The sequence below is a fragment of the Lagenorhynchus albirostris genome, chromosome 12, assembly GCF_949774975.1.
Source record: "Lagenorhynchus albirostris chromosome 12, mLagAlb1.1, whole genome shotgun sequence".
In the NCBI taxonomy this organism is placed as follows: Eukaryota; Metazoa; Chordata; class Mammalia; order Artiodactyla; family Delphinidae; genus Lagenorhynchus; species Lagenorhynchus albirostris.
Genome location: NC_083106.1, coordinates 22679530 through 22823708, shown reverse-complemented (window position 1 = coordinate 22823708; position 144179 = coordinate 22679530).

The following is a 144179-nucleotide window of genomic DNA, read 5'->3' as shown; positions in this document are numbered from 1 at the left end:
GGCTCTGCCAAGAATTCCTATATAACTAGAACATATTTTCTAAAGGAGAGAAATAAATACAGTTGAAAACTGGTTATCTTCCAAAATCATCAACATTCTGGGGGAATTGGTTAAGTAAATTATGGATCATTCTTTTGACGGAACATTGCTTTTACAATGATATTTTTAAAAAATTTAATATAATGAAATATGTTCATGTTAAATGGTGTTTATACATATATTTATGTTTTGTCAGGGGATAATTACTCCCATACATTGTTTCTTTCCAAGTGGACAATTTTCATTGGTGAAGCACTCCTGACCTATGTCTATCATTTTAATCATTCTCTCCTCAAGGTACATGTAGAATTTTAATATTATTGGTTTATTTGAAAGGAATTGATTGTTTATAATCACCTCAGTTGTGAAATTTTATGTTTTGGAACCAAGGTTTTTGCCTGAAGCAGGAGTTCATTCTTATATCAGATGATCAATATAAGCAGGGAACATCCTTCAGGTTGGGGAGCTCTGTTTCAAAGTTGCCAGTGAACAGGTGAGTAATTCTGTTTAATTGTGGGATTCAGTTAGCAGATGAATTTGGCTGTCATACCAGGTAACTTAATCCTTATTGATAGTATTATTTTTCTTTATTTTTTTCTCTTTTTTTCCACAAGGTATACCAAAAAGGAGGGTACTGTTTAATAGGTCACCACAAAATAATTTCCCTGGTTCATCTAATGATTCACAAAGACTCAAACGTACATGTCCATCAACAGATGAATAGATAAAAATGTATATACAATGGAATATTACTCAGCCATAAAAAAGAATGGAATAATGCCATTTGTAGCAACATGGATGGACTTGGAGACTGTCACACTGAGTGAAGTATGTCAGACAGAGAAAGACAAATATCATATGTTATCACTTATATGTGGAATCTTAAAAAATGGTACAAATGAACTTGCTTACAAAACAGAAATAGAGTCACTGTTGTAAAAAACAAACTTATGGTTACCAGGGGGAAAAAGGGGGTAGAGATAAATTGGGAGATTGGGATTGACACATACACACTACTATATATAAAACAGATAACTAACAAGAACCTACTATATGGCACAGGGAACTCTACTCAGTACTCTCTAATGACCTATATGGGAAAAGATTCTTAAAAAGAGTGGATATATGTACATGTATAACTTATTCACTTTGCTGTACAGCAGAAACTAACACAACATTGTAAATAAACTATACTGTACTAAAATTTTTTTTAAAAAGACTCAAAGGCAACTGTTTGAAGACACACACACAGACTGAAATTGAGATAATTCACATTTCAAATTCCCCTGTAATTTCAGTTTAAGACACTCATGTGATTTTCACTCTGCAAGAAAATATGAGTTATTGCTCAATTGTTTTGAATATTAATCCATCATGTCATGGAAGTATAGTGCAGATGCCAATTGTGTATCTAGAGTTAAAATATTTAATTCCCAGTGGATGCTTAAGGTAATAATGCATAATTTAGGTTTTTTATTCACCTGAACACAAATTTTCATGACCTAATTTTAGAAAGAAGATTCCAAAAATCTTAGCAGGTTAAACGGTGGTATAATATTAAAAAGAGTTAGACTTATAGCTGAAGTGATTAAGAGCCCACACTTGGAGAATTAGCAAAAATCAATCCTAATTTAAGAACTGTATAAACAAATGAATACTATCCAAATATGTTTTTACCACTTTTATAAAGGAAACTGCTATAAGAAGGAAATTATCACCCACTCACTGAAGGTGTGGACTACGTAGATATCTCCTTGACCTTAATTATATACCACTAACACTATAAAAAAATATTAAAGAGTATTGTGTGTATATTGTTTTGTAGGAAGTATATCATGATATCAGGCTATTTAACTTTTAGACTTAAATATACAGATTAGGTAGACAAAGCTTTTTTTTTTTAATATGTGTAAAATCACACATGTAAAGTTTCAAAGGATGTATGTCAATACATTACTAATTGACTCTCAGTAGTAGGATGATAGATTATTTTTGTATTTATGTTTCCTCTATATTTAAAAATTTCTAAATTAGGATCAGCAAATAATTGATTAGAAGATAAAGCTGGCACTGTGTAAATCAAACATCTGGGTAGTTAGTTAGATTTTTAAATTTTCAATATGTTGCTTTGACATTAGATATTTTGATATATAAACTCAGTAAAAGCCATTCATGAAATCTATCTTCACTATGAAAAATGACAAAGATTTTGATACAAGTGCTGAAAAATATAGAGAAAACTGACTTGCATACTGGAGCAATGCAGCCAACAACCAGATGTGCTGGCTTATTTCCTACCAAAATGATTTCTTATCTATATCTTACTTTATGATCCATGAGGAAAATATCATATTCTACTAATTATGGTACATCTTATTCAAAATTACAATATTATGAGCATATCTGTGGATGCAGAGTTTGTTCACATTTTTGGTCAGTGAAAATTACAAGTCTGTAAAATTTCCATTAATTTTTTTTTCTGTATAAGAAAAATCAGAGATCTTTACTATAATTATATATTCTTTTCTGGTAATTTATAAAGAGTAGGCAAATAAGGATAAGAATTAGCACTGGTTTTCATTCACATCCTCTTGAAGCTGTAGGAGAAATTTTTGAGGTTTTCCAGTCTATGATTTTCTAATAGAGGTTCATCTTAAATAAAGTGCAAAAGAAAAGGCTCACAGCAACATCTCAAGTCTATTTTTGGCATAATACAATATAACATAATATAATTTTAAAAGTATATCACGATTTAGAAAAGACAAAATTTTTATAGATCAGATTACTTTAAAATTCTGACTTGCCAATCAGGCACAATTTGGTTTTACTTGACATTATCCTTTCTTTGAAAAGTCACTTTCCTTCTCCTTTGAGAGTATATGGTTATATTGAAGATAGTAACATTGCATTGGGAAACATAAGTTAGGAATGATCTTTATTTTACTGTCACAAGTGACTTTTTTTTTTTTCTATTCATACCCTGTCCTTGGCGTTTAGAAGAAATTCATAGGACCTTTTGGTAAATTTTAAAGGAGTTACTCCCTTCATCTTCATTTCCACTTCACTGCCTTTACTGAGTATCATCTTTCGTCATCTGAAAAATACAACAGTGGCCTAATATCCTAACTTTTATATTATTCTCATAGCATTAGCTTTAATGGCATTTTCCTATTATCCTAAATCAATGGACATGAATGGATTATTTATTACATGGGACTGGGTTAATTGAATAATAATTTAGAAACCAATATACTTGGTCCATTTGTTAAAGTGGTCAGCCTTACTCTTTCTATTTCTCTCGGCAAACATGTTAGGTAAACCAGTCAGCTTCTTTATTGTGCAGAGTTTAAAAAAATGTATATCTACAAACATAAAATGTATATCTACAAACAGTAAATGCTGGAGAGGGTGTGGAGAAAAGGGAACCCTCATACACTGTTGGTGGGAATGTAAATTGATACAGTCACTATGGAGAACAGTATGGAGGTTCCTTAAAAACCTAAAAATAGAACTACCATACGACTCAGCAATCCCACTACTGGGCACATACCCTGAGAAAACCATAATTCAAAAAAAAAAAGAGTCATGTACTACAATGTTCATTGTAGCTCTATTTACAATAGTTAGGACATGGAAGCAACCTAAGTGTCCATCGACAGATGAATGGATAAAGAAAATGTGGTACATATGTACAATGGAATATTACTCAGCCACAAAAAGAAATGACATTGAGTTATTTGTAGTGAGGTGGATGGACCTAGAGTCTGTCATACAGAGTGAAGTAAGTCAGAAAGAGAAAAACAAATACTGTATGCTAACACATATATATGGAGTCTAAAAAAAAAAAAAAAAAAGGTCATGAAGAACCTAGGGGCAAGACGGGAATAAAGACGCAGACCTATGAGAAAATGGGCTTGAGGACATGGGGAGGGGGAAGGGTAAGGTGGGACAAAGTGAGAGAGTGGTAGTGTATATATGGACATATATACACTACCAAATGTGAAATAGCTAGCTAGTGGGAAGCAGTCGCACAGCACAGGGAGGTCAGCTCGGTGCTTTGTGACCAGGTAGAAGGGTGGGATAGGGCGGGTGGGAGGGAGGGAGATGCAAGAGAGAAGAGATATGGGGATATATGTATATGTATAACTGATTCACTTCGTTATAAAACAGAAACTAACACACCACTGTAAAGCAATTATATTGCAATAAAAACGTTAACAAATGTATAAGTAAAACACAAATAAATTAGAAAAGGATATAAACATAATGCCTAAAAGTGGAAGTATAATCAGTCAACAGACTTTTGAAAATATTTTTAACGTCTCTGGAAATAAGCTTGCAAATCAATCTGCAGTGCAGTACCATATCAAATAAATAAATATTCTTCAGATAGTTAAACAATTCTATTTAATAAGGTTTAAAATGACACACTCATATTTCCAGTGTCATGACAAATTGGTAAAAGTTTTTTAAATCAGCAATATGTAACAGGCTCTAATGATACGTAGATACTTGGAAATAATAATTATACACATGAAAACTTATCCAAAGGAGACAATCTTTAAAAGAAATATGATTTGCCCAAAGATATTCTTAGGAAAATGTATTATTTATAATGTTAGGTGAAGTAAGTATGTATAATATATCCAAAATATATTATCTCATATGAAAACAACATTTAAAATTGTTTTCAGAAAAAAAAGTTGAAAAATGCATATTTTAACGGTGATATCTGGTAATATGCTGGGTGATATATATTCTTTACAATTTCAAAAAATTGATCTTAAATTTCCATGAGAAAAATACTATATACGTATGTAGTAAACAAAACAATATTATCTTTCCTGCAAATCCTCAACCTTACTTAATACTACTCAGTCAAAATAGCTAGTTGGATTTTGGTATTAAAATTCCTTTTTCAGGTAAAAAAATCAGCTCTTAAATGTCAGCGCTCTCTACATTGCATAAGGCCAATATCTGAGGTATAAAAATACCAACTGAATAAATGCTTATTAACTATATTAGCCAATGAAGTGATAATGCATACTTTTGTTATTTCAAATTATCTGTTATATTATGACTGCTATATAGTCCATTTAGCTGTTAGTTAAAAAATCTTACGTGGTTGTAATTATGCACGTTGATGTTAAGTTTTTTCTCCACTTGATTTATCTTAGCACTAATTTAGATTTATATATAATTATATATGATTTTTATAATGCTACTATCATAGAGGCATGTAATTTCATTTTTAGTACACTGACGTTGTTAAATTTAACCTAGCTCAGCATATACTCCAATATTCTTCTAGCTCTACTATATTACAAGTTTTTAATATAAATGAATTCTTAAATCTCCCAAATATTTTCATTTTCTCAAGAATGTTTACATTGTTTCTTTTTAAAGTGTCTCAGATCATTCTGTTTCTTGAATTTCTGTTTTTCTGTTTTGAATTTGATTTAGTTTTTAGACTCGATTGTTCTTATTTTAATGTTTCAACAATATATTTTTATACCAACTATATTGATCAAATAGTCAAGCATGTAGGTGATCAGACATGACAATTATTAAGTGCTTTCCATGTGCTTTGACTACTCACTAAGAATAGAGAAGCATGCAAAGCAAAGTCCTCCTGAGTCTTATATAGCACTTTATTTCATTCCTGTTTGCATATCAAAACACCATGCATGCCCCACAAGCAGAGGTAATAATTTAAAATTATTTTGTGTACTTTCTATGAGTTATGACTAAAATTTTTATTAAATTTTCAAAATATTCCTGCAAACTTTTGCATTCCTATAACATGTGTGAACACATAAGCAAGATTTAAGAACAAATAGAGTTCAACAATGTATATCCAGACCTGCGTGTTACCAACAACCAACACACATCCCCCTTCTCTGTCTTTACAGAAAGTCACTACTCAGAATTTATTGTTAATCATTTCTTTGACTTTTTGTAATGGCATTGCTAAATAATATATTGATTAGTTTTGCCTGTCTTTTTAAATATATTTAATGGAATCTTTCTGTTTGTATTGTTTGTGACCATTTTGTTATCAGCCCATATTAATATTATTGAGGTTCACCCATGCTAACTTGGGAAGTAGTTCATTCTTTTTCACTGCTGCACAGTATTCCATGATATGACTATTTTACCATTCATTTATAATCCTACTGTTGATAGGCATTTGAGTTGTTTCCAATTTTTTGTAATTAAAAATGATAGTATTTGAAGGATATAATTCATATAATATTTGAAGATCTCATAATGAGACATGGAAAAACATGTACTGAAGATACAAAGAATTTGTAAATCTCATTTGGAATCTCTTGCTCTCTTCCTGGTATCTAACCAACCAGTGGAAATTCTTGATTTCACCTTGCCTGCCCACCATTTCTTGATTTTTTTAACTCCTAATGCCACCTCTTTCTGTCTTGACTCAGCATTAATGGCTTGAACAATTGAGCTCTTCTCTATGACTTTGTCCTGATATTATAACTGTCCATAATAGAATCTTTTTTTTTCCAGTGGTGTGCTGGAGGTGGTTGTTACTACATCCAAGACTTAAATTTTCTTTTAAACTCCATCTTCATTGAAATAGTGCTGATAGCTTGAAATCAGTCAATACAAGAGTATTTGTGCCATGAAAATCAGTATATGCAATAAATCAGACCCTACCACCCACAGCTAGCTGTGAAATATTTACCACCACTCTAGCAAATCTTTGGAATTAGAAAGACTGTGGGATATAGAATCAGACATAATTAGGCTCTAGTTCCAAATCTTACCAGCTATTTAATCTTAGAAATACATCTAAGCCTCTTATTTATAAAATAGGAACAAATTATTTTTTAATGTGATAATAATTAAATGTATAAAAATAGAGTTAAAAGATTTGAATCAAATCAGAATTCAGTATATGTTTGTTGAGTCTATTCTGAAACATAACTGTTAAATATAAACTGAAAAGTTATATGTAACATATATACACATATATACTTTACATAAAATTAAGGTGTATACTGAGTTTTAAAAAAGGCCTATATAATCCTGTTTTTCTTCTAAACATCCTACAGGAAATTCGTGGATTCCCAGTCTCTTGGAACATACGAAGTTTACTTGTCATTTTTTTTATTAAAGGGAAAAAAGCAGAACACCACCAAAGCATATGGCATGCTTTCGATCAATGTAAAATTTCAATTTATATATATTTAATGTTTCTTAAATAAAGTTCATTATGACTTATTTACATACTTAGCTTTTATTGGATGTGTGCATACTGCTTAATTACTAGGAACTACGCCAGTTTATTCTCAATTTAATTTTTTTTTTAAACCCAAAACATTTATTAAATGACTACCATATGTTAGTATGCAGGTAGTGGTTACAGAGATAAATGAAGCATTGTCCTACCTTGAAGGTCTTAACAGTTTAGAAAGGGTGACAGTCATATAAATGAATGACTATAATAAAATATGATAAATGATAATTATGAAATTTTATAGAAAGTAATATGAAAGCATAAACAAATGAATGAATAAGTCTGCTTCATTATAACTAGGCTGTGTGTTGATCATATTTAAATATGAGGTTTCTTCTGTAAAAATATTAATTAAAACTACAATAACATTTCTTTCTCATGTAAATATTAGAAACATCCTGTAATTTGGGAGGAAAAAATATCTAACAACACAAACTCATCAATAGCAAATAATGATCACAAGTAAGGATGTAATTTTTTTCCAAAACAACCTTATGATATGACAGTTCCTCCTAATTTATGATCTGCACTACAGTTCTAAAAGTCAGTGTTCATTCCTTTCAACCTTAATGCTATTACCAGAAAAGCAGTACAGAGTCTAAAAAGGATATAACATCCCATTGATTCAGAGCTTCTATGGCTCCCCTTAAGAATTAAACATCATTTATGAGCATTTTTATATTCATAAATTATATTTATTAGAAAGGCTTATTGTTTAATAATCTTTGGGCATATTTACTAAAGTAGTAAGACAATCTCTGAGACTGCAGCTCCAACTTAATAGGCAGCAGAAAAGCAAAACATACTTAGCCACATGAAATACAAAAGAAAAACAGGTCCAGATAAAATTTGTTCCAAATCTTGAGAATATAAAGAAAGATACTAGCATTTCAAAATTTTACCCTGGCTGTGGAGAAATAATTATATTTTGTATATTTTGTGTGTGTACATTACTCAATGACGTAAATTCTAAGTTTTGGGACATGTAAGGTTATGGGCATGCATAAGTCTACCAAAGAGAATTTGAAATAAAACCAAAAACCAAAATAGAGTATGCTTCCAGCTCTTCAAATGAGGCTACATGATTACATGGGAACCAAAACTGTTCACTCACTGAAGTCACCATGACTTTGGGTACACTCTACTACATCTTTAGCATTCCTGTTTCAAATGTAAATTTATTATACTACCACTGAAAGGACTTAATCACATTCCTTTTGCTGAGGGATCTAGTTTTTGTATAAGGTGGTATGAAAGCCTACTACTGATTGATGTCACGCAAAATGTGAGTTCGGATGATTGCTGTTTTCCATGTTAGGAAAACATTTTAAATATTTTTTGATACCTGTTACGAATTGAATTGTGTCCTCCCAAAAAGATGTGTTGAAGTTCATCCATGGGAATCTCTGAATATGACCGTATTTGGAAATAAGGTCTTTGCAGACATAATCAAGTTAAGGTGAGATCATACTGGATAATAGTAGACCCTAAACAATGACTGGTATATTTTTAACAAGAGAGAAGTTTGGGCAGCAACATACAGAGAAGAAAACCATTTGGAGATGGAGGCAGGAAAATTCATCTATAAACCAAGGAATGCCATGGATTACTAAAACCAGCAAAAGCTAAAAGAAATATTTCTGCCCTAGAAACTTCAGATAGTGTATGGACTTGTTGATTTTGGACTTCAACCCTCTAAAACTGTGAGAGAATAAGTTTATACAGTTTTCAGCAATTTGTTAAGCAGCCCCAGGGATTTAATACAATGTCCATTCCAGATAAGAAAACATTATATAAAGAAATGTTATAGTTTTCCACTCAGATAATTCTCTAGCAAAGAATCAGACATTTTTTTCTATAAAGGGTTAAAAAGGAAATATTTTTGATTCTGTAGGCCATATGATTTCTGTCACAATTATCCAACTCTGTCATTATGGCACAAAAGCAACCATAGGCAACATATAAATGAATGAACATTGCTATTTTCCAATAAAACATTATTTACAAAAACAGGTAGCTGGCCCATGGTCTAGACATTGTCTTGTACTGCTTTTCTTCTACTTTCTCATTTTCATATAGACTTTCCAATTTATTTCCCTTTGGCTCTGGGAAATGTGCTCTCTTCTTGGATTTTAGATTGATATTACCTGGGATATGTTAACCAGATTTGGTAAGGAGGATAATGGGCCCTGAAAGATGTTCATGTCCTAGTCCCTGGCAACCTGTAAATACATCACCTTATATGGCAAAAGCGACCTTGTGTATGTGATTAAACTAAAGATCTTCTGACGGTGAGATTACCTGGACTGTGTGGTCCCAATATAATCCTAAAGTTCCTTATAATAAGGAGATGGGAGGATTAGAGTCAAAAAAAAGTAATATGAAGCAAAAAGCCAAGAAAGAGAGAGACTGAAAGATGCTACACTACTGACTTTAAGATAGAGAATGGGGCCACGAGCCAAAGAATGCAGGGGATCCTTAGAAACTAGAAAAGGCATAGAAACATTCTTCCCAGAACCCCCAAAAAGAATGCAGCCCTGTTTACCAATTTTAGACTCTGACCTCTAGAACTGTAAGAGAATACATTTGTGTAGTTTTAAAGTACTAAATATTTGATAATTTTTTATAATAGCAATAGGAAACTAATAGGCCAGGTTTTTGTATCTTAACATTCCAAGATTTTTGTTTAGATTCTCTTTACTAATTTCCATGTACTACAGCCTCCAAAACTCAACAACTTATTCAGTATTTATTGCTGGACATACCCCATAATCCAAGGCCTATACACTGGGGCCATGGTTTTCTGAAGGTTTGAGAGAAAAATAATGAAAAGACAACAACAAAAAAATCAAACTTTTCAAACGTGAGCTAGCCTCCTTGAATCTGTGTGATGGCTGAATGTGGCTTACCATATATTGTAGAATACACAAACCTAATCTTGAAAAAGAACTGCATTGGATGTACAATATTCGTGGTCTACACCTAAGGGCCTCTGACAATGTTGGGCTAGCACTGATTTCTCTATTGGAAGCACATTCCCTGTTGGGGAAGACTATTATTCAGTATAGGTAGGAGATGAAATAAACCAGCACTGGAACTCAATTCTTGTGAGATTACTGTTAGAAAGAGGCAGTCTTCAGAGTATTACCTGGAAGAAGGGCTCTCTCATATATCCCTGGAAATTGATTTTAATACTAGTTTATAATTTTTCTTCCAAAATCAGTAGGAAACATCTTATATGATATGCAAAATAACACTCTAGATCTAGGGAATACAGCCATTGTAGAGTGCTACTAGTTTGTTCATATGTTTCCCCATCAACTTCAGTGCTGAACCTGGGTAATGATAATGTCTCTTGAGGAAGTGACTGAACCTCCAATTCTTCCCAAACCAATCACTGCAAGAATTTTACCTTTCAGTGTAACAGCCCTTTACTGGAAACTAAACACATACCCATGAGCCTGGGAGAAGAGTATCTCATTTCATTTCCTTTTCAATCCCTTCTCCATCTCACAATAGCATCCCTTGGCTCTGAATGTCCCCAGCAAGAATCACGTCTCACCCAGGCTCCACTGGGGACTTGAAAATTCCCTGCATCTATGTCTCCAGAAGAAACAAAGTGCAATAGAAGATAGTTTATCTGAAGGATACACAAAACACACCCACAAAACATACTTGCTCTATAATTTTAACAGATGTTTATCCACATGATAAAGGAGCAAGTTACTGTAATAATTTTAAAACTCTCTGCTTTAGTTAGTGGTGTTGGTGATGACTGGATCAATTGGAGTGTGGTGATGTCTTTGAGGCCCATTTAAAACCCTAAGACAGGGTGGTATAGATCATAAAATAATGTTGATTATGGTTCTAAAGGAGTCAGGAAAAAAAAAAAACTCTAAGAAGGAAACTCAGAGCAAAAGCAAACAGATGACAGGGAGGGGAAGTCACAGGTGTATTTAAATTTCAAAACCTACCGAACTTTACATTTTAAATATATGCCATGTAATACTTGCCAATTACATCTAAATGAAGGTTTTGGGTTTTGGGGGTTTTTGTTTGTTTTTTAAATCAGAAGAGAGTACTGAGGAGAAAGCAGCATGCTAACATTTAGAGATCTGACAGAGAAGAACACTGGAAGGCAAAGAACATGGATACAAATAGACTGGCTGTATTTAAGGACTATTATTAACATGCTAGTTCCTTAAGCAGTCCTTGATGGCAGAGTGAATGGTTTGAATAACTTTTCAGACCCCAATAAATCTTCCTTTAGCAGGGTCCACAATACATTATCTCAGTCTACCTGAACTCACATTAAATATAGCCGTATCCTTACAATATGAGAGAAAGGTAAAGAGATTATTTGATTGTTTTTCATTTGTGGCTATTCAACACCTATTAATACTGAGTTGGTATATTTCTTCAAGTATTTTAGGGTCAGTAAATTTATTTTTCCTCACAGATCTCAAATGTTCTTCTAGGCTCTTGAAAAGTCTATAGGGCAGAAGGCTACTTACAGAGCCTACTAGAAAAAAAAGGCACAGTAGGAAACTTAACCCATTAGGGAAAAGGAAGAAAATAATTTTTGTTTTCTGGAAAAGGGGAAGAATAGCAGCTGAACTCCTAAGGAGTACTTAAGTGCAAGTGTTTAAATCGTACCCCTCTCCAGCACTTTTTAGGCACTCAGTAAATGTTATTTTCAAATATTATGGGCTCTTGATTATATTCAGTAGATTATAATGGTTGAGTTTTCTCACTCAGTCTGATCCTACCTCAGCTCACATATTACTACCTGAATGACCATAACACAACTGTATTATTTAACTTCACTGATCCTTTTTAAATTGTGAAAGTAACATGAAATAATCAAGTTAAACTTTTTAAATTGATAACCATCACATGGTAAAGAACCTGACATTTTCATTCTTGGCAGCTAAAACTCAATATATACCAAGTGTTCACTTTAGAGACATTATCACATTTAATTTTTAAAGTAACCTGATGAATGTCACGCTTTTGTTATATCTATTTTAATGAAGAATATAATGCTCGTCTATAGGAATTTTTTTCAAATCCATATAGCCAGCAAATGTGGGACTGATACTCAAACCTCTGAGTATGACTACAGCACCTCTTCATCTTTGTGGATGTCATTTTAAATCAAACAGATAGATTACACAGTTATAAAATATTTAATTTTTGTATTAAAAACTTATTTGTTAGATATTATGGGTAATCACATTGCTGTGGAACCCTTCTTATCTAATGCATAAGTTGCAAAAAATTTTTATTTGGGGTTCCACAGGGTTCCACAGATAAGCTGGAACCTTTGAAAATGGATACAGCACTTCAGCCCAAAACGATTTCTACCAAAATATCAATTTAAGGAAAAAAGGCAGAAATCATCTACTGGAATTTGTGCCTGTTTGGATATTTGTAACAAGAAATAATATGATGGTCAATACTCAGGAGAAATACATTTTGTGCAAAAAATAATATAATATCAAAGATAAGATAACAAATAAGATGACTGGCAAGCGAGAAAATATTCTACTCTCTCAAAACACACCAGAAACATACTTCACAATCAGCATCTTAGAAACAGATTTCTTCCTGATGATTTGTGTATCTCAAAAATAAATTAAGAAGGTACATGATATTCTATTATAGCACTCCAATCTACTAATCTTAGCTTCATCAGAAACCCTAAAAGTCTAAAACTATTTGTCAAGTGGCAATACACTGAGAATTGCATTATGTTCTCTTGGCAGTATACTGAAATATTTGTAATTTTCATGTTTTATAGCTCCCTGGAACCATTAGCACACTTCCATTTTAGAGGCTGTGCTAAATTCAGCACAAATTTGAGTGAATAGTTGGAGGGAATAAAAGAGAGGGGTAAGATTCATTTTAATAGTTGGGGAACTTGACTGGGAAAATGATCTGTCAGTATTTTTCTGGAACACAACACTTTATGTAATTAGATTGGTGGAATGAAGGGAAATAGAAAGGACAAGATTAGATATTTTGGGGGGGAATAATTATCCTTGAGGATGCAGTTAAAACTATGTGAGCAAGATGCAGCCTGGAAGATGGCAGAATAAAAGGACACACGCTCACTCCCTCTTGTGAGAGCACTGGAATCACAACTAACTGCTGAACAATCATTGACAGGAGGACACTGGAACTCGCCAAAAAAGATGCTGCACATCCAAGGACAGGGGAGAAGCCGCAATGAGACGGGGGCTCAATCACAATAAAATCAAATCCCATGGCTGCTGGGTTGGTGACTTACAAACTGGAGAACACTTATACAACAGAGGTCCACCCACTGTAGTGAAGGTTCTGAGCCCCATGTCAGGCTTCCCACCTGGGGGTCTGGCAGCGGCAGGAGGACTTCCTAGAGAATCAAACTTTGAAGGATGGTGGGATTTGATTGTAGGTTTTTGACAGGACTTGGGGAAGTGGAGACTCCACTCTTGGAGGGCACACACAAAGTAGTGTGAGCATCAGGACACAGGGGAGGGAGCGGTGACCACATGGGAGACTGAACCGGACCTACCTGCTAGTGTTGGAGGGACTCCTGCAGAGGCAGGAGGTGGGTGTAGCTTACGGTGGTGACAAGGACACTGACAGCAGAAGTTCGGAGAAGTGCTCATTGGCATGAGCCCTCCCAGAGTCCACCATTAGCCCTGCCCAAGAGCACTGGTAGGCTTTAGTGCTGGTTGTCTCAGGCCAAACAACCAACAGGGAGGGAATTCAGTCCCACTGATCAGCAGACAAGTGGATTAAAGTATGACTGAGCTCTGTCCACCAGAGCAACACCCAGCTCTACTCACCACCAGTCCCTCCCATCAGGAAACTTTCACAAACCCTTAGATAGCCTCATCCATCAGAAGGCAAACAGCAGAAGCAAGAAGAACTACAAGTTTGCAGCCTGAGGAATGAAAACCACATTCACAGAAAGAAAGAGAAAATGAAAATGCAGATGACTACATACCAGATGAAGAAACAAGATAAAACCCCAGAAAAAAACTAAATGAAGGGGAGATAGGCAATCTTCCAGAAAAAGAATTCAGAATAATGATAGTGAAGATGATCCAGGACCTCGGAAAAAGAATTGAGGCAAAGATCGAGAAGATGCAAGAAATGTTTAACAAAGACCTAGAAGAATTAAAGAACAAACACGTAGAAGAATTAAAGAACAAACAAACAGAGAGGAACAATACAATAACTAAAATGAAAAATACACTAGAAGGAATCAGTAGCAGAATAACTGAGGCAGAAGGACGGATAAGTGACCTGGAAGATGGAATGGTGGAAATCACTGCCATGGAACACAATAAAGAAAAAAGAATGAAAAGAAATGAAGACAGACTAAGAGACTTCTGGGACAACATTAAAAGCACCAACATTCCCATTATAGAGGTCCGAGAAGGAGAAGAGAGAGAAGAGAAAGGACCCGAGAAAATATTTGAAGAGATCATAGTAGAAAACTTCCCTAACATGGGAAAGGAAATAGCTACCCAAGTCCAGGAAGTGCAGAGAGTCTCAGGCAGGATAGACCCAAGGAGAAACACACTGAGACACATAATAATCAAACTGACAAAAAGTAAAGATAAAGAAAACTTATTAAAAGTAACAAGGGAAAAGCAACAAATAACATACAAGGGAACTCCCAGAAGGTTAACAGCTGATTTCTCAGCAGAAACTCTACAAGGCAGAAGTAGTGGCATGATATATTTAAAATGATGAAAGGGAAGAACCTACAACAAAGATTACTCTACCCAGCAAGGATCTCATTTAGATTTGACAGAGAAATCAAAAGCTTTACAGACAAGCAAAAACATAGAGAATTCAGACCACCACACCAGCTTTACCACAAATGCTAAAGGAACTTCTCTAGCCTGGAAACAAATATTAAGGAAAAGACCTACAATAACAACCCAAAACAATTAAGAAAATGGTAATAGGAACAATATATATCAATAATTATCTTAAATTATCTTAAATATAAATATAAATGGATTAAATGCTCCAATCAAAAGACACAGGCTTGCTGAATGTATACCAAAAAAAGACCCATATATATGCCTTACCAGAGACTCACTTCAGACCTAGGGACACATACAGACTGAAAGTGAGGGGATGGAAAAAGATATTCCATGCAAATGGAAATCAAAAGAAAGCTGGAGTAGCAATACTCATATCAGATAAAATAGACTTTAAAATTCAGAATGTTACAAGAGACAAGGAAAGACACTACATAATGAACAAGGGATCAATCCAAGAAGAAGATATAACAGTTATAAATATATATGCACCCAACATAGGAGCACCTCAATATATAAGGCAAATGCTAACAGCTATAAAAGAGGAAATCGACAGTAACACAATAATAGTGGGAGACTTTAAAACCTCACTTACTCCAATGCACAGATCATCCAGACAGAAAATTAATAAGGAAACACAAGCTTTAAATGACACAATAGACCAGATAGATTTAACTGATATTTATAGGACATTCCATGCAAAAAAAGCAGATTACACTTTCTTTTCAAGTGCACACGGAACATTCTCCAGGATAGATCACATCTTGGGTCACAAATCAAGCCTTGGTAAATTTAAGAAAATTGAAATCATATCAAGCTTCTTTTCTGACAACAACTCTATGAGATTAGAAATCAATCACAGGGAAAAAAATGTAAAACATACAAACACATGGAGGCTAAACAATACATAACTAAATAACTAAGAGATCACTGAAGAAGTCAAAGAGGAAATCAAAAAAAGCCTAAGACAAACAACAATGAAAACATGACAAACCAAAACCTATGGGATTCAGCAAAAGCAGTTCTAAGAGGGAAGTTTACAGCAACAAAATCTTACCTCAAGAAACAAGAAAAATCTCTAATAAACAGTCTAACATTACACCAAAAGAAACTGGACAAAGTAGAACAAAAAAATAACCCAAAGTGAGTAGAAGAAAATAAATGATAAACATCAGAGCAGAAATAAATGAAATAGAAACAAAGAAAACAATAGCAAAGATCAATAAAACTTAAAGCTGGTTCTTTGAGAAAATAAACAAAATTGATAAACCTTTAGCCAGACTCATCAAGAAAAAGGGAGAGAGGACTCAAATCAATAAAATTAGAATTGAAAAAGGAGAATAAGTTACAATGAACACTGTAGAAATACAAAGCATCATAAGAGACTACTATAAGCAACTCTATGCCAATAAACTGGACAATATGGAATAAACAGACATATTCTTAGAAAGGTATAACTTTCCAAGACTGGACAAGGAAGAAATAGACAATATGAATAGACCAATCACAAGTGATAAAATTGAAACTGCAATTAAATATCTTCCAAAAAACAAAAGTCCAGGACCAGATGGCTTCACAGGTGAATTCTATCAAGCATTTAGAGAAGAGCTAACACCCATCCTTCTCAAACTCTTCCAAAAAATTGCAGAGGAAGGAACACTCCCAAACTCATTCTACAAGGACACCAACATCCTGATACCAAAATCAGACAGAGATACTACAAAAAAAGAAAATTACAGACCAATATCACTGATGAATATAGATGCAAAAGGCCTCAACAAAATACTAGCAAACAGAATCCAACAACACATTAAAAGGATCATACACCATGATCAAGTGGGGTTTATCCCAGGGATGCAAGCGTTCTTCAATATACACAAATCAATCAATGTGATAAACAAACTGAAGAAGAAAAACCATATGATCATCTCAATAGATGCAGAAAAAGCTTTTGACAAAATTCAACACCTATTTATGATAAAAAGTATCCAGAAAGTGGGCATAGAGGGAACCTACTTGAACATAATAAAGGCCATTTACAACAAACTCACAGCAAAGATCATTCTCAATGGTGAAAAACTGAAAGCATTTCCTCCAAGATCAGGAACAAGAAAAGGATGTCCACTGTTGCCACTGTTACTCAACATAGATTCGGAAGTCCTAGCCATGGCAAACGGAGAAGAAAAAGAAATAAAAGGAATACAAATTGGGAAAGAAGAAGTAAAACTGTCACTGTTTGCAGATGACATGATACTATACCTAGAGAATCCTAAAGATGCCACCAGAAAACTACTAGAACTAATCAATGAATTTGGTAAAGTTGCAGGATACCAAATAAATGTACAGAAATCGCTTGCATTCCTATACACTAACAATGAAAGATCTGAAAGAGAAATTAAGTAAACACTCCCATTCACTACTGCAACAAAGAGAATAAAATACCTAGGAATTAACTACCTAAGGAGTAAAAAGACCTGTATGCAGAAGACTATAAGACACAGGTGAAAGAAATAAAAAATGATACAAACAGATGGAGAGATATACCATGTTCTTGGATTGGAAGAATCAATATTGTGAAAATGACTATACTACCCAAAGCAATCTATAGTTTCAATGCAATCTTTATGAAATTACCAATGGAATTTTTTTTACAAAACTAGAACAAAAAAATCTTAAAATTTGTATGGAGACACAAAAGACCCCGAATAGCCAAAGAAATCTTGAGGGAAAGAAATGGAGCTGGAGGAATCAGACTCCCTGACTTCAGATTATACTACAAAGCTACAGTAATTAAGACAATGTGGTACTGGCACAAAAACAGAAATATAGATCAATGGAACAGAATAGAAAGCCCAGAGGTAAACCCATGCACCTATGCTGAAGTAATTTATGACAATGGAGGCGAGAATATACAATGGAGAAAAGACAGGCTCTTCAATAAGTCATGCTGGGAAAACTGGACAGCTACATGTAGAAGAATGAAATTAGAACACTCCCTAAAACCATAAACAAAAGTAAATTCAAAATGGATTAAAGACCTAAATGTAAGACTGGACACTATAAAACTCTTAGAGGAAACCATAGGAAGAATACTCTATGACATAAATCACAGCAATATCTTTTCTGACCCACTCCTAGAGTAATGGAAATAAAAACAGAAATAAACAAATGGGACCTAATGAAACTTAAATGCTTTTGCACAGCAATGGAAACCATAAATAAGATGAAAAGACAACCCTCAGGATGGGAGAAAATATTTGCAAATGAAGCAACTGACAGAGGATTAATCTCCAAAATATACATACAGCTCATGCAGCTCAATATTAAAAATACAAACAACCCAATCAAAAAGTGGGCAGAAGACCTAAATAGACATCTCTCCAAAGAAGACATACAGATGACCAAGAGGCACATGAAAAGCTGCTCAGAATCTCTAATTATTAGAGAAATGTAAATCAAAACTACAATGAAGTATCACTTCACACCTGTCAGAATGTCCATCATCAAAAATCTACAAAGAATAAGCACTGGAGAGGGTGTGGAGAAAAGGGAACCCTCTTGCACTGTTTGGGGAAATGTAAATTGATACAGCCACTATGGAGAACAGTATGGAGGTTCCTTAAAAAACTAACAATAGAATTATCATATGACCACCAATCCCATTACAAGGCATATACCCAGAGAAAACCATAAATCAAAAAGACACAGGCACCCCAATGTTCATTGCAGCAGTATTTACAATACCCAGGTCATAGAAGCAGCCTAAATGTCTATCGACAGACGACTGACAAAAAAGATATGGTATATATATACAGTGGAGTATTAGCCATAAAAAGGAAATAAACTGGCTCATTTGTTGAGACATGGATGGACCTAGAGACTATCATACAGAGTGAAGTAAGTCAGAAAGAGAAAAACAAATATCGTATATTAACGCACATATGTGGAACCTAGAAAACTGGTACAGATGAACCGGTTTGTGGGGCAGAAATAGTGACACAGATATAGACAACAAATGTATGGACACCAAGGGGTGAAGGTGGGGGGGGTGGCAGTGGTGGTGGGATGAATTGGGAGATTGTAATTGACATATATATACTAATATGTATAAAATAGATAGCTAATACAAACCTGCTGTATAAAAAATAAATTAATTAAATTAAATTTTAAATAAACTATGTGAGCATGAAAAGCTGCAGAGTCAAATCTTAAATGGAAAGAAGAAAAAATATAGAAAGATTATGAGCAATTAAGAAGGACATCTCAATAGAAGTAGAAGGCAAAGTTCAGGCCTTAGAACTAATAGAATTTATTGTTTTTACACAAACTGAATCATTAAAGGATCGTCTTTGTTGTTGTTAATTGTGTGTATTTGTATTACACTGATATATTTTCCAATTTAAATCAAATTGAAAAAAGTATATACTGCTTTGTTCATGCTCTCAATTAAATCATAGAACCCTTGAAGAAGAAACTGCATCCTTTATTTTAATTATGCATTATGCTATGCATATTTTTCATATATAATATTGAGCCAGAAAATCTTAGGGATTTTTACATAGATATCATCATAGGTCACAGGTAATTTTATTTTTCATATGTTGTTTGCCTAACTCAGTACCAAGATTCATTCTTTGCCAACAAACATAAAGGCCACTTGCCAAAGGCCCAAACAGAATCTCTTACAGATTCCTCCCAAGAAAAGGCAAGCTTGTGTTAAGAGTTCGGAGGTATTGTCCCAGGTAGCTCACTAGTGAAGAGTTCTTCAAACTATCAGGGCTTATGTTTAAAATCCATCTGAATCATATATGTTATTACCATAATGTCTTTGCTTTAACATAAACATTTTCCCCTATGTATACTGTGGATTAAATCAGGAAGTAGGCAGATGCTCCAAGTTTACCCTATGGCCCTGCCAAACTCTCTGGAATAAAATTGAATACCCACAGGTTATGGTTACCACAGCTTGAGAAGAATAGACTTAAAAATAGACATGGGGGGCTTCCCTGGTGGCGCAGCGGTTGAGAGTCCACCTGCCGATACAGGGGACGTGAGTTCATGCCCCGGTCTGGGAAGATCCCACATGCCGCGGAGCGGCTGGGCCCGTGAGCCATGGCCGCTGAGCCTGCGCGTCCGGAGCCTGTGCTCCGCAAAGGCAGAGGCCACAACAGTAAGAGGCCCACGTACCACAAAAAAAAAAAAATAGAAATGGGGCGGTGGAGTCAAGACGGCATACTAGGAGGACATGGAATTTGCGTCTCCTCACAACTAGGGCACCTACCAGGCACTGGTGAGGGACCACAGACATCTGATGGGATGGTAGGAACCCCTAGAAACCAGCTTGCAGGATCTTTCTTCCCAGGTTGGAGGTCAGGCCCAAGCTCCTACGGTGGGAGCTCCGAGTCCAAACCACTGGACTAACAGAGAACCTCAGACCCCAGGGAATATCAATCGGAGTGAGGTCTCCTGGAGGTCCTCATCTCAGCACGAAGACCCAGCTCTATACAACTGCCTGCAAACTCCAGTGCTGGATGTCTCAGGCCAAACAACTAGTAAGAGAGGAATACAACACCACCCATCAAAAAAAAAAAAAAAAAAAAAAAAAGAAATGACAAAAAAATTGTTACAGATGAAGGAGCAAAGTAAAAAGTTACAACACCAAATAAATGAAGAGGAAATAGAGAACCTACCTGACAAAGAATTCAGAGTAATGATGTTAAGACGATCCAAAATCTCGGAAACACAATGGAGAAAATACAACAAACATTTAACAAGGATCTAGAAGAACTTGTTGGACAGCTTGGATAGCTACATGTAAAAGACAACTTGGACAGCTACACGTAAAAGAATGAAATTAGAACACTCCCTACCACCATACACAAAAGTAAACTCAAAATGGTTTCAAGACCTAAATTTAAGGCCAGGCACTATAAAACTCATAGAGGAAAACATAGAACACTCTATGACATATATCACAGCAAATCCTTTTTGACCCACATCCTAGAGGAATGGAAATAAAAATGAAAATAAACAAATGGGACCTAATGAAACTTAAAAGCTTTTGCACAGCAAAGGAGAACTTAAACAAGACAAAAACACAACCCTCAGAATGGGAGTAAGTATTTGCAAATGAAGCACCTGACAAAGGAATAATCTCCAAAATTTACAATCAACTCATTCAGCTCAATATCAAAAAAACAAACAACCTGGGCTTCCCTAGTGGCGCAGTGGTTGAGAGTCCGCCTGCTGATGCAGGGGACACGGGTTCGTGCCCTGGTCCAGGAAGATCCCACATTCCGTGGAGCGGCTGGGCCCGTGAGCTATGGCCGCTGGGCCTGCGCGTCCAGAGCCTGTGCTCCACAACGGGAAAGGCCACAGAGGTGAGAGGCCCGCGTACCGAAAAAAAAAAAAAAAACAAAACAACCCAATCCAAAAATGGGCAGAAGTCCTAAATAGACATTTCTCCAAAGAAGATATACAGATTGCCAACAAACACATGAAAGAATGCTCAACATCACTAATCATTAGAGAAATGCAAATCAAAACCACAATGAGGTATCACCTCACACAGTTCAGAATGGCCATCATCAAAAAAATCTACAAACAATAAATGCTGGAGAAGGTATGGAGAAAAGGGAACCCTCTTGCACTGTTGGTGGGTATGTAAATCGATACAGCCACTATGTAGACCAGTATGTGGAGATTCCTTAGAAACTAAAAATAGAACTACCATATGACCCAGCAATCCCACTACTGGGTGTATACACTGAGAAAACCACAATTCAAAAAGAGTCATGTACCACAATGTTCCTTGCAGCTCTATTTACAATAGTCAGGACATGGAAGCAACCTAAGTGTCCATCAACAGATGAATGGATAAAGAACATGTGGCACACATATACAATGGAATATTACTCAGCCATAAAAAGAAATGAAATTGAGTTATTTGTAGTGAGATGGATGGACCTAGAGTCTTTCATACAGAGTGAAGTAAGTCAGAAAGAGAAAAACAAATACCATATGCTAACACACATATATGGATTCTAAAAAAAAAAAAAAAAAGTGTTCCTGATGAACCTAGGGGCAGGACTGGAATAAAGACGCAGATATAGAGAATGGACTTGAGGACACAGGAAGGGGGAAGCGTAAGCTGGGACAAAGTAAGAGAGTAGCATTGACATATATACACTACCCGATGTAAAATAGATAGCTAGTGGGAAGCAGCTGCATGGCACAGGGAGATCAGCTTGGTGTTTTGTGACCACCTAGAGGGGTGGGATAGGGAGGGTGGGAGGGAGATGCAATAGGGAGGGCATATGGGAATATACATATGCATATAGCTGATTCACTTTGTTATACAGCAGAAAGTAACACAACACAGTAAAGCAATCATACTCCAATAAAGATGATAAAAAAATAAAATAAAATAAAGGGGAAAATTACTTAATGGAGAAGTAAAATGAAGAGCTTGTTATTTTTAAAAAATAAAACCAGACCTCTTTAAGTCAGGCCAAGAAGAAAAGAGATCTAACACAAATAGCATTAGAGATAAGAAAGGATAACACTCATACCTGAGTTTGACTCTTATTGCTCCAATGGAAGGAATTTTGCAATAATAACCTAAAAAATACATATTATATTTTATTACATTATATTAAAATTTATATTATAAAATTATTTTTTGGCTTGAAGCAGAAAAGATCATTTTTCACTTCTAATTGAGCAATCATCAATAAAATATCAATAACTGACAAATTCGGAAAATGATTAATATATTTACAACAAATGCAAAGGTTTTATGAGAGATTTAGTTACATTTCTTAGGTTGCATAAAATAAATGTACAGTAGTATGGAAACCTACAAAGTACAGTAGTATGGAACCTGGCATCTCTAAAGATACTTTTTTCATTCGAGAAATTATTAAAGATGCATGATGATGGGTATATGATACTTATTATATTTATATAAACTATTTGCCTAAATATAATGTTCAGAGTAAATACAGAGTCTTTGTAATGCTATATGATCAGTTTATTTTTCAAATAACACCTTGCTTTTTTCTGAGTACAAAGGAAACATGGGCTCACTACACAAAATTTGAATGTCCTATGAATGTATAAGTTTTTGTTTAATTCAACCCCTCAGAGAAAGATGTACATGTATGTCACACTTGCTTATATCTGTTTTACAAAATTCATGTATTCTTTCATTCTAAATTTTTCATATAAGATTATATTCGATACATATTGAATCATTATGCAGTATACCTGAGACTAAAATAATGTCGTATGTCAATACCTCAATAAAAAATGCAAGGAAATGGGAAAAAAATAGACATGGTGAAGCCACTTCTGACACAACAGCATGATGAGCCCCACAGACCCATTCCTCAGTGAAACAGGTGAAAACTGTAAAAATGACAACAACTTAAAGTCTCTGAAAATGGCCCTAAAACTATACAGTAAATATAGATATATTTAAGTAAACCTACAAAATTTGGTAAGAACTGTGACGTTCTGTGATATTTGAACCAAACCCCTCCCTTCCTTCCCCACAGATAAAGAGATGGAAATTCTACTCCACACTGTTTCAACTAAGAGCACACACCATCACCACACAACTCCCAGTCAGAGGTCTGTCTTCCTGGGAAGGGAGAATATTAGCATTTCTCATCCTGCTCCCAGCTATCTGTTAATAAAGTGAAGTTCCAGGTGGGTGTGGCAAGGAGTGGGTGATACCTTCTTCCACTTAGGTCCAGTTTATGGTATGGAGGCTCTTGGGTGCAGCATGCCTGCCCTGGCTTATGGGGTGGGGTTTCCACAACAAGAGAGTAAGTCAAGGAGACATGGAACTGCTGCCCACCCCTTCCACCAAGCCCTCAGCTCCTAAAGTCACACAGAGAAAAGCACTCCATTGTCCCTAATCTCAGCTCCACGGTCATGACTCAAAGATTCTTCCAAGGGGTGGTGGTGGTGAGGGGGAGAAGCCAAAAAACAGGGAGCTCCAAATCCTCCCCCAAAGGAACTGTTCTTCATTTGTAACAGCATAAGGGCACTCTTCAAAAGAATAGAGGTGTAGGGAAAAGTAATTAGGACTTGATTGAAAGATTTACTGGAGATATTGGATAAACTATAGACTCATCAGGTTCCCAGAAGTAAAAGGGGAAAGAAATAGCTGAGGAGAACCCTCCTGGAGTCACAGCCAATTATCAAACTGTGGCTTCAGGGACTTTCCCTTCAAAGGAACCAGAATTTGATTGGATTAGTCTGTGAATTCAATACATGTCTCAGGGCACTGTTGAAAATAATAGAGCAACCCTCCTGTAATCAATAGAGGTTAATATCTGGGTGTAGTCAGGGAAAGAGACACTCAGAGATGGCCTTGCCAAAACCACAGACATCACAAGGTAACAGTGGACTTTTCCAAAGCTGCATCCCCTGGGGAGCAACATCAGAGACTTACCACCATGGAAGGAAAGATATCAACTCCCCTAAAATAATCCAACCAGTCACTAAACAAGTAAAGGAGAAAATAATAATAACAAGCTTGGGGTGCTATTATATATTATCAAAAATGTATAGTTTCCAACACAAAATTATGAGACAAGCAAAGAACTAGGAAAGGATGCCCCATACATTAGGGAAAACAAAAAACAACAACAACAAAAACAAGCAGGCAACACAAAGAGTGCCCACAAGAGTGCCTACATGTCAGAATTAACAGGCAAAAGTTTAAGTAACCATTATAAATACGTTCAAAGCACTAAAGGTAACCATGATAAAAGAAGTAAAGGTTGATATGATAACAATGTCTCATCAAATAAAGACTACCAATAAAGAGATTGGCAATGTATAAAAGAACCAAATGGAAATTCAGGAATTGAAAAGTTGTCATCTCCAGTATTTTCACAGGTGGAGGGAGCCATGCCAGAGGCTTCCAACATAATGGCTCTTCCAGGGAGCCACCAGGGGGAACTGAGGGGCCAACGGGTCTAATAGGGCTGTGTAGATTTATGATGCCCTGATTAAGGTTTGCTTGCACAGTTGAGAATGTCTACTGCTACCACAGATTCTCAATAAATTTTGAGGGTCCTGGAAGTGCACCATGAAAATGATTGGGTAGTTTTCTCAATCCACAGTAGTAAAGGTCGGAGGCACATGTGTAGTCTTGGTGAAGGAAAATTTAGTCACATGCTTTCAACAGTCAAATGTTTGGCCTTATATTACCAGAGATGGGTCTGAACTACATAAGGCTATCAGCTAGTTAGGGTTGCAATTGGGGCAGTTTAATGACCAATGCCTGGGATTATTTCCACTTCCTATGGGGAGGTTTATGGTTAGGAGAAATAAGCTATTCACTAAAGCCACTATACATTGGAATTTCAGCTGGAACTTGCATATCAAGTGGGTAGGTGTGGTCCAGCAGGGTCAGGGAAGTCTATGACCTGGGGACCATAGCTAACCACCTGATGGGGTCATCAATGAATATTGAGAAACAAGATGATCAACATTATTTTTCCTTTATTCTTTTGACTAGTTTAGTGATTATGAAGATAACCAGTAAAATATATGACCGGGGTGGTGTTATGAAATTGAGTTAATTAAGGAAAAATAGCATAATACATGAATCAAGAATGGCAAAAAATGAGGAATCAAAAAATCAAATATTTTTAATGTGCTGGTTATATGTCAATCATCTATGCTTTGTCTAGAATCAAGATAGCAATGTAATACTCTTGCTTAAGGAGCAAATACCATTACTGAGATCCAGAAATAACCCTAAGACATTTAGGTATGGCCATCTTCATCTCTTGGTAATTTTTTATTAGCACCAGAAAAATACAAGCCATCATTTTCAAGTGTATTTGTAGCCAATTACATAGATTTATCATGGAAACAGCATAATTTAATTAAATATTTTCAAAAATAAAGAAAACAAACATTCTGAGACTATTTCTACATAAAATATTCATAGTTCCTCTTTATTTCAGTAGCTACTACTGTTCTTCAAACAGCCTCATTACCATTACTGTATGCTCAAGAAATCCTTTCCTATATTCTTAATTCATATTCTAGAGTTAACATGTATTGCTGCTATGTGTCGCATCACACCATATATTTAAAGTAAGGGACCAATTATGTCCCTGGTTATGAATAGTTCTAGCCTTTTCTCTGCAGGAGAGTTGCTAGAATCAAGATAAGACACATATTCTGTTAGGTATTTAATAACAAATATTTTGTTTCTTAGGCCAAAAAGTCTTATTTCTCTTCCAACTATGTTCAACATGTAATTTTAAATAATATTAAAAATGTAAATCAAGTTTGAGAATTAATTTTTTTTTCTAATTGGATGGCAAAACTGATTCAGCTTTGCCCTTAGGTTTGTCCCAACATATTTTTATTATGAAACATTCCATGTATTCAAATTCTAAAAATGTAAGGGGGCTCAAATTATTGCGAAACATGTAAATAATATTATCCCATAAGATTAAGGCATCAATTCCCCTCGATAACAATCATAGGCAGCATGGCCAGGTGAGCCCAGTTGGTGTGAGAAGAGCGGTGGCCATATGGTTGAGAGTTTAAAGTGGTAAATGCCCCTGGCAGCAAGAAAAGCCATTTGGGAGTCCATTTACTGCCCTGTAACTTAAAGAACAAGGATTTTAAAAGACCATTGTTCTGTTCAATAATGCCAGAGGACCACAGGGAAAATGGGAGTCCCATTGGATACCCTGTTGGAGAGCCCAGTGCTGTCTTATGTGGGCAGTAAAATGGGATCCTTGATCTGAGTCAATGATGTCAGGAGGGCCAAATGGGGGCAAGATACACTTAGAAAAGAAAGAGGGTTACCTGCTTTGAAGAGGTGTTCCTGGTGGATGTAACTGGCAGTAGGCCCATAACAGTATCCATACATGTAATGGCTGGCAAAGCAGGTACTATCCACAGATAGAGGAAGCTGCCCTCTGAAATCAACCTGCAAGCAGCTAAAAGGGCAGTCCCCTCCAGGAACCGAAGCATAACAGCACAGTTTCCAGTGCACAGTGAATATATATATATATGTATGTATGTATATATACATATATATATACATATATATATGTGTATATATATATACACATATATATATGTATATATATATGTATAAAGATTGAATTATATACTTTAAATAGATGAATTGTGTGCTATGTGTCAGTAAATCTGGTACTAAAAACAGACATGGACCTGAGAAGAAATGGTAATATGGTCAAAAAAGGGCAATTTATTTTTTTCTCTACCTCACTCTCTCATTTCAGCTTCCCACTTGTGTGAATCCATATATGTAGTATAAACATTCTAATTAGTATTTGCAAGGTATGTGCCCAGAAAGAATCTTCAATGAAGACCATAATAAATTCCTTGTAGTCTTTACTAGGATGAAGTACTTCTCTTTCCACTGGAGAAAGATTCCCATACTTAAGGCAGGCATATACACTTCTTTTTCTTATTTAGAAATTCAGTAGAATGTTAGAAGTTATGTACATTGTAAAGGAACCTTCAGATTTTGAACCTGTTTCTTTATTTCATAGTAGTCAGCAGAGTAATAAAGGTTAGGAATGTAGAGCAAAGCGGCACCTGCCACTCTGTCCACCATCTTAACCCAACCCATAGAGAAAAAGCTTCTGAGGGAGAAAGAAGGACCTAGAGTAGAGAAGCAGTGTCAGCCCCTCCCAGATCCAGCCTCTCTTCGTGAGGCACCGCCCTCATCCTTTTCCTGGCAGTCCACATGGACATATGCTTTTATTTCACATCAGGATTCAAAAAGTTTCCCATAAGAATCAGAGATTTTCCAATTAGTGACTCAGGTTGAAAGGTGACTATTTATAATGTTTGTACCCTGTGTTAACTGGAGAAACCTGATTTATGTGGGTTTTATGTCCCAATGAGAAATGATCTGATTGTTTCTGTTAGAGTGAGAAAAATTTTGCCTACTGTAACTGACATGTGAAAGGCAGGGCACTAAGTACAGTGACTGGAGACTTGAAAGGAAACAATGCATTGAATCTGTTAATAGGATGGTTGAAAATATACATGCTATATATACTAGGTTACATACAAGGAGGATGGTCATTCCCGGGTAGTTATTTTTCATGTTTTTTCACAACTCTAAAATATACACATGCACAACAACTCAGGCTCTCAGAGCATATTTATTTTTCCAAGGAAACTATTTATCACATTGTTTTGGTGTATAATTTATTCTAAAATTATTTGCTTTGAATATATTGCTATTCTATTTTATGTTTCAGGGTGGTAGCATAGACTCAGAATATTTGTAGATTTCTAATATAAACCATTTACAATAAAAGTCTCTTTTTCTGTGGTATCCATATAATTGACTTTACTCTGTCTTCTGTCAGATCAATGTGTTCTCTTTTAATCAGGATATTCTTTTTAAAAGAATAATAAGGGACCAAAAGTAGGACATGACATTACATAATTATAATGTGTAGAAAGCTATGTCTTAGATGCCACAAGCCAATCAAAAAAAGAAGATTTCATCTCCTTTCAATATTGAAAATTAGTTTCCTATTTAATTCTTTTCCTGACAATTAGATACTAAGGAATCAACCCAAGAGGGGCAAAAATACTCAAAAGACATTATTTTTCTGAAACAGAGTAAGAAGGGAGAAGTTTCCTAGGTAGAAATATTCATATTTTCAAAATCAGATTAAAATTTTTTATAGGTGTTACACTATTCCTGTTATGAAGTCAGAATTTCATCCTATAGCTTTTGACAATATGTTATTTTATTATGTTTGCCATTAATATTTCTATAGCATCAATATATTTTTAAAAATCATGGCATGTTTGGAACCCACATAATTTGAACTGTTGTTTCTCCTAGAAGAATAAGTATTCCAAAGAATATGTAGCAACCTAATTTAAAAAAAAAAAAAAAGAAAAGGAACATATGACAACTGGATTAAGAAACTTAGGAGAAAACTAGGAGCAGAATTATTTCATCTGTAAAATTTGATTAGTGTATTTAATATTGATTTAAGGTAAACGTTGATTAAAAATAGGGAATAGTCACCTTTGTTAGTAGAAGCATAAGAGAAATATAAGATAAGCAATCAAATACTTGAGGGACTTAAACATTATGCTAAGCTGTGTTGATAGGATATGCAGGTATTAGGGAGCTGGGGATGCTGTGGGGATGGAAATTGCAATATTTAGTGAGAATAACAATATTTCACAGTGTTAAAATATTAAACATATTACAAATATGAAACAAATCAATATTTTAAACACAATAAATTTTAATATTCTTTTTATTAGACCTGAATCTGACGTTTGGCAAATGGTCCTTTTATTACGTTGTTAAATAGTTAGCATTAAATCAATTCAGTTAAAGTAATGTATAAAAGGAATGAGCAAATCATGGTACAGCCAGAAAGGAGGTTGGTGTCAGAGCACAGAGAGATAGATGGTAAGCAATGCATTTAATTTATTTTTATCAAGCTTTCATTACTTTGTTGTTTGAGTTATTATTTCAAAATACTTCATTAAAAATCTCAAATAAATTTGACTCCAAATGAAATTAGAGCTCCTTAAAACCAAAGGAAAAAAAAAATCTCACCTCTTTGATATGAATTAGCTTCAGTTAATAATGTCTTTTGGCATTTTTCTTCAAGATAATTAATTTTATTTGCTTTTGTTTTCATCTTGTTGAGTCTTTTATCTATCAGTTGAATATGCAGACCCATCAACTGACAAAGTTTTATCAACATTTATATTTGATGAGACTGAGACAAAGGAATATAAAAAAATACTTGTCTAAATTCAAGCAGACATAAACCTTACTAGGATACAACATTTGATCTTTCCGACAACTTTGCATTTTTCTGTAGACTCCTACACACCTTTATGATCTCACAGTGGCTAACACAGAGCTATGCACCTGGTAGGTAAATATATTTACCTCAGTAAATATAGGATTTAATGGAAATTTATAACAAATTAGTAAAATGTTAAAGGATTGATTAAAGCAATGTAGAAGAGCCATCTAAAATGTCTAAATACCTCAAGTATGATTCTGCTAAAGTCATTACCTGATAAAGTGGGGGGAGGGATTAAAAATCCTTGGCATAAATTTTGAGGATTTTTAACCAGAAAATATTATTTGCAACCTTGGGACTTTTGTAAATGTCCAAACATCTATTGGCTAACATATACTTATGGTTCATTGAAAAGATGCAAAAGTCACATAGGGGACAAGTTAATGATGCAAAGAAAAGAAAGTCTGACTCGTTAGCAATCATTTAAGACTTGGGCAACTGTCAAGAATTTATCAAAATATAGTGTTTAATATATTTTGGCACACTTTGTAATCACTCAAAATAGACATCAAAACAAGCAACATTATTTACTCTACTATATTTTTATTATTCAAAGCTGAGTGGGAGGGCTTCCCTGGTGGCGCAGTGGTTGAGAGTCCGCCTGCCGATGCAGGGGACGCGGGTTTGTGCCCCGGTCCAGGAGGATCCCGCATGCCACGGAGCGGCTGGGCCCGTGGGCCATGGCCGCTGGGCCTGTGTGCCCGGGGCCTGTGCTTCGCGGTCGGGGTGGGGGGGCACAACGGTGAGGGGCCCATGTACCACAAAAAAAAAAAAAAAAAAAGCTGAGTGGCATAGTTATAAACATCCAATAAATTTTGTTTGCCATATGAGTAGGATCTTAGATCTAACTAATTCACTAAACTTTCACTGTAAAATGTCAATCATTCAACAGAGGAAACATAGATAAACTCAAAATTTTTCTTTTAGTATTTTACTGCATAACTTCATTGAGGATATACATGATTGATTTAAGTTCTCCCCACTATCTTTTCTTTTTCACTTTTTGAATTAAGAAATACACGTGAAAAGGTAAAGAAAACATAAATGCGTTGTTTAATAAAAATATAAAGAACATGCCTATGTGATACCTTCACTGGTCAATAGGATAAATAGAATATTTCAATCAGTCCAGGGGTCTCCTATGTGTGCCTTGGACATCACAGCCTATATGTTTCCCAGAATTGCTTAGAAAACAATTTGGCAGTTGCATATAGCTAAACACATACATAATATTTAAGAAAGCAATTTCATTCTCATGTATATGTCCAAGGATAAGGAAAATATGTGACCATAAAAAGACCTGTATGTGAATGTTTATAGTTGCTGTATTCATAACAGCCTCAAACTGGAAACACCATAAATGGCCACCAACAGATGAATGGGATAAGCAAACTGCAGTCTATCCATGTAATAGAATTCTACTCAGCAATAAAAAGGGTGAACTACTGATATATACAATAACATGGATGAATCTCAGAAGCATTATGTTAAGCAAAAAAAGCCAAACATTAAAACTGTTATTCTATGTATATGTATAACTGATCCACTTCGTTTATAAAGCAGAAACTAACACACCATTGTAAAGCAATTATACCCCAATAAAGATGTTAAAAAAAAACCAAACTGTTATTCTATTTATATAACATTCAGTCAAAGACAAATCTACAGAGGCAGAAATCAGTGGTTGTCAAGAACTGAGAATGTGGGAAGGACACTGACTAAATTAGGAATAGGAGGAATCTGTGTGGTGATGGAAAATATCTCACATCTTGATTTTGGTGACGGTTATAAGATGTTTCACATTAGTCAAAAATTATAGAACTGTATACCTGAAAAGGGTGAATTTATTGTAGTGAAATTATACCTCAATAAACAACCTTAAGTGGGAAAAAAGCCTGAAGAACACCAGAAAGGTGAGGAACACAAGAAACAATCGGCAAATTTGCCTTTGGTCCTAGGAGAACCACGGCCCACCCACCCCCATGGCAGGAAACCTTCCAAGCGTGTTCACTCCAACACAGGGTATCAATGGCAGTCACACCATTCATTAAAGAAGACTTAAGTCTCCTTCCTCTTGGGACAGAAGAAGCTTACAGTCTCTGTCAAAAGATACATTTTTTTCTTGATAGGAACTATAATTACAACTCATTCATTCCACAAATAGTTATTGAGCACTTAAAAAGTGTCAGCCACTGTTTCATGTACTGGCATTTCAGTGGTAAGCAATATAGGAAAGCACATTATTCTCCAGGAGCATAAATACCGGTCTGACTCAGTTTATGAACGTGTTACCAGACAATGGGCTGAGTGCTTTAGAGAATCATCTCCTTCTCATTTTTTTCCAAAATAGAAAAAACTTTAATATTTTTATGATGATGTAAATATGGTCATTTCAAAAATTTAATAAGATCCTAAAGAATCATAAAGAAAAAAATTATAATCACCTGTATTTCTACCACTCAAAGGTAGCCTCTGTTACTATTCTGGTACATCATTTTACAAACACACACATACACACACACTCATATATTCACTTAGCAAAAATATTACCTTGTGTATTGGTGACTGATAGGTAAATATGATAAAAAATATGGAAAATATTAGCAATCATGGGATCTACGTTAAAGGATATTTATCATGTAGCTTTTTTAACTTGAAAAATTTCGTACCAGGTTTGGTAAGTTATTTTTTTCCAAGAATTTTTCCATTTCATCTAAGTTGTCAAATTTATTTACAAAAGGCCATTCATAATACCCCTATTATTTTTTTTTCAGTCTCTAGACTCAAAGTGTTATCTCTTTTTTAGTCTTTAGGCTGGAAATTTGTCTTGTCCTCTTAAGATAAAGATCGGCTTCCCCCTAGAAAGAGAGAATTCTATCAGCAGCCTGCCTTCAAATTCAAGCTACAGCAGTAACTCCTTCCTGGATATCTTCAACCTCCCAGTCTACTTTTCAGATTTTGGATATATATATATATATATATATATATATATATATATATATATATATATATAAAGACTATATAAACTCTATAGTCTTTTGTGTATGAATTAATGCACTTAATATTTTTGATATTCACCCATGTTGTTGCATGCTTCAATAGGTTTTTTGTTTTTTGTTTTTTGTCTTGCGGTACGCGGGCCTCTCACTGTTGTGGCCTCTCCCGCTGCGGAGCACAGGCTCTGGACGCGCAGGCTCAGTGGCCATGGCTATGGGCCCAGCTGCTCCGCGGCATGTGGGATCTTCCCGGACTGGGGCACGAACCCGTGTCCCCTGCATCGGCAGGCGGACTCTCAACCACTGCGCCACCAGGGAAGCCCTACCACAGAGGGCTTTTTTTTTTTTTTTAATCCATTCACCTGTTGATAAGTATTTGGGTTGTTTCCAGTTTTTGTTTTTCTATTTTGAAAAAAAAGAATTCTAGGAATTTTAAAATCCAAGGCTTTGTGTAAATGCATGTTTTCATTTATATTTTTGTGTTATATTTAGGTCTATGATATATTTTGAGTTGACTTTTGAGTATATATGAGGTAAGGTTTGTTCTTCACATTTTTGTATATGATAATCCCATTGCTCCAGCAAAATTTGTTGAAAATACTGTCTTTTCCCTATTGAACTATCTTGGCATGCTCGCCCCAAATCAACTGACCACATCTATTTGGGTCTATTTCTGGATTCTCAGTTCTCTTCAATTGATCTGTGTTTCTATCCTTATGCCAGTAGTATGCTATCTTGATTAATGGAGCTCTCTAGTAAATCCTGAAATCAAATAGTCTAAGTTCTCCAACTTTATTGTTAATTTTCAAAATTTTTGTCTATTATAAGCTTATTGAATTACCACATACATTTATGAGCAGTTTGACAGCATACACGAAAAGGTATATTGGGCTTTTAACTGGACCTATAGATGAATTTGTGGAGAATTCAACAATGCTGAATATTCCAACCTATGAACACAGTATATTTATCCATTATTTAGATCATCTTTATCTTCTCTCAGGAATATTTTGTATTTTCAGGGTACAGAACTTGTGCATTTTTAGTTAAGTTTATCCCTAAATTCTTTATGCTTGATGATACTGTAAACAGTTCTTTTTCTTTTTTCAATTTTGAATTATTCTTTGATAGAATGTAAAAAATAACTTCTTATGTAAGATCTGTTCTTTACAATGCATTGACTCAGACTTCCTACTCCTCTAAAACAATACTTTCACTTCTCTAAAGTTATAACTTACTAATAATTCATTCATTTAATTTACCAAAATTTGCTGCAGCAGCCAGAGGAAACTAATACACTGACGTTCTCATCCTTCCTATGCCCATATAACATGATAAATTCAACACATTTTTCAGAAATCAGTATGATTATCACAGCAGAACATCAATTAATTATTCAAATATGTGTTAAAGAGTGATAAATCATGCAAATTAAAATTCACATTACTGACGAGGATGTTAATGACAGAGAAATAAATTTATTAAAGTAAAAATATATAATTTAAGTGGTTTTCATTGATTTTTCTATGTAACAATTTAGAAAAAATATTGAAATGCATCAATACTTCTTTTCCATTCATGGAATTCTAATTTCAAATGATTTTTTAAAATGTGAAACCCAATAATTATGTTATTTCTTGATATAATCTAATTAATTTTGTATTAATGAATATTTTTTTACATCTTTATTGGAGTATAATTGCTTTACAATGTTGTATTAGTTTCTGCTGTATAACAAAGTGAATCAGTTATATGTATACATATATCCCCATATCCCCTTCCTCTTAAGCCTCCCTCCCACCCTCCCTATCCCACCCCTCTAGGTGGTCACAAAGCACTGAGCTGATCTCCCTGTGCTATGAGGCTGCTTCCCACTAGCTATCTATTTTATATTTGATAGTGTATATATGTCAATGCTACTCTCTCATTTTGTCCCAGCTTACCCTCCCCTGCCCTCCGTGTCCTCAGGTCCAATCTGTATGTCTGCGTCTTTATTCCTGCCCTGCCCCTAGGTTCATCAGAATCATTTTTTAGATTCCATATATATGTGTTAGCATATGTTATTTGTTTTTCTCTTTCTGACTTACTTCACTCTGTATGACAGATTCTAGGGCCATCTACCTCACTACAAATAACTCAATTTTCTTTCTTTTTATGGATGAATAATATTCCATTATATACATGTACCACATCTTCTTTATCCATTCATCTGTCGATGGACACTTAGGTTGCTTCCATGTCCTGGCTATTGTACATAGAGCTGCAATGAACATTATGGCACATGACTCTTTTTGAATTGTGGTTTTCTCAGGGTATATGCCGAGTAGTGGGATTGCTGGGTCATATGGTAGTTCTATTTTTAGTTTTTAAGGAACCTCCATACTGGTCTCCATAGTGGTTGTATCAATTTACATTCTCACCAACAGTGCATAGGGTTCGCTTTTCTCCACACCCTCTCCAGCATTTATTGTTTGTAGATTTTTTTGTTGATGGCTATTCTGACTGGTGTGAGGTGATACCTCACTGTGGTTTTGATTTGCATTTCTCTAATGATTAGTGATGTTCAGCATTCTTTCATGTGTTTGTTGGTAATCTGTATATCTTCTTTGGAGAAATGTCTATTCAGGTCTTCTGCCCATTTTGGGATTGGGTTGTTTGTTTTTTGATACTGAGCTGCCTGAGTTGCTTGCATAATTTGGAGATTAATCCTTTGTTAGTTGCTTCATTTGCAAATATTTTCTTCCATTCTGAGGGCTCTCCTTATGTCTTTTTTATGGTTTCCTTTGCTGTGAAAAAGCTTTTAAGTTTCATTAGGTCCCATTTGTTTATTTTCGTTTTTATTTCCATTTCTCTAGGAGGTAGGTCAAAAAGGATCTTGCTGTGATTTATGTCATAGAGTGTTCTGCCTGTTTTCCTCTAAGAGTTTTACAGTGTCTGGCCTTACATTTAATCCATTTTGAGTTTACTTTTGTGTATGGTGGTAGGGAGTGTTCTAATTTCATTCTTTTACATGTAGCTGTCCAGTTTTCCCAGCATGACTTATTGAAGAGATGGTCTTTTCTCCATTGTATTTTCGTGCCTCCTTTGTCATAGATAAGGTGACCATATGTGTGTGGGTTTATCTCTGGGCTTTCCATCCTGTTCCATTAATCTATGTTTCTGTTGTTGTCCCAGTACCATATTGTCTTGATTACTGTCACTTTGTAGTATAGTCTGAAGTCAGGGAGGCTGATTCCTCCAGCTCCATTTTTCTTTCTCAAGATTGCTTTGGCTATTGGGGGTATTTTGTGTCTCCATACAAATTGTAAATTATTTTTTCTAGTTCTATGAAAAATGCCCTTGGTAGTTTGATAGGGATTGCATTGAATCTGTATATTGCTTTTGGTAGTATAGTCATTTTCACAATGTTGATTCTTCCAGTCCAGAAACATGGTATATCTCTCCATCTGTTTATATCATCTTTGATTTCTATCAATAGTGTCTTATAGTTTTCTGCATACAGGTCTTTTGTCTTCTTAGGTAGGTTTATTCCTAGGTATTTTACTCTTTTTGTTGCAGTGGTAAATGGGAGTGTTTCCTTAATTACTCTTTCAGATTTTTCATTGTTAGTGTATAGGAATGCAAGAGAGTTCTGTGCATAAATTTTGTATCCTGCTAATTTTCCAAATTCATTGATTAGCTCTAGTAGTTTACTGGTAGCATCTTTAGGATTCTCTATGTATAGTATCATGTCATCTGCAAACAGTGAGAGTTCTACCTCTTCTTTTATGATTTGGATTCCTTTTATTTATTTTTCTTCTCTGACTGCCATGGCTAAAACTTCCAAAAGTTTGTTGAATAATAGTGGTGAGAGTGGGAACCCTTGTCTTGTTCCTGATCTTAGAGTAAATGCTTTCAGTTTTTCACCATTAAGAATGATGTTGTTTGTGGGTTTGCCATATATGGCCTTTATTATGTTGAGGTAGGTTCCCTCTATGCCCACTTTCTGGAGAGTTTTTATTATAAATGGGTGTTGAATTTTGTCAAAAGCTTTTTCTGCCTCTATTGAGATTATCATATGGTTTTCATTTTTTATTTATTTATTTTTTTTGCAGTACATGGGCCTCTCAATGTTGTGGCCTCTCCCGTTGCAGAGCACAGGCTCCAGACTTGCAGGCTCAGCGGCCAAGGCTCACAGGCCTAGCCGCTCCATGGCATGTAGGATCTTCCTGGGGCATGAACCCATGTTCCCCTGCATTGGCAGGCGGACTCTCAACCACTGCACCACCAGGGAAGCCCTATCATATGGTTTTTATTCTTCAGTGTGTTAATATGGTGTATCGCAGTGATTGATTTGCCTATATGGAAGAATCCTTGCATTCCTGGGATAAACCCCACTTGATCATGGTGTATGATCCTTTCAATGTGTTGCTAGAGTCTGTTTGCTAGTAATTGTTGAGAATTTTTGCATCTATATTCATCAGTGATATTGGCCTGTGGTTTTCTTTTCTTGTGACATTTTTGTCTGCTTCTGGTATCAGGATGATCTTGGTCTCACAGAATGAGTTTGTGAGTGTTCCTCCCTCTGCTATATTTTGGAAGACTTTGAGAAGGATAGATGTTAGCTCTTCTCTAAATGTCTGATAGAATTCACCTGTGAAACCATCTTGTCCTAGGGTTTTGTTTGTTGGAAGAGTTTTAATCACAGCTTGAATTTCAGTGCTTGCGATTGGTCTGTTCATATTTTCTACTTCTTCCTGGTTCAGTGTTGGAAGGTTTTACTTTTCTAAGAATTTGCCCATTTCTTCCAGGTTGTCCATTTTATTGGCATATAGTTGTTTGAAGTAGTCACGCATGATCCTTTGTATTTCTGCAGTGTCAATTATTTCTTTTTCATTTCTAATTATGTTGATTTGAGTCTTCTCCCTTTTTTTCTTGATGAGTCTGGCTAATGTTTTATTAATCTTGTTTATCTTCTCAAAGAACCAGCTTTCAGTTTTATTGATCTTTGCTATCATTTCCTTCATTTCTTTTTCATTTACTTCTGATCTGATCTTTATGATTTCTTTCCTTCTGCTAACTTTGGGGTTTTTTTTTTCCCCCTTCTCTAACTGCTTTAGATGTAAGGTTAGGTTGTTTATTTGAGATGTTTCCTGTTTCTTGAGGTAGGATTGTATTGCTATAAACTTCCCTCTTAGAATTGCTTTTGCTGCAACCGATAGGTTTTGTGTCGTCGTGTTTTCATTGTCATTTGTTTCGAGGTATTTTTTTAATTTTCTCTTTGATTTCTTCAGCAATCTCTAGGTTATTTAGTAGCGTATTGTTTAGCCTTCATGTGTTTGTATTTTTTACAGTTTTTTCCCTATAATTGTTATGTAGTCTCATAGCATTGTGGTCAGAAAAGATACTTGATACAATTTCAATTTTCTTAAATTTACCGAGGCTTGATTTATGACCCAAGATATGGTCTACCCTGGAAAATGTTCCATGAGCACTTGAGAAGAAAGTTTATTCTGTTGTTTTTGGATGGAATGTCCTATAAATATCAATTAAGTTCATCTGGTCTAATGTGTCATTTAAAGCTTGTGTTTCCTTAGTTATTCTCACTTTGGGTGATTTGTCCATTGGTTAAAGTGGGGTGTTAAAGTCCCCTACTATTATTGTGTTACTGTTGATTTCCCTTTTATGGGTGTTAGCATTTGCCTTATGTGTTGAGGTGCTCCTATGTTGGATGCATAAACATTTACAATTGTTATATCTTCTTGGATTGATCCTTTGATCATTATGTAGTGTCCTTCTTTGTCTCTTGCAGTTGTCTTTATTTTAAACTCTATCTTGTCTGATATAAGAATTGTTACTCCAGCTTTCTTTTGATTTCCATTTGCATGGTATATCTTTTTTCATCACCTCCACCTCACTTCTAGTTTGTATGTGTCCCTAGCTCTGAAGTGGGTGTCTTGTAGACAGCATATATATTGGTCTTGTCCCTCTAGTGGGCAGGGCTGCATCCAGTGATTTGTGTTTTTTTTGTTTGTTTCTTTTGTTTTGTTTTGTTTTGGTATGCAGGTCTCTCACTGTTGTTGCCTCTCCCGTTGTGGAGCACAGGCTCTGGACACGCAGGCTCAGCGGCCATGGCTCATGGGCCTAGCCGCTCTCCAGCATGTGGGATCTTCCCAGACCGGGGCATGAACCCGTGTCCCCAGCATCGGCAGGCGGACTCTCAACCACTGCGCCACCAGGGAAGCTCCAGTGATTTGTTTTGAGGTGTCTGTGAACTTATGATTTTAGGCAGCCTCTCTGCTAATGGGTGGGGTTTTGTCCCTGTGTTGCTAGTTGTTTGGTATGGGGCGTCCAGCACTGGAGCTTGGTGGCCATTGGATGGAGCTGGGTCTTAGCATTGAGACGGAGGTCTCTGGGAGAGCTCTCGCTGATTAATATTACATGGGGCCAGGAAGTCTCTGGTGGTCCAATGTCCTGGACTCAGCTCTCTCACCTTGGAGGCTCAGGCCTGACAGCTGGCCGGAGCACCAAGACCCTGGCAGCTGCATGGCTTGGAAGAAAAGGAAGAAGAAGAAGAAAAAAAGCGAACAGACAGAACCCCAAAATAATTGGTAAAAGCAAAACTAAACAGACAAAATCACACTAAGAAACACACTCACAAAAAGAGAAAAAAGAAAAAGGAAGAGAGTAACCAAACCAATAAACAAAACCACAAATAAAAACAATCGATAAAATCTAAACTAAGATAAACATAAAATCAAAAAAAAACCAAACACAGAAAGAAAACCCGAAGTCCACAGTTGTCCCCAAAGTCCAGCACATCAATTTTGGCAACACTCCTTGTCTGTTCAGGTATTCCACACACGCAGGGTTTATCAAGCTGATTGCGGGGATTTTGTCCTCTGCTACTGAGGCTGCACAGAGGAATTTCCCTTTCTTTTCTTTGTCTGCACAGCTCCTGGGGTTCAGTTTTGGTTCTGGCTCTGCCTCTGCAAGTAGGCTGCCCTCAGGCGTCTGTTCCCTTCCCAGACAGGAGGGGGTTAAAGCAGCGGCTGATTAGGGCTTTCTTGCTCACTCAGGCCAGGGAGAGGGAAGTGTATGGTAGTCACAGTTGGAATGTGGGGCATGCCTGTAGCAGCAGAGGCTGCCATGATGTTGCAACAGCCTGAGGCATGCTGTGTGTTCTCCTGTGGGAGTTGGCCCTGTATCACAGGACCCTGGCAGTGGCGTGCTGCACAGGCTCCAGGGAAGGTGTGGGTAGTGACCTGCGCTTGCACACAAGATCCCTGGTGGCAGCAGCGGCAGTGGTTAGCAGTCTGTGTCCGCCTATGAGGTCTGAGATGATAGCCGTGGCTCGCGCCTGTCTCTGGAGCTCACTTAGGCAGTGCTCTGTCATCTGTGGCACACAGCAGGAATCCCCTCTCCTCACGTACCCCAAGACAATGGTCTCTTGCCTCTCCAGCAGGTCCAGACGTTTTCCCGGCCTCCCTCCCGGCTAGCTGTGGTGCACTAACCCTTTTCAGGCTGTGCTCACACATCAACCCCAGTCCTCTCCCTGGGATCTAACCTCCGAAGCCCGAGCCTCAGCTCCCAGCCCCCACCCATCCCGGCGGGTGAGCAGACAAACCTCTCGGGCTGGTGAGTGCTGGTCCTCACCCATCCTCTGTGCGGGAATCTGTGCTTTGCCCTCTGCACCCCTGTTGCTGCCCTTTCCTCTTGCTCCAAAGCTTCCCCCCCACCACACCCCGTCTCCACCCGCAAAGGGGCTTCCTAGTGTGTGGAAAGTTTTCCTCCTTCATAGCTCCTTCCCAGAGGTGCAGGTCCCATCCCTATTCTTTTGTCTCTGTTTTTTCTTTTTTCTTTTGCCCTACTCAGATACGTGGGGATGTTCCTGCCTTTTTGGAAGTCTGTGATCTTCTGCCAGTGTTCAATAGGTGTTCTGTAGGAGTTGTTCCACATATAGATGTATTTTTGATGTATTTGTGGGGAGGAAGGTGATCTTTACGTCTTACTCCTCTGACATCTTGGAGGTCTCCCCTTTATTAAAAAATTTTAAGACTAAGAAGCAAAAACACCAGCCCTTTTCATTTACAGTTAACTACGAAGTATGCATAGATTAAAAGTGATGAGTTAACAAAAAGTTAATACATATTAAAACCATGGTTATCACTCAAACTTACATAGCCTAGTTTGTTTTAAAAGCAATTTACATAAGCACTCATGGACTAAAATAGGTGGTAATAGTTCATGAATTGATATTTCACAAATTAGCAGAAAGTTAAATTACGCTTTAAAGTATATACATCAATAAGTAATTTTATTTGTGTTGTAAAATCTAAAGGAAAAGCTAAGAGGGATTTCTTTTACTTAGAATATAGAGAGAAAATTTTATTTTTAAAGTATTTTAAAGTGTCATAAATACATAAAATTAAAATTTGTAAATATGACTTATTTGTTTCTTTAACAAGTATTTACAAAACTGCTTCTATGTGACAAGCTTTGTTGGGTGTTGATGTAGACACATTAGTATACCAAACAGAGCACGTGCTTGTCCTCATTGTGTTTATACTGCAGTGAATTACAAAACCAAAATGAATCTTAGAAGCATAAAAATTAGATTTACTTCACTGAGAAATAATTTAAAATCTAATCTCAAAGGACATTGCTCTTTCTGTTAATATCATTATAATGTTTCTTTTAAGATAATTGGAATTTTTAAATGATTCCTTTATATTGTATGAATGACAACTAGACCACTCATTGGTCACACATCTCCCTTTTCTACACTAAGCCCTACTTCAACATATATGGAATAATTACTTTCAGAGACATGGCTGACATTAGTGCAAATCAGTGTCACTGAGCTAAAATCAAGGGAATGGCAAAAATGCTCTTCTACCAGAGGCTCTAGGGGAGAATCAGTTCCTTGCTTCATACAGCTCTCGTGGCTACCATCATTCCTTTGTGGTCATTCCAAATTCTCCCTGTCTTTATAAAAACAAATTTTCAGTAAGAAAGGGATCCTAAGACTTCATAGACAAAAATAGTGGCTAGGTGGTAATGAGCTAGTCAATGACAATGAATGGGACACAATCATCCTGACAGCAAGATGTAAGTGGAAAAGGGGTTAGTTAATTGGAAAAGGCAATTAAAACAGCAACACTAAACATAAGTCACCTACTTCATTCTTCACTTGAGAAGTACTCACTCCCCAGCCTGGTTACCAAACAGTTTTAAAAGAACAAAAGAACAAAAATGAAGATTATCACTGTTTCAGTCTGGTTCATTTGCTACACTGCCATTTCTGTTAACCAGGGGTTTGAAGAAAAGTCACTATTTTGCATTTTGTGTATGCATAAAGTTCTGCCATTATCATTTCATCTAAAGATGTAGATTAAACATTTTAATAATGTTATATTCTCTAGATTCAGAACTGTATTAAATATTCTTCTTAATAATTTAGTCATGTGTTCCACATCTCTTTATGTAGACAAGTAACACTATGCTGTATTTAAAATTCTAATCATTCATAAAATAGTAAGAGTGCAATAAAAACTTGTTGGTTACATATAAATAAATCTTAGTTGTGGCTCTTTATTTCCTAGGAACTGTATTTTTTGTTTAGTTTTGTATTCCTTTGTTTGACTTTGTTTTTATTATATTTTCCAAAAGCCTGAAAAATTATTGTTAAATCATATAATCATTTATGTATCTTAAAGGATTTATAAAAGGTTGTTTTTGCAGGGTCTCAGACAAGCGGCTTGTAATTGTCATTGCCTTAGAAAAGGGGGGAGGAAGGCTTCCGATAGGCATGAAGTCAGTTTCATTTGCTGCTGGCAGTTCTAAGCACAACAACACTGAAATATAGGACTTAATCAAATAGACTGTAATATTTATAAATTTTGTTGAACAAAAGAAAAACTATTGGATGTGCTATGTACTATTATTTAAATATTCTATAAAGCAAAGCAAAGAGGATTTCATGTAGAATTAATTAATAACACTATTGCAACAAAAAGTCAATTTATTCCTTCAACCGTAGCATATTTCTCTCAAGCCTCTTACTCAGTCCCATAGAAGATTATGGGGAAGATGAGACACAATGATAAGCTTATTCATTACCTCTGAAAAGCTGATCTAAGTAAAAGAGATATCGAGATCAAATAATACAATGGATTCACTATATTATACTCCTGTGATTTGTGAGGAAAATTCTACTAAATGTTTTTGTATTAACATTTAAAATAGTTATCCTTAATATTGAAAATGGAACTTCTATTTTTATTAGGCTTCAGATTTAAAAAGCAATATTCAGAGCTCAGTTTAAATTGATAACTAGCAGACAGTCTGATAAAACTTCTCTTAAGTTCTAACCATAATGCTTATAAAAACAAAAAGAGAGTTGGGTTCCCACATATTTACCTCAAACAAAGACTGCCACAGCCCATCATCAGAATGGAGTAGGATTGTCCTGGGGGGTTTAAATTCCATGAGATTAAATTTTGCGATACAAACTGTGACCTACTCATGGATTTTCATGTGAAACAAAATAGACCTGTCATACAGAAAGAAGACAAAAGGCATTCAATCCATTCTACCTTGCTTTTCCTTTGGCTGAAAGACTTTCAGTCTTTAATAACCAAACCCTGGCCATTCATTCCTGCTTTTCACCTACACATATGTGGTGAAAGGTAAGTATCCATTCATTCTTTCTCCCTCCATTCAGAGAGGGAAAGTTTCAAAAATAACTAGCCATATGGAAATAGACTGGGAGAATGGTGAACTATATGATATTGATTCCAGTTTCCACATACCCTTAAATTAGTAAGTTAAGTAGAAATGAAGCTATAGGAAAACCAAAACACAGAACAATACAGATGAAGAGACTTAATGCTGCTATTAGATCTAAAATGGGCTGTAGCCTCCTCACTATAATATTCTGGGTTTTGCTGTTGTTGTTATTGTTGTTGATAGGAAAGAGATATATCAGCAACAATGAAGACAAATGATAAGGATCAATGTAAGTTAATATTTGTTTGGAAAATCTGAAGTTCACATAAAGCTTTTTCCTTTTCAACAATGAGTAAATAGGGGAAAAACAAAGCAAACACAACAAACAATCTTAGAATTAATACCGTCCCATTATGAAGTAAAAAAAAAATAGAAAGAAGAGTTTACCATGAAAAGTGAAATAGTGGAAAAATAAGCAGCAAAAACACTAAAATATGAGACATAATTAAAATCATCCTCATAGACAATAATGTTGGAAAAGGCAGAGTGGTATACTAGAAAATCAAACCAAATTTCACTCAAAATGCAGAGAAAAAGGATATTAGGATGAAAACAATGAAAGTAAAAATAACAGATATCAAGGGGAGAGAACTGATACTTAAAGAAAGTATTTTTCTATTACTGAGAAGGAAAATAAAACTGTCTAGACCATAAAAGAAAACAAAGAAACATTAAACAAAATATTCTAGGCTTTAGAAGAGACATCTCTAATTGTTTTTTAGATTTTCAGATAATGTCACAATATTATAGAACTTGTTACCAGACTTGTTACCTTTTGTTCCAAAAGGAAGGCAAGTCTTCCTTCAGTTAGGATGGGTCAATTTTTTTTGAAGTAACACATTTTAGGCAAAACTAACGAAGGACACCCATTTTATTTACTAAAGGTAAAATTTTGAGTTCTAATATTAAGAAACAAGTTATAATCACAAGAGATAGGAGGAAAGTTACCAGTAGAGGATAAAAAGCAGTCAGGCCTTAAACCTGCTATCTTAAAGCTTAAAATGAAGAATTATTTAAGAAGTATTGAAAGGGAAATTGTGATTCTAGAATTGTATATTTCACCAAGTTGTCATTCCTCTATGACAACAACAGGCATGTAAAGGCTTAGACTTACCCATTTTTGAAAACAGTAATAACAAAAATGAATTCTACTTGAAAATGTACATTTTAACAAGCTGAAATTCTGTATTTCAGAATAATATAAAGTGGCTTGTGGTTAACACTGACACTATTTACTTTCAAGATTAAGTTAAATGTGAAACAGTGTCTAAAAAACTAAATAAATATACCAAAATAGTTTCTGAAATGGAAATTTTATAGATCAGGAAACATTAAAATAATAATATATGTGGAATGTACACTTACATGCATAAACTAAAGGAAAATATCATTTAATGTCAAAGAAGGCGTAATTTGCAAAAAGAAATACCATGTATGTCACCTAAAATTTCTGACCACAAATCAATTACAAGTAAGATTTAATGATAGGGCTTCCCTGGTGGCGCAGTGGTTGAGAATCTGCCTGCCAATGCAAGGGACACAGGTTCAAGCCCTGGTCTGGAAAGATCCCACATGCTGTGGAGCAACTAGGCTCGTGAGCCACAACTACTGAGCCTGTGCATCTGGAGCCTGTGCTCTGCAACAAGAGAGGCCGCGATAGTGAGAGGCCTGCGCACCAGGATGAAGAGTGGCCCCCGCTTGCTGCAACTAGAGAAAGCCCTCGCACAGAAACGAAGACCCAACACCGCCAAAAATAAATTAATTAATTAATTTTAAAAAAGATTTAATGATAAAATATTAAATCTAATCCTTCTGTATCTTTCATATTTAAAAATATTTTATAAATCTATTCAATCACAAGATATTGTGCAGTAATGGGCTATGTATAAATCAACTTATCAAACATTATGGAAAACTATAGAAACTGTATTTTAGTCCACATATTCATTCCATAGATTTATTGGTTTACCAAATACTTTTAAGTACATACTGTATTCCAGGCATTATTCTAGATTTTCCTATACTGTGTTATGGAATAGAATAATACTATCTTACCTGATACAGTGGAAACACATAAAATAGAAATTATAATTCTGGGCCTAACTTAAGTTTGGAACTTGGAAAAGTAATGTGTATGTGGTGAAAGGTCAATATTAACAATGCAGCTTTTTGCTGGTATTACTTTTTCTTTCTGAAAGTTCACAGAAATGATGGGAAATAATTTCAGATACTGTCACAACATTATGGATATTTGTTGCCTTTTCATTCCATAAGGAGGGCAAACCTTCCTTTAGCTAGGAAGAGTCAATATAATTGCACTTGAGCTGGAGTTTTATAATAATAAACCATACATAATTATGATGTTAAGTAACTGGTGGACTTTGTAAAATAACAACTTATATGAGCTCAAACTTCCTTCATAGGGTCAATTCAAGCTGTTTCCTTTTTGGTTCAAGTTTCTTAGGGCTTTTGTTTTGACGTGAAATAGTAATAAACTACAAAACAGTGTAAAAGTATTATTTTTATTACCAATTTAATTGTTGTTAATAATAGCACAAAACAACACAATACTGTGTTGCATTACATGTGTTGCAATATAAACTCTTACATCAGATGTGAATGCAAGCCTTCTAGGACCTTGAAACTGGACTATAAGGATAAGTTGAATTTGAATAAGACAGAGAATGTAGGTTATTTATATCCAACAGAAACAAAAACTATAATAAAAACCATAAAAAGGGTCAACCAAATTTGAATTAATGAAATTGACCTTAGATTTAAGGAAAGAAACTATTAATATGTTAACTATGTGGTGACCATGATAATGCCCCTTGCAGAATTCTTACTACAGTATGCAATAATCCACTCTTAGTGCCTGTATCAGAGGACAAGAAGTGAAAGAGATAAGTAGAATATAACTTTTTTTTTTTTTTTTTGCGTTATGTGGGCCTCTCACTGTCGTGGCCTCTCTCGTTGCGGAGCACAGGCTCCGGACGTGCTGGCTCAGCGGCCATGGCTTATGGGCCTAGCCGCTCTGCGGCATGTGGGATCTTCCTGGACCGGGGCACGAACCCGCGTCCCCTGCATCAGCAGGTGGACTCTCAAGCACTGCGCCACCAGGGAAGCCCGAATATAACTTTTTAAGGGAAAAAATGTTTAAAATAGTAGGGAATAGAAAATTATTCAAGATGATTCAATTATTCAAGATGAGCATTATAGTGATGAGATAGATTCATTTTAACTAATTGAATTTTCATGATAATAACTGTAATACATATTTAATATAGAGAACTTAGAAAACAAAAGAATGAGAAAAGGCCAAAAATATCAACAAGAAAGAAGAGTCATCATTAACATTTTGGTGTATTTAATTAGTCTTCTTTTAAATGCACAGTTTTTGAAATCAATTTCATAGTACAAAAAATACATTTTACTGAAAATATGTTTCAGGAGTAGGCTGCAATAAAAAGCATGTAAGAAGAATTGGGAAAAACAAATAATGTGCAAGAAGTGAGAGTTTTTTAAGGCATTGTTAATTTTTCAGATTTCATTTAGAAGGTTTAAGAATCATTTTATTCTTTATGGAAGATTTGATCATCATAATCATAGTAGAAATGTAGAAAATTGAAAGATAAAAAAGAAAAGATTGGTAGAAAAATCTTATGTCCTTTGTCTTATGAGTTCTGAGGAATAACTTTGTAATATATAATAAAATTATTTCCACTCAGCTCCCAAGGAGAGTAGATTCAAGTTCATAGAGCCATGCATCATAGAAGTGTTGGTGCTCTGTGGGTAAAATGATGACATTTGTTTCAAAATGTTGTACTGTCAGTAACAAAAAAAAAAGTTTTGGGGCTTCCCTGGTGGTGCAGTGGTTGAGAGTCCGCCTGCCGATGCAGGGGACACGGGTTCGTGCCCCGGTCCGGGAAGATCCCACATGCCGTGGAGCGGCTGGGCCCGTGAGCCATGGCCGCTGAGCCTGCATGTCCAGAGCCTGTGCTCCGCAACAGGAGAGGCCACAACAGTGAGAGGCCCGTGTACCGCAAAAAAAAAAAAAAAAAAAAAAAAAAAATTCTAAAAGGTATGCTTGAGAAATAGTTAGTTAGGGATATAGATTCATTTGAAGTAAGCCTATGACTATTAATTATGCTATAGATAATGCTGATATTGACTTCCTCAAATGAAAGCAGTCACTCTAATTCTAATATTATGACTGTCTTAAGAATGAATGACCTTTTAAGTTTAATTAGGTCTCATTTGTTAATTTTTGTTTTGATTTCCGTTACTCTAGGAGGTGGTTCAAAAAAGATCCTTCTGCAATTTATGTCAAAGTGTGTCCTGCCTATGTTTTTCTCTAAGAGTTTTATACTGTCTGGCCTTATATTAAGGTCTTTAATCCATTTTGAGTTTATTTTTGTGTATGGTGTTAGGGAATGTTCTAACTTCATTCTTTTACATGTAGCTGTCCAGTTTCCCTCACATCCCTTATTGAAGAGGCTGTCTTTTCTCCATTGTATATTCTTGCCTCCTTTGTCATAGATTGGATGACCATATGTGTGTGGGTTTATATCTAGGCTTTCTATCATATTCCACTGGTCTATATTTCTGTTTTTGTGCCAGTACCATACTGACTTGATTACTGTAGCTTTGTAGTATAGTCTGAAGTCAGGGAGCCTGATTCCTCCAGCTCCGTTTTTCTTTCTCAAGATTGCTCTGGCTATTCAGGGTCTTTTGTGTTTCCATACAAATTGTAAAATTTTCTGTTCTAGTTCTGTGAAAAATGCCATTGGTAATTTGATAGAGATTGCACTGAATCTGTAGATTGCTATGGGTAGTATAGTCATTTTCAAAATCCCACACCTCCTTTCCCCCTTGGTGCCCATATGTTTGTTCTCTACTTCTGTGTCTCTATTTCTGTTTTGCAAATAAGATCATCTATACCATTTTTCTAGATTTCACATATATGTGTTAATATATGATATTTGTTTTTCTCTTTCTAACTTACTTCACTCTGTATGACAGTCTCTAGGTCCATCCATGTCTCTACAAGTAACCCATTTTCATTCCTTTTTTATGGCTGAGTAATATTCCATTGTATATATGTACCACATCTTCTTTATCCATTTGCCTGTTGATGGACTTTATTGTAAATAGTGCTGTAATGAACATTGGGGTACATGTGTCTTTTTGAATTTTGGTTCTCTCTGGGTATATGTGCAGGAGTGGGATTGCTGGGTCATATGGTAGTTCTATTTTTAGTTTTTAAGGAACCTCCATACTGGTCTCCATAGTGCCTGTATCAACTTACATTCCCACCAAGAGTGCAGACGGTTCCCTTTTCTCCACACATTCTCCAGCATTTATTTTTGGTAGATTTTTTGATGATGGCCATTCTGAAAGGTATGATTTGATACCTCATTGTAGTTTTGACTTGCATTTCTCTAATGATTAGTGCTATTGAGCATCCTTTCATGTGTTCGTTGGCCATCTTTATGTCTTCTTTGGAAAAATGTCTATTTAGGTCTTCTGCCCATTTTTGGACTGGGTTGTTTGTTTTTTTGATATTGAGCTGCATGAGCTGTTTGTATATTTTGGAGGTTAATCCCTTGTCAGTTGCTTCATTTGCAAATATTTTCTCCCATTCTGAGGATTGTATTTTCATCTTGTTTACGGTTTCCTTGGGATGAATTGAGAGATTGGGATTGACACATATACACTATTGATACTATGTATAAAATAGGTAACTAATGAGAACCTAATGTATAGCTCAGGGAACTCTACTCAGTGCTCTGTGGTGACCTAAATGGGATAGAAATCCAAAAAAGAGGGGATATATGTATACGTATAGCTGATTCACTTTGCTGTACAGTAGAAACTAACACAACATTGTAAAGCAACTATACTCCAATAAAAATTAATTAAACAAAAGAATGAATGAACTTGATTACATTCCCTAATCATTGTACTCTTTAAATGATTCAGAGAAATTGTATTAAAAAACAAAAAAAAAGATGGATGTATGGTAACAGCTTTGTATTCTTTAGATACAATTAATACATAGTTGAACATTTTAGTTATCGGAAAATTTACTTTAAAAAAGCTAATAATGATATTTATTAGACTTAATGAAGCATAGTATGAAAATACAGGTGCCATTAGAACTAGAAAAATTATGTGCAGTGTTCAAATAGAACAGTGAATGCAAATTGGAAAAATCCTAGTGATATATAAATATACTGTATTCTGTGGAGGTAAGTGTTATGAAGAATGTAAGCTTTCTTTTCAATCTGATTTGATTTTTTCCTAAACAAGTTTTTTTTTTTTTTTTCCTGTCACTTTGGCTTTAGAAGTCATCTTTCATCCTTGAAGTGAGAGTCATAAATTTTGGGATGAATTTTAAATCCCCTCAACAATGACATCTATTGAGTCTTCTTATTTGAGAAATGATCTTGCAGCTTGGAAGTGTAATAACTAAAATAAATGAATCTTGAAAGCCTTTAACAGGCTTTTGGAAATTTGGCTTTCCTCAGTTTAGAAATGCCATTCCACTGCTTAAGCACAAACAAGGAATATGAAAAAAATACATAGCTTTTTCTAATACTCTACATCTAAAATCTTTATTGTTTGAAAATATGGCACTTTACTGACCTTTTCATAGGTATTTTCTACTTTTCTTATATCAGATTCTTGACTCTGAAGTTTTCAAAAAAAATTTAATGTTATTTACCAATTTTTCCCACAAGCAAGCAGAAATGCCTCCACTAGTTAATTTAACAGAAGGAGAAATGTCTGGTTAAAGAACTGGTTAAACAAGTGTAAGAAGACCAAAAAATCAAGAAGAGGGTCCTGAGGTAACACAGATTATAGCTGCAGGAAGCAGTTGAACCTCTAAGAGTGGAATATAAAGGAAAATGTTGCTCTTTCAAGAACCTAGAACATGAACACAGGTTCCTTCAGGGTTGAGGTCCAGATCACTGAGAATAGAGGCTGCCTCTCTGCCACTGGAACTTCAGAGGATCTATGGTGAGAAAGGTTCTGAAAGTTTTCTAGCACTAAATGTTAGATCTGAATGCTGCTGACAGAAGGAAGTGCTTGTGTTAGGGCAATGCCTACAGGAGCTCAAAACAGGAAAAGAGTAAAGTTGTCCCCCTCATCTTGCCTTCTGGTCTCTTATTGGCAGGTAGGCAAGAGGTAAAGGAGAAATCTAGTTTGCAGAGTCCCTTCTCCAACATCTCACAGTAGAATCCAGACGATAGATTTGGGCTGAAAGACAATAGCTTATGACTTTATCCAATTCCTTTGAATTACTATTATTATTCACTGTTTAAAGTAATAGGGCATGCAGTTTTTCTGCTCAGGCTTCAGTGAAAGAGATCTTCCTAAGTCACCCTTGTTATTTCAAGATTTCCATCAATTTACTCTGGAGCTGCTTGTTAAATTATACCTATTTAAAAAAAAATCTTATCTGTTAATCTTCTTTCTAACTTAAAACAGATGAAAAATGTGGCTCCTTGCCAGGAAATTTGGAAGCATATGCTGTGTTTTCTGGATACTCTTTTATTTTTTCCGGCAAGTAAACGCATACTTTCAAGCTTTACCTATTTGCAAATATCACCAAGTATAAAATTAAGGGCAAAAATAGACTCTGCCCTGGTAAAAAAAAACTGTCACTGGTGTCTTCTCTTCATTAGTGTCACTCAAATTAACTCAGTCCTTCAAAGTTCTGGATTCACCTGCTTACACCCTGGCATTCACGCTCAGCTGGTTTCCCTGTGTTTGAATACTGTCTTCCTACCCTTATAGTACTTGGAGGATTCTTCTCTTCCATGCCACTTCCCGTGACTTCAGAATTTCCCTTTTTATGTCTTCCAGTCTTCTGCATAATCACTTTTATTCCAAGTCTCTCTTGCATCTCCTCACTCCTCTGTAATGCTAGTGGGAGAGACGCATTCGCTTCCCACTCAATCAGGCAGGTGTTTAATTGCTTTCTTAGCACTTTCTAGTAGCTATTTTCCTATAAGAATTTCCCTCCCATTTACTCCTACTTGCTAATATATCTCTTATCTTGTGGAAAAGCAGAAAGACAAGGACATTTAAATCACCATAATGCTGCTGATGTACATAAAACAATTGATAATTCTTTCCCTAGCCAAAAATAAATCTCTTCCTGTTTTCATGGAGAGGAAACCACATACCTTCTATTAGATACTGAGTGCAGGTTCCCTAAATGGTTGAATTAAAACTAAAACCACAGCAATAAACATTTTAATTTATGTATGTTATATAGTAGTTTATTGGTAATGACCTCGACATCGTTTCACTTTACTTACCTAGCTATTGCTGGTCTACTTTTTTTCCCACTTACAAGAGTTCTTGACCAGCAAATAAGATTTTAAAACAAAATGGAGAATAATTTCTTAGTGTGCATGTGTTTATGTATGTGCTATTTGTCTGAACTGTGCTAAATAGTACATATTATACATCTAAACTATATATTTGCTTTGTATTCATTTTCATTTTTCTCTGTGCTATGTAGAAGGGCTATAGGTTATGATTAACCTACAAATGCTTACTAAATGCATTAACTTATTGAATCTTACAAATATACAGTGTTGAGCTGCTCTTGATATTTTAAAGCACCGTGCAAAGTAGCAGCCATGATTCACGGATCACGGTCCTAATAGGCAGAGGGCCAAACACTCAATAAATGTGAAATCTCTGCTCTAGATAGTAAGTCAGAATTCATTTCTTTCCTCTATTCACACATTAAAACCTTTAGCTACTAGTAAACCATTTCTCACTTTTCTGAACTAGATTTGCATTCTTTTGTTCTCTAGTCTCTCCTTCCATCCTTTTGTGAACCTGTGAAGACAAGGACCATGTCTGATATTTTTAATCCCCCGCAATTTCTAATCAGTTTTCCTACACATACTCAGTATTTACTGGCTTTAGCTGCAATAAGACAAGAAGACATGATGGGACTGTTCAGCATTCTTGGATATTTTTCTATTTTCATACATGAATTTTAGAATACTTATATATTAGGCAGTATCTCTAACCACAAAGTTGCTACTTTATTTGGAATAGCTTGATAAGTTAAAATAATATGAAAATCTTTCTATTGAGAGGAATATTGTTGATCTAAGTAGCTAATTTTACAGTCCTTTATCTTAGCCTGACTAAAATGTTCATATTAGAAAAAAAATTTGTGGTTGAACTTATAATCAGAGAGTTTATCCAATCAATTCAAGTAATAATAAATAGCAAACTATTAAATAGAGCTTATAATGGCCAGGTACTCTTTTAAGCACTTTTCATAAATGAATTCATTTAATCTTCAGGACAACTTCATGAGGTAGATATTATTATTATCCCCATTTCGTAGATGAAAAAGCCAGCTCTCTGTTGACAAGTTTGAATCCATGTGTCCAGGTTAATAGGCTATGATCTTCTGCATAACATGTGTTCTCTTAAAATGATAAAATTATTTTGCTTATTGCTATAGAACATCCAAATTGGAATAAATAGTAGCATCCTATTTATATTCTAGCATTTTAAGTAAGCTTCAATTTAGCTCCATTTTCAAAGATTCCAAATATGGAAATGGAGCGGGCAGAGGTTAGGAGAGAAAGGGCAACAGAAAACTAGAGGTTCTTGAACTCCTTTTGCCCTGGGTTCTTCTACTGGGTCCTATGCCCTCAGCAATATTCAGTGAGTGAAAGATTTATGACTGAAATTATGAAAAGAACAGTTTCTTTGGTCCCAGCAGTCACTAAATTGGGAATTCAGCTTTCCAAATATTTTGCCTTAACTCTCACCTTGCAAAAATACCAATCCTGAATATTAAAAAGCCTCTCTGAAGAGCATAGACTACAGCCCGAGAAACAAAAAGGAGAGACAAGTAAGCATATTTATATCCTACAATGAATTCCTGCAGATTTTAAATGTTTCTATAATTTTCTTTTGTGTAGTAATAAAAACAAATTAGGCTCATGTTGTTTTTATTGACTTAGGGCTTAATGGAACTGCCACTTTTCAATAGGGTTTCACATAGGTGTCCAATTAACTATTCACTTAGACAGAAGGTTACTGCACAAATGTATGTAACCTTACCCAGACCATTTGTTTAATGTTTCCTGCCATGTGACAGCACTTATCTGATTACCAGCAGAAAGCAAGCAAGTCATGATGACCAAAATAACCCTTCATGTGTTCTTAATAAATGCTACTCTTATGACTCTTGGTTTTAGATAAAACATTGTGAAAATTACTATATTGCACAATGACTATATGTACACATACACCCACTCGTGTATACAGATACAGGACAAATTACCATTTATTTTATTTTTCCATAATAATAATATATGAGAGGAAAGAGTGGAAGAGGTTTATACGGAATCTCCCTTATTAATTCAGATAAAAACTGTATTGCTTCTAATTTCTGGATACGTAATTCAGTAATTAGAATTTGATATATCATTAACACACAATTGTATGGCTTTAGGGAACCTGAAACTTACTTTTTTTCTTTTCCTTCCTCCCTGTCTCACTCTGTGTTTGCCTCTTTCTCTCTTTATTCTTTTATTTTCTTTATTTTAAATGATTGTATATCAACATAAACTAATTAAATATATACATTTGCATCCAATAAATCATATAGAAGCTATGAAATTTTACATGTATTTCTTAGATTGTTACATTCATTACAGAGATTAGAAGCTAGTCACAGAAAGTGTCCATATTTACATGAACTACTGAAATCATAGGAAATTATCACCATACATTAAAATTAGTACTTATATATCTCTCACATATGTGTCATTAGAATCAAGATAATAAGAAGCATATACAGATTTATAGAGATTTATCATTAGAATAAACTTTAAATAATTTCTTGAAAGGAAAGGTGCTTCTCTACAGATATGTGTGTAGATAAATTCATATGTCCATATGTATACATGTTTTGACTTTTGATAATCACAGAATTAAGTCTGCGTTTATGAGAAACTCTAATATTTTCTGAAAATAGAGTGAAGCTTAAGAGTAAAGAGAGCTATTTCATGTTCACTATATCCAGAATTGTTCAGTAGCACCAGGAAAAAAAAAAAGAAAAACAAAACATTAGAGGAGTCTAGGTGAGCTCCTGAGACTGAAGCCTGTCCAACAGCAATTAAAAAGTCTCCAATTTGTAATCATTCAAGTGCAAATATGAAGTTTTATTTTTTTATTTCATTGGATATTTTAGGTTTTATAAATTATACAAAGAATGCCTTCTATAGGAATATCTCTGTATTCTTACATATTAAAGAAAGTGATTTTTTTGATTAGACAAATAAATAGGTTCAGGGTTATATTCAGAAATAGAATCAGCTGAAGTCTAGAAATACTATTATTTAACAAGTAAAGGTTGTTAATTCTCAACTCTATCAATACCAATATCAGATATAACTATCATTTTGGCACAGGTATAAATCAGCAATTATAATATCTATATTTCCTTAAACAAAAGCTCTGTTTAGATGGTCTGCTTGGGGTATTTAAGGGCTTGTTTAAACTTTAATTACTTCTTTTTAACTTTTTAGTTAGAAATTAATTTCTTTTCAGAAGAAAGATATAATTTGAGTTTTCTCAGAAATAAACAGAATTAAATAGCCTAAATATACACTTTCTTTGGAACTCTCAATTCAAAATTAAGCTTGTTGAAATGTATTGTCAGTTCCTTATCTATATATTCCACAAAAGCATGCTGATGGGCTATAGATATCATTCAGAGCACAAAGGTAACTTTAAAAATGCTCTTTGTGAATTCTCCTGTGAAACCCAAGAGCACAAATAGTTATTTAAGATAGAATAATTTCAAAACACACATTCTACACTTCTTCTGTTTTGATAACACATTTTCATCATGGAACTTTTAAAAAGATTATTTGAAACATATTTTTAAGTAAACAGCTTTTCAATTATTTTTAAAATTTTTAATAAAAACATGGAATCCCTCTCTTCTATTCTTCTAATTCAAGCTGCTACATAGATTTTTAAACAAAAAATAGAATCCTTGCATTGGAGTTGGGAGACAGGAGTCAAAGTTGAGGATATTAGTGATAAAATGCCCAAACAGTCTAAAGAGTGAGTCTAGAAAAGTACATGCAGGTCTAACTTATGCAATGATTGTAAACCTCATCGACAAACTTTAGCCAACAACATTTATGCTGGTGAGACTAGAATTATGCTAAAATTAACACAATTCAAAGCAATTGTAAGGGAAGAAAGTACTAACAGGATGAGAATTGTGTGCTTTTTTTTTCTCTCCAAAAATCCAAGAGAGGGGAGCTTACAACAAAAACAATATTATAGTATGGAGAGTTGAGATACGTAACTGACAGTAAGCATCTCACTATGGATGGATATTAACTGATATATAAATTTTTTACTGGCATCCTCCCAAAGCAGCTCATGAGAGAGGAGAGGGAGAGGAGCATAGGGACCTTCTTCATGTTGGCAGGGTTATTTTCCAAAAATTCAGCAAAATGCCTCAAGAGATAAAGAGCCAGGGATGATGGATATATCACAACAATGAATTTGGGAGCTAAAAACAAACAAACAACGAAAATCAACAAACCCAAAAAGCAAAATCTGGTAAGTAAAAAGATATTTCTTCTTGCCCTTGAATGCTTTCCCCCGTCTAGAAGCAAAAAGGAGAGAAGATATATCAAGAAGAGTAAGAAACTTACATGCCATAAACTAGAATCATGGTGGTAGAAACAGGGATGAGAATGGGAGATTAGGGAAAAGAAAAGGAACAATTTTGTATGTAACGGGAGATTGATTTTGGGTTTGCTTGTGTTTGGCTTTTAAATACCTGAAATATTATTCCAAAAGACAAAGTGACTGGAAGAACTTTAAAAACTGCCTCACATATCTTCCAGACTTGGGGAAAGGAAATCCAACAGAATGTGTTTAAGGGCATTAAAAAGAAAATAAAGTCTCTTCATTATAGTCACTGAGTTCTATCCATTTAAAAGCCCTTTATATTTTCTGAAGTCAAATTAGGTTCAAAGGATTTGTTGTTGGGCTTGTTTTCTAAGAACCAGTTCTCTCTTCTCTCTCTGTCTCTCTCTAGTCATTTTTACCTGGTTTCTCTCCCTTTATACGTAACACAAAAGCTTTCAGGGGAAGATGGCACCATCCCTGGCCCTAAACATTGTACACAATCCCATTTCTCAGTCACAGTCATTGGTTCAAGCAAAGTTATGTGATCAAACTTGTCCCTGAGATGCAAAGGGAACAAAATGGGGGTGTCTGGGAAAGAGGCTTTCTCATTCTCTGGCCAGAGCTTCCAGAAGATGTCTTTCTCTCCAGATGAGGATGAGAATGAATGTAGGTTCAAAAATATTGACAGTCATCCTGCAACCAGCTTAGGGCAAAACTGACACAGCAGAAGGAAGAAATGGTATGAGGTGGGTCTTTAAATAATGCCGTTGAGCTAGTGAATCAGATTAACAGTGAATCCCATCCTAAATCAAGACTGCTCTCCAGTGTGAGCCAATTATTTCCCTTGACTAAATAGTAAGTTACTAGGGTTACCTTTTTAGTATCTCACTACTTATTATACAAACAGAAAACCCTGCACTCTAGCCACAGAGTCAGAATCCTCTACATTTTTGTTGTGTCTCTTTCACCGCTGAGATTAGTTAAACCAAGAGAGATCAAGCACTGAACACTCCAGTTCTCTGATTACATTGATTAGAAGCAACTTGGCCAAACAGTTTTTCTGGGTTTTGTTTGTTTTGTTTTGTTTGCTTTTTTCCCAAAAGTTTGAGCTGGATTTGGTAGAAGAATAATATTATCCTCTTTAATTTCCAAGTATAAAGCATACAACCCTGGAGTTCTTGGTGGACATGGCGAAACCTTTGAGACAATGACCCCAATACTTGGAGAGAAGCAGGGACCAGATAAAAATAAGATTCATGATGGCCCCACAGTAACTGTTACCAGGAGTCTTTGACTTTTGTGAGACTTGAATTTGCAATTCTTTTTTCATTTCTTTGGTCTGGAATAATACTTTGAATATGTCTCTGCTTGGAATAACTCATCAAAGTTATTTTTGGTCTCTTGCAATTACAGACTCCTAGTATTCTTGCTAAGCAATGCCCTTCAGACTTCTCTGCAACATTTTTTTCACCTCTGTGTATGGCAGCAAGGTGTAACATTTCAACTATAATCTCCTAATAGACAATACAGTTTTACCCCAATTTAAAAAATTGCTTCAGCTTATTTTATATATTGCCACACTTATTATGCTAAACATTTAGTTATTTCTAAATATTTGATATTAGACACAGGATATGTTGAATAGAGTTGACTATAAATATGTATATTTTTACATGATAAGTACCCAGTATAATATTTGGAGGTCAAAAATCATTTTAAAACATTTATAGAAACTTCCAGGTTGCCTCAAATATTTTTTTAACTAAATAACAATGAACAATTTGTAAAATGTCCAGTTTCTGGAAACATTTAGCAACACTGGAGATATATGTATATATATATATATTTTTTCCCCCTCTTATATCAATCTGATGTGTTAACAATAGTATCTCCTTTAAATTTGAGATCTTCTGATATGCGTATTGACCATTTATATTTCTTATCATGGGAATCATCTCTACTTTATCAATATTTACTGGAGTTTTTAGGCTTTTATATGTGACAGAATGTTTAATATTTTCTCCTATTTTTATTCTTTTTCCTTTGATTTTATGTCTCCTATCCTATATATATTTTAAATATTTACATAAGTATTTTGATATTTTCACTTACGGGTTCTGGTTTTCACTTATTCTTGAACTGATGAAGCACAGTACCAAATCATTCATGCATTCTCCTTTATTTTGTTTCAGTTTTTTACTTTATTCAGTAAAAAAAGGCTAAGCTCACATACATTTCATTGGCCAATCCTTTTGGTTCATTTATTTCATTTTATTTCCTAAAATCTTGTTTTTAATTTTTTTAATCTTTAATTTACATATATAAAATACTCATGTGCTTTCAAAATCAAATACCAAGAACAAGGTATATTCAAAATCTAACCATTCTATGTAATTTCTCTACCTGATTGCCACCCTCTACTTAGAGGTAACCATGTTTTTCCAGTATAAAATGCATAATGTGGTGGGTAATGTACACAGATCTCAAACACAAGCCCCACATAGATGTACAACTTTGTGTTACTATCTCCAGATTGAGATATTCCTTCTAGTATTTTAGATGTTTTAAAATAAAATTAAGATAACTATTATTAAAGTTATCGATAGTTAAATAGATTTAAAATATGATCTGAGGATTTTCTATGAATATTTTCTTGGCAATATATAATAAAACACATATACATTTACTGCATAAGATATATAATGCATATTAAATATGATACAAAATAGCTCTATTACTTTTTCTTTCCATTAGCTAGTTAAGTGTTTAAAAAAATATAAAGAATAATCAATAATCTATTCTTTCACCCATTGTTATGAAATGCCCTCTTGATCACTTCTTAACTACCACATACTGCTATGTTTCTTTCTGATTTCCCCCCCTTCCTTTAAATTATTTGTATGTTCCTTGGTCAAGATCATTTATATCATTTCCATTACAGTAGGTTTATGTTAAATATTAACATCTTCTAGGCAACTGTCAAATCATTATTTTAATTTTCAAAATTGTTTTCTGCATTATTACCCATTTATTATTTGCTGTAAATGTTAAATAAACACTTAAGGGTATTCTTCAATGGGATTTATTTTAATATTTCTTATTTCAAATAATCAGAAAGTTATTAAAAATAAGCATCCACATCCACATTCTTTGTTCTCATCAATAACATTTTGCTATGTTTCTTTTTGAATTGTACTTAAATTTTTAAAGTATATTTCTTGTTTAATTGTCTTATACATCCCTCCTCATAAGCAACCACTTTTATGAATAGGATTTGGATCATTTGGATGTATTTGTATAATTTTATGGACTGCTATAAATGTATGTATTCACAAACAAAATATGGTAATTTTGCAAGTTTTTAAACTTTAAAAATGCCTGCACATATCATTCAGCAACTTGGTTTTTAAAATATTTTTGAAATGTATCCTTTTTTTATATGTGTAGCTCCAGATTCTGTAACTTCTGCATAGTATTTTCTATCACGATTTCTACAGCATAATTTACTTGTACATTTCTTGTAGATGAGAATTTAGTCTGCTTTAGCTTTTCTGTTTCTATTTTGAACCATCTTTACTTAACAGGAATTCATCAGCTTTATTCTTTTTGGAAATTATTTGCTCAAAATGTTTTTGTCCATTTATACTCCTAAGGACACAACAGTTCTTGTGACTCTCTGTTAACCCTTGATGTTATAAAGATTTAAAATTTTACCAATTTGATATATGTGAAATAAAATCTCAAATTTCTAATTTGCATATTCTTGAGTATTAGTGATATCAAACATTTTCTTTATAATTTTTTCACTTCCCAATTTTATGAAAACTCATTTTCATATATTTCCCCTTTCTTCAATCAGGTTGTTTCTCCTTTTGATTTTTTGGCAATATTATTGAGTTGTAGCAGCTCTTCTCTTATAGATCTGTAGGAATTCTTCATAAATGTTTCATAATAAACATAATTTGACAGTTAGTTACACTATCTTCCACCAATTGTAATTTGTCTATAAAATTTATTTATAGTGTTATGTTGACCAGTAGTATTTATTTTTTGTAGTTGAGTACAGTGCTGCTTTTACATTTTTTAAGGACAAAAATTGACAAAAGAATACCACACTATGAAGTATGCAGAAATAAAACTAACATGGACTTTAAGAGGCTTTCTATCAAAGACTTCATATATGATTTAAAATGATAGGGATGAATTACATTCTTCTCCTTGAGAAGTAATAGTATATATAGCATCAAGATAAATGTGGCAAAGGGGATAGCTTCAACACTTTATTAATATATTGCATGTAGTACTTTTTATAGTCAAATTATGAGTCATTTTTATGACAATTGTATATAGAAATGTTACCGTATAGTAAGCAGGTATAAATCTGACATAAACACTCTTCTTGATATTAAATCAAGTATCTTCCAAAGATTTCCAGTTTTAAATCATATCAAATAATCTATAAATGACAATACTTTGCATTGTCATGTCTCACCTTCACACATCAAAGTTTTTATCCTCCTGAATTTTTTTCATTAAAAACTGCTAATTAGTAGCTTTTATTAATATTTATCTACAGCAGTTGAAACTGTCATAAATATGAAATATTTTCATACTTCAGGTTCATGTATAAATTCTCCTATTTTATTCCAAAGACAGTTATGTCTTTAATTTCACTGTAGAAAGTACAGAAGAAATATGTATGGTAAGCATCTAAATTTATTTGTTTTTCCTATGATTAGCCAATTGTCCATGTACTGAATAGTCACATACTGTCTTTGCTGATTTATAAAGGCACATTAGTATATGCTAGGTGCTCTATGCAACACTGTTAGTCACTTTGTCCACACCTGTACCAGCACTGTAATTATTATAGTTTTCCGTAAGTCAGGCAATTGCCCCACTTCATCCTTGTTCTTCAAAACTGTCTTGATCACAACTGGCACTTAGTTTGTTGCAATGAGTTTTGAAATGGGATTGGATTTCTAGTTTACCTTAGAGAGAATGTGTCACACTAACAATTCTTCCAATCTGAATTTAGTACAACTCTCTATTTAGATCTTTATTTATCCTTCAGTACCCTTTTTTAATTTTCTTCAAAAATTCTTGCACATCACTAACCTATTTCAGTAGGTCTAATAGTATATATTTACATTCTTTTGCATTTTCTAAGTGGACCATTATGACGTGAAAAAAAACTGACTTTATTCTTCTTTTCATTTTTAGTGTTTCTTTATATATTTTCTTCACTTGTGCAGGAATGATGAATAGTTGTATGCATAATATACATAATTCTCTCATCCCAGATTTTAGTGAGAATGTTTCTACTCTCATAATTAGTATTTCATTTGCTGTAGAATTTAAAAGATGCCCTTTATTAGATTAAGGAAATTTTTTTATTGTTTGTAAAATTTAAAAAATAGCTTCGATCAAAAGTGAAATTATATCTTTTAAGATGATCATTAAAATGTTCTTTATTTTATCAATATGATATATTATTTTAACAGATTTTTTAAATGTTGAACATCCAAACATTCCTGGATGAACTGTAATTGGTCCTGATGTGCTATTCAACCTACTTCTGCTTAATCTCAGATTTTTCATCTGAGAGTTGTAAGTTAGCTTGATTTGTGATTTTATTTTTCTGTACTGTCTTTGGTTTTAGTTATAAGGTTAGCCTTGTAAAATGGATCAGATAGCTTTGTTTATTTCCCAGAATCAGATAGGAAAAAATTCTAGAATATCTGTTGGAATTTTTAAGAAAAATAGGCCTGAATATTTGTACTTGTGTATGTATTTGAGGCAAGAAATTTTGAAATTTTTGAGTACACATTCAATTATCTTAAAGTAATTGCTTAATGAAAGCTTAAAACTTTTCATGTTGATTTCATCTCTATCCACTGAGTTATTTAAGTGTATATTTTTAAATTTCCAGACACATGTGATTGGGGGGGGGGCTATGTCTGTATGGCATTCCCTATTTAATTGTGTTGTTGTCATAAAACATATTTTGTATGACATTGATTTTTTGAAATTTGTTGAAATTTTTGTGACCTAGTACTTAGTTTAATATACACTCAAAAGAACGTATATTGTCTACTGGGAGCAAAATATGCTTGTCTCCTTGACTAACCTATTTCTATGAGAAACAAATACCTTACTCCATGTGATATCTATTATTTGGTACCTATTATTTTTTTGGTACCAATTATTTTTAATACTCATTTTCACTTTTACTTTATATATGACTCTAAGAAGTAGCATAGAACAGATTTTCTAAAACCAATATGATTAAAGTTTTAACAGATGCATTTAAAATATTTTTATTGATTTCTTTACATATTTCTACCTTATTATTTTGTATTTAATATTTATTATCCTGTTTTTGTGCTTCTCTTTTTCTTTCCCCATGTTCCATAGGATTGATTAAATACAGTATAACCCTTTATTTTCCTTGACTGCTTTGTGAACAAGATTTTATTTCTATTTATTTGTATATTTCCTTAATTATATATTTAAGTCTAATATAATTATTTAGAGGGAATTTTGCATGCTTAACAACTTTCTCCATCATACTATTGTTTATATTTTAACTTTAGCTTTCATAGAATATACATATGTGTAATTATTAAATATATTTACAGTCTATCATTAATTTCTGAAAACATTTTATCAAGTATTATTGCCAGTATTTTGCCTATAATCCATAGCTCTTATCATTGTATCTTGCTTCTGGTGCACAGGCTTTTCCGGTGATTTTAATGATGGTCTTTGGGTGATAAACTTTCTTAGCTTTTGTCTGAAAACATCCTCATTCACCTTGTCCTCACTCTTGAATGAAAGTTTTACTGGGAATAAATATTTGGTTGCTGATTGCCAACAGAGTTATTTTCCTTCAGCATTTTGAAAATATTACTAGTGATATGGGTAATTTTCCTTCTTTGAAGGGGAGGTGAGATTTTTTTCAGTGCTATCTTTTAAGAAAATTTTTTTATTGTTGATGTTATATAGCTTCATTATAATCATTCTAAATGTGGATTTACTTTTATTTGTCACAATAATCATTCAAAGTGCTGTATTTACGCATTGATCTATCTCTTGCCTTTGCAGAATTTTCAACAACTATTTAATCAAATGTTGCTTCTAGCCCATTCTCTCTAATGTCTTCTTCTGGAACACCTCTTAAACGAATGTGTTTTTTTGTTAATCTACATTCTTTGTACTTTGAATTCTTTTTCTAATTCATGTCTCAACCACTCTTAGTTCAATCTTCTGAGATCACTAATTTACCTTTGTGTACAATATCATCTATCCTATGTTTCATTTCAATGACTACATTTTTCATTTTGAGATTTCTAAACTTTTTTTTAAATTCCATTTTGCTTCATTTCTGATGTTTTTGTTTCATATTTATTTATTTTTAAAATAAATCTAAGGCCTTATTATATTTTTACTAACTCTTTGTCAATTTTTTTCTGTAAAAGAAATTTAACTTAGATGTGACAATATGTATTATTTTTATTTTGTTGACTCTCTTTCTCAGCCTTATATTTCTTTGTGCATTTTGGAATTTTGATTTGGACGTGAAAAGATGGAAAGATTTTATGATACGTCTCCCTTTTCCTGTACCTTGCTTTTTTCTCTTGTTCTTGCTCTGCTACATGTTTCCTCAGGTATATCTCTTCCCTCTCTACTTGTTTTGGGTTTCTAAGTGGAAACAGGAATTTAAGATTGATTAGGAATTATTGTCACCTGGGTTACTAGGGCTATGGTAGAAATAAGTTAGGCCCAGAGTTTCTGAAAATGGCACAGTACCTGGCAGTAGGTTGCACATGTTTTGTTTGGTCCCCTTTCACCAGCAGAGTAGCCCCACTCAAACCCTCAGCCTCAGTGTTTTAACCTGGCTCCCCCTCCAATCTCCCTTCATCATGCATGAGCCGATCCTCTTGCTCCCAGTGCTCAGGAAGTCTGTAGCTTTGGTCCTCGTTAGTGTTCGGTGTTTCTGTCTCATTTCTCATCCACAGACACATTCTGCTGACTATGCCTTTACTTATTAGTTAGCTTACTTTTGTTTTGGTTTGATGTTTGGTTTTCTCCTTATGTTTGTTAAGCTGTTGTTATACTATTGGATTAAAGGGAATTTTCAAAATGCATATTATTTGTACCATTTTTTAAAGAGTTTAATTTTTTAGAATATTTTTAGGTTCACAGCAAAATTGAGAGGAAGGCTCTGTGCTATTTTTAAAAACAATTTTCCAGGTTTTTAAAAAAAGCATTCTTTTTCATGTTATTAATTCTATTTATTTCAAAAATATGATATATTTTACTTATTTATAGTCAGTTTAACCCCATTAAAGGACAATTTTCAAAAAAGATAAAATCAAGACTCTCAAACAAATATAAAACTCATAAAAGAACTGTCTTACTCATTAATTAATGAAGGAACAAGTAAGACATTACAATTTGTTCAAAGAACAGTTAACAAAGAAATATTAGGATTATAATTATTGCTGGGTAAGATGCAAAAATGGTTGCATCCCAAATGAAGTATAACTATGATGGCTAGCAGGGCTATAAACAGCAAGCACTGGTCTATCTCTTCTACCAAATGGAAATTACTTGCTTCTCCACCAGATAAAAACCTACAAATTCACCTCTGTTCCTGTAGATTAGTCAATTAGCCAAGACAATACCATATCGATTCCAATACTCTGCTAAAACAATACTCAGAAGTCCGTTTTGTCTATTCAAGATTCTCATGATTTTTTGACACCTGTATATATTTGCTTTGCCATAAAGATTTAGTTACTGATGAGTAATCTTTATGCTATCTGGGAGTTTTCCCTCTATGTCTATCCTTCTTAGTACTGTAACAGGAATGGCTGGCATAGTTTGTCAGTGTTTTTAGGGCATCAATGATAATGCAATTCTGTTTTTCTTTTCTTCCTTTATGTATCAAACTTTATTACAATGAGAGATTTGTCTATTGATGAAAGATCTTGCATTTGAAAGAGAACAAAAAATAAACCTACTGGATCACATTGCATTATTCATTAAAACAGAATGAAAGAGGGGAGGGTTGAATAGGTCAAGCACAGGGGAAATTTTTAGGGTGGTGATACTATTTTGTATGATAATATAATGGTGAATACAAGTCACAAGTATTTTTTAAACAACAGAACTTAATAGCATACAAAACAAACCTTAATGTATGCAATTAAAAAAAATAATTGATGAAGTCTGAGGATCCCAGGATAGAATGCAGAATGTGATAAAAGACTCCACATACATTACAACTGTATGAAATAGTCTTACCAAGGGTGGTTGGTGATTGAGGTGCTGTCCTAAATAACTGTGGGTATGAGTGGAATCTGTAAGGCTAAATGCAAAAGAAAATGTTCTTAAGCCCTATACTCTAGTTGGTAAAGTTTCTTCCAATGGGGATGGAGATTTATGTTTCTGAAACCAATATACATGTGTACCAAATTGAACAATTAAATAAATAGATGGTGAATAGAGGGAGTCAGGTTTCTCACTTCTGCAGAGGGAATTTACAGAGAAGTAAGGAGTATAGGCAGGAAGGATCCTTGTGGTAATGGATGAGAGTATCAGTATGAACTCATGTTTAGCTTACTGGTTCTATATGATGGTTACATATAGAAGCACTTATAAATAGGTATATACACACAGATTAGTGTACACATATCAACCGTGCTCTGTCAGCTTAGAGGGCCTAGAAGCAATGACACTTCAGTTGTAAGAAGGATACCTAACATACACATCTTGTTTCTAATACCGCTCTCCAGTAAAAGGAACTAGAGCTATTTGGAGAAACGCCTGATAGGACAGGGGAAGGAAATATACAAGATGAATCTGGAACATCTTGTAGTATCAGAGAGTTAGAAAGTGCTCAACACACACACACACAAACATACATACAATAACGCAAGTGTGCCAAAGTATGTCAAAATAGCCAAAGTGTGTCCAGAAAGTAGTATTGATTTATAAACCAAAGTACGAAATAAATGACCATGAGTCTACACTCATATAAGTCAATTATTGAATAAGTAAACAAATGAGGAAGAATAGTCAAATATCCCATGCAGAAGAATACCAAATAATTTATATAGATATTCTACTACAAAGAGCTGAAGCATAATCTCATACTCCTTAAATATGGGCACTGCATAATTATTTCTTCCACTAAGTTCAGTAAGAAAAGAGAGAAAAAGACTAACTTTACAGTAGAGAAACCTGAAAAACTATTTCAAGCCAGGTGATCAAGGTTAACATTAATAATAATGTCCTGCTGATAGTAGGCATCCTTGATATGATACTTTTACCTTTGTGATCTTCCTCCCCAAAACACATTTGACTAATTTCATCATAGGAAGAACATAAGACAAATCCCAATATAAAGACATTCTACAAAAGACCTGGACACTAATCCTCAAAAGTGTCAAGATGATCAAAAGCAAGGAAACTTTGAGAAAAAGTCACAACTAAAGGGAGTCTAAAACTAAGGGAAGAAACAGTTATAACCAAGGGGGTAGGGGGGAGATCTGGCTCTTAAATGTGTTTCCTAAATGGGATCCTAGAACAGAAAAGGGACATTGAGTAAAAACTAAAGAAATCTAAATAAAGTAGGGAGTTTAGATATTAAGTATCTATTAATACTGGTTCGTTAATATATTACTTTAAATGACAAGTGTACCATATTAATGTTAATAATAGAAAAAACTGGGTATGAGGTATACAGGAACTCTCTGTACTATCTTTACAATAATTCTGTAAACCTAAAACTGAGCATTAATTCCAAGGGGCTGTTCTGGCTGTTTAAGTACAACTTCAAAACAAGTCCCTTAAAATTAATTTCCAGCTAAATTACTACTATTAATTCTTTTATGTACAAGTTCTGGTTTTTCCAGTGGATGTTAAAATATAGATAATTTTTCACATTATTTTCCAGTACTAACCTGAATTACACGGTCTTTTCTCCTCTTTGTTTATAATATCTGGTAAAGTTCAGCAATTTTTTCTGTAAAGGGCCAGATAGTAAATATTTCAGATAGTAAATATTTCAAATTTTGCCGGCTATACAGTGTCTGTTGCAAATATTTAACTCTGATATTACAGCTTAAAAGTAACCATAGACAATATGTGAACACATAAATGTTATTTTGTTCCAATAAAGTTTTATTTCAAGAAACACATGGCAGGCTTGATTTGGCCTGCAGGCTGCGGTTTGCTGACTCCTGATATATGGAATAAATATTTGATTCTCTTACCTCAAATATTAGATATTTTTAGTTCTCTTAAAAAAGTTTATTTCTTTAAAGTCTCATACTAATAAATATATGGACTCTAAACATACGATTTTGAAAATGTATAGTCTTTAATTTTTGAATATTTATTGCACAAAATGTGTTTACAGAGAAAAGTCTGAATCTGGGATGTAGAGACTTCAAAACTTTTATCAGACTCTGCTGAAAAACCAGTAACACTTTCTAACGTTTATAATAAAAATAAATAAGAAACCAAAGCAGTTTTCACAACTGGTGGCAATTTTATAGACTTTACAATTTTTAATAGAATAATAATGTTTGATCAGGTGGATGGATTAATACTCAGAGACGATTTAATCTAGTCCTTTCATTTTATACAAAAAGTGAACTCAGCCCAGGGAAGGTATTGTTAAGATACTTATTCAAGGCCTTTGAAAAGATTATTCTATATTTTTCTAGATTTTACGTTTAATAATACATTTCATTAGGATATCATTTATGCAAGATTTCAGGATCCAGTGACTGTTATTTTTGTTTCCTTATAAACTAAAAAAAAAAGAAAGAAATAGAGATTTTCATGTACAATCATAAAGTTCTTACAACTCTGGCCAATTACAATATATTACTTCTAAGTTTTATTAATATATACATGAACAGCCCTGAGTTAGTGTGGATCTACAGTAAAAAAAAAAAAAAAGTCTGCTTTCCTTTTTCTACTCTTTGTCCTGGAGATCTGGTGTCATGAACATTAGGATAAAACACAGTGTTTGTTCCCAAGTTTATTAAATGTATGCACTAATGAAGTTTCAAAATCTAACTGTGGGATATTTTATTAAGGTAGTCAATTTTTGATAGATGTTTCTGAGGAAGTGAAATGGTTATAGTTTCAAAATGAAAGACATGATACAAAAAATAGTCTCATGAATTTACAATGCCATCGTCAAGCCTGTGCTGAATAGTTTTGATTTGAAGTGGTCATGTAGGCTGTGCCCTGGAGACTCTGAAGCTTTGACTTTTGCCATCTCTGCTGATTCATGGTTTTGTGCAAATTGAAGTGATTTTCCCCCATGGTTCAAGAATATGGTGGTAGATTACCTAACTTGGAGGTAGAAATGTGTAACCTCTTCATAAAATCTTGGAATATATAAGAATTTCTACTCTGAATTAGCACCATGCCTCTCCAGCTCAAGAGAAAGGATAAGTATGAGGGAAAATACTGAGCTAAAAATCAGAAGTATTGGATTCTAGATCCCTCAATTGTGACTTTGAACAAGTTGTCAAAATTTATCTGTAACATAAGTTAGCAGTACTTGGTGACAATCACAGGTTCTTTCTAACCCTGACACTTACTAAATACGATATGTTAAATTTTACCTTTTTTAAAAAGAAATCAATACCTTTATATATGCCAAAGCCAACTGTAGCTTTAAAGTTTTACTGTTATATCTTACAATATGGTTCCACCAGCTCTGAGAAAAACCCAACAGTATGTTCTGAGTAGTTTCAAAAAGTCTTTGAATACAAATCAGATTTATTTTCAAAATGTGGGCAGGTAAACTAGTATAGAAAAAGTATAATCGACATATTAAGAACAAATAAAATCATGAGTTAAAATCTTAACTCACAATTCCAAAATTTGCATTTTGAATGATTTAAGATAAAACTTACATTTATTAAATTTTAGCTATTTCATGCCTTTTAAACCAGAATTTTGCCATCATAGTTATACTTCATTTGTGAATATAATAAATTCTGACTAGTAGAGTGGAGAAATCTCTCATTTTTCCTAAACATATGTTTTGAAGGGTTGAATACAGAATGGTCTCTATATAATAATCCATGATGCTTTGAAAAGGCTATGGCAGAGCCTTTGAGTTTTTTCAATGAGACAGTCAAGCTGACTCTTAGGATCATAGGAGAAACAAAGACTCTAATTGTTCTTGCAAGAGAGGTACACATAGCCACAAGACTTCACTGAAAATAATATCCTGCTTTGTTGTTTGAGACCTCCCTCAAATTCTCTAAGCTCTGTCATATGATCACCAGAACGCTGAATGAGTTAGACATACCATTTGGCTCTTGATTTAGGCCAATTACTTGCACTCTAAAGAGGGCACAGATAGACAGCTGAACGTAAGGGGGGCCCCAGCCACACAATAAACAGAATGTGGCCTTAGTTTGGGGAACAGAGGGGCTTATTAAAAGATGAAAACTTGTAGTGAATAGGAAGCTTAGAAAAATATGTAGCCATGAATCCTCTCTCTAGTGCTTTCTGCAGTTTCCATTGTATTTTGTTTTCTGCATAACCAAGTGACCTCTAAACCCTGTAAATAGCACACAGAACTTTTCTCTTTCTTCTCTGAGTGAATGACTATTATTATCCTTTCATCTTGAAAGGTCATGGGGTATCAATTGAAGAAGTACACCACTTTGCTTTTGAGTGTCTTCTCTGTTTGAAGTGATTTGTCTGTTTGCTTTATAAATGGTGGCCTGTCCCCAAACAAATGGAAAATTAATTAATCATCTTTCCATCTCTAAATCATAGATATTTTGACCTGAAACAAAACTAAACATACAATAGAATAGAAATATTTCAAAATGTACATTTCAGTGATGCAGTAATTAGTAAAGTTATTAAAACATTTTACTAGAAACTGATAAAGAATATTTTTATACTGTACAATGAGAGAGTAGGCAAGAAAGTCTATCAATTAAATAGTAGGATAAAAATTAATATTTAGATAAAAATAACATGTGCCTGATTTTGTACATTTCACATTCTGTGAAAGGATATTCCTAAAGCAAAATCTAGTCATTGATGAAGACTCTGAAATCCAATAGCATGTTTATGAAAAGAGTGGAAAACAATAAGTCTTTTATAATTGTTTTCAGTATGGAGGTTATCCTCTGATTTCACATTTTAAATCTTAAACTTTTTAAAATCAAAATTGAAAAAGTGTATACTAGAACCTCAGTATAGAAGATGAAGGCTGAGGAAAGATATGACAAATGAATTCAGGAATGATGGATAATTGAATATGGAGGGGCCTGATTAATAAATTTTAGAATCATAACCCTAGGGCATAATCATTGAGGGAGGCAACGTTAGGAAAAACAAAATTAGTAAAACCTAATTTGTTCTTATTAAGTTCATAAGCAATACTTTTAGAGAATACTTTTTCTAAAGGAATATTAGAAAATCAAAATATAGATACTTGTGAGAAATTCAGATATTAATGATTGATTGGATTTTGGCTGATTGGTAAGGGAACCTGACAATTCTTTATCGATATCATTGTCTTTGTAGCAGTGGGAACAGATTCATATTAAAAAACATTGCTTACAAACTAAAAATGAGGTCATTATTATGGGCCCTAATTAAGTATGACTAGTGTCCTTATAAAAGAACAATTTTGGACACAGAGAGACAGGCACAGAGGGAAGACAATGTGAATAGAAAGAGAGAGAAGATGGCCATTTGACCTGAGTGATGCATCTAAAAGCCAGAGAATGCCAAAAACTGCTGACAAACCACCAGATTTTAAAAAGAGATAAGGAAGGATTCTCCCCCTACTGATTTCAAAGGGAGCATGGTTCTGCTGACACTTTGATTTTGGATATTTATCTGTTCAATTTCACCCTCTGTATGTTCTTAAATTTAAAACAAGTCTTTTGTATATAGCATTTAGTTGGATCTTGTTTTTTTTTTCCATCTAGTCAGTGGCTCTATGTCTTATGACTGAGGAGTTCAATCCATTTACAGTAAAATTGTTACTGAGAGGGACAAGCTTATTGCCATTTTGTTAATTGTTTTCTATCTGTCCTATAGCTCTTTGTCCCTATTTTCCTACTTGCTCTCATTCGTTGTGTTTTGTTGATTTTTTTGTAGTAGTGTGCTTTGATTCCTTATTTTTAAAAATATCATCTGTAGGTATTTTCTTCGACATATTACCATGTGGCTTACATAAAACATCTCATAGTTATAACAATCAGTTTTAACCTGATAACAATTTAACTTCAACTTCATACAAAAGTATGGTTTACTTCTTCCCCACCCCACATGTGCTCTATATTATTAGTCACTTATTTCATCTTTTTACATTGTGTATCCATTAATTTGTTTTAGAGTTATAGTTATACTTGTGTCTTTTAGCTTCTATACCAGAATTAGAAGTGGTTAACACACTACCATTACAATATCACTGTGTTCTGTATTTCTCTATGTATTTATCTTATCAGCAAGTTTTACACTTTCATATGCTTTCATGTTGTTGTCTAGCACCTTTTGTTTCAACTTGGAGGACTCTCTTCAGCATTTCTTATAGGGTTGGTCTACTGGTGATGAATTTCCTCAGCTTTTGTTTTTCTAGGAAAGTCTTCATTTCTTCATCATATTTGAAGAACAATTTTGACAGATATAGTATCTTGGTTGGTAATTTTTATCTTTCAGCACTTTGAATATATCATCCCACTCCCTTTTGACCTGCAAGTTTTCTCCTGAGAAACCTGCTCATAGTCTTATGGGAATTCCATTGTATGTGATGAGTCATTTTTCTCTTGCTTCCTTCAAAATTCGTTCTTTGTCTTAATATTTGACAGTTTAATTATAATGTGTCTTGGTGTGGATTTCTTTGGGTTCTTCTTAGTTGGATTCCATTGGGCTTCTTATATCCAAATGTCCATTCTTCCCCTAGATTTGGAAAGTTTTCTGACATTATTTCTTCACATAAGCTTTTAGCCCTTTACGCTCTCTCTTCTCCCTCTGGGACTCCCATAATTTGTTGGCTAAGGAGTGTCCCATAAGTTCTTTAGGCTTTCTTCATTCTTTCTTGTTGTTGTTGTTGTTCCTCCACAGGATAATTTCAAATGACCTGTCTTCAATTTCACTGATTCCTTTGTCTGCTTGATCAAATCTGCTCTAGAAACACTCTAGTGGATTTTCAATTCTCTAGCTCCAAAATTTCTATTTTGTTCTTTTTACATTTTCTGTATTTTGGTTGTGACTATCATTTTGATCATGCATAGATTTCCTGAGCTCAGTGAGCATCTTTATGATATAGCTATTTTTAATTCTTTGTCAGGTAATTCAGTACCTCCTTTTCTTTGGAGTCAGTTTCTGGAGATTTATTTTGTTCCTTTGATTGGGCCATATTTCCCTGTTTCTTCATGTGCCTTGTAACTTTGTGTTGAGATCTGTGCATTTGAAAAAAAGTCACCTCTCCCAGTCTTCACAAACTAGCTTTATATAAAGAAAGGCTTTCATCAATCAGCACAGCTAGAGATCCTTGCGGGGGGGCCTCTCAAAGCTATTCTGTGAATGGAGTAGATTCTCTGCACTTGTGTGTGCAAATTCCCAATTAGAGATTTACTGGTTTATTTTTTTCTAGGTGCTCATAATCTGTTGTTCCCTCTAGTGTCTGTGGTACCACAGGTTCTCTGGAGTTGCAACAAGTTGCCCAGCTTTCTTTGTTCTCAGTGGCCCCAGGCTTCCACAGTATGCTGGGTCACATCATTGCTCTAAATCAGTGAAGCAGAAACCAGTCTCTTGGTCAGCATCTTGAACATGTGCTCCAACTTTCCCACCCCAGGGAGAAACTTGGAGTTGGGGATTTTCTCCCACTTATTATATGCTAAGCTGGGGGGAGGAACTTTGGTGAGTGAGTATGTGCTAGTCCAAAGTATTGCCTTTGTTCTCAGTGGCCTCTAACCTACCATGCCTTCTTATCATTGTTTAGATTCAGGCAAGACAGAGACCAGTCCCTCAGGCTGTCCCCTGAAAAGTCTGAACATTGAGCATATGTTTCAGTCTTGCCTTTCCCTCCCCAGGAAGAAGCCAGGAGCTGAGAGTTTCCTCTAGATTGTGCTGTCCTGGGAGGAGGAGCTATGGCAAATGAGTGCCACACATTTTCCTACTGGCTTCGGCAATACTAGTTTCATGCTTGCCTTGGCTACAGGAGCCTCTTACCTGGTTTCTGAATTTCTCACAAAAGGAATTGGTCCATGTATTGCTGTTGAGTTGGTGTCTCCTTTAGGGAAAGGAGGATCTGGGGCCTCCTATTCTACCATCTTCTAGATTAATTTTTAAGTGGCCTTTTTTTTTTTTTTTTTTTTTTGTGGTACGCGGGCCTCTCACAGTTGTGGCCTTTCCCGTTCCGTTGCGGAGCACAGGCTGCGGACGCGCAAGCTCAGCGGCCATGGCTCATGGGCCCAGCTGCTCCGCGGCATGTGGGATCTTCCCGGACCGGGGCACGAACACGCGTCCCCTGCATCGGCAGGTGGACTCTCAACCACTGCGCCACCAGGGAAGCCCTAAGTGGCCATTTTTATAATTGATTTTTAAAACTAACATCTTTTTAAAAACATTCCAACCACTGTTTATTAAATCAAATTGGAAAGATTTTAGGAACACATCATGACTGGAAATCGTTGCATTCTGTCATATTGTAATGGCCTCCTTTGAGGTTTAAATTTCAAATAATTGCATACACATTGTAAAGCACCCACCTGTATCATTCTTTTTAAGATTTAGAAATCCTAAAATGTCTAGGCTACCTAAAACATGCTGGTTACATGAGTTGATAATTATTTATATAAGTCTTATGAACTTTTTTTATTGGTAATACATATGAAGGGAAATTAAATATCAAGGGGAATGTGAGTTTTTAGTTTTTCTTTTTTTAAATTCTTTTTTCTTTTTTCCTGTGAAAAAATACTGGGAAAAAATAAGCCAATAAATTCTTTTACCATTTTTGTAACTGGAGTCCTGAATGATACAGAAACTGGAATAATATGAATTTTAATTCTGTAAAAATAATGTGTTTTCTTTTTTTTTTTTCCTGTGAAGAAATGCTGGGAAAAAATAAGCCAGTGAATTCTTTTACCGTTTTTGTAACTGGAGTCCTGAATGTTACAGAAACTGGAATAATATAAATTTTAATTCTGTGAAAATAATGTGTTTAAGAAACATTTTTTTAAAATAAATTCTCCAACAGCTTCTGCAATGTTTTAATTAAAAGCAAGTGTGGTTTTAGGCCAATCATGAAACAGATTGGTCCTTACTAAAATTATGTCATATATCATTATCTTGTATAATTTGAACTAGAAAGTAAAATTTGATAGTTTAGAAGATACAGCTTTGCAATGAAATTTAAATCAGCCAATTAAAGTCTTCCAAACATATACCTAAGTTGTAGAAAATGAGCAAATAAAACTTACATGGCAAGACATAAGAAGGGGAAGGAAGGAAATTACAGAAAACCTTAAAGAAATAATATTTTAGCCAAAATAAAGAAGCAAAGTAAAAAACTGGCTTAAAAAGTGGAAACAGTTCACAATGTAGATGGAAAATAAAAGTAAATGGAAGAATACAAATAAGGAATAAGCCATGATAAAATTTAAAATAAAACAAAAGATGTTTTATTTAATGTTGATATTTGTAACAATGGTAACCAGACACTGCCAACTTGAAAAATAAATACATTTAAGTGAACCCTGATGTAATGATTCCATATGTTTATGATTCTTTAGAGTGTTTTTTTTTGTACTCTAAGGATCTGCCACTGAACACCAAGCTGGCTATCAATGGACAAGGCCCCTAGCCAATGAATCCCCATTAAATTGAAACATTCTATCCATGGAATAAAGTTACTGACCCTTAGGGCACAATGTTGTTTCTTGCAGCTTGCAAATCCTGCTGTTTTTTCCAAAGGGAACCTTTCAAGGGGTCATGTAAGTGAGAGAAAGAATTTAAACATTCTCTCTTTTTCAGTCCAAAGGTTTGTTTCTTTATTTAGAAGCTTTCAAAAGTTCTCACTACCCCAGGGATATTCTATTACAACTTTAAAAATGAGTCCTTTAGAATTCTGGGGAATGGGCTTGGAGAGAAAAAGATAGGAGAGAGGAGAAAAAGAAAAATTCATTCAGTTTAAATAAAATCTTTTAAAGATTTGTTTCTAAAACTTCAGTTCCCAATGTAGTCCACAAAGTCACTTTTTTTTTTCTTTCAGTTTCAGTAAGATAGAATAAATAGAAAAACCCAACTTCTCAAATGTTTAGTGGTCCACTGAGATTGTATAACACATAGAGAAGATAACATTAAGAAGTAACAGCTAACTTCAAATACATTTGTTCTTAGGGTAGTTACAGAATTTATTTTCATGGAGCTTCTGAATTACTAATATATCCCTAGTGTAGCAGAATGCCAAATTTAAAATGACATTTGCAGATAATAATTGAAAAAAAAGTTTGGTATGTGTATATGTCTATTTTCTGTAGGTTCATTCAATTTTAAATAACTGAAATAAGAAATACCCAACAGTATTGAATAGTTTGGAGCTCTGTAATATTGGATGAACACATACATGAACTTCCCCCCAACCATCCCCCAGAAGAAGAGAATATTTCCAACTTTTACACTATGCATAGCATACTACCTTCTGGGAAAATAATATAATTTTAAAAATATTTTTCCAAAACCCTGATACTAAACTAAACAAGAAGAGAAAAGGAAAAGGAAACTCTAAATCAATCTCATTTATAAGCCTCAATGCAAATAAAATTCTAAATAAAGTAAATTAAAGCCAGCTGCCTATTAAAAGAATAATGTATTATATACAAATACTGCACATTCCTACACATGACCAGGACTGTTGCACATTACTCCTTAGTGGCCAAAAGTAACAGGGAGAATGGTTCAGTTGTCCATAGCTGTTGGAATCACAACAATCCCAAGTCAAGTAACAAGCTGTCAAGAGAAGAGATTCCCTCATCTTTCAAAGTATGTGTGCCAGTCTTTATAATATATATAAATAGAGAAAAAACAAACAGGGATCTCTGAAGTTAGAGCCATTAATTTACACTTGTTACAGGGTCACTGGGAAAAACAACAGGTCAACTGAACCACAATTTTTTTAAACCGTTGGTTTGAAGTTATAGTTATCAAACCCACAAATTTGTTTCTTTTTTTGTTCCTTCCTTTGTTTTTCATATTCTGTTTCCTCTTTTGAAGTCGACTAAGTTTCAAACCAGCACCTCTAAAAGGTTAACCAGTATAACCTCCAGGATATTTCCAAAATGCTGTCCACTTCGTGCTTATGTCATCACTATATGGGATGATGTAGGATTTTGACCTAGGTCATTTACTTCCAGTTTCTTTTCCTTTAATCACTATACATCAAGGAACATTTCCTTGTTGGTGAAACATTAACTAATTAAATAATTCTATTCAAGTGAAGAACAAAGACAATATGATCCAAGCTAGCATTACTACTAATTTTTTACTTGTTGAAATAATCAATGTATTAAAAAGAATAAAATTAGAAACATAAATTTTGGAAAAGAATAGGTGGATATTCATGATATAAATCTACACAGAAAACAAAAGGGAGTCAAATGAATCAACTTAGGAACAAATAGAAGTAATGCAAAACTTTATCAGGTTGCCAGATATAAGAGCAATATATCACAGCTAGTTGACTTTTACGTAATAGTCATTGTGAATAGGGTTACCATATATAATACAGGATGCTCAGTTAAATTCAAATTTCAGATAAATTATGAATACATCTTTTATATAAGTATATCCCAAATATGGCATGGGACCAAAAAAATTACTCATTGTTGCTAAATATGATGACTTTATTGTGCAAAATATCATACTTATGAATGTATACGTGTATTATATCAAAATAAATACTTGTGCTCTGTGCCCATCACACAGCTTAAGAAATAGGACATTACTAGATATTTTAAATTTCACTCTGTGCCTCTGCTGATTGTATAACCCCAACCCTCCACCTTTAGATAACGAATATCCTGAAATATTTATGCCCATATTTTTCTCATATAAGCTTACCAACTTTTTATGTATCCCTATGTAATGCATTGTTCACTTTGCCTGTTTCAAAATTATTATCATAAAGGTTTCATACTGGCTATATCCTTTATTTATTTTTCACAAGAGTAATTTTGGGGTATTTGTGCATGCAAAAACATGCACCTGGAGTTCATTATTCATTGTAATAAAATAGTTGACTTGAATGTACCAAAAATTATTAGTAGATTCTATCGCTTATAAGACAATATATGATTTATAATATATTCTTAAGAATTATGATGTATTTAATATATAATATTCCATATATATTATATATTCAAGGTACATGAATAAATATAAAATATGAGGTATGCATATACACACACTTTCAAGAAACACACAAGTTGAAACTGTAATCTCCTTAAGGTATGTACATGTTCAAATTTATAGGTATACCGTGGAGATACTGCAGGTTCTGTTCCAGACCACTGTGATAAAGCTAATATCCCAATAAAGCAAGTCACATGAATTTCTAGTTTTCCAGTGCATATAAAAGTTATGTATAAGCTATAGTCTATTAAGTGTGTAATAACATTACGTCTAAAATAACAGTGTACATGCGTTAAAAATACTTTATTGCTAAAAAACGCTTACCATCATCTGAGCCTTCAGCAAGTCTTAGCAGTAACATCAAAGATCGCTAATCCCAGATCACCATAACAAATAAAATAATAATGAAAAACTTTTAAGGGTTTTAAGAAATGGCAAAAGGTGACACAGAGACATGAAGTGAGCAGATGCTGTCGGAAAAATGGTGCCCATAGACTTGCTTGTCACAGGGGTGCCACAAACCTTCAATTTGTAAAAAAGAATGCAGTACCTGTGAACTGCAATAAAGCAAAGAGCAATAAAACAAGGTCTGCCAGTATTAGATAATATTTTTTTAAGAGTGATTGCACCAATTTATACTACATGTAGACTTGTGTTAGTGAATGTTATGCCACCTCCTCAGTAGCACATTTCTTGTTGAAACAATATTTATTGAATGTGTTAAAGTAATTAAACAAGGAGGCCCTAATGCCTCCATAGTGTACCTAAGCCAACCAAATCCTAACTCAGATTCAATGCACATGAATCTGAGAAAAGGAAACTTAAGAGCAGCCAATCACAAAAGACACCTAGGCTTTCCCAAATAAGGCAACTGCTTAAGCTATTGTCAACCAAATAATTTCCTTACTTTGCTTCTGGTTTTCTCTATAAAAACCGCTTCCCCAGCTCCTGTTGGTGGAGGGCTCCTAACCAGCTTTGGTCTGATTCTGCCTGATTCCATTTGATGTATGCTCAAATAAACTCTTGAAAAATACTAATCTGACTCAGGTTACCTTTAATCAAATGTTTCTGTGTACCAGGAATTGTTTTAGATACTATTTTTTTTTCTTTTTTTTTGCGGTACGCGAGCCTCTCACTGTTGTGGCCTCTGCCATTGCGGAGCACAAGCTCTGGACGCGCAGGCTCAGCCGCCATTGGCTCACGGGCCCAGCTGCTCCGCGGCACGTGGGATCCTCACGCACCGGGGCACGAACCCGTACCCCTGCATCGGTAGGCAGACTCCTGACCACTGCGCCACCAGGAAAGCCATAGATACTAATTTTTTAAATAAAGTTTTATATTGGAATAATTTTAGATTTAAGGAAAATTTTCAAAGATAATACAGAGAACTGTTTTTTCTCCTCATCCACATTCCCCTAAAAGGCACTTATTTTAATATTGCCAGTGTGGTGAATATGAAATTGTATTTCACCTTATTTTGAATTTTCTTAAATAATAATATATTTAAACATTTGTATATATGTATGGAACATTTTTGTTTCTTTTTGGTGCAAGTTATTTTTATGCATTTTGAGACATTTTCTATTGGTTTCTCTTTCTATTTTTTCATAGATGAGAATACATAAAGAATATAAATCTTTTTCAGTTAATTTTTATAATATCTTCTTCTGGCTTAGAATTTGTTTTTTAATTCTATTTTAAAATTTGTAACATATGTCTCTCAATTTCATTGTCATGAACAAATTTTCTAATGTTAAACCTTGCTTATCTGAAATAAAACAGTTGATCATTATGCACTGTTATATACATATGGGTTATATTATTCAAGTTAATATTTTATTAAGTATTTTCATCTATATTTATGAGTGTCCTTGTCTGATTTAGGTACCAAGGTTATGTCAGTAACAGAATATAAGTTGGAGAGTATTTACTTTGTTTTATGTAAGACTGAAATTACTTGCTTCTTGAAAATTTGAAAGAATTTGCATTTAATCTCATCCAGGCTACAGAGTCTGTCTCTTTGAGAGTAATAGGAAATTTATATATTATACTTTTTTGAGTATATTTTGATGATTTACATTTTCTCAAAGCTGTCTCATTTCACCTAATTTTGTAATGTATTGACACAAAACTATTCACAATATTTCTATCATTTTTCTTTGATAGAAGTGTGCTTTAAGCTTTTTACAATTTTTCCAATATTTATCTTCTGCCTTGTATCTTTTTTTTTTTTTTTTTTTTTTTTTTTTTTTTTTTTGTGGTACGTGGGCCTCTCACTGCTGTGGCCTCTCCCGTTGTGGATCACAGGCTCCGGATGCGCAGGCTCAGCAGCCATGGCTCACAGGCCCAGCCGCTCCACGGCATGTGGGATCTTCCTGGACCAGGGCACAAACCCATGTCCCCTGCATCGGCAGGTGGACTCTCAACCACTGCACCACCAGGGAAGCCCAGCCTTGTATCTTTTAAAGTGATTATTTATATGAGAATTTTCCCAATGTTAATTTTAATTCCAGAGAACCAAGTTTTTATGTTGTTGATTTTCTTTAATATATCATTTTTGCTTCACTAATTTCTGTTCTTATTTCCTTTCTTCCATATGATATGTGAGATCTCTTTCTTTACTTCTTACCTTATTTGGGGAATTCTAAGTTGGATACTAGCTCATTCACTTCTAATTGTTCTTTCTGCCTAATGAAGGCTATACTCTTATTTATAAATATCTCTATAACTGCAAAGCATATATTTTGGTGTGTAGTGTTTTTAATCTATCAATTAAAAGTATTTTTTATTTCTATTATAACTTGAGCCATAAATTATTTAGATGCATATTTTATTTTATGAAAATATAAAATGTACAAGCTGCTTTTCTCTTTTTCCTATTTATTATATTTAACAGTGTTGTGGTCAGTAAATACAGTATGTCTGCTACCAGTTCCTTAGAGTGTATTGTTACTTGCTTTGTGTCCTAGTATGTGATCAATTTTCTTAAATGTACTATGGTACCAAAAGTAATGTGTATTGCCCTGTGTGTGTGTGTGTGTGTGTGTGTGTGTGTGTGTGTGTGTGTGAGAGAGAGAGAGAGAGAGAGAGAGAGGGAAAGTTACACTATGCATATCAAATCTAACGTATTGACACTTGGTCTACTTGATATTTGACTAAGAGAAATTATATCAAACCCCAATATGCAAATTTCTCAATTTATGCTCCTTCAGTCTCTATTGAAGACATTTTATTAAAGGCATGCTGATGAATATATCTGGATTTGTTTCATCCTATTTTTACATTTTTTTCTCTCACACATTTCTCCCACTTATCCTCCCCATGCCCCATATTTCTTTCTTACTATTGGTTTCTTTCAGTTCTTTTTTTCTTTAGGACTGTCTTGTTAAGCTTTTATCCCTCTACTTGTTATAAGATCAATTTTTAATAACCGAGTGGTTACTTTATAAATTATCTTATTCATGTTTAAGATAAAAATGTATAGAGCGATACTGTAGCTCAACTTCCCTCCTCCTCAACCAAATACATTTGAACTATTTGAATCAGAATGTCAAATTTAGTGTGTTCTTCATTAAAATAACACCTGCACAATTCAAACATTATTCCTATAATATTACACAGTCGTATTATTTATATATAACCACAAATTTACTGTTAGAAAATCAGTATTCCCTTTTGTATCTCAGACCCAGCGACTCTGATCATATTTCTTCATTCCAATGTACATTTTTAGAGCTGCCTTTAATGATGGTAAATTTTTTGTTTGTCTGAAAAATGATTGTATTATGCTCCCCTTAGTAAGTGATATTTTAGCTGAGATTACACTTCTTGGATGACAGTTCTTTTTCTTAGCATTTTGTATATCTTGTTCCGTTGTCTTCTATACTTGCCATCGATAGTTCTATTGTCAGTTTCTGGTTCCTTTGTGGAAATATTTTTTTTCTTACTCTTTTTTATATTTTAAAATATTGTCTTTACCTTTAGTGTTTTCCACTTTAAGTTTGAAGTGCCTAGATGTGTATCTCTTGCTCACCATTCTTGTGATTTTTTTTAAGGATTTCTTTAATGCAATTTTATTTATTTATTTAATTTATTTATTTTTGGCTGTGTTGGGTCTTTGTTGCTGCATGCGGACTTTCTCTAGTTGCGACGAATGGGGGCTACTCTTTGTTGCGGTGTGTGAGCTTCTCATTGTGGTGGCTTCTCTTGTTGCAGAGCACAGACTCTAGATGCATGGGCTTCGGTAGTTGTGGCATGTGGGCTCAGTATTTGTGGCTCCTGGGCCCTACAGCACAGGCTTAGTGGTTGTGGCACATGGGCTTAGTTGCTCCACGGCACGAGGGATCTTCCTGGACCAAGGCTCAAACCCATGTCCCCTGCATTGGCAGGCAGATTCTTAACCACTGTGCCGCCAGGGAAGCCCCATTCTTGTGATTTTTAATGAGCCAAAAAGAAAAAAATCATTGTTGCTAGCTACAAGAAATTTATAATCTAGAAGTGGAGGAAGATTTTAAGAAAGTAATTATACTTCTATGTGTATATGATTAGTTTATATTATTTGACTTTTATTTTTTAGATGTAATTTAAATGTTTATGTTTAAATTTCACAGTAAATTTTAAATATTGTGATGAATTCTATGAAGACAAATAACTAGATTCTGGAGGTTAGAGTAATAGAAGAAACTATATTTAGACAGATGCATTAGGAAGAGCTTCTGGCATTTTTCCTTTGGAAACTTGAAACTGGTGATAAGATGTCTCAATACATCTCAGTAAAACTCCAGGATGTGGAGATGAGTATGTTCTGTCTGGCATTTAGTAAGAGAATGAAGTATATGAAGAAGAGGTAACTGGTCATGAGTCTTAAGTAGGTGTGATCTCTGAATACCAGGTTGTTCCTAAAGGCCCTTATACGTCAGGAACACTCTGTCTGACAACCTCATTACGAATAATGGATTAAAAGAAAATCATACAGGAGGAAAGTAAGAAGGCTCTTTGAAGAGATAATGGAGCAGGGACTAGCAAACTGTTGGTAAGGATGAAGTATAATAGATGGATTTAAAATCTCTTTAAATGGTAAATTAATCAAAATGAAATAGATTGGCTGTAAAGTGAGAGAAATTAAGAGTCACAGATGATGCCCAGGCTCCTGGCATGAGTAGCTGTGATGATACTTACTAAGGGGGAAATGAAATGCTGAGAGCATGGAATGTTGGCTAGAGACTGTGTATGGTGGTGTGTGGTGGGGGGTTGTAGGAAATGAGAAATCCATTTTGAAAATGTTGAGGTTAAAGTATTTGTGGGTATCTAAATACTGATCTCTGGAAAGCAATTCACTTTACTAGTCTGAAGCTCAGGAGAGGGATTGGGATGTAAATACAGATTTTGAATTCATCTGTATACAGTATAAATCTAATTGCAGCCATGGGAATGGATTAGAGCTCCTAAAAACTTTTGTAGAGTAAAAACAATCTCTATGAAAGAAGCAAGGATTCATGGGACTGCAGAACCAAAAGACATTTAGAAGGTCTGGCAAGAACTAAGTTAAGAGAGCATTATATCAGCAAAGAAAAGGGAAGAGGGCTTCCCTGGTGGCGCAGTGGTTGAGAGTCCACCTGCCGATGCAGGGAACACGGGTTCGTGCCCCAGTCTGGGAAGATCCCACATGCCGCAGAGTGGCTAGGCCCGTTAGCCATGGCCGCTGAGCCTGCGAAAAAAAAAAAAAAGAAAGAAAAGGGAAGAAATATTTTTCAACAAGACAGGAATTATTCAAAGGGAGGATAGAAGACATATATATAAGACTGAGAGGTTCTTCTTGACCTGCTTCTCAGGGAAGGTTCTTTTGATCTGAGTAGAGATTACTTAGGTGGATAATAGAAAGAAATGTGTGGGTTTTCTAGATAAAGACAAAGGCTGTACATTATACAACAAATCATCAAATCTGTTCACCACTGTACAAAGATATATTTGTCAAAGTGAGGTCTCTGGACCAGCAGCATTAGCAGTGTCTGTAAACTTGTTAGAAGCACAAAATTTGGGGCCCCACTCTAGAGAAAATGATCATAAAGTCTAAGGTGGGGTCCATCAAGCTGTAGTTTAGCAAGCACTTCAGGTGATTCTGATGCCCACTGAAGTTTGAGAGCCACTAGTCTAATATAAAGCAATAGTATTTGCCCATTTCCTCAAACTACTGTGTTATTATATAATGCTAAACATCACATTTTTTTCTCATCCTCCATATCTAATAAATCATTGAAACCTAGTTTTCATTTTAAAGGTCACTAAATTAATCTTATTTTATATTTTATAATATTTATAGCATATATTATGTTAATATATAAATATCTAAATTAATATTAAACTATATAATATTATATATTATTTTATATATATAAATTTTAAAAGATTTTAAGTTGGTTATATGTTATACATCATAAGAAACAGCACAGCATCAAGGCCATTGAAACTTTTTATGTTCTCATCCCTAACGATATTCTCCTGTATTTGAGTAATAATTTTTCTAAATATTCTATTTATCATCCCTTTCTTCATTTTAAAATTATACACCTATATGTATAGCTTTATTACATATAGGTGTATAGATGAAAACATGAATGGAAAAATAAAATATACTGGTAGGTAGAACACTTAGTGTATAAGTAACACAGAAGAAGCATTCAGTAATCTATTATCTGTAAGGCAACTAAATCAACCAGTAAGACATAGATTCAAATTTAGTCCTTGCTACTTGATAACTAGCTAATTTGGAGAATATCCTATTTGGAGAATATCCGTTTGAATCTCAGTGTCCTCATCTGTAAAACAATTATAGTATTACCTACTTTAAAGCTCTGTGTAGATAACAAAGTTAACACGAAGAGCACTTGGATAACTATCTACCATAAAGAACATAGATGGCATATGGGCTCAATAAATCATCTTGAGTGAGTGATGCATACAGGGAGATGGGACTATCTGGTCTTAGAATATTTGCTGTTGCCTCCTCTGCACATTGAAGAGTACTTGTTGTCTGAGTGCTTAAAAACCATTTGTTAAAAGAATGAATTTTCACCACTCTTTGCTTTCCTGCTTCTCCAGACAAAATACTTTGTCTCTCAAGCCCTCTTGTCTTCTCTTTTCCATTAATCTTTAATGACACATAACATTGTTTGTCACTGAATAAAATATATATTTTTTCTCACCAGAGAGGCTGAGCACCTTGTCAATGTTTTTTTGCTGTTGCTAAAATGCTTTTTTATCTTTTCCCCATTTTTATAGTAAAACTTTTGAAATTAATTATATTTTACAGAAATGTGCATAGATGCAAAGTGAGCAAATTGATGATTTCTCATAAAGTTTGAATTGTTTATCACCACCCAAATCAAGAAATCACATATTTCCATCTCTCTGCAAGTAACATGTTCTCTCCTCTTCCCAGTAATAACTTCCTTTCTTCTCAAAAATAACCAACAGTAATTTTGCATGCTTTCAAATTCATATACTGTATATTTTTTGTGTCTGATCTCTTTCATATGTTAATCTTTTTGAGATTAATTCTTTTTTTTTTTTTTTTTTTTTTTCGGTACACGGGCCTCTCACTGTTGTGGCCTCTCCCGTTGCGGAGCACAGGCTCCAGACACACAGGCTCAGCGGCCATGGCTCACGGGCCCAGCCACTCTGTGGCATGTGGGATCCTCCCGGACCGGGGCACGAACCCGTGTCCCCTGCATCGGCAGGCAGACTCTCAACCACTGTGCCACCAGGGAAGCCCCGAGGTTAATTCTTGGAGTGGATTATAGAAAAGTAAATTCCCTCTATAAAATATTACAACACAATAACAATCCATAATTTATAAGTTTTGAAGCAGTGTTCAATTAATGTTGGCTCTAAATCTAAAGCTGCTAGGAACATTATTTAATATATATTTTGGGGACTACATTTAAGAAACACATTCTGTCAAGTATACGTTTAGGAGTGGAACTGTTGTGTCATAGAGTTGGCTTATGTTTGGATTTATTAGATATTGCCAAACAGTTTTCCAAAATGATTTTACAAATTTCTATTTGTCTATAGGTGCATTTATTTTGCCCTTATCATCAAATGGTAATTTGGTTGCCAGCTCTTTGCATGTATTATTCCTTTACCTCCTTTTGTTGGCATTGAGAAATTGACTGTCAATCTAATTGCTTCTTGGTAAGCAATTTTTTTCTATTTTTGTAAGTGCTATGTTTCTTTTGTTGTTGTACTACAATATGTCTGATAGTTTTGCAAGACTCTGACATTTGAATGCACATATCTTGCATTAGTTCTAATAAATTCCCAGCTATTCTCTCTTATCTACATTCTTTCAGTCCAGAAGTCCTATTATATAGAGAATATTATCTTATTCGTTTTCCAATGTCTCTTACCCCCCTCTCTTTTTACATTTACTTTTCTTTGATGTTTGCAATTTTAGTAGTTTTACAGTTTTAACTTCTTATTTATTCATTCTCTCTCTTACTATGTCTATTTTTCTGTTTAAACCATTTACTGAAGTTTTAATGTCAGTGACTGCTCTGTTTTTGTCATTTCTTAAAGATTTTAAAGTTATTTTTACATCTTCCTGGCTATTTGATAGACTTTTTACCCAAAAATTTCAATACCATCTTATTTTTATTTTTATCATATTAAATGTTTTACATAGTCTTTAATATACATGTGTATGACATTTTGGTGTGAATAATTTTGTTTCAAACTCTTGCTCACTCTGGTTAATGTTTTATATGCTGAGACTCTACGTTCCTCAGGGCTTTTTCTTTGGAAATACAGTGAGCTCTAGATTCCATCCTTCCAGAAATATTTTTATATTTGTTTCCATTAGGTATCCTGGGACATTTGCAAGAGAAACAGATTCTTAAGTTATTATCTCATTTAATGGGTTCCACTATCACTGAGAACCCAAAACCTAGTAAGAATATTTGCAGATGACTTGCAAATACGTTTGTTCTTTTCCCCTTAGTGTTCAGATCAAGGCCAAGAAAAAACGTCTTCCTTCCCACCTCCCATTCCTAATGAGTAGATTTTTTTTTTAGTTCAGCTCTTAACTAAACACGTCACTATTCACATATCCTGGGTGCATGTGAAGGTATCAATTATGATTACATCCTCAAATTTGCCCAAGGCTTTTCTCCTGAATGTGGAACCCTTAATTCCCAAGTCCCTTAGTTACAGTGACTGGCAAGTTTCCCCAAGGCAGGCAAAAATCTTAGCATTTACTAACAGCTCTAATTTTTAGTTTTTCTCTCTCTTTGCAGCCTTAGAGATTTTCCTTACTCCATCAGCTCAGCTATGTAGTTTTTTTTTTTTTTAAGTTTCATTTTATGTAGCATTTTAGTTATTTTGTAATAGGAGGTTTTCTGGCTCTCTAGTCCATTTCCGGAAAAAGAATACTCTTAATAGTCTTAAAGCTCTTTGGGAATCAAGATTGTTTCTGATTTTCCTTGTTCTCCTGGGGTCAGACAAACTGCCAAGTGAATAGTATCCAATAAATATCAATCAGTTCCTGGTTGATGGAATGAATAAAGTGACCTGATTTATTTAGGGAGCAATAAATAGGTCAGTAATGTTAGAGAATAAGATGAAGGTTGGGATTATGAGAAGCTAAATATCAAAAGGTAGGTAGCAATCAGATGAAAATAAGTCTTTCAGGTAATTCTAAGGAATGTGATTTTAAATAAGGAGGAGTATCTCTGAAGGGTTTAGGATTAACTGATATGGCAAAGCTCATGGGAGTGGGCTGTAGTATTCAGAGCTCTGTGGAAAAACAGAATCAATAGGAAAGTTTATATATAAAAACACATCATATATATATAATATATATGCACATATACATATGTGTATTATATATACATTTATGTTATATGTTTATATTATACATGAAATATTTACATTATTTAAAATAAATATAAATATATTTAAATGCATATTATATATATGTATATACACATATGTAGCAAGAGAGAGATTTTAAGGAACTGGCTCACGTGACTGTGGGGATTGGTAAGCCTGAGATTTGTAGGGAAGGTTGGCAGACTATAAATTCAGGTAAGAGTTGATGTTGTAGTCTTTGGTCTGAACTCTATCTGCAGGGCAGGTGAGCAGGTGAGAAACTTAGGCAGTTTATCTATGCTTCAGTCTTGAGGAAGAATTGATTCTTCCTCCAGAAACCTCAGGCTTTGCTCTTAAGGTCTTCAGCTGATTGGATGAGGCCCACCAACATTATGGAGAATGTGTTCTTTACTCAAAGTCAACTGATTGTAAATGTTAATCACATCTGAAAAGCATCTTTAGAGCAACAACTAGACAAGTATTTGATCAAACAACTGGGCACTATAGCTAGCCAATTTTACACATAAGTTAACCATCACAAGGTCTAAGCCTGATGGCAAACAAAACAAACATAATCAGAAGTTAATTTTAACAGGTAGGTAGAAAGTGAAAGATAATTGGTGTTTGAAACCATTTCTTTCAGAACACAGATAAGCCCTAAATGACTTCTCAACTCAGTGTTCCACTAGCCACTATCAACTAGTCATATTCATTGCGTAAGATGAAAACCAACAGCTAAGCTTGCTGTGTGAGGTTGACTTATCTTAAAATAGCTAGATAATATTTCAAAATATCTAGGGCTCTGACCGAATATATAAATTTATTTGTAATTATATAAATATAAAAATGTGTGAAATAGTTTTTTAAAACATAATATAGTGTATATATATATATATATAAAATATAATATAATATTGCAGTACAATTTGGGCTCTAGATTTTTCCCCAAATGTTTTTTTTTTTTCTCTTTGCTGTATTTTAGTTCTTTCACCCATGAGGATGAAAGAAAGCTTTAAAACGGTGTTTCTCAGTAGAGTATCATCAAGTTTGAATACTTAAAATGACGTTCATGCAGTAGGAAAAGCAATACACAACTGGCTTCAAGTCTTTGAAATTCTGCTGGGATTTGAGGAGTCTACATAACACCACATGCTATCATGTCATTTTCACTACTCAGAGACAGAAAGAATGTTCCTTACTTTTCAGTTATCATTAATCTAGTATTCTTTTTGCATAAAGACTTAAACTAAAATCCTCCAAGGAAAGATAATCTGTCAAGACGTTTTTCCTTTCCCCTCTTAAAATACTGAATATAAAACATGAATTCTTAGATTGAATCTGAGGAGTTAACAAGCACGGGAGCAATTTAAGAAAAACAAATGTTACTTTTTTACAAGGAGTGGCTAGCATACAGAAAGAAAGGCCAAGTCAGCAGTATATTTAAGCAATCATACACAAAATTAGATGTTGATTCAAGTTGCAACTGAATATATTCTTGCAGAAAGAATATTGCCGTTTTTAGCATTTGGAGAAGGTGATAGGGAATAAATTCAGACTTAACTTCAAGTATCCCCATGCAAAATCATAGAAAAGAGGGAATGAACAGCTATGTTCCTGTTTAATTCAATAAGCACTTCTCTGTTACATTACGGTTTATTGATGCTCTAAGGTAAGAGTTCTATAAGAACTCTTTAGTTAGTATTCTATACAAGAGTTCTATAAAAGAAAGAAAAGGATGTAAAGATTACTAAGTGAAAAAATCAAATGTATAGTAGAATAATTTGATATCCTTTGAGATTACGACAATATAAAATAGCTAACTGGCTTAAAGCACATCTGTGCATCTATAAACCTAGATTATAATCATCTGTTGCTTCATTGAGGACTTCAGGTTTTTCTTCTGTGGAGAAGGAATGCTGAATAGAAGAAGCTCGCTCTTTCTTCTCAGGAATACTACCAAAACTTGAAAAATAGTAGCCACTCTAAGTCGCTGGAAAAGTCTTAATGACTTTGTTGGCATTTGTTTCAGATTAAAATATGTGATCTGAGGATGTCAAAGAGGTTTTTTTTTTTTTTTTTTTTTGCCTTTAAAGCAACACATGTGCCCATAGTATTCTCCCTCTCAGAAATTTCCCATCCTGTGCCATATATTACTGTCCCTTTTCTCTTTGACCAATGCCTTATCTGTAGAAAATATGTCTAAATCCATCTGGACTTCAGTCTAGCACCGTGACACCTGGGAAGTTGTTTTGAATCATTGTAAATTTTGGCACTGGGAACATGGAAAGAGGCTACTCTGATTTCTCTCAAAACCTCTAGCCTGAAAAACTCAGATGGAATGTATACTTCTTTCAGTTACTATCATATTTGAAAACCCAGAATCTCTAAAACTGAGCTTGAGTGTATCAAGTATTCACTGGAATATTTTTGTCCTTATCTAGGCTGGCTATAATGCGATAGCAGAAGAGATTCAGCTGATTGTTCTTAATAAAGCGTGAAACAATAAAAAAGAGAGAGCGAGAATGAGAACGAGAGAGAGAGAGGTGGAGGAGAGGGAGAAGAAAGGAGGAAGGAAGGAAAGGAGGGAGGGAGGGAAAGAGAGAGGGAGAAAAAGGAAAGAACAGGAAGGAAGGAAGGAAGGAAGGAAGGAAGGAAGGAAGGAAGGAAGGAAGGAAAGAAGGAAGGAAGGAAGGAAGGAAGGAAGGAAGGAAGGGGGAGAAGGGGTAAAGAAACACTGGGCAGCTATTCTCCAGATCTGGAATATTCTGCCTTAACAGTTTGCATATATTCTGCTGGAGGTTTCTTATCTAGCAGGAAATGTACTTGTATTCTTACCCTTTATAAATCAAACTGGCTCCTCATTTATTTTGCCTGTTTTGTTTTTTGTCTTGTTTTATAAATAAGAAGTCCTTTAACTAACCTGTTCATGTTTGAAAATCCAAATGTTTTTCATTGAGCTTTTGATAGCTTTGTTTCTCTGTAGAATAAATCTAAAAACTAAACAGGAATTCAAATTTCACTTGACCAGTATCGATTAGTCTATTTTGTGTTTTGGGTGGTGTGCTTTCTGTATAGTGTTTAGATCATTAGTGTCAAGGTAAGACAATGAAGTCTTCATAGCTATCTTGGTCTAGCAGAGATCAGGTGGCTCTATAAAATCTCCATGTATGAAATCATAACTATTGAAGGCTTGGATTGTTTTGGACTTGCTGATATTTGTGGAGATTTCAGCTAGAATTCTTTCAAAATGTGTATATTCCAACAATTTTTCAGCTTGATCTTTAATTTATCATTGACTAGCAACTCCAAGAGGAATAAATCTATTAATCTTTCATAGAAAGAAAAGACAAAGCTTGTTTGTTATTGTTTTTACAGATTGTGTAGAAAGGAATTAGGGAAGACAACAGAATGGGGGAAGTGAAGATGGTGTTAAGAAATAGAAAATGAAGTGTTCCCTTAGAAATCATCTGATGGAAGGCTAAAGAAAGGAATTGTTGCGGTTCAGAGACCTCTTTCTCCTATAAAAATCAAAGACAAGAAGAGATCTAAATTTAAAATTTTACTATTTGACGATCTGTCAAAAATTAAGAATTCCTCTAAAGGCTACCATGGAGCTTTGGGTATGCAACATTGTACTTATGCCTTCCCTCATTGCTAGCTGGACAACTACAGCTGGGGCAGACCCTCCTGGACCTGAAACTGAATGCTTCCTAGCAGGAGCTCAAGTTCATTGCATTGTGTGATATGCTCCAAGGAGAATCAGCTACACCCACGGATTGTTTACTTTACTTTGAACCTTGCACTGATGTTTCCTGGTTTCAATAACCTCCAAGGGGAACTCAGCTATGATATCTTTTATCTTATTCTTCCCATTATTGTATATTTTCCTTATCATAATTTATCGTATATGGTTCTTAGCTCATTTGATGGATTGTTCTTCGTGGGCAAGGAACCAAACAATATTTCTCAGTTCCCTCCCTGAGTATATGCTTAATAAATATTTTTAAAATTGTATAGATGTTATAAAGTATTCTTGAGAAAGGCCTTAGGTCACAGTGAATTCCAAGGGAAAAGTAGGGGAATTTTATTTTAAAACCTGAGTAAAAGAGTTTCAGGAAGGTAAACAGCAAGTTAAAAATACTGAGGAAAAAAAAAGAAAATAAAGAAGAACAATGAAAACATCATGAACTTGACAGGAGATGAGCAGGACTTTAAAAGTCTAACCAATGTACAGTAGCAGGATGAGATTTCTCACTTCTTCTTCCTGATCTGCATAATAAGGGATGCATGGATCTTTCTTAAAGCATGTGGATGGAACTGGACTCTGAGGAACTGGGCTTCAGCAGTCAACACAGACCATCAGAATAAATCTGTGCTCGGAGCAGAATGCAGAATATAACCCCCCCAGGTCCTACTTGTACAACCTCAGGCTTTGATCAGACCACTGTTGTTGCCCTGGTATTTTCCCAAAAGTCTGAATAATTTTAGGGGTTTTCAGAGGACAGCTGGAAGATTGCTGACCTATGACTGATGTTGGGAAGTCAGGATCTACAAGTATCCTGGAAAGACGCGGTAATAGATGAAGTACTGCCTGCTAATACTTATAACTAAGCTCAGCCTAGACTAAATACTGAATCAGCAGTCCAGAGAAAAGTCACCAACAAAGGGAGAGTTCTCATTTAAGAGAGAAGAAAAAACTTGAAAAAACAGATAAATTCTCCTTTTTTCCAGCATGTGGTTAAAATTAGGATTTTGGCTTCCAGCAGGTCCTTATTTCATTCATTTATACAGCTGGGCACTTTGTTTTAGAGGTGTAGAAAGGCTGCTTGAAAGACCAAGAAAGCTATGTCTTTAAAAAAGCATTAAATTGGATCAGTTTAGAAAATTGTTAAATCCTAATGTGATGCCCAAATCAACTTAAATGACTCGAGGGGAGTAGTTAAAGATGTTTTATATATTTGCACTCTTTAGCATAAAATAAACCAGGCACATCAAATGGAAGAATGTGGGTGTGGGTTTCTCTATTCTTGGTTCTGTTCATGTCCTATAATGATAACATGTGCATATGTCCAAAAAAAAAAAAAAACACCAAACCTCTCTTTTATAAGCCACTTTCAATTCTGATATCTTTGACTGACTGAATGAGGTTTGGGCAATAAGCTATTCTATCTTTAGAAGAGCAATCTTTTCTTCATCATATGTGGCTTTTAATGCACCCTTTATGCTATTTTCGGAATGTTGATAGTTTGCCCACGACAAGAAAAATCTGTCTAGCCCACTAATCAAAAATATCAAAAATCTTTCTCAAACTGAGGGTTAGCAGACAGAGCTATTTGTCAATAGCATGTGTTCCCCTCAGGTAATTTGGATCCTTTCTTTTTCTTATTTTTAGTACCTCTTTTATCAAGCTTCTTAAATCCATGCCTAGCATGTCAAATGTACTATAAAAACATCTGTCTACTACAGGCTTTGGAGAATAGCACAGGATTAGGAAAGGACAGAAAGAGTTAATTCTTGCAGTTTTCACACTGGAATAAAGTTAATAGGCTGCCAATAACATGGGTTATAGTTGCAAAAGCTAAAGTTATAAGTAATCCTAAAGGGAAAGAGGAAAATTGTTCCTGACAAGCTGAAATTACTTTATAAAACCTCTTATGTGTTGAGAAGCCCTAGGTTGGTCAGGGCATGAAGCTTATTTCAATGTTTAACTCAGCCTGTTTATAAAGAAAATATCTTGCCCACTATCCGTTTTCCTAAAGCATGCCCTTTAACCTATTTTTTGTTTCTTTTTATTGTTGGCATGGAGACTAAGAAGCCAGCTGCTAGACTGATCAATGCATGGTTACATCAACATAACATTTTCAGTCAAGTTCCCAGGAGCCTTCCTCCTGAATCTGTCATTTTGATTCAGATAACTAAATCAGGCTAAGCACAGCAATGATAACGGATGACTTGCCTCATTAGCTGGCTCCCGCTGCTTTATGCTGCCAGGAAGCTCTATCGTGACTGCCTAGGATCTTGGGAGAGATAACTGTTTTCTGAAATTATTTTGGTGCATTTTTCTTGTAATTCTCATCTTGCCTTTTGACAGTAATTTTATAGGATGACATATGCACCAAATCCACACTCCTGGCTCTTCTTTCTCTAAATATGTGTCATGTGACTGGCTTTATGAAGACTGAGCCCAACAGGCTTAATCTAGGGGACTATTTAAAAATGTCCTTCCATTTGTCTCCTTCAAATATTACATATCTGATAGCATTTTAATTAATAGTATTAGCAATACTAGGATGATCTGTCTTCATACATGAAAGCAGTTCCTGCTATAAATGCTTTCCTAGATCCAAAATAATATTTCAGTTGGGCCTTAGAACTCATTGAGCTTGAATATATTAGAATAATTGTTTAAAAAAAACCACAACTAATTATTTGTAGAAATTTTGGTGTGGAGGGGAGACTACGCAAGCAAGAAACAAAGGATTTCATTCAATCATCACAATCTGAATTTAAGAGACTCATCTTAGAGACTCATGAAATTTAGATAGAATTGTGCATTTAGCTGAAATCTGCCTGTAGAAAAAATGGATGGGAACACACAGTCAGAAGCAAAAGGAGCTGCAATTAGACCATGAGCAATGATCCAAGGAGAGAGAATAAGGGCAAATTAAGTAGGGCTGTTCCAAACCAAACATTATTTTAGCAATATTATTACTTTTCAATATCAATCTATGACCAAAAAGCTAATCTTTAAAACTAAACCTGTGATAGCAAGATTTAAGTTTCCAAGTATTCTGTGGCATCTTTCTCTTGACCTCAGCTGACTGACATTCTCTTCAACAAAAGCCCCAATTTCTGGTTTCAATTTTAAGCACCTCCACACCCATTCATGACACACTCATTCACACTAGGTAGTATTGGACATCTTTCATGAATCTACAATCTCATTTCAATGGATAAAAATCTGCAATGGGGTCATAAGGATATATTTGTTTAAGTATTTTGATCAAAGTTGTATTTTGATGCCCATTTAAATAGAAGGGAAGGAAGACATTTGAATAATAAATAGTTTTGTCCCTGAAGTCCTAAAATGTCAATTTGGTGAGCCTATATCCCCATGTATGGAATAGTAAGATTGTCTAAAAGTATTTCATTGTTTAATATTTAATATAAATTTCAATCCAGTAACTCTGCCATAAACCCATAATCCATCAATACATTCTGCTTGTTTTATTGTACAGATTAGAGTTTATGGTCCATCACCAGAATCTCCCCCTTACAAATATCTACTAACTTCCATCTTGGCAAAAGCCGTACTCTGTATGGAACCAAATATTTGTTTTCTCTTTGCTTGCATCTGAATGGTTGAACTTTACAGGACAAACTTATATAAAATAGGTGACTGCTTCACTCGAAATACATGACATCAAAACCCAAATAGATAGTGAAAATTACAAGCCCTAAAATATCTCCCTGGAAGCTTATGTTCAGTCTCTAAAAAAGCAGTTTTATTCATTTCTTCTCATCTGTGGTCAAGCTTCTCATATACCTCTGGTCACCACTATCAAGACCAATACAACCACTTTTACCTGATGATATTATATTAAATTTTATGGAGAAAACAGAAACCACTGATTAAGGATTCCTAGAATGTCTCTCCACAAAATTTTCTGTCCTATTTGGATGTGTGCTCATCCTCACATTTACCTGTTGTTATTAGGAACTAAATGTGTCTCTAAAGGCTAGTCCTCTCACTTATGCTCTATATAGGGCATTTTCTCTTTGACTATCCATATTCTTTTAGACATTTTCAACTTGGCCCTTTCCACGTATCAGTACTCTGAAATTATGTATATAATCAAATATTTCTCATTGTCTCCTTATCTTCTAGCCACTCTTTCTATCTCTTCATATCAAAATAGCTTGGAAATGTAGATTATACTGCTATCATCTCAACTTCCTTCTGTCTCATTAACTTTCCATACTTTTATCACCTGACTCACATCTTCACAAGGGCACTGAACATGCTCTGATCTCAATCATCAAAGGACCTCAAATTGCTGAATTCAATGGTCACTTTTCAATTTATACCATATTCAGACTCTCAGGAGCATGCTTCCCAGTTGACATTCATCTCCCTCCTTTCCAACATAATCTCTCTGCCTTTGGCTGATACAGATTATCCTGGATTTATTCTTACCTCAGTCCCTGCTTGCTTTCTACTTTCCTGATTCCACATACTCTTTGCTAACTCTTGTGTTTTCAGTTCCTCAGAGCTCTGCTCAGGACTTTCTTCTTTCTTTATTTTCTCTTCCCGAGTAATCTCATCCATTCTTGCAGTTTAATATATCTATGTGTCAGCATCAATCAACTTTATAAACAGTCTGAGACCTCCTTTCAGATGGCCAAAGATCTATATCAAACTGTATCCATGATATCACCCCTGGAAAGCCTCTAGGTAACTCAAACTTCCAGTAGTAGAAAACTTCTAAGTGATTTCCATTTAAGCTATATGCTAAATTTGTTTAGTGTCCATTAACTCCATAATACATGCTAACAGATGCCCAGAACACTTCTTCCACATTAGTTAATTGAAAGCTGGTCAAGTGTCCCTGATATTTGTTCTCAAATAGGTTTGAGATTTAAGTACACATTATAAAAACATAAGAAAGATTAATACAAGAAAGTTATCATTAATAAAAACTGGCTTTAAAGCTTTGGAAAGATTTAATAAATATGAGTTGTTGAAAATAACATATAGTGACATATGAATTGTAAAGCTGAAAGTGCTTAGGAGAAAAAAAATGTGAGAAACATCTACAAGGATTTAGTACTGAGATGTAATTGCTAAGATTCTTAATTTTTTTTTGTAATTTTGTTCAGATTTCAAAGAAACCAGATATAGAGAAAATATAATAGAAAAATTATTATGGGTGTGGTTTATGCAAGAAAGAAAACAAAAATTTCATCATCAGGTTCTACCTTTAAAAATGGACATATGGGAGCACCGGGTGGCGGCGGCGGCCCCGGGATCACCATGGCCGAGCTGCTCTGGAGTCTGCAGGATTCCCAGCTCGTCGCCCGCTTCCAGCGCCGCTGCGGGCTCTTCCCCGCGCCGGATGAAGGCCCCGGCGAGCCCTGTGCTGGCCCCACGGAGGGCGCGGCGTGGGCGCCCGGGTTCGGGCATCTCCCCGCAGCCAAAGGCAGGGGCGCCGGGGAGGCGGCCAATGAGCTGCGGAGAGTCGCGGTCCCGCAGCATCAAAAATTGCCGCCTTGGGACTCCCCTCGTGGTCCAGTGGTAAAGAATCCGCCTTCCAACGCAGGGGGCGTGGGTTTGATCCCTGATCGGGGAACTAAGATCCCACATGCCTCGGGGCAACTAAGCCCGCATGCCACAAGTATTGAGCTCATGTGCTGCAAACTACAGAGCCCACACACCCTGGAGCCCACGTGCCACAACTAGAGAGAGAAAACCCGTGCGCCACAACTAGAGAGAAGCCCAAGCAGACCGCGTGCCATAATGAAAAACATCCCGCATGACTCAACAAAGATCCCCTGTGCAGCAACTAAGACCTGACGCAGCTAAAAAATAAATAAATGAATAAGGAAAATAACTATTAAGAAAAACAAAACTTTGCTGTGCAAAGTGAATCATTAAAGAAAAAAATTGCAAAAAAAATGGACATATGTGTGCATGTTTCTGTGTTTTAAGACAAACTACATGTTTAAGGTGTATACTGCAATGAAATTTGTAATGGGGTGAATTTACAAACAGAAAAGGCTTGAATTTTATCTAATTAAACATGCTTTGGAAATTTCTCTTCTCAAAATCTTGCCAATAACAGGTACAGATCTCATGGAACTTGGGTCCTAAAAAGTCTGCTGTGGCCTAATTTTAAAACACCAATCTTACATTCAATTTAAATATTATCCCTTCCCCCAGCAAAAGGCTGATCCATAATTGGAAACCCCATTGGGAAAGGGGACATGGTCTTTTCTTTCAGTCTGCTTTACCTATATTATTTTCTCTTCTATGGATTCATGCTCCTCCATGATCAGGACTGAGGGGAGGAAGAGATGGGAGTAAAAGGAGTCTACATAAATGATATTCTTCTAATCTTGTTCAATTCCCTCTGTGTGATAGGCCCTCACATTTTAGTTCTCATGAATCATATGACAGAATTACTTTGGAAGGTCTCCGCAAGGACTCTTTCCTGCAGAGTTCCCTGATGTTGATGATGCAATATCTGACTAAACTAATTTCTCTCATGGTATCATGGTATTCCCCCCAGCAACTCCTTGATGGAATCCCCTTATTTCATCCAGATATTTCTCCTGATAGGTAGGTAGATAGATAGAGCACAAATATAGAAAGTATGCAAAAATATTCAACTCAATGATTTACTACAAGCAAATGTATTGCTATCATTACCCAGGTCAAAAGACAGAACACAGCAGGAATCTAAAAAGCACATTTTATTCTATTACTATTTCCCAATTGCTGTCTGCTTCTTTTCCACAAGGTAATTATTAACCTGACTACAAGAAAAATCACTTTATTGCTTTCCTTTATATTTTACCATTCAGTCATGTATATCTAAGCACTACAGTTTAGTTTTGACTGCTTTTTTTTGAATTTAAAGAAATGGAATCATGAAATACATATTTTAGTAAACTTTTATTATACAATAATATTAGATTTAAGAAAAGCTGAGATAGTTCCTGTATACCCTGTACCCAGTTTCTCATGTCCTTTAGATTTTACACTGTAGGATATATTTATCACAGCTAGTGAGTCAATTTTAACACATAATTGACTAAATTTCATACTTATATTTCTTTTTTAATCTAATGTCCTTTTTTTTTTTTTTTTCTGTAACAGGATCCCATCCAAGATACCACATTACATTTAGTAATCATGTCTCCTTAGGCTCATCTAGACTGAGATCATTTCTCAGACCTTCCTTGTTTTAGATGACCTTGACATATTTGAAGAGTACTGGTCAGGTACTTTGTAGAATGTTCCTCAGTTTGGGTTTGTCTGATGTTTTTCTTGTTATTGGACTGGGGTTATGGGTCTTGAAAAGGAAGACCATGGAGGTGAAATGTTATTCACATCACATCATGTCAGGAGTGCATCCCTTAGTTCCCACACCAGATGTACACACCCCAGATGTTAAATAGAACATTTCCAAGATGAACACATTCCCTCACCCAGCTTTTTGACCCAATTTTTAAGATGCCAATTTCTCCTTTCCCTCCACCCCAAGACATGGGAGCAACTGCTAATAAAAAGCAGTAGACAGATAACTGGACTATAGCATTTTCAACTCCATTCAGAAGTGAAGATTCCAATTACATCTGAGACTTAAATTCTCTCAAGTTTCTTTTAAGAAAAGTTCCTGAGTCCAGTATTTATGCTATTACAGTACAACAGAGTTGTGTCTAAAACTCATCTTTGTCTGACTTATCACTGATGATGTTAGGCTTAAGTCACTTGCTGAAGTAATGTTTATCAGGTCTCTCCACTGTAAACTTACCCTTTTTATTTGCCCCATTTTTTATAACATACTCTTTGGAGGAAAGTTATTATGTGCAGCCTGCATTTAAAGACTAGGGAGTTATGCCGCATCTCCTTAGTGGCAGAATACATGAATTATTTGGAAATCTTCTGCATGATTTGGCTCATACTCCACTTTTTTATTTATTCAAGAATTTATTTGTATCAGTATGGACTCATGGATATTTATTTCATACTTTGGGTTATAATCCAATAGTCTTTTTTATATTGTAGCTTAAATATTTCCAGTTTTTTGCTCATGGAAAGCTCGTTCAGTTGGCATTTGTGTACCTTTATGTATTGCTCCATCTTTGCTTTGTTTTATGAGCACTTTTGTACTTTCTGCAGCTACAAGATGCTCAGGCTTATCTTGTAATTCCCTTCTCCAGTTTTAGAATATGTCATTTCTCTAAAGAGCTATGGTTTCTTTTATTCACATGATGATTTTTTTTATGCCACACTTCTTCTGTTCAATATTATATATGTGTGACTCATCAATGTTGTATTTAGCTGCAGTTTTGTTATTGTCATTGCTGTTTCTCTATAGTAAAAATTTGCAAACTACTGACTTTAGGCCAATTCTAGCCTTCCTGTTTCTGGAAATAAAGTTTTAGTAGAAGATAGACACAACCATTTATTTATGTGTTGTCTATAACTGATACCATGCTACAAGAGCACAGCTGAGTAACTAAGTTAGACACATTGTCTCACAAAGCCTAAAATATTTACTGTCTGTTCCTTTACAGAAAATGTTTGGTAACTTCTGCTCCATAGTATTCTATTGCATAAATACATTATAAATGATTGATTTGTCCACTGTCATTGACAACTGGGTGTTTCTAGTTTGGAGTTCTTAAAAATGGCATTGCTGGGAATATTCTTGTATGCATTATTTAGTACATACAAATTTTCATTATGCTCAGGTATCTACCTATGGATGGCAATTGCTGTGGCACAGTGTATGCTTATGTCCAGCTTCAGCTGATATTTGTCAAAGTTATTTTATCAATTTATGATTCTGAGGTTTACTCCTTCATATCCTTGCCATATTTGAATTCTCAGCAATTCTTAAATTTTAGTAACATATCTAATGTATGTTTTTGTGATTTTAATTTGCTTCCCTGATAATTAGAGAGGTTTAGCAATTTTTCATATGTATTTTGGCTATTTGGATGTTCTCTTTTATGTAATGATTATTCAAATAACTTTCCTATTCTTTTCTTGGATTGTTTGTCTTTGTTTATTGATTTGAAGGAATTCAAAAGGAATATCCTGGAGACAAATCCTTTGTTTCCACATAATCCTTTGCCTTTTTTATATTAAAAAACACCTTTTTTTTAATATACATTGGAAATCTATTTTATCTCTGTTTTCCTGTTCCTTTTTTTCTGGTGAAGAAAAACTCAATTTCACTTCAGTTAATATTATATACCTCTTTCTTTGTTTTATACTATCTGTTTCCTATTTCAGAAATCTGAGATCATAAATATATCTGCCATATTATTTCCTTCAACTTTGTATCTTACCCTCTCATATTAAGTTCTATAATTCAACTGAAATACAGTTTTGCATATGTTTGAAGTAGACGTCAAGCTTCACTTCTTTTTGTATAGAGATTTAAACATCTCAGCACCATTGAAAAGCCCATCATGTCTCCTTCTTCTGTACTGTCACTTTTTATTAAATCTCAAGTCAATATATCTGTTAGTTATTGAGAAAGCCCAGTATATCTGGGCTTTCTACTGTATTTTGTCACTGTTCTATATATGTGACAACTCCACATTATCTTATTTATTGTAGATTTAAAATAAATTTTGAAATTTGGTAGAGCAAATCCTCCATTCTCAGTGACCTACTTTAAAGTGTCTTAGCTATTCTTGATTTGGTATATTTTACAATTATCTTGAGCAACTAATGGAAGCAACAATAAAAAACAGATTGGGATTTTGCTGTGGAAAGCACTGAAACTGTAAGATCAGTTTGAAAATTTTGCACCTTTACTTCTCTCAATGCATAAACGTGGTGTAACTCAATTATTTCTTTAATTTCTATCAACAATATGTTATAGTTTTCTTTAAAGATGTTTTGCATAACTTTCAATAGACTTGTTCATTGATATTGATAGTTTGTATGTTATTATAAATGGTATCATAAAAATTCATTATCTACTATTCTATTGCTGGTTATAAAATGTAATTTTAAAAACATTGAGCTGAAATGCAGCAACATTACTGAAATATTTATTAATTCTAATGACATATTTGTAGATTATTTTGGATTTTCTACTTATCCGGGTATATTCTCTTCAGATAATGAGACACTGTCTTTGATTCACTTTCAATCTTCTTCTATTTCTTTTTCTTGTTTTATTGCATTTGCACTATGATAATAGAAGTGCTTACAGTAGCTTTTGTCTTTTACCTGACTCCAAAGGAAATGATTTCAACATTTCACCATTTAGTGTGATATTCTGTAGAGATTTTCTTGATAGTCAATAATAAATATCTCTCTATATTTAACTTGTTAGGAAATTTTCATAATGAATTTTGAATTCCATTATAATTTTGCTGCTACTAAGGAGGTTGATTTCTTTCTTTTTTATTGTGTTAATGTGGCAAATCATACTGTTTTTATTTAAAGTATTAAATCAATCTTGCATTCCCAGAATAAATTAAACATTGTCATGCAATAGTCATACATCCTAAAGAAGTATGAATTCAACTGTAACAAACTTCGATTACAATTTTTTAAGCTATTACCTTATTTCAATAAGTGAGATTAGTCTGTCTTTTTCCTTTCTTTAAATGTTTTGATCAGGTTGTGTTATCAACATTATGATGGCTTTTAAAATGAATTGTTCAGTGTTTCCTCTTTTCTATTCCATGGGAGAATTTGTGTAAAATTGACATCTTGAAATACATTTTGGTAGAATATAGTAATAAAAATTTTGATTGGAGATTTCTTTTTAAGGACAGGTTTTCAATTGTGATGTTATTAAATTGTATTTTATTGTGGTTAAAACACTCAACACAGAGCTATCCTCTGAACAAAATTTAAGTGTATAATAGATTATTGTTGACTATAGTCTTTGAATTTAATCTGTTTTACCTTTCTTACATAATTTATTGGAATTGATGTTTAGCTCATTGATTTTCAGCTATTTTCTTTACTAACATATATTTAAGAACTATAACCTCTCTCTAGACAGTTTTAAGTATATCAGGATTGTAAATTCATACCTATATCTTAATGATGAAATCAAGCTTTCTAAATTATGTAATATTTCATTATATCTCTACTGGCCTAACTACAGAATCTGACGTTAATATAGCTACAACAATTTGTTTTGGTTACTATTTTCATGCTGTACTTTATACTAGGTATTTGCATCATTTGATTGTTAATCATACTGTATCCTTATGCGTTAGAGTTTTTTCTCTTGTGCATACTGCATGATTGTATACTGTTCGTTCAGCTGTTATTGTTTGTATTGCACTGTTTATCCCCCCATATTTGAATTCTCCCCAGGCAAGAAGACAGCACCATTTACTATGATTCTTCAAATTGCAGGTGACACATGCCAAAATATCTGAGGATCTCTCCTACTACCCTCTGCTCTGTTCCATCAGGGTGGATGTTTGTGATTCTACAGTTCACTAAGTAGCCATCTGGAGATTGAAATGCTAATCTACCATATGTTCACACACCATCATGTTCTACAGATAATATTTACTTAGCATCTTCTTTCCCTTAATTGGCGGACCAGTACTGGGGAAGAAGAAACACCACAATTCACTGTGATAAGTTAACAATTTATAGCAGAAATTAATTATCTCTTGCAACTGATGCTTATTGTGATGAAGTAAAGAGGTAAGTCAAAGGACTACCTTGGTCATCCATTGCTAAACTCCGAACATAGTGGTTAACAGCTCTTCTGTAATGTCATTATAATGTGAAGGTGCTTAGCTTTGATTTTATTTAGTTTTAGAACTTTAGCCAGTTCCCACCTAATATAATCCATGTATTATCTTGCTATGTAATAATATTTTATGATTCATTAACTTACTGGTTTTTTAAATAAAACATTAAATTCTTTCCCTGATCCTATTGATTGCAAGGGCATTTGCTGGATTTATGAGTTTATTCTTTCATTTTCCTTATATTTCTCACTCCCCAAGTCTTCCTTATCTCAATATATAATATCAATATTCACCATTTAGTTAGGCCAATAATCTATTATTCTTCATTTAGGCATCCTTTCTCACATCTCATATTCAGAACTCAGCAGGTTCTGTTGGCTCAAAATATAACTTCTCCAAATTATATCTTTATCTCTCTACTTCTTTACATCTCCTCTTCCACAGCTGTATTCAAATCCATAACATGTCTGTTTTAGAGTAGTTCAAAGGCCCCTTAACTGCTCTACTAGATTCAACCTTTGCAAAATGCTGATGTATTCTTCACCCAGCAGCAGAATGAATGCTATGAAACATGAAGAATATCAATACCTATTTTGCTTAAAATCATTTTAGCGCCTCTTATTTCATTTAGAAGAAAACTCAAATATTAGACAGTAGCTTGTAAAACCATGTGTTGTTTAGCATTTTCTAACTGCATCTCATGCCGTCTGTCTCCTCATTGTCTCTGCTGTAGTCATAGTGGCCTTCTCTCTGTTCTTGAAAGAGCCCAAGCTTCTTTGCCCCTCTTGCTTTTTCCATCTACCTAGAGAATTATCCCTATGGCTCTTCACAGTGGACTCATTCTCATCTCATCAGGCAGATATTCAAAAGGCCCCTTTTTGAGAGGCTTTCCCTTACCACTACCACCACTAGGCCAGGGAGAACCCATTATTCGCTGAAATTACAGCACTCTCTTTATTTATTTGCTATTTATTTATTATGTAAAATATAATGCATTTTCAATTTAATACAAAGCATTGCAAGTTTAATTTTATTCATTTTTCTAAGCATTTGAGTTACCAGTTTCCTAATCCACAAATTGAGGAGGTAAGACTTACTTCTGATTTACATTGTGATGATATAAATAGGTCATTCTTGAATAAATATTTAGCCAGTGCTTAACATATAATGAAGAGCTCAGTAAATATAACTTCCTTTCTCATTAAATATATGTTAAAAGAAGTATATTTACTCTTTTAATAATTAAAAAAAGCAAAAACAAAATGAAAAATCCTTGGTGAATATCTTCATTCTTGTTTTGATTTAAACGGGGTAATTGGATTCTTTTGATTTTTATGATTAAGTTAATGATTGTCATGTTGTTCAAGTAGGCAGATTTTAAATGAATACTTCACAAGAATTCATAGTAAGTCATATTTTTAAATTTATACTGATTTTATTGCTGTTAAATGTGAAAAGATGTAACATTTTTATTTTTCAGAAAAGAGAGAACATGAAAGGGTATATTTTGTGATGCTTCTTTTTCCTGTTCTGAATTAAATATATATACTATGGCTCATGTAAATAAGTATTATTTACATTATATATATATGTATGCCTTATATATATGTATTATACATATATGTATAATACATATATTATGTATTATACATATATGTAAGGCATACATATACATATATTTAATCTGTTTTTCTCAATGGAAAATATTGGATTGCCACTATTCTGATCTTTGAAACAATTCTGATTACTAAACAGTCCCAAGGAGTTAGGAGGGAATCAACTGAAAATATTATTCTCTAGGCAAATTTAGACTAAGACAACAAAAAAACAATTTAAATTTAATAATAAGTTTTTCCTGAGTAAAGGCATCATGAATTTGAACATATCTTTTGCAAATGTAAATGGTGACTGATCCTAATTTATACCCAATGGGGTTGTTTAATAAATTCAGCACTCTGCTGAATTTATTTATAGGATAAGCCAACTGACTGTTATGTGAAATTATTCTTAAATTGATCTATAAGGGAAAATTATAACATTTATCTATAAGCAATGAACGTCTCTGTAAACTATATTCATATATCATTTCTTATAGTGATCGTTTACTTTATTTACCAAAAAAAATCCCTTGTATTACCATTATCCATGTGTCTTAATTGATGTTTGTTGAGTTTATCTTCTAAATAACATTATATCACATATGTGTAATGTAATAAGAGAAAAATTATATTGACTGTTTTCCAATTAAAGCATTATATGCTTTGGTAAAATTACTGAACACGTAAAGTATGTGTGTCAAAATCATTTTTAATGTTTTTTACCTACCTGTGCAAATTCATCTCTAGAATCATATCTTGGGCACTATTGTCCATATCTGTTTGGTTTTTAAAAGTAAATATATCTATTACCTAATACTGACTGATAACATATACTTACTGGTAACATATTGAAAATTAACTAATACTTACTGATTTGCCAAGCATTGTTCTAAAAATTTTATAAGGAGTAACTCATTTGATACTTACATAAGGCTTAGAGGTAAAAATTATTGTGATCCAATTTTACAAGTGAAGAAAGTATGTGGTATTTAATTTCGGGAGTCCCTGGCTTCAGAGTGAATGATTTTTAACAGCTACATTAGTATTGCTACTAAACATATATGCAGTTCTCTGTGTATATAATGTGCATGTGCATTGATACAAGTATGTATATGTATGCATGAGCTCCTCTGTGTGGGTACCTGTGTGTCTGTGCAGTTTTCTTCCAGCTGACATTTCTGTGTATTATATTTCTAAAATGTCTGCCTGACTTGTAATAAAATATAAACTGATCTGTATTTTCCATTTGAATAAACTAGAATCAATTGATTATACCTTTATTCCTTGGGGTCTTAAAAATGCCCAAATAATGCATTCTTAACTATATTTGAAAGATTTCTCTATCCCCCGGGCTTTGCTGTGGGACTAAAAGTAAAGAACTATTTTGTAATAAAAAGATCTTTTATATAATAATGTTTCTTATCTGCGAAATAGAAAAGTGCATTTAAATCAACAAACTTGTCACTTCTACACTTAAGTATCATGATTATTTCCCTCAACTTAAAACTATGTTTTTCTGGATTCATAATTATATTCTAAATTTCTTGAAGAGTCTATGTAGTAGATGGAAAAAGAATTGCATTATATATATTTGTTTTACAGAATAAGTAACATGTATAAATATGAATTAATATTTCAACCTAATAATAATAATAACTAATATTTACTTGTCCTTTTCATTTGAAAATAAATGATTCAACACAAATTATATAAGTAGAACACTTCACTAAATTTTTAGCCATGGATTTTAGAAATCCAGTAAAGAAAGAGGTGAAGAATAGAGGGAACTAGAAATGCCAACACCAGGATGAATGGAGGGGCAATAAAGATAAAAAACAAAGCAAACAAGACAAAACTTCACCATACCATTTATAACAAGGCAAACAAACTTTATCTTCGATTTCATTCTCATCCATTATTAAATACTGAATTAAATCATAGAAAGTACACACTTGTTTGTTTTCTTCCCTTGCCTTCCTTTTCTCATCATTAAAATGGGTATAAATGGTTTCTATCTTACACAATCATGTGGTATCAAGTCAAATACAATGCAAATGAGATTTAGGGGATAAAGTAAAAAGTCAAATTAAGGTCTAATCATAATTTCTGGTACATGATGACAAAAAGCAAAATGTTAGTTTTGTTTGTTTTTTCAATACTGTCTTTTACAGATGAAAAGATGAGAGTCATAATAATATTTCAATTGAATGTTGTAAAATCAGGGACTTGGAAAATACATTTCTCTAGACTCGTAGTATAGGTTTCTTTGCTTTAATGCAGATAACAGGTTTCTAATAGTTTAACATAAAGGCAGAAAAAGCTGAAAATTTACACTCAAAATGAAAAGAGAAATTGTGATTAATATGATTAGTGAACTCTAATGGCCAATACTGCTATAGCAATGCTTCATTCAATCAGAAAAAGGAAGAGTAGCAAGTGAAAATGAGAGTCCTATATTGACCAAGGAGCCAAGTCTCTTGGAATACAGTACAGAGTAATAGAATGACTCATGACTTTTAGCTTATGTAAAAATAAAGCCACACAAAGCAAAATAGATCCTGGGAAATATATCCATATTTAGTTTTTAAATGTTTCATGCATATACTATACATGATATCTGTAGAAAGTATTAGAGTATATTTACTAGAAAAAGCAAAAGAGCTCCTACCACAGTCAACAAGATTTAGAAATTTCTTATAACATGTCAACTTAAAAGAGGAGGCAGGAATTGATAATTTCCAGGAGTTTGCCACAGAAGTTACTATTGACAATAAATATACTAAATATAAATGCATAAGAAAAAACTTTTTTTTTCTACTTTTTACCACTGAATAATGATTTATATGTGGTGGGAGATTAGAACACTTATATTGTTACATTTAATTTCAATAACATGAGCCTATTTCCATATTATAAAAGAAAAATAATTATTTGGCCTAAAGTAGTAATGAAGCTTCAAAATTAGATGCATTAGATATCAGAAAACCTCAATCTATTTAACAGTGTTTAACACCTAATTACGATTAGACTTTCAAATTTAAAAGAAACGAGGCAGGAAATAACAAACGAAAATTAAACAGAAAGCACATGTTTTGCACCTCAAGTGGCTAATGCAATTTATAGAATCTTTTATTGAAGCACATACAAATGATTTTATAACAAAATTATTGAATAAGTAACATTATGATTTTTATAATTATTTTCTTTAGCTGATTGTTATTTTGTATTTACATTCTATACAGTCTACGTCAAAGTAGCTAAATATCATGATCTATAGATTTAATATTTCTAGTTTATATAAAACCATTGAAGAGCATGTAAAGATGTTTAAATAGTGATAAAATTTTCTAATCCCCACTATGTATATATTTTAGATAAAGTCAAATTTGTATGAATAATCCTATATCCTATTATATTATACTCACAGCATAAAAACTAGTATATAATGTTTACATTTAAGGGGAAGTTTAGATAATTTAAGCTGAAATTATATATCAATATATATAATACATATATAAATGTGGTAAGTGTGTATGCAATACATATGGGTAGGTAATTGTATAGATATGTAGCTGATTGATAGATAGATGATGGAATTTAAGGGGCATGGGCTAAGAGTGGTAAAAAGGATGCAAGTTAATGTTAAAGCTGAGGAATTCAAGTAATTCAAACCTATTATTTTTCAGATAAGACGACTGAGGTTCAGAGAGTAATTTCTCCAGGATCATATGAATAAGATTAATTTTATGTTAACAAAATAGTTTTCATTAACTGAATTCTCTAAAATAGTATAAGTTTATTTTCTGAGCTATGCACTACTAAAAGAGACATAAAATTAAGAAGAATAGGTTATTTTCAAAATGATAAACTGCAATTTTTATGGTTTGGCTTTATCTCTCAGCTGGTAGTATACCATAGGGAAATATTCCAGTAAGTTTTAGAATAACTCATACTTGTCAAAAATTGTGCTTTATTTTGTCTGTTCAACTTTCACTAAGTAATTCAAGTGATATAAACTTGTACACATCCCTAAATTTATGTTTTTGTCTATGCATTATATTATAGCATAAATTCTTAAACAGATCTTATAAAATAATTTTTAAAACATCATAAGTATACATTTACAGTCAGAGTTATTTGCCATGTGCACCAAATACCTACATATTTAGATTTTACAAGAGAACTTTAAAGTCATAGCTTGCTCTTCCCTACTCTAATATAGCAGCTCTACTACATGAATTAAAATTAAAGGAAATTTGCAACATATTTGAAGAAGTTAATCATTCCCTCCAGTAGAATAGAGAGACAGACATATTTGGTATCTATTAACCATTGTATTAAATATGAAGCATAGAGGTAAGAAAATATCCACTACATATTTGGCAGCTTTAGTGAACACCCCACAACTACTAAGTAAATTAAAAATATATTCATCCCGAATCTATTATGTTAAAAGTTCAGATATACATTGTGAGCACCTTATATATGTATATAATATGTATAACAGCCAACTGTATAATAAATAATATTATTTATCAGGATGATAATTTGAAAATTTCCAAAGTGCAAAAATAAATCCAAGTATTCAACTTGAAACATGCATCCTATCTCAAGCGAAACTGAGGTATTTGTTTTTAAAGATAGGTTAAATATTTAGGAAAAAAACACACACACACACAAAATCAAAACTGGCTAACCAGCCAAAAAGACAAGAAAAATCCAGCTGCTTAATTTCTAAGTTTGCCCTACTTAAAAGTCAGAAGATAATAAAACTATAGCTACAGAACATAAGAGAATTGATGCATCCCTAAGATCTTACTTACTTTTAATTAATTTTTATTACAGTATAGTTGCTTTACAGTGTTGTGTTAGTTTCTCCTGTACAGCAAAGTGAATCAGTTATACATATACATATATCCACTCTTTTTTAGATTCTATTCCCATATAGGTCATTACAGAGTATTGAGTAGAGTTCCCTGTGCTATACAGTAGGTTCTTATTTGTAATATATTTTATATATAGTATTGTGTATATGTCAATCCCAATATCCCAATTTAAAGTCAGAAAATGTGTGTATGACGTGTAAAGGCATAAAAAAGACTGAAAAAAATTACTTAAAATAAGATACTAGCTCAGTGAATAAATCATAAATTAGTTGGGAAGAATGGAAAAACCATGGCATGAAAAATCTGAAAATGAGCACTGAAAATAATGCTTTTAGTTATAACAAAATAAAATTCCAATATTATTGCAAAAGAATACATCTAACATAAAAACCATTAGAAATACCAGAAATGCCAGAATATATATACACACACACACACACACACACACAGATATATACACACACACACACACACACACACACACACACACACACACATATAGGAAAGCAGTGGTGCAACTGTGGAAAAAAAAAAGAAATAGGGTCTGATGTGAGCAACTGACCAACTGTGGGAAATTTGTGTGTATGTGAGAGAGAGGGAGAGGGAGAAATATTTGGAACATTCTCCCATGAATGAGATGTGATTATATCTCTCCCTACTCTATCAACAAAATCACATAATCTATTATCCATGGAATCATACATATTCAGTTGTAATGTGGTAAAACTGTATGCTATATTTTATAATTTTCAAAAATATAAAAGAGAAAATTAAAAGTTTGATTATAACCATAAAACAGAATGTTAATGTTATAAATGTCTGCACTGTAAAAGCAATTTACATTAGTTACAGTCATTAGAATGTCTAAGAGTCAAGAGAAATGGTAGAAGCAAGGAAGATAACATTATACCACAAGCAGTCAAGAGATATAGTATAAAATCAATAATCAAACAAAAATTTGATTTTATTGTTAAATGTATGAAGGTAATGAGTAAGGAAAGTTTCTGCTTCTGTAAATGGCAGACTTGTTAACATGTATCAACACTTCTGCTCAAAACAAACAAAAGACTAGAAAATCTAGGCAAAATATGGTCTTAAAGCACTGCTGGTGGGAATGTGAACTGGTACAGCCACTATGGAGAACAATATAGAGGTTCCTTAAAAAACTACAAATAGAACTACCATATGACCCAGCAATCCCACTACTCAGCATATACCCTGAGAAAACCATAATTCAAAAAGAGTCATGTACTAAAATGTTCATTGCAGCTCTATTTACAATAGCCAGGACATGGAATCAACCTAAGTGTCCATCATCAGATGAATGGATAAAGAAGATGTGGCACATATATACAATGGAATATTACTCAGCCATAAAAAGAAACGAAATTGAGCTATTTGTAATGAGGTGGATAGACCTAGAGTCTGTCATACAGAGTGAAGTAAGTCAGAAAGAGAAAGACAAATACCGTATGCTAACACATGTATATGGAATTTAAGAAAAAAAAATGTCATGAAGAACCTAGGGGTAAGACAGGAATAAAGACACAGACCTACAAGAGAATGGACTTGAGGATATGGGGAGGGGGAAGGGTAAGCTGTGACAAAGTGAGAGAGAGGCAAGGACATATATACACTACCAAACGTAAGGTAGATAGCTAGTGGGAAGCAGCCGCATAGCATAGGGAGATCAGCTCGGTGCTTTGTGACCGCCTGGAGGGGTGGGATAGGGAGGGTGGGAGGGAGGGAGATGCAAGAGGGAAGAGATATGGGAACATATGTATATGTATAACTGATTCACTTTGTTATAAAGCAGAAACTAACACACCATTGTAAAGCAATCATACTCCAATAAAGACGTAAAAAAAAAAAAAACTACTTGAAGGGAATTCACAGCTAATAAGGCAGTGAAAATTTATGACATGAGATTTCCAAGTAGAATAAAACTCAGAAATAAAACTAGCATTTTGGAACACTTTTCCCCTAAAACTGCTACCCAATAGAGCAGCCACTAGCTTCATATTGGGTATTTAAATTTTAATTAATTAAATTTAATGAGAACAACAGTTTAGCTCCTTGGAACGTACTAGTATCATGTCAATTGCTCGAAAATCACATGAGGTCAGTGGTTACCACATTGTAAAGTGCAGATAGAGAACATTTCTATTGTGAAAGAAGTTTCTGTTGGATAGTACTATAGAGAGGGGTCTCTGCAATTAAAGGAGAGAAAAATTAAAGGCTAAGGAACAGTCAAAGATTTGGACAAACTCATGGATTTAGAGGAACTAAATTATAGATTAATGTCAGCCAAGGACAGTGATACCTGGTAAAAACCCTATGTTTTGTGTGTGTGTGAGGGGGGGTCCTCCAAAAGAATATTCCTAGGAATAAGGGTAAACCAGACATAATCTATTCCTTGCATGGACTAGGCTCACTTTCAAATTGTCTCAATATCTATAACTGTGTTCAAGGGAACTTAGGTAGCTAAAGCTGCTAGTCCTCCGACACAGTTAAAAAAAATTAAGTAGATAGATATATATATACAGATACAGATAAATCCTTTCTGAAGGAAGATAAAATTTGTTCAATCCTCAAGTTATTTGCACAATTTCTCTTTAATATCCTGCATAAACTTAAAAACTTAGGCACAGGAGGGGATATGAAATGTTTATAAAAGCTAAGAGAAAAACAGACATATAACTTAAAATAACCATGTCTAATACTCTCAAAGGCCAGGAGATCTTTAGTAGAATACTAAAAACTATTTTAAAAAACAAACTCAACATCAACAATGATAGTTTCTACTATTGAAAACATACTATGTGAAATTAAAAAATCAATGTATGCATTTAACATCATATTTGAGGAAGATGAATTGAGAAATAGTGAATGAAAGACAGGTTTGAAAAACTATCTAGAATAAGAAAGAAGAATATAAAATTATTTGACACCTACTATTCCTAGTATCCCATTTTTCTGCAACTGAACATTCTACAATTCTGAAATAAACGATTTCTGGGGCATCAGAGAGGGGAAGAATATGCAACTGACAGAGAAAAAGTTCAGTATGAACGTCATCGAAAAGAGTGCTTTATGTGGGTTACTGTGATTCTGTTCTGTTTCTTGACTAATTACTCTTATTACTAGGATCTACCACCAGGCTTTGTGTACTATTGGGATTAAATACGAGTTGAAGTGAATAAATAAATAAATAAAACAAACAAATAAATAAATAAAATGATTGATAAAATAGAAGAAAATATATGAGATTTAGGGGTCTAATTAAGTTCTAAATGGAGTTCTGAAGAAGAGAAGAAATAGAATAAGGCCTAAGCAATATTTGAAGAGATAATGAATGGGATTTCTTTCTCAAAAATTGTAAAATAAATCAAATCACACATTCAAGAAACTCTACAAACCTTAAACAAGATAAATAAATACTTACCTTACCTGGCCCTATCATAATATAAGGTCCTGATGATACTCCTAAAAATGAGATATAATCAAATATCTAAAAGCATTCCAATACTCCTACCGCTGAAAAAGACAATTTATTTACAAAGAAACTACAATTAGATTTCAGATGATTTCTCAAAAGAAACAATGGAGAGCAGAAGACAATGGAAGAGAAAATAACTGCTAATTTATAATTATGTATACAGTAAAGATAACTTCCAAAATATAAACAAAATAAATAAGTTTTTAGACAAAAACACAGATAGCTTATCACCAAAAGAATTTATTAAAAAATAATAGAGACAGACAAACCAAGATGGCAGAGGAGTAGGAAGACAGGGAGTTCATCTCTCTCCACAAATGCATTAGGAATACATCTATAGATGGAACAGTTCTCACAGAACACTGGCTGAATACTAGCAGGAGACCCTGGACACTGGAAAGTACAAGAAAGATCCCCTCATAACTGGGTAGGATGAAAAAAAGAAGAGAAAAAGAAGAGGTGAGGAAGAGGGATGGGATCTGTGCCCCTGGGGGGAAGCTGAAGCAGAGGTGAGGTTCTTGCATCCAGAGAAGCCCCGTCACTGACACGGAAATCACTTGGAACAGAAGGGGAGCGACTAAGGCTGTCGGAGGAAAGTGAAATGGCTGGTCTGTGGCAGACAGGACAGAATGAGGCTTACACAGATGGTCCACATCACAGCCCTGCCCACCCCAGACTGGGACATGTGTCTGCAGGTGCACACAGGGGCTGAGAGTTGGAAGGTGGGGATTGGAGAGCAAACCTGTAGTGGGGGGACTGCTGTTGGCTGTGAGGAGACAGCCTGAGGGGATGGTAGGGAGAAAATCTGCAACTGGGAATGCTTATGGAGGAAACCCAGAATGCCACAGAAGATGCCATTGTTGAGTGATGTACAGGGGGTGGAGCCAACACTGTAGCCTCTCTCTCCCCACGTGCTGGCCCCTTGCCCTGCCAGGCGCTAGGAAAAGCCCCCACCAGGGCTGGCCTTCTTGTGCTGGCTGCCAGGCACTAGGAAAGACTCCCTCTAGGGCTGGATCTCTCAAGCCCATGACTGCTGGCTTTCCTGTGCACCTGTCACCACTGGGGCCCCCGTGTCCAGGCAGTCATGCCACCTCCATGCCCTGTCCTCACTGAGACAGACCCAAGTGCTCCAGGGCAGCCTCAGGAGCAGACTCCTGTGGGTGGCCCACATGCAGAGGTGGGGAAAACCCACAGATGAGCCCCAGGGGCAGGGTGACTAATGAAGAGGAACAAAAATCTTTCCATGCAGCTGTACAAACTGCAGATTAAATCCTCGTGGTCAGCTTGGTAAACCCTGCATCTATGGAACACCTGAATGAACGAGTGTTCCCTAAACTAAAACCAGTCTAGCTCCAGCAGCTGTGAACTTTGGGGACTAGTATATGCGGTAGTTGGGCCAGGTCAGAGTCTGAGCTGCCCCCACAGTGCCCACAGAGGGACCAGAGACCTACCTAGAGGTTTTGGAGGGCCTCCTGAGGAGGTAGAGGTGGTCTGTGACTCACGGTGGGGGCAAGGACACTGACGGCTGAGACACCAGGAAAATATAACTATTACTTTTTTTTATGTTTTGTTCTGTTATTGTTTATTATTTGTTTTTATTTAGTTTTTTAAATATTTAATATATTTTTAACTTTTTTATATTTCTATTTCCACATTTTTTGTTGTTGTTCTGTGTTTTTTCCTTCTTTTTTTTCTTTCCTATGTTCTATTTTGTTTTTATCTTTTTTCCTTTGTTCTATTTGTTCTTATCTTTTTTTATTGTGTTTGGGTTTGTTTTGTTTTCTTTGCTTTTTCCTTCAGTTTGCATTCTGCTTTTGTTTTGTTTTTTATTTTTGTTAGTTTTGTTTTTAATTATTTGATTTCGTTTAGGGATTTTTTTGTTTGTCTGGTTGTTCTCTTGTTTTTTTTTATTCTGTTTCTGTTTCTTATTTTGTATATGTGTGTGTTTGTTTCTTTGTTTTTGTTTGTTTTGTTTTGTTTTTTGCGGTACACAGGGCTCTCACTGTTGTGGCCTCTCCCGTTGCAGAGCACTGGCTCTGGACGCGCAAGCTCAGCAGCCATGGCTCACGGGCCCAGCCGCTCCGCATCATGTGGGATCTTCCCAGACCGGGGCACGAACCCATGTACCCTGCATCGGCAGGTGGACTCTCAACCACTGCGCCACCAGGGAAGCCCTGTCTTGGGTTTTTTGTCTGTTTGTTTTCACTTGTTTTCTTCCTGCCCTTTTTCTTCTTCTTTTTTTTTTTCCCCCTTTTTTTGCCAAGCTGTGTGGTGTGCAGGATTTTCGTTACCAGGCCGGGGATCAGGCCTGAGGCTCTGATGTGGGAGAGCCAAATCCAGGATGCTGGAACTCCAGAGAATTCCTGGCCCCAGAGAATATTAATCAGCAAGAGCTCTCCTGGAAGTCTCCATTTCAACTCCACAACCCAGCACCATCCAACTGACTGCAGGTTCTCGGGCTGAATGCCCCATGCCAAACAACAAGCAAGACAGGAACACAAACCCACCCATCAGCATATAGGCTGCCTAAAGTCATACTAAGCCCACAGACACTCCAAAACACACCAACTGATGTGGCCCTTTCTATCAGAGGGAAGAGATCCAGCTCCACCCACCAGAACGCAGGCACCAGTCCCTCCCACCAGGAAGCTTACACAAGTCACTGTACCAACCTCACCCACTGGCTGCAGACACCAGAAGCAAAAGGAACTATGATCCTGCAGCCTGCAGAAAGGAGACCTCAAACACAGTAAATTAGACAAAATGAGCAGACAGAGAAATATGTTGCAGGCGGCGAAGGAGCAAGGTAAAAACCCACAAGATCAAATAAATGAAGACAAAATAAGCAATCTACCTGAAAATGAATTCAGAGTAATGATAGTAAAGATGAACCAAAATCTTGAAAATAGAATGGAGAAAATACAAGAAATGTTTAACAAGGACCTAGAAGAACTAAAGAACAAACAAACAGTGATGAACAATACAATAACTGAAATTAAAAATACACTAGAAAGAATCAATAGCGGAATAACTGAGGCAGAAGAACAGATAAGTGAGCTGGAAGATAGAATGTTGGAAATAACAGCTGTGGAGCGGAATAAAGAAAAAAGAATAAAAAGAATTGAGGGCAGTCTCAGAGACTTCTGGGACAATATTAAACCCACCAGCATTCCCCCCAAATTATAGGGGGTTCCAAAAGAAGAATGAAAGAGAAAGAATCTGAGAAAATATTTGAAGAGATTATAGCTGAAAACTTTCCTAACACAGGAAAGGAAATAGTCAGTCAAGTCCAGGAAGCACAGAGAGTCCCAGAAAAGATAAACCCAAGGAGAAACACATATTAATCAAATTACAAAAATTAAATACAGAGAAAAAATATTAAAAGCAGCAAGGGGAAAGCAGCAAATAATATACAAGAGAATTCCTGTAAGGTTATCAGCTAATCTTTCAGCGGGAACTCTACAGGTCAGAAGGGATTGGCAGAATATATTGAAAGTGATGAAAGGGGAAAACCTACAACCAAGATTACTATACCCAGCAAGGCTCTGATTCAGATTTGATGGAAAAATCAAAAGCTTTACAGACAAGCAAAAACTAAGAGTATTCAGTACCACCAGACCAGGTTTGCAACAAATGCTAAAGGAACTTCTCTAAGCAGGAAACACAAGAGAAGAAAAAGACCTTCAAAAACAAACCCAAAACAATTAAGAAAATGGTAATAGGAACATACATATTGATAATTACCCTAAATGTAAATGGACTAAATGCTCCAATCAAAAGACACAGACTGGATGAATGGACACAAAAGCCAGATCCATATATATGTTGTCTACAAGAGACCCACTTCAAACCTAGAGACACATACAGACTGAAAGTAAGGGGATGGAAAAGGATACTCCATGCAAATGGAAATCAAAAGAAAGATGGAGTAGCAATACTCATATCAGAAAAAATAGACTTTAAAATAATGACTGTCATAAGAGACAAGGAAGGACACTACATAATGATCAAGGGATCAATCCAAGAAGAAGATATAACAACTGTAAATATTTATGCACCCAACAGAGGAACACCTCAATACATAAGGCAAATGCTAACAGCCATAAACGGGAAAATCGACAGTAACACAGTAATAGTGGGGAATTTTAACATTCCACTTACACCAATGGATAGATCATCCAGATAGGAAATTAATAAGGAAACACAAGCCTTAAATGACACATTAGACCAGATAGACTTAATTGATATTTATAGGACATTCCATCCAAAAGCAGCCAAATACACTTTCTTCTCAAGTGCACATGGAGCATTCTCCAGGATAGATCACATCTTGGGTCAAAAATCAAGCCTCGGTAAATTTAAGAAAATTGAAATCATATCAAGCATCTTTTCTGACCACAACACTATGAGATTAGAAATCAATTACAGGGAAAAAAAACTGTAAAAAACACAAACACATGGAAGCTAAAGAACATGCTACTAAATAACCAGGAGATCACTGAAGAAATCAAAGAGGAAATCAAAAAATACTTAGAAACAAATGACAATGAAAACTGTATGACACAAAACCTATGGGATGCAGCAAAAGAAGTTTGAAGAGGGAAGTTTATAGCAATACAACCTACCTCAAGAAACAAGAAAAAAAAAAAAAGAAAAGAAAAATCTCAAATAAACCACGTAACCTTACACCTAAAGCAATTAGAGAAAGAAGAAAAACAACAACAAAAAAACCAAAGGTAGCAGACGGAAAGAAATCATAAAGATCAGATCAGAAATAAATGAAAAAGAAATGAAGGAAACAATAGCAAAGATCAATAAAACTAAAAGCTGGTTATTTGAGAAGATAAACAAAATTGATGAACAATTAGCCAGACTCATCAAGGAAAAGAGGGAAAGGACTCAAATCAACGGAATTAGAAATGAAAAAGGAGAAGTTGGGTCATTTGCAGAGACATGGATGGACCTTGAGACTGTCATACAGAGAGAAGTAAGTCAGAAAGAGAAAAAACAAATATCTTATATTAACGCATATATGTGGAATCTGAAAAAAAATGGTACAGACGATGTTATTTACAAAGCAGAAATAGAGACACAGATGTAGAGAACAAACGTATGGATACCAAGGGGGACAGGGAGGGGTGGGATGAATGGGAGACTGGGGTTGATATATATATATATATATATATATATACTACTGATACTCTGTATAAAATAGATAACTAATGAGAATCTACAGTATAGCACAGGGAACTCCAGTCAATTCTCCGTGGTGACCTAAATGGGAAGGAAACCCAAAAAAGATGGGATATCTGTATATGTATAGCTGATTCACTTTGCTGTACAGTAGAAACTAACACAACGTTATAAAGCAACTATACTCCAATAAAAATTTTTAAAAATAATAATAAAGAGTACATTATGAGTAGAATGGAAATATTCTGAAGTGAAAATTCAGAGATGCAGGAAAAAAATAAAGACAAATTAAAAAAAAAAGAGAATATCTCTAAAAAGCAATACCTATAATGTCTTGATAAGTTTAAAATAAAATAGATTTAAAATCTAAGATCAGAATTGTATGTAAATTCGAGTGGTGTCCATAGAGTATAATATGCTAAATTCCTGAGTTGTCTGTGAAGTAAAAGTAGCAATTAACATTAGCTAATGACATGTCAAGTTAACTTCAAGTTGATTATTCAGGAAAGAAGTGTGTAAAGCTATTTTCTAAGATCATTAAGGTAATCAGTGAAGGAAATATAAAGAGAAGAGTTAATCTATATATATCTACAAAGAATTAGACTAGACTAAGCAGGTTAGAATTTTTTCTGTGCTGCTATGGTTTTCATTTCCATGTGTATGCATTACTTATTTTATTTTTAAATAGATAAAAAAGAATAGCCAATGTTGATTTGAACTGTGGAAATTTCAATGATTTTCAGATGCTAAAATCTTAAACAATGAAATATGTTTGGAAAGGTAGTTATTATTTACAATGAAGTAGGCTAGATTGCAAAATCAGCTGACAAACTTTAAAGAAGAAAAAAGTGCTTTAGAAGAATGAAAATTAAATTATCTAGATTTTGCAGTGCTTATTTAGGAAAATGCCACCATTGTGTACAAGCCAATTCATGTTTTGGGTATTGAAGTAGTAAGATCAGAAATAGTGGTGTTCTCAGGGAGATGGCAGGGCAGGTTTAATGTAAGGCAAGAGTGAAAAGGTAGTATTTTATGTATACTTTGAAGTAAGCATAATGTATTTGCATCAGTTTGAGGACTCCACGAGGCATGGTGGGAAAAGTTGTGAGTGAAGGAAGCTGGCAATTTTTGCCTGAGTAACAAAGTACTAAGATGCCACTAAGTATGTTAAGTATGTTAATATGTTCCAGTGGGTCTTTGACTTTTGGAAGATTAGGGATAAAAGCATGTATCCTCTAGATCCTGGTGAATAGAGATTAAATTCCACTGTGATATCAAAGTCCCATGAGGCTAGCACAGATACAGGAAAACATTTTTGATTGACTGATCTGCTTCCACTGGGACTCCTGCCTTCTTGATTGGAGGTGGAATTTGCTATTTCACAACACACTCATCAATTTATAGAATTAACAGTAAACCACAATGGATTAGAAGACATATGTAATGGTTAACAAAGGAAGCTATATTCATACAGCTTGTTATAGATATTGTGGTACGGTTAAACCAATGCTAATTGCAACCTATCCCAATCCTCTCAGGTTCTTCTACCTAGCTAAAGAGGTTTCCCTATATTCATTACAAACTTTGTACTTTCTGGGGAAATAATTCCAGCACCTGGACTTGTATTCTTCAGAACAACATTTTTACCCTAATAACAATAATGTGCAGATGCAGAGATACTCTTTCACTACTGCAATATTTTTCCTCATGTAGGACTGCCATAGCCATCTTACAGCCATGCATGGAAGGCCAAAAGGAACACATTGATGTTGACCAAGAAAGACATTGCTTATTTGCCAAACAAATACTGGAAGCTGCTTATTATTAATTAATTAATTCTGCCATTAAACAATGGTAGGAGGAACTCCTCTTCCAAATTCCATGCTTTAGAAGGGCCTCACTCTGTTCCTTCTTAGGACGCTCCCCATTCTCCCCCTTCACGACCAAGAGTGTGCATGTGTGCACACATGCACATGCAGGTGTGTGTGCACAAAGGTGCACACACACACAGAGATCTCCCCCTCCCCAATAATTTTTGTCTAGAGTTGTTATTATCTAAAAGTTTTCTGCTTTTCGAGGACACCCCTTTCTGGGTTTGCCCTCAGACTCTATGAGGACATTTTTGTTCTATATCAGCTGACATTTCCAGTTTGCCTGCTTCTTCAGCTCCAAGTCTGGAGTGTATGAGACAGAAAACCCAGGCAACTGACTACTATGTTGCTTCTTGGGTCCTAATGTGGGTCTGCATTCTTTTCTCTATCTTTCAGAGTCTTCTTATATTTGTTTTAGATATAATATGCAGCACCTTTATTTGCACTTAGTACCCATAGGAGAGACAGAAATCCCCTCTGAACAACCCAACATCCAAAGAGTTGTCAAGGGGCATCTGTGCAGTATGTGGATTGGGCCTTTACCTGTGGGCTGGGGTTCTAAATATGTGTACAAAAGACCACATGATTTGTCATGGAGCCTGAAATGGGAAAAGAAAGGGAGCAGGACAGGGACTGGAGGTCAGCTCTGCACACATTACCATTATCTGAAATGGAATTCAAAGGAGTATGAGAAACCTAAATTAAAACTTCATCCTTTAGATCTCTGCAAGGGCTTTTGCTAAAAACTGGAGTTCAAATATACTTTAACAGTTTATTTAATTGATTTTAACTACCAAATACATATGATATAAAGGCATTATGTGTGTGTGTGTGTGTGTGTGTGTGTGTGTGTGTGTGTGTGTATGACAGGCCTATTTGTGAGTATTCGCTTTTAAAATTAATTTTATAATTAGTAGAATGTTACATACCTAAATTGTTGCTAAGAATATGAATGTTAAATATTGTAGTCCCTTGTTGTTAAGTTCTCATTATTGCATCATCACAGAAAAACTTACATTTTAAGGGGAATTTGAAATAAAGAACAATATTGTCCCCCAAAGAGGAAGTATTGGCCTTTTTGCTGAGTCTTAGACTTCAACACATTTTTCTACACTTAAGGTTTGGGCTTTCCCAGAAAATTTAAGCTTTAAAAGCTTAAAATTTCTGTTTCACCATGATATGTATTTTCTACATTAACACGTCCCAAAGTTTGTATTATCCCTAGGGAAGTACTGTTTCCCTCATGAATATGTCTTGACGTCATAAGACAGATCATAATGAAATTTAACATACAAATTTAAGTTAGTAAAGAATAGTTCAACCTAACTGCTTTCCAAGCCAAATCAAGAAATTTAAGTTAGCTGAGGGTCGACACTTTTGGAATGCAAAAGATTTATGTCTTAATAGAACTTATTGATGGTTTCGTTTTTATATTATGTTTATAATAACATAGCTAAAACTTTCTAACATACACTGAAAATGCTCCAAAGAGTATGCATTCAGGTATTCATTTTTTAAAATAAAACTATTAGAAAACCATGAAGTGTTAATGAATATATGTGGGGATTCTTGTCAACATGAGTAATAATAACCTTACACTTTCACAGGGATGTTTAGGGCAGCCACTATTGTTCAAGGTCAATTATATGTCTGACCCAGGTATGAGTGTTTCCTTGATTAAAGAAGTTGGGTGGAAATACGCTAAGAAGATGACTTACATGTTAGAATGACATTGACCTATAGGTCTCAGGTTGCCTAGAGACCTCTCAAATTTGAAAAAATTCCCACAAATTGGGATGAAGAGTGGAAGCTGCTCAAATATCCATTAACATAAACTGGGATTTTTTAAATTTTAGAACTATTACTTTATATAGGCGAAAATGTTGATCTTATTCTAAATTATTTATCAACTATAGCTTTTTGGTCTAATTCAGCATGGCTCTTTTATTATTCCACTCATAAAGTTGGTGTAATATTTCTATATGTGTGTAATATTTCCCTTTTAAACTTGACTGAATAAATCAATTACCGAAATAATTGTGGTAGCCTCTATTCTAGTGGCAGAGTAAACAAGTGCCTCAAGCAAAGATAGCCTTCACCATTGGCATTAATTAGTCCTACTGTTGACAGAGGCCACAGAAGAGATAACTATTTTCTCATCATTGGCATTAATTAGTCCTATTGTTGACAGAGGCCACAGAAGATAGAACTATTTTCTCACCTACATAAGAGGTTTCATAGTTTCGGGAACATCAGTGGAGCCCTTGTAAATAAATTCTGAATGGTTCCTTTGCCCTAACTTGATAAACTTGCTGTTGCTACCCCATTACAAATGCTCAGCACCTGATTTGCTAGATAAGCTACAAAAGAAATGGAATAAAAGCAGTAAGTTCCAAAAAGAAAAAGGAATCATGGAGGAAGCTAAATTGTATAGTGATATAGTTTGCCTAATTACAATTTTGTATAGTCAGGAAGGTTTAGTCATTAAATAATATTGAATAAAAAAATCAGAAAAATCATTATGCCATCATAAACTTACATATATTTTATTTTAAGGAAGGTCATACAAAAATCTCCCTGGGGTTTTCTTTAGACAATTATATCTACATTCCCATTCTTTTAAAGTAGCAGTGCTCTTTAAATCATTTTAGTTGGAAGGTAAATTATTTTCTTACTAAGCATTACATTTACAATCCTTAGGATATTGTGTTTTTTATATTTACTGGAGACAGTGAAAACAAACCTACCCCATTGGAAAGTGAATACAGACACTTGAATAAACTGTTATTATTTCCTAAGAAGAATAATCATTCCATATAATTAATATTCTTTGGAACATTATTAAAATATTATTCATTTTTTAATTAGTAAGGTTGAATCTTTATCCTATAGTAAAGTGAAAATATTTTCAAATTACATAAATTAAAATATATCTTGACATTAATAAATTCATTGTAATTGGGTTAAACTCCACATGTTCACTTAGTATGGCCTTTGACATCACTAAAATGTCATATTTATAGTGCATTAAAACACAGTTAATGCATTTAACTCTATCAGTTATGTAAAACATTAAATCTCACCTGTTTTGCGGCATTAAGAATATCCTTCATAAAAAGTTATCTTTCCACCTTTTTATATAGCTATTCTATTATTCCATTAAGGTTGTCTTTATTATTATTTTTCTCCTACTTTTTCTTTTCCCCCTCCTCCCCATAATTCCTTCCTTCTCCTTCTTCTTCTCCTTTTTCTTCTTAGACCCAATATATTATATTTCAAAGTATTAAAACCATGCAAAATATTATGCAACTAGAGTAGACTCAAATTAGAAATCAACAACAAAAAGAAATTTGGGAATCTACATATATTTGGAAATTAAACACTTTTAAAAATAACTCACGGTTCAAAGAAGAAATTTAAAATGAAATTAGAAAATACTGTGAGATGACAGAAAACAAAAGCACAACATATCAAAATGTATGGGATGCTGCTAAATTATACTTAGAGGAAAATTTATAGCTTTAAATATGTCAGTTAAAAAAAAATGAGAAAAGATCCCAATAAATATCTTAAGCTTCCACCACAAGAAACTAGAAAAAAACAAGAGCAAACTAATGCAGAAACTAGCAGAAGGCAAGAGATAATATAATTAGAACAGAAATTAAAGAAATATACCAATAGAGAAAATCAATGAAACCAAACATGTGTTTTGCGAAAAAAGCAATAAAATTTAGAAACTTTTAACTAGACCAACTAAGGAAAAAAAGAGAGAAAAGACAGTAATTAAAAATCAAGCATTAAAGAGGGGACATCACTATTGATGTTATAAAAAATGAAAGGATTATAACAAAATAATCTGAACAACTTTATGAGGCCAACAAAATAGACAACTTAGATTAACTGGAAAATTTTCTAGAAAACATTACCATAACTGACTGAAGAAGAAATAGGAAATTTAAGTAGACCTATGACAAAAAAAAAAATGAAATTCAATAGCAATTTAAAATAGTCTCTCAAAGAAAACTCTAGGTATATACAGCTTTACTGGAGAATTCTATCTAATATTTAAATAATGCAAATCACTCACAATTACATAATGTGTGTAAGGCATTTTGCACAGAATCCCAAACAGAAAAAGAAAAAAACTATTATTATTATTAGGGTGATTTTATAAACAAGAGGTCACTGATGCTTTTTATTAGAAGTGGGATAGCAGCCAAATTGCATGAATTTAAAAACATGGTTCAGTAGAGGGAGAAATTCCATATTATTCTAAAAGAATATTTCTTTAGAGAACAGAGGAAAATAAAATATCTTATAGTCTTTATATCTAGAAACCTAAATTATATAAATGATAATATTTTATTCACATCAAATATCACCTTTTCTTGAAGAGTTTTACCACTCAAACAAAAATGATAAATAACCACTTTCTATGGTCTAACAGAAACTACAGAAGAAATTTTCCTAATAAAATTTTAGATATCATTAAAAGAGTAGAAATTATTTATTTCTATAAGCTTTTTGAAAACTCACAACCAGTGTACAAGTCCCTCTGATTATCTGTCATCACTATTAGATCTTACAAGTGGGTCTACTTTGTCATTCAATTCTTTAAGAATTTTATAGGAGTTATTTTGCCTTCTCACCTATGGTTGTCTTCCCAATGTTTCCCACACAGATTTATGTAAGTATGGAATTCTTTGTTAGCTGAAGAAAAATTTATGATTACCACCATTTTCAAAATTTCCTCTCTAGCATCCTTGAGTGTAAATTATATTTTCTAAATAAAGTTGTCATCACCTTTATAACATTTACATTCAGTAACTGATGCCAGGATGGCTTTTTTAAGAAAACCAGATTAAAAGTCTATATTCCTAGAATAACCAAAAAGGAAGAAAGATATTTTTAGCATTTGAGAAATTTTTCACTACTTAATAAAATAAGACACTAAATGCTACTACTTATCTAAGCTTCTATAAACTCCCCTGGTAAACACTGATTTTGAAAACAATTTTTTTTTCCTTTGAAAATGTACTTGGACTATGTATCACTGGTGTGATGATTTAGAAATAAAACCTTCTGAATATCACTTTATGCTAATAAATTCTCAAGAGAAGAAACACTATTTCATCAAATAAATTCTACAATTTTAGAAACAGCCACAACTTGCCAACCTATTGAGTGTATCTCTATATTTGATTACTCTGCACCTGTGTGAAATGATCATTAAAGCAGTATGTATTCTGAGTGCATTACAGAGCCTGCTGGCCTTATATTGATATTACCTTCATTTATTTATGTTAAATCTACTTAAAACATCAGGCTTATAATAAGGAACACAGGACAAAAATTTCTATTACATCTACCAGCAGGTATGTAGACTAATTGTTAAGAAGTATCTGTGGGTATTTTATGTATCTTACATTAGAAACGTTCTTATTCTCTAAGAGCTAATAAAAACACAATAATATTATGATCATGTCATTTATCATCAACTGTATAACAATATTAAATGCGTATTTGTATGATCTTGAAAAAAATCACAGTCACCAACTCTATAAATATATTTTTTCAAATAAAGTTATCAATATTACAAGCTCTGGAAAACTTACTTGTGTGGATAAAATTTGTTTTACCTGGAGCTACATTTCCCTGCATTTGGAAACAAAAGGGAAATCCAAAGGTGAATTTTCCTTTCTCAGGCCAGATATTTATAATGTTTTATTTATCTTTAGAGTTTAACAGAATTTTCATGATAAAAAAATTATTTAAAAAGAACAGTATGATTGCATTTTATTTTCGAAACTTTTACTAATAGTGTCTCTTTTGTATTAAAAAATGATAGGGCTTTAACCATTTGGATATGGAGACGACCTGAAAATACTGATGTGTATTTTTATGATCCATGTTCACCTTAGAAGTCAACTGGGCTCTCTGTCCCCTGACATTCAAATGAAATTGTAGCTCAACCTCCCTTCCACATGAAAAGGATAACTCAGTACTTCTCCCAATTTCTCAGAGAATTCTTGAAGAAATTTGTTTTTCAAATGTGGAAGAACTCTGGGATCCTACATTCACTAATTTTTTAAAAAAAATTTTGTATCCTCTCACCATCCACTGCCATCATTTCTCCTTCTCAAGTTGCTTCATATTGAGAGCTATTTAAAATAAAAGTCTATGTGGCAGAATTTAACTGAAGGTATGTATGGTGATACGGTGGTAGCAGTATCATCATACATATGGAGGGCAGGTTACATAACTAGGTTGATAATGCAAAAATTAATCTCATGCATCCCAATTGTTAAAAGACCTTTGGCCATTTTACCATTAGATATTTCTTACTGGCCAAAGTTTTCAGCAGCCCCCCAAAGCCTTTGAGTATGTTGCTCAGAACCACCTTCCATTTTGTAGTTTCTTTTTTCTATTTTATGGACTACTTGCCCCAATCTGTGTATTCCTATTAATTTCTCATGCGGGGTTTTTAACCCTCAATCTGTGCAGTAGTTTCCATTTCTTCTTCTTGATCCACTCTTCATCTTTTTCACCCTACTCTGTGTCCCGGGAGTCTGATATGTATGGGCTGCCTGCAAGGGCTTCTTTGTACTCCAACATCAAGCTGGCTTCAACCAGTGGAAGACACCAGCAGGAAATCAAAAGGTGGAAAAGTGAGAAATCAGAGTATTTGTTCTGCTGAACTCTCACCTTATTAGGTTTCCATGTGTTTATTACATCCCTCTATATAAGAAAACTGCCCCTGTGGGTGGCCATATCCATTCTCCCAGCCTTGCCTTTTGAGGCCTGACTTGCATACTAAAAAGTTTACTAAGATTTTTTTTTCAACCAAAATAACTCTTTCTAGGAAAATATGGTGCTTGCAGTTATCATACCATTTTTTTCTTACTCTAATATACACATCTAAAAAGGAGTCAGCTTTGTTTACGATGCTGATGATATTTTTGAAGTAAGCCACAAAAAAAGCAAATGATGGTTATGGAGGGCTTTGTAGATTTTGGCTCTTTTATGGACTGACAGAGGGGTCAAAAATTAATGTTATCTAACTACACCAAGAAAGACATAACCTAATATTTGCTAGTTATATGAAACAAAAGCTCTTAGAAAATCATTTTCCGAAAGAAAACTTCCCCCAATGATATACTTTTGTCAGGAAAGCACGTGGCACCTGACAAAGAGCACTTTTTTTTAAGTGAAAAAGAAGCTTAAAATTAAACAATGTTATTTTATTTTAATATAAGGCGTAGGGTTGATTTTAGCTAGTATATTAGTAAAGAGGTTAGCAGAGAGACTGGAATTTCTATACTGTAATTGTTTTCGGTTGCTCCTTAACATTACCACGAACTCATCAATGGCTTAACACAGCATAAAACTAGTAATTTTTAAAGAATGTTTATATTTTTGTAGCTCTAAGATCCTGGTGTTTCATATATTATTTTAACTTTATCTGAATTGTTCACTGATATTGGATATTCATTGTGTCATGTGTTTACAATCAAAATTTAAATAAACCAGTATGATATATAATTCCATATGTCTTGATTTTTACTTTTAAAAATTCTGTTTATGAGCAACAATTTACAATAAGAAGCAAACCTGAATGACCCATAAAATTACAGCTACTTTCTTCCTACTGCTGTTGTACATATTGATCTGAACTCAATTTAGACGGTCTAGGCACAAAGAACACTGGAAGAATACATCTAACACTGCATTTTAAAGACATGAAAGGCAAAGCTATAGCAGCACTCATTTCCCTACCTTTCAAGACGGCCTAATTTCTAAGCTGATAATCAGCATAATGATTAAAAAGATATTTATTAACTTACTGACAATCATCAAGGGATGTGTACAATTACTATCTCATTTAAATCCAAACAACCCTTTAATATAGTTACTATTTATCATTCCCAGTTTACTGATAGAAGAATAAGGCATAAGAGATGTTTGCAATAACCACATCAATCAGCAACTGACTTAACCTGGGTTTGGTCAATTGCACTAGGCTATTATTTGTTGGGTTTCTGTAAGGCCCTTAAAGAATCTTCACTGAACCGTGAGAACCAAAGACACTTAAAGCAAAAACCCTCCTTTCAACATCTCCCTCCTTTTTGGCTACATCCTAAGAAGTAAGCGTTAAGTTACAGGTCAAGATTTGGGGCTTTGGAGTCAGACTTCTCAAGTCTCAGCTTCATCATTTTTGGCTTTGAGATCATGAACAAATTTAAATCCTCTTCGTTTTGGGGTAATTCTGCTAAATGAGGACAAAATATCCAACTCATGTTTTAAGGTAAAAGTAAACAAGATTCTGTATGTTAGGAGAGTAGAATACATCTGACACTTAAAATACTCCGGTTCTAACCAACTTCTCTAATGAATACCCCTAATCCCCTTCTAATATTACTATGTTTTCCTGAACTCCCTGACTCTACCCACTTTCAAATGAGGTTGGTAATCTTTCTTCTGTCTCTCCCCAGGCATACAGCACGGAGTTAACTTGCTTAGTCATGGAATCTCCTAAGAACAAACACATTCTCCAGCAAAAGTATGTGTGCCTTGGGATCTTACTCCCCAAAATTCAACTGCCACATTCCTCACTGATGTAACAGATGGGCTATAAAACTTCTGCCGACCATTACTTGAATTAGTATTAAACCTGTGAAGTCTTCAAGAGGCTCTAGAGTGCATTCTGCTCTTTTCTTCTCAACTGTGCATTCAGTGACAACATATTGGTAGCTAGATATCAGTCACGGAGGAAGGTTGTTATTATAAAAATCGGCAAACACTACAAATCAAATTTTGTTTTGCTTTTTGTTTACTTTTTTTTTTTTTTTTTTGGTGGTACGTGGGCCTCTTACTGTTGTGGCCTCTCCCTTTGCGGAGCACAGGTTCCGGACGCGCAGGCTCAGTGGCCATGGCTCACGGGTCCAGCCACTCCGCGGCATGTGGGATCTTCCTGGACCGGGGCACGAACCTGTGTCCCCTGCATCGGCAGGCGGACTCTCAACCACTGCGCCACCAGGGAAACCCCTTGTTTACTTCTTTAAAAGAGGTTTTTTACTCACTCACCATTGATTCAGACTAATATGTTTTATAGACCAGTATTACTCAAGTTGTGGTTCATGGACTAATGCCGGTCTTTGATCTGTTTCCTACCTCGGATTAAGTACAGCAATTGAATATAAGTATTTGGAAAAGTTTAGAGTATTTGGACATTGCCATTAATACATTTAAATGCATGATGCTTTTTTTAATAATTAATTTCTGTTCAGTTTTACAAATGCTTCAGTCCATCATGGATTGGGAAAAAATACGCACTGCTACAGACCTGTTGTGTAAGTAGTCCCCATTCCTTGGCATCTCTATAACCAGATCACTTTCAACTTTTGCCCTTCCATGGAAGCTGGAGCTCGTCCAATCCCTTGGTTGCTTCCCTTTCACACTGTTTAAGGACCAAGAATGACTGATGTCTGCACCAACTCAAATTACTGTAGTAAACATATAAGCTTACTTTTTTGTGTTCTATGATTTCCACTTTTCTGGGAACTCATTTTTATGAAGCAAATTAGAATATTTCTCTAATGTGGAAAGCTATCTAAGAATCACAAGGAAGAGATTGGCATGGCCAGAAGGAAGAGAAAATGGTGTTGGCAAATGAGGCCAGAAGTAATTCTGCAGTGAAAAGGTTTATGGCTTTTTGAGACTTGCTTGGAAGTTCTGGTGCAAAATATCTTTATTTTTAAACCTAAGCTTATTTTGAAAGCCATAATTTACTTCAGAAACTTTGGCATGTATTTCAAGCACTTCAAATAATCTATTGAATATTTTATAGTTTGTATTTTCCCTAGTCTAAATTTATACTAAAATAAAAGCTTCAATGTTATTTTAAAAGTCAGAAACCAGAGACGAAGGGGAAACCTTAAGCCAAAGACTTGGTACACTTATCTCCTGCACATCCCATCTGATTATATTACTGTCGATTTCTACTTCCGGCTAAATTATGTGGACCAATCTATATTCAGCTTAAACATCAGATCCACACCCTATGCCTCTACGAGTTGTCTTCCCACTGACTCTTGACCACCTCACCCAGGTAAAGGAAAAGGGAATTAATATTTATATAGATTCTACTATGTGCCAATTCATTTACATTTAGTATTGCATTTAATATCCACAGTTGTCAAATAGGAATATTATTAACCTTAATGTATAGTCAATATATCTGAAAGGTAGAGAGGTTACACAATTAATAAATGACAAAACTAAGGTTAAATCTTAGTCTTTTATACGGCACAGAAAACATGTATTCATTCCATAACCTTATACTACTTGTTAATCATTCAAGCCTCATTAAGTAAAAACTTTCAGTTTCCAAAATTTGCTTCATGCCAGAGTTGCCTCTAGGTTTATGAATAGTTTAGTTCCTTCCACACTTCCTTTCTGCACTGTTTAACTCTTTTATAGAGAGGCCTCATATAACTAACTCACCCCAAATTTCATGTCATCTTGGTTCTGATTAGTTTTGTGAAATATTAGTTTCTCCAAAAGCAAATCCATTATAGAAGTAGAGAAAGGAATAAATAAAAGTTTACTCTGTTTGGAGATTGCAGACACTATGGCTCTTAAATGGCAAAAATAATACTTAACCAAAGAAAAAAAAGCACAGAGAAAAACTAACCCTGGACTGACTATGGCTATTCTAGCTAGATTTCTAAAATAGCAGCATTAATATATATCAACTAAAACCATTGTCTTAAAAAAAAAATAAAAGTGACCTTAAACAGGAACAAGATAATGATGGGAAACAAGGAAAATTCACTTATCCTTTTAATTGAAAGTAATGCTCAGCATGACTGTACCTATTTTTTTAAGTAATTGAAAAAAATAGGGACTCATATTCTGCAGAAATAAAAAAAAACGTGTAATCAGTATATAAATTTTTATGGAGATATAATTTACAGATGATAAAATGTACAGATAATTGCATATTGTCTATTAAGTTTTCACAAGTGTGTATACCTGAATAACCACCATTCAAATCAAGATACAGAACTTTTCCTTGTTCACAAGATTTGTCCTACTATCCTTCCCTGTCAATTTCCACCATTATCAGGAGAGACTACAATTTTGATATCTACTATCATTGATTAGTTTTGCCTGTTCTTGATGATATTATATAGACAATCAAATTCTTCTGTGCCTGCTTCTACTTTCCATCATATTTTTGAAATGCTTCCATATAAGGCAAACATCAATATACTGTCCCATTTTACAACAGAAAAGTGTTCATTTTATGTCACAATTTATTTCTTCATTTTCATGCTGATGGACATTTGACTTTTTTCTCTGGTGCTTATTTTTTTTCTATTTTTGGCTATTATGATTAAGGCATCTATAACTATTCTTGTAGGGGTCTTTTTGCAGACACCAGCTTTTATTTCTTAGTTAAGTAAGTAGCTGTGGAATCGCTAAGTCATATGGTAGGTATATGTTTAACTTCTTAATGAACTTCCAAAAGTTCTCTACACTCACAAATTTTATAGCAATTTGTGAAATTTTCAGTTGCTTTATACCCTTTATACATTGTTAGTTTTTTTTAGTTTGGCCATTCTAGATATGAAATGATATCTTATTGAAATTTCCCTGATGATTACTAATGTTGAGCACCTTTTCATTCTTACACCTTCTTTTGTGAAGTGTTTGTTCATGTCTTTAGCCCCTTTGTTATTGGGTTGTTTTATTTCAATCCTTGAGTTATAGGAAGCCTCCATATACTCCGTGTGTAAATACTTTGTCAGATATGCACAATATATTTTCTCCCAATCTGTAATGCCCTTTTCATTTTTCTTTTTGTATCCTTTAGAAATTAGAAATGTTAATGTTAATAAATCTCAATTTAGCATTTTTCCTTTTATGTCTAATATTTTGCTTTGTATTGTATGAGAAACCCTTGTCTACTCTAAGTATTAAGGGTATTTGCATAAATTATGTTCTAAAATGTTTCTGTGTCTTGTTCTTAGGTTCAGATTTGAATTATATTTTGTGTGTGTAGTGATGTAAGACTTGAGGTTCATATTTATTTCTTACAGAAATATGCAGGTGATTCCTTGGGATTTAAAGGAAATACAACATGTTCTTTTCCCCTTTAAATTTCCATTGGAATTTATTCAAATATCTATTCATCCTGTTCGTGTGGGTTTTTTCTCTATTATCTATTATAGTCCATTGATCTATCTGTCCGTCCTTACCCCAATACTATACTATCTTGATCACTGTATCTTTACAGCATTTCTTAAAAATCGCATGTGTCAGTTCTACAAATTTATTTTTTAAGACTGTTTTGGCTATTTATATCTTTTATGTTTCTGGATACACTTTAGAATAAGCTTCTCAAGTTCTGCATATTAAGCACATTTGCATTTCACGTTCAATTACTGAACTGAGGTGTAATTTACATACAGTGAATTGCACAGATATTAAAGTCACAGAGAACTGGTGACATGACAAATGCACAGGCTTATGTAACCCACTCAAAATACAGAATACTTCTATTACCTCAGGAAGTTCATTAGTCCCTTTCCCAGGCAATTCCTGTTTCAAACCCAAGATGCTATCAATATCTTGATTTATGTCACCATAGATAGTTTTATTTTTGTCTAATTTTTAAATAAATATATTCATACTGGATGTACCTTTTTGTCAATATATTTTTCTCAGTTCATACATCAGTTTGGGACATTTATCCATATTGTTTTGTGTATCTGTGATCCATTCCTTTTATTGGTCGGTAGGAGGCCATTTTGGGAATGTAACACAACTTGATTATCCATTCTTTTATTAATAATCATTTGGGCTGTTTCTATTTTTTGACTTTTATAAGTAAGTCTTCTATGAACATTCCTTTAAAAAAATTTTTGTATGAATACCTGTTTGTCAATTCATTAATCTTTTCAAGTAATCTATTCGATTCATTGGTTCTATTCTTGTCTTACATTCTGGGACATAAGAAAAAATTGTAGTGGTGTCATACACTGTGAGGTTAGTTAACTACATGGTTTTCAAAAGAATTGTTCTAGGAATGTGCTGAGAGAGGATGGTAGGGGTAGAGGATGATCACTTTTGTCTTCTCTAGGTGTTCTAACATCACTCGTAGGTGCAGTAGCAGTGGTAGCCTTACTTGCCAGAAGCTTGGTGCTTGATTGCAGAGGGCAACTCTGTTTTACCTAATGGATTAATCTTCACAATGCTCAGGACCATATCAAGTACTGTGTTATGTACTGGGGCTACGAATCTGAAAAAGGCAATTATAGCCTTTGGAAAAGTAATATTCTAGAGGCAAGAGAGATTTTACATAGATGATTACCATGCAATGTGACAAGTATAACAGTAAATTCTTTACCAGGTATTATAGCAGCACAAAATGTGTAAATATTTCAGGAAGAGTGATTGATTCCTGAAAAGTCTAAAAGTGTGAGTGGGAATTATCTAGGCTGAATGAAGTGTCAGTTGTAGAATTCCAAATGTAATGAAATTAAAAGCAAAAAATGGAGGCTACAATTAGCATGGTGTGTGCAAACACAATGTCTACATTTTTATTTCACTTAACATAATATCATTAACATTTTCCATACTTTTACATAATCTGTAAAATCAACGTGTAGAGTTGCATAATAGTATTCCAAGTTATTATTTAAAACACTTTAAGGGTAGTTACTTTTCTTATTTGAAAAATATTTCTAGTTTTAGAAATGTGTATTAAAGCTCAGTCATGCAATAAATATAAAATATGTATGCTTTTAGAATGATGTATTTTATTATTTTTTCTCTGTATAAAAAGTTGTGTATTTATCTTTATAAATAAATAATACACAATATTTTTCTTAATCACCATAATATTGCTATTTTGAACTATAGAAGTTACATCAGCTATTGACCATAAGTACATCTTCTTTGTTTTCTATTCATTGTTGAAGTGAGAACCGACTTAGAGTGAAATTTATATGCTACAAAACTATGTTCCAAAAACTAAATCCTAAGTGTTAAAAAATGGTGTATTAATGTTTAATCATAATTTTGTTTGCTTTTTTTTGATTCAGATAAAACAAATAGTTCTTTATGTCTATCTAACCTCCATTCATCTACATACCCATCCACCCACCTATCTATACATTTATCATTTATTTATGTATTAAATATGCACATGCATATTTGGAAAAGAGAAATAACATTATATTCTACATGCCAATATGCTTTATCGACTAAGAAAATAAAGATGAATGAGGCAGGAATATCAAAGAACAAAAAAATCCTATTGCTTATTCCAGTATACTTGTGATTTTATATTTATCATCAATTGTTTTTCATTATTTGATTAAATAATTCCATGAAGTTAGATGTTTTAAATTGAATAGCATTTATTCTTGTGAAATTAATTGTTTATAGAACTAGGAACTCTATTTCACTTGGATCACCTATAACTAATACGCTATATGAAAGATCATTCTTAGATGTTTACACTGTCACTCAAGTGTTGAGTAATTCCATTTATTGCCTTAACATGATTTCTGTTTTCGCTTACTTATTTAAGCCTAAACAAAATCAAGTTGTGTTTTCTCATTTTGGAGGGAAGAATTGGGGAATGGTCAAATTTTTTCTTTCAATAACTTGATAAATAAATTAGACAAATGAATCTTTTGATATATTTATTATTTCAATAAAATACTTTGTAGATACGAGTACATAAAATAAAGGTAACACATAACTGAAGAAGGTAGAACACTAGAATTTAGAGCTTATAAGAAAGTGCTACCAAGGACAATTAATGCTAGAAAAAAAAGTATGCACATATATGTTGTACTTTATGGTCCACAGAAAAGATTTTAGCTGAGAGACAGAATTTATAGCCATCTTATTTCAGTCACAAAAGAATCAAATCTTTCCTCTTTTCTGGGTTATTAATGCAGGATGCCAGCTATAATTAAGGTCATGTTTGCTTAGTTTTCTGGAATCAAATTTAGGTTTTATTTTCTCATTCATTTATGCATCTTTTATTTTAGTGTCATGACATTTGCTTCACTTACGATTTTAAAATATTAAAGTAGGTCCTGAGTTTTACATGTGTATGTGAATCAAAGCTATTTGTGAAAAAAAACAAACAAACAGAATTTAGTACAACCTGTTATTCTTAATTTCTCAGAGAAACTTAGACCTACTCACTCTATACTGTTGCAAAAAACCCTTAACTCTCTGTTATCAGAAAGGCTGATGAAGATTATGCAATAACTAAAACCATCATCACCAGGTAACTTTCCTTTTCGAAAATTAACTATGTCACACTACAAAATATTAATAATTTGAGCAAGTAAACCTGGATATGAAGGAATTTTCTGTGGTTCTTAGCCATAAAAGAACATTGCAGAGTGTTTTAAATAAATATGGCCTTTAATGGATTTTAATAGTCCAAGATGCCCTTACTTATTTTTTGTCACCATATGCTTGGTACCCACATCATCCTGATTTGTGCAAAACACGGAGATAACAGATATGTCCACTCCAACAGCAAGGCTGTAAGATCTTTATTTCAAGTGATCACAGCCCTCCTCTTACAATTTTGTGCAGCTTAGTCAAAAAATTTTAGCATGGAATCTGTCATAAGTTGAGCCAACATTTAACCTAATTAACCATGGGCAGGAGGACAAATCAAGAATTATGTAATGCTTTCCTTTGGAGTGGGAGGTGGTTGGAGCAGATTAAAATAAATGAGTAAGTTGGATGTGGTAGGAAAGCTTATACAAAAGCATTAACAGTATTTATATCAGAGTTTATCATTACATGGTTTTATTTCATCATATTTTCAACAATATACAATAAAAATATGTTTTTATAAATTCAGATTTCTATTAGATGCATTCTATTAGTACTTGTTTCTCTCCTAGCAAGTAAAGCAACAAACAGAAAGGGTTTGCCTCATTTGTGAGAGTGTGGCTTACCCTAACATATTAGGTGTCCCAACGTACAGAGTAAAATAAGGCACTGGATGTGTTAACATGACTTAGAAAAAATACTTTAAAATATCTATGATTTATTTCACCATAAAAGAAAAATGCATGCATAAGTATTCTGATCACATGCTGAGCCATGTAATATTTTTCCTGGGTACTTTTTTCCCTTTTTATAACTCAGAGGCTTTTGCTTCAAGTGTTACTTTTGCATGTATAAACTTCCGACCTTGCTTAAAACTGAGATAACACTTACCATAAAATGGTAATCTATAATAAATTGTGCTTGCCCATATTTCATATTATTATGAGATTCCTGTTAGGTAATAGATATTAATTACATTGGTTAAAAGTATAACACATTAACATATTTCAATTGTAATGTGACAATAATGATTATAAGAAATCTCAGATGTACACCTAATATAATTGGATATGAACACTTTAAGCTCAGTGAAGGTCATTCCCCTTAAAAATATTTTTAAAAAGCTTTCTTCTTCTTTCTCAAGATTGCTTTGGCTATTCAGGATCTTTTATGGTTCCATACAAATTTTAGGATTGTTTGTTCTATTTTTGTGAAAAATGTCATTGGAATTTTGATAGGCATTGCATTAAATCTGTAGATTGCTTTAGGTGATATGGACATTTTAAAAATATCAATTCTTCCAATCCATGAGCATGGAATAACTTCCCATTTACTTAAAAAAAGAATGCTGATAAAAACTAAAAAATAAGGAAAAGGAGAAATATATACAATTTCACTACACTGGACTCCTTTCTCAAGGCATAAATGTAATTAGTCATACAATGATCTATTTCACATAGCTTTGTAGCTCTGCTGCTAAGTTGGAGGACTGGAAATTCATGCATGTTCCTTTCTCTTGCTATTTATTTTTATACTTAATCATAATTCATGGCAGAGGGTTGAATTGTTCTAACAAAAAGCATCAAATATCAAAAAGACAACAAATAGTTCTTTGCTGAATCCTAATAAAAGAGGAATATTTTCCTTATAACTGTCACAGTATAATTTGTCACTTTTAATAGTGTCATATTTTTATATTAGAAAAGATAGTTTGCAAGAAATCCAAGGTTGGAAATATCAAACAAGCCATTGCCAAAATAGCAAAACAAAGCAAAATAAAACAGCAATAAAGAACTCATATGATGCTAAAAAGAAACAATTTAAAAGATTGTAAAAATTCAAATCCAAAATATCCATTTGGGAGCATTAAGTAGAGGACTGTTAATAATCACTCACTTCTCTGACATTAAAATTGTTGCCAATATAGAAACAACGTGGTTGAATTTTTATGAAATTCATTAAGTGCTGTCTCACATCTACACTTTCTCTGTTGTAAAACTGCTCATTGATAGAATTCCACTTCAATGTAGAAAAACAACATTTCCTATAAGAACAACTAGAAATCTGGATAATTGTTTTTAAGGTGCTTAATGGTGTTAGGAAGCTGAAGCAGCCAGGATTCGAGGAGACAGGGACCCATAAAAAGGGAAACTCATTAAAGTGAGTTAACTTCAGTGCTACACTTTTGCCCTTGAGCCATTTGGTAATATGAAGCTGAGTTTAGCAGAAAGCAGCTAAGATGGAGAAAAGCTAGCTGGGGAGAGAACAATGGGAGTTTGGAGATGCCAGGTAAACACAAATTTAGGGGCTAAGATTCCAGAGATAAGAGAAGCCCAGTGAAGTGAGACTAATGCTCTGCCTGTTTTTGGCATGAGGCATTTGCCTTCTAAGCCATGCAGTGTGAACATTAGAAAGCGGCTGAAAATTTGATTGCAATATTTGAGAGTTACAAGTGTCACAAAATTAGTTCACAACTCACCTGGTTAAACACCACAGGCCCTCAGTTTGGAACCTTGAAGGATACATTGTTGAAGTGGGCATAAACCTGAGGTAGAAAAAGCCAAGTTGAATGATACCATGAAGAGAATGAAAAGGCAATCACAGATGGGGATCACAGATAGGGAGAAGATATTTGCTATACATGTATCATTTATAACATGAATATAAAGAATTTTATATTCAAAATATATACATACTACCCAAAATTGATAAGAACAAGACAGGTAACCCAAAAGATAAAACATGCAAGGAACTTAATTCAATATTTTAAAACAAACAAAGAAAATATTCAAATAGTTAATAAACATTGAAAGAGCTGCTAATGTTTATTAGTCATCAGGGAAATGGAATATAAAACCATAACAAGATTTCATTAAATACCTACTTCAGGAAAAATTTTAAAACAATTTTTGGTGAGGATTTAGAGCAGTTGGGACTCTTTGTGATGTTGTAAACTGGTATAATCACTCTAAAAAGTTACTTGGAACATATCAATTTCTTATGACCCAACAATTTCAATCCTAGATATAAACTCAACAAAAGCATGTATAAATGGCCAACAAAAAAATAAAGGATTTCATAGCATCACTATTTATAAAAAGAACCCAACTAGAAACTATAAGTCTATCAACAGATGATTGAATAAATACTTTGGTTGTTCTATCCCACTGATTCTTAACTGGGGGCAATTTGGCTCCCTGGGAACATGCGGTGATGTTGTGAGATATTTTTAATTGTCATAACCTAGAGGAGACAGGGATGGTGTTACAGGCATGCAGGGGATAGAGGTCAGTGATGTCATTAACTGTCATAGAATGCACGGGACAACCCTCACAACAAATAATTATCTGGTCAAAAATATCAATATTATATTTTCCTGAAAATCAACAAATTCACGCTATATGTAAACCACCGATTTATCCCACAAACATAAGATTGAGAAAAATAAACCAGAGAATACATATTTTGTAATCCCACTTATGTAAATTTAAAAAAGCAGAAAAACCAATCAATGTTGATAGAAGGCAAGATGATGGTTCCCTTTGTGGGGGAGTGGTGGCTGAGAGGGTATAGGTATTATTTTATTTCTTGATCTGAGTATTTATTCCATGGGTATATCCACTACTTAAATATTGTAAGGTTATGCATAAACAAGAAGAAAAGACAACCCTCAGAATGGGAGAAAATATTGGCAAATGAAGCAACTGACAAAGGATTAATCTCCAAAATATACAAACAGCTCATGAAGCTCAATATCAAAAAAACAAACAACCCAATCAAAAAATGGGCAGAAGATCTAAGTAGACATTTCTCCAAAGAAGATATACAAATGGCCAACGAACACATGAAAAGATGTTCAACATCACGAATTATTAGAGAAATGCAAGTCAAAACTACAATGAACTATCACCTTACACCAGTCAGAATGGCCATGATAAAAAATCTACAAACAAGAAATACTAGAGAGAGTGTGGAGAAAAGGGAACCCTCTTACACTGTTGGTGGGAATGTAAATTGATACAGCCACTATGGAGACTGTATGGAGGTTCCTTAAAAAACTAAAAACAGAACTACCATGTGACCCAGGAATCCCACTACTGGGCATATACCCAGAGAAAACCATAATTCAAAAAGATACATGCACCCCAATGTTCATTGCAGCACTATTTACAATAGCCAGGACATGGAAACAACCTAAATGTCTATCAACAGAGGAATGGATAAAGAAGATGTGGTACATATATAAAATGGAATATTACTCAGCCATAAAAAAATGAACAAAATAATGTCAACTGCAGAGACATGGATGGACCTAGAGACTGTCATACAGAGTGAAGTAAGTCAGAAAGAGAAAAACAAATATTGTATATTAATGCATATATGTGGAATCTAGAAAAATTGTATAAATGATCTTATTTGCAAAGTGGAAATACAGACACAGAAGTAGAGAACCAATGTATGGATACCAAGGGGGAGGGAGAGTGGGATGAACTGGGAGATTGGGATTGACATATATACACTACTATGTATAAAATAGATAACTAATGAGAACCTACTGTATAGCACTGGGAAATTTACTCAGTACTGTGTAATGACCTACATAGGAAGGAAATCCAAAAAAGAGGGGATATATGTATATGTATGGCTGATTCAATTTGCTGTACAGCAGAAACTGACACAGCACTGTAAAGCAACTATACTCCAATAAAAAAGAAAACAAAATTGTAAGGTTATGGTATGGGCTTATGAGTGTGTGTGTGTGTGTGTGTGTGTGTGTATTCAGTACAAAGTTTACTTAAATTTTTCATTAAATCACCAGCCTGTAATATTTAATGGGATGTTTAGTTCCAAGATTTCTTGTATATGTGTAGTTTGGACTAAAGGCAACTTCAATTTCTTAAAAAGACAGAGTGCTATTTAAAGTGAAATAAAATCACCTAAACAGATGTCATTTTTATTTCCTAGGGTGTGTGTGTGTGTGTGTGTGTGTGTGTGTGTGTGTGTGTGTGTGTGTTTGCAACACATTATCAAGGGGGTCTTTTCAATACAGTATTTAAGAAATTTTTTTTCCCACTGATGCCTATTTTTTATTTTCTTTCAAAGACAAATGTTTCAAAATGTTTTTTCATTTCTGAAAAAGTAACCTCGCTTCCACAAGAATAATAAAATAGACAGCAAACCAGGGTACCCTACAGTGAAATACCATGGCAACAGATACTTTGGCTGAATCTTTTTGACTATGGGCAAATCTGTCCAAGTCTGTCAAATTCAATATCTTCAAATTGCCATCAGCAATATTAATGTTACAAGAGGAATAATACTGCATCTTGGCCATATATTTAGTTAAGATATGTACCTAGCTATGGTGAATCAAAAATAAATCACCTAATCAAGGATTATATGCATAGGGAACTACACATTAAATATAAACCATTTTATAATTTCGCTAAATTACTGTATGGTAAAAAATATATATGGATTAAGGGAATCAACATAGAAATTTCTATGCATATATGTATTTACAGGGTTCTGACAGAACAAAGATTACAGAATTGAATTTTGAGCAGTAACTGACTCTACATAGTAATATATATGCATGTATAAAACATAAATCATAATATATCTACCAGTATAATATGTGTTTATGTGGATTATGTTTAATTCAAATATTCATCTTCTTAAATGCAATATGCTCAGATGTATGTTCTTGTCTTGGTCTGCATCACTTATGCTTCCTACTCAAGGAGGATTTACAGAACAATGGAACTCTGAAGACTGTATGAGTGTGGTGGAGAGAAATTAGAAGGGCAGGAGGAGGGACTGGGGAAAGGAAAGGAAGGCAGTTATACAGTAAGAGGAGGAGGAGAAGATGTGGAAGAAGAGGCTGTTGAGGAAGAACAGGGTGGGGACAGGAGAAGCACTGTATTCAGAGCCTCCACTGCAAGTGGGTTAGGCCATGTGACTAAACTGTGGCCAGTGCAGTATTCAAGGAAAAGCTCTCTGACACTTTGGTAGTTTCCTTTAAATGAAGTTTCAGGCTCTTCTCCCCTGTTCCTGAATCCTGGGGCGACTCTGTGAACGGGAGCCACATGCAGCAGAGAAGTAGGACAGAAGGATTCAAGGAACATAGTACTACATAACTATCATACAACCCCATTACCTACCCTTAGATTTTTTATGTAAGAAATAAATGCCTATCCTGTTATGCTATAATTTTTAGTTCTACCTTCCTCCAGCCAAACTTATCCTATTAAATCTGAGCCTCATTTTACCTCCCATGGATCAGACATGGAGCTGGAAACTCAGGATACAAAGTACATGAAATGGCCTATTGTACTCAAGAAACTAATAGTCTGGAATTTGAGAAATATTAAAATTTTAAACATTAAAATTAGTGCAGTAAATAGTCATAAGTGTAGCAATATTACCTATCATGTGTAGTACTACAAAACAAGGTCTGGGAGATGACCCTTGAGCTGATATGTCTCAAATGGTTATTCCAAGGTGGACAGGTGATCATTCCAGATAAACATGTTAGAAAGCATAAACTTACTACCAATTACTTCTCAATAAACTGAAAAAATATTGAACGTATGATTCCTTTAAATGTTAGCAATACTTATACCAGAATCATGGAACTTAAACATAGGTGAAACTTAAGGCCAGAGATAGGCTTTATTGTTAAGTGAAGGTCAAATGTGGAGACACTTCTAGGACTGACTATGGAATTTGAACTTTGTCCCCTATGCAGTAGTAGAATATCTGAAGAGTTTTAAGTATTGGGGATGAATTTATCACACACTTGTTTTGAAAGATCCTTTGGGAAGATGAACTGAAATAATGAGACAGGAGATAGGAAACCTGATTAGTTCTGACCTAAGATAGAGCAAGTAGAGAAGGTTAAATTGATATTAAAGATGATAGTTGTAGAATTAAACAGTGCTCTTTCCTTTGTCACCTGTGTTAACATATGCTTATTGAAGCTTCTTATTATAATCAGAGGATGGCTTGTCTCTGTTTGATGTTCTTATGTCTTTAAAATATATGAGCTATAGTTCTGGACTAAATGCCATCCTCCCTGATATTTCCAGAACCAATTACTGAATTTCTTCTCAAAGGCTGCAACCACCATCTATATACGGCAGTATGAGAAGGCTTTGTGCACATAATATCTATAATAGAAATATTAATATAAATTATTTAATGTATATATATATTTAGTATTGGAGGAAAACCAATAATGAAAACATACTGTATCAGGACAGAAATAACTTCATTTGCTAAGCCAGAAAATTGAAAGTGCATATGTTATAAATGTATAATAACTCGGCATACTTGGCTAGGTTCAAACAAAACAAGAAACAAGATGCTAGCAAATTCCCAAAAGATTTTATACTCTTCTATTCACTGCTCACCTCTCTCCCAAAGTTAAACACTATCCTGATTTTGAAGAGATAAATTTTTCTTTCTAGTTTGAATACGTTATGTATAGGTACATATAATCATATAGAATACAATCCTTTGTGTTTGCTGCCTTTGCTCAATATTTTATTTGTGAGATTGATTAATGTTGTTCTGTATACATGTAAAATATCCATTCTTATTTCTGTATTTTATTCTATTGAGTGAACATTTATTTATCCAGCCTACTGTGGATACACATTTTAAACTATAATGAATAGTTCTATAACAAACATTTTAATACATATGTTCTGAGGCACGTGTGGTAACATTTCTCTGGGATATACCCAGGAGTGTGTCACAGGTATGCATATATTCAGCTTTAATAAATACTGCTGAAAGGTTTTATCAGTTGTACAAATATTTCTATAGACTTTTTCACCTGCAGTCTCTGACATTTGTATTTTCTTATCAAACTTGGCATTGTCTATTTCATTTTAACCATACTGTGGGTATGTTCAAGTGTGGCATGGTGCCTTTGATTTGCAGTTCTTCAATGACTAATGATGAGTTATGTTAATTTTTCTTATTAACTTGAAGGAGATATTTATATGTTTTAATGAAGAGTTAGTTCCTTATAAGAGGTTTGTATTGTGAATATGACCTCTCACTGTATGGGTGGCTCTTTAACTTTCAAAACAGTGTCTTTTGAAGAACAGAAGGTTGCAAGGATAATATAGTTCATTTTACCAATTTATTTTTCTTCTTGGTCCACACTTGTATATGCGATTGAAGAAACATTGACCTACCTGAAGTTCAGAAAGATAATCTCCTATATTTTCTTCTAAAAGTGTTAATTTTTTTTTTACATTTTACATTTCCATCTATAATTTCTCCGGAATTAATTTTCATGTAAGATGTAAGCAAGATACACTGCATTGTCACTGTTATTATAAAATATGAGGTTGTGTATGTTTGGGTCTGTTTCTGGATTCTCTACGGCATTTTATAGTTAATTTTGTCTGTACTATCCTAATTATAGCTATCCTGATTATAGCTTTATAAAACATGTTGATATCTTGAAGTGTAAGT